This window comes from Oncorhynchus nerka, linkage group LG21 (genome assembly GCF_034236695.1).
Source record: "Oncorhynchus nerka isolate Pitt River linkage group LG21, Oner_Uvic_2.0, whole genome shotgun sequence".
Classification (NCBI taxonomy): domain Eukaryota; kingdom Metazoa; phylum Chordata; class Actinopteri; order Salmoniformes; family Salmonidae; genus Oncorhynchus; species Oncorhynchus nerka.
The window spans coordinates 1,323,820-1,437,438 of record NC_088416.1 but is presented as its reverse complement, the minus strand read 5'-3'; the positions used below and the strand labels follow the sequence as shown (position 1 = coordinate 1,437,438).

The window sequence follows — 113,619 nt, the reverse complement described above, 5'->3', positions numbered from 1 at the left end:
GGCAGCTGTCTGGTTCATATTGTAGCTGACCCCTGATTCCTGTATCGACTGTGTTTCCTGGTATCCGGTCTTAATGGTCTGGCTGGTTTGTCTCATCCTCATTTTGTATTTATTTTTTAAACTTTTATTTAACTAGGCAAGTTAAGAACAAATTCTTGTTTACAACGACGGCCTACCCCGGCCAAACCCGGACGATGCTGGGTCAATTGGGATTCCCATAGGGTGGTGCACAAAACGGCCAGATGTGATACAGCCTGGATTCGAACCAGGGACTGTAGACGCCTCTTGCACTAAGATGCAGTGCTTTACTTCAAATGGACTTGATCAAATCAGTCGCTTCACTGGGCAGTGAGCAATATGGATCTGCATTCAATATTGGAAAAATAACTAGCACAAAAACATCTACAAAAACAATTGTAATTTCAACTCTCACACCCAATGTCCCACAGCACACTAAGACAGTTGTGAAGAGGGAACGACAAAGCCTGTTCCCCCTCAGGAAACTAAAAAGATTTGGCATGGGTCCTCAGATCCTCAGAAGATTCTACAGCTGCACCATCGAGAGCATGGTGACTGGCTGGTTGCATCACTGCCTGTTATGGCAACTGCTCGGTCTCCGACCGCAAGGCACTACAGAGGGTAGTGCGTACGGCCCAGTTCATCACTGTGGGCAAGAATCCTGCCATCCAGGACCTCTGTATCAGGCGGTGTCAGAGGAAGGCCCTAAAAATTGTCAAAGACTCCAGCCACCCCAGTCATAGACTGTTCTCTCTGCTACCACACAGCAAGCGGTACCGGAGCGTCGAGTCGAGGTCCAAGAGGCTTCTTAAACAGCTTCTACTCCCAAGCCATAAGGCTCCTGAAGGGCTACCCAGACCCTTCTTTTACGCTGCTGCTACTCTCTGTTTATAATCTATCCATAGTTAACTCTATCTACATGTACATATTACCTCAACTAACCGGTGCCTCCGCACATTGACTCTGTACCGGTACCCTCTGTATATAGCCTCCACACTGACTCTGTACCGGTACCCCCTGTATATAGCCTCCACATTGACTCTGTACCGGTACCCCCTGTATATAACCTCCACATTGACTCTGTACCAGTACCCCCTGTATATAACCTCCACATTGACTGTACCCCCTGTATATAGCCTCCACATTGACTCTGTACCGGTACCCCCTGTATATAGCCTCCACATTGACTCTGTACCGGTACCCCCTGTATATAACCTCCACATTGACTCTGTACCGGTACCCCCTGTATATAACCTCCACATTGACTCTGTACGGTACCCTCTGTATATAGCCTCCACATTGACTCTGTACCGGTACCCCTGTATATAGCCTCCACATTGACTCTGTACCGGTACCCCCTGTATATAGCCTCCACATTGACTCTGTACCGGTACCCCCTGTATATAACCTCCACATTGACTCTGTACCGGTACCCTCTGTATATAGCCTCCACATTGACTCTGTACCGGTACCCCCTGTATATAGCCTCCACATTGACTCTGTACCGGTACCCCCTGTATATAGCCTCCACATTGACTCTGTACCGGTACCCTCTGTATATAACCTCCACATTGACTCTGTACCGGTACCCTCTGTATATAGCCTCCACATTGACTCTGTACCGGTACCCCCTGTATATAGCCTCCACATTGACTCTGTACCGGTACCCCTGTATATAACCTCCACATTGACTCTGTACCGGTACCCCCTGTATATAGCCTCCACATTGACTCTGTACCGGTACCCCCTGTATATAACCTCCACATTGACTCTGTACCGGTACCCTCTGTATATAGCCTCCACATTGACTCTGTACCGGTACCCTCTGTATATAGCCTCCACATTGACTCTGTACCGGTACCCCCTGTATATAACCTCCACATTGACTCTGTACCGGTACCCTCTGTATATAGCCTCCACATTGACTCTGTACCGGTACCCTCTGTATATAGCCTCCACATTGACTCTGTCGGTACCCTCTGTATATAACCTCCACATTGACTCTGTACCGGTACCCTCTGTATATAGCCTCCACATTGACTCTGTACCGGTACCCTCTGTATATAGCCTCCACATTGACTCTGTACCGGTACCCTCTGTATATAGCCTCCACATTGACTCTGTACCGGTACCCTCTGTATATAGCCTCCACATTGACTCTGTACCGGTACCCTCTGTATATAGCCTCCACATTGACTCTGTACCGGTACCCCCTGTATATAACCTCCACATTGACTCTGTACTGGTACCCCCTGTATATAGCCTCCACATTGACTCTGTACCGGTACCCTCTGTATATAGCCTCCACATTGACTCTGTCCGGTACCCCCTGTATATAACCTCCACATTGACTCTGTATATCTGCCTCCACATTGACTCTGTACCGGTACCCCTGTATATAGCCTCCACATTGACTCTGTACCGGTACCCTCTGTATATAACCTCCACATTGACTCTGTACCGGTACCCCTGTATATAGCCTCCACATTGACTCTGTACCGGTACCCCTGTATATAGCCTCCACATTGACTCTGTACCGGTACCCCCTGTATATAGCCTCCACATTGACTCTGTACCGGTACCCCCTGTATATAGCCTCCACATTGACTCTGTACCGGTACCCCCTGTATATAGCCTCCACATTGACTCTGTGTACCCCCTGTATAAAGCCTCCACATTGACTCTGTACCGGTACCCCCTGTATATAGCCTCCACATTGACTCTGTACCGGTACCCCCTGTATATAGCCTCCACATTGACTCTGTACCGGTACCCCCTGTATATAGCCTCCACATTGACTCTGTACCGGTACCCCCTGTATATAACCTCCACATTGACTCTGTATCGGTACCCCTGTATATAGCCTCCACATTGACTCTGTACCGTACCCCCTGTATATAGCCTCCCATTGACTCTGTATATAACCTCCACATTGACTCTGTACCGGTACCCCTGTATATAACCTCCACATTGACTCTGTACCGGTACCCTCTGTATATAGCCTCCACATTGACTCTGTACCGGTACCCCCTGTATATAGTCTCCACATTGACTCTGTACCGGTACCCCCTGTATATAACCTCCACATTGACTCTGTACCGGTACCCTCTGTATATAGCCTCCACATTGACTCTGTACCGGTACCCCCTGTATATAGTCTCCACATTGACTCTGTACCGGTACCCCCTGTATATAGTCTCCACATTGACTCTGTACCGGTACCCCCTGTATATAACCTCCACATTGACTCTGTACCGGTACCCCCTGTATATAACCTCCACATTGACTCTGTACCGGTACCCCCTGTATATAACCTCCACATTGACTCTGTACCGGTACCCTCTGTATATAGCCTCCACATTGACTCTGTACCGGTACCCCCTGTATATAGCCTCCACATTGACTCTGTACCGGTACCCCTGTATATAGCCTCCACATTGACTCTGTACCGGTAACCCCTGTATATAGTCTCCACATTGACTCTGTACTGGTACCCCCTGTATATAGCCTCCACATTGACTACCCCCTGTATATAGCCTCCACATTGACTCTGTACCGGTACCCCCTGTATATAACCTCCACATTGACTCTGTACCGGTACCCCCTGTATATAGCCTCCACATTGACTCTGTACCGGTACCCCCTGTATATAGCCTCCACATTGACTCTGTACCGGTACCCCCTGTATATAGTCTCCACATTGACTCTGTACCGGTACCCTCTGTATATAGCCTCCACATTGACTCTGTACCGGTACCCCCTGTATATAGCCTCCACATTGACTCTGTACCGGTACCCCCTGTATATAACCTCCACATTGACTCTGTACTGGTACCCCCTGTATATAGCCTCCACATTGACTCTGTACTGGTACCCCCTGTATATAGTCTCCACATTGACTCTGTACCGGTACCCCCTGTATATAGTCTCCACATTGACTCTGTACTGGTACCCCCTGTATATAGCCTCCACATTGACTCTGACGTACCCCCTGTATATAGCCTCCACATTGACTCTGTACCGGTACCCCCTGTATATAACCTCCACATTGACTCTGTACCGGTACCCCCTGTATATAGCCTCCACATTGACTCTGTACCGGTACCCCCTGTATATAGCCTCCACATTGACTCTGTACCGGTACCCCCTGTATATAGTCTCCACATTGACTCTGTACCGGTACCCCCTGTATATAGCCTCCACATTGACTCTGTACCAGTACCCCCTGTATATAGCCTCCACATTGACTCTGTACCGGTACCCCCTGTATATAACCTCCACATTGACTCTGTACTGGTACCCCCTGTATATAGCCTCCACATTGACTCTGTACTGGTACCCCCTGTATATAGCCTTGCTTGTTATTTTACTGCTGCTGGTTAATTTGTTACTTTTATTTTCAATTTTTCAATTCTTAAAGCATTGTTGGTTAGGGGCTTGTAACTAAGCATTTCACTGTAAGGTCTACACCTGTTTGTATTTGGCGCATGTGACACCCGCCTCCAAACACAAGTGAAGCCCCATGTTTATGGCTGTGAACCAAAGGGCAATCTATTCCCTATGTCGCGCACTGCTTTTGACCAGGGCCCATAGGGCTATGTAGGGAGTAGGGTGCCATTTGGGATACATATCATATCCGTGCTCACGATGTTGCTGCTCTTACCTCTTTGGAAACACATGTGCTTTAAAAATAAAGGCAGGGCTGGTGGATCCCCAAAAAAATGTAATGATTTCTATGCAGTAATCCGCTTGTCATCGACACTCCTGCGTAACATAACGGCGACCATTTAAGCTCTTTTGTATGTGTGTGTGTGTGTGTGTGTCCATTTGTTGGGCTATAAATTGCATGGGTATTTAACGTGAGGTCCCAGGGTTGACAGCTGTTGACATGGATAGAGCATTATTCAACCGAATCATCATATTTCACTGCCTGATCTCCCCTGCGTCAATGTATCCATTTTGCAGTATATTTAAGCTTTGCGTGTGTTGATGATTGATATTTGCGTGTCTTGGACATTTTGATTTCCTGTTTTATCAGTCAACTGTGTGTGTGTGTGTGTGTGTGTGTGTGTGTGTGTGTGTGTGTGTGTGTGTGTGTGTGTGGACCATTTCTATCTTTCTTGAAAATGTGTATCAAAGCTTAGAGCCAAACCTGTAAGAAAGCATTTTTGTCTTGTTTTATGTGCAGTACATGTGAGCGCAATGGAAATATGAACCCGTCCTATCTGACATACAATTGGCCAATACATGTTCCATTTCAACGTATGCCCTAGACATGTTAAGTAAGCATAATGTATGGAATATGGGTTATACAACAATGGCCCAGTTGAGTCCAGCTGCCTCCTATACAAGGGGAGTAGGGTCACTGATGTGGCTAGGACCTACAGTGCCTACTAAATATAGGCTATGTACCAACCTGTCACTGACTGTCTAAACATTTACTCCACCACAGGAGATTGGGGAGGACGGGCTCATGGTAATAGCTGGAGTGGAATAGTATCAAATATATTAAACACGTAGTTTCCAGGTGTGTTTGATGCCATTCCATTTGCTCATTCAGCCATTATGAGCTGTCCTCCCCTTAGCAGCCTCCTGTGTACTCCACCCTAACCCTAACCCCAATCCACATTTCCTTCTATTTGTCTGTCTGTTACAACTACTGTAAAGAGTCTATAATACCAAGCTAAGCCTTTTGAAATGTTGAAATAATGCCCCGTGAGTACTGCAATCTAGATATCTCCCTCTGTCGTCAGTGGTGATGCTTCATGATCACACATGTATCAGAAGAACTGTTGTGTCCCACCAACGTCATACACACACACACACACACACATTTTGGGTGAAGTATCCTGGCTTTCTGTTGTAGCTTATCCAATCAGAGTCTCATGTGAGCGTGCTGTCTCTCAAGCGTAGTAATGAGAAGAGCCGCTGTGCCACTGCCTCTACCAAACCCAGTATCCCAGATTATTGGGGAAACAAATTGCTTATTGGACATTTGTGACAGGCACACGAAAAAATGAAGGAGGATGCATTATGACGAAAGAAAATCATGTAATACACACAGTGGACTTTTTCGTGTCCAATAGGTCATTTGTGTCTATTTCACAATATGCTGTGATGGTGTGTTGGCTTTTACACTGTCAGAGGGGAGAGGGAGATCGAGTGAGACGTTTGAGTGATTACCCAATTGCTGTTGAGGTAGCCCTTCAATTAGAACAGAGCCCTCTTTGCAGAACATTATAGATGGACTTTATGGCAACACTTCACTCGTTGACGTCTTAATGGCAACACTGAACAATGGCTATCTAGATAGTCTTTATGATAGGCTTGTCTTGTATGTTGTTTAGACTTGATCATTTTGTCATTGCCAATGGAATAGTCCCAAAAGTGCTAATCCTACCCATCTGGCACTCCACCCCAGACAGGCTCAGTCAAACAGTCCAAGTACTGTTCTGAAATATAAGAAATACTATTGATCCTATTCCCAGTCTGATGCTATGGTTTGATTATTGTTCGCACAAAATTAAATATCAATGAACTGTAATCTCATCTCTGAGAGAGGGAAAAAAATAGAGAGAGAGAGAGAGAGAGAGAGGGAGAGAGAGAGAGAGAGAGAGAGCAGCTCATCACAGATTGAAGGCGAGCATCACCGATACAAATCCCACAGATTTGTGTGAACAAGCTCTTCAAATCTTTTGACGTGACAATCCTTCAGCGAACGGATGAGGGTGATTTCAGGGCACTTCGTGTGAAAATGATCTAATGGCTAACGACTCGAACAGATGATAATGGTGGATTGAAGCTGAATTCAAACTCAGATTTTGCCGTTCCTCAAATCGGGTAGGGAGAGTAATTTCAATTCAACCGGTTGGAGTGCCAAATTATGTATTTTATTGCCGACATGTTGCACATCAGTTGAAACTTATTTTCGGTGGAGTTTGACCAGTTTTTCATTACCTGTTTTGATTCATATTGGATGGATGGTGAGTGGGTGAGTTATCTAATAAGTGCAGATATCTATGGACAATGAAGACCACTCGCAAGTGCAGGGCACTGCTGTCCGTTAGTATGAATCTTTTAGCACTATTTTTCTCAATAACTGCTTTCATCACAACATACTGGTGCGTCGGCACGCAGCGCGTCCCCAAGCCGAAGTGCACTAAACTTCGCACGCACAACTGCATCGATTACGGAGTGAACGAGACGGACCCCAAAGTAGTGGTGTACAGTTGGGAAACGGGGGACGACCGGTTCCTATTCAGACAGTTCCACACCGGGATCTGGTTCTCCTGTGCGGAGAATATCCATGATGAAGGTGAGGTGATGAGGTTTTGTTGTTAATGACGTTGTCCCGTCTTGATGTCAATTAATTATAGTGAGGTCTCTGGAGTGTAAAAGCTAAAATTATATAGATATTTACAGGAAGGAGGTTTGCAGGTGTGTGTGTGTGTGTGTGTGTGTGTGTGTGTGTGTGTGTGTGTGTGTGTGTGTGTGTGTTCAAACTATTCAATCAATACCGGTTTCTAAGTAGGCATTCTTGTCATTCAAAAAGAACACCCTATACATTCAGAAATAGACAAGTGTCTATAAAGGATTGTTACACACACACACACACACACACACACACACACACACACACACACACACACACACACACACACACACAGAGTTATGTATAATTGCAGCTATTAAACACTGCAGTCCTTGCTATAATTCCTTGGTTGTGTCACTATGAGAGCCATTCTCATGTGTCATCATCTTGTGTCACCATAGTAACTAAGCGTCTCCAGATGGGACATATACATACATATGATCTAAAACTGCAAGCTAAGGATATTTACAAAGTTATGAGTTTTTTAGGGTAATCACCCCCAGTTTATGTAGGCAGATGCCATTTGTCAAAAATGGCATCTTGAATAACGAGTTGTCCTCTCTGGCATGAAGTATTGGATAGCCTAAAGAGCAGTTTATCCCGGCATAAGAATCATTGGAACATAGGATGGGAGTTTCGAGTTATGGTACAGTGAACCATTGGTAAGAAGTTTAGGGGACATGAGCTTAGTGCTTGTAGAAAGGGTCCCTACTGGCTCTGCTCGTACTTTACCCTAGCATTTCTCTTCTTACAGGTCTATAGGGTACTAGTAATCTACCCTAGCATTTCTCTTCTTACAGGTCTATAGGGTACTAATAATCTACCCTAGCATTTCTCTTCTTACAGGTCTATAGGGTACTAGTAATCTACCCTAGCAGTCTCTCTTCTTACAGGTCTATAGGGTACTAATAATCTACCCTAGCATTTCTCTTCTTACAGGTCTATAGGGTACTAATAATCTACCATAGCATTTCTCTTTTTACAGGTCTATAGGGTACTAATAATCTACCCTAGCATTTATCTTTTTACAGGTCTATAGGGTACTAATAATCTACCCTAGCAGTCTCTCTTCTTACAGGTCTATAGGGTACTAATAATCTACCCCTAGCAGTCTCTCTTCTTACAGGTCTATAGGGTACTAATAATCTACCCTAGCAGTCTCTCTTCTTACAGGTCTATAGGGTACAAATAATCTACCCTAGCAGCCTCTATTCTTACAGGTCTATAGGGTACTAGTAATCTACCCTAGCAGTCTCTCTCCATACAGGTCTATAGGGTACTAATAGTCTACAGTAGCAGTCTCTCTCCCTAGAGGTCTATAGGGTACTAATAGTCTACAGTAGCAGTCTCTCTTCTTACAGGTCTATAGGGTACTAGTAATCTACCCTAGCAGTCTCTCTTCTTACAGGTCTATAGGGTACTAATAATCTACCCCAGCAGTCTCTCTTCTTACAGGTCTATAGGGTACTAGTAATCGACCCCAGCAGTCTCTATTCTTACAGGTCTATAGGGTACTAATAGTCTACAGTCGTAGTCTCTCTTCTTACAGGTCTATAGGGTACTAATAATCTACCCTAGCAGTCTCTCTTCTTACAGGTCTATAGGGTACTAGTAATCTACCCCAGCAGTCTCTCTTCTTACAGGTTTATAGGGTACTAGTAATCTACCCTAGAAGTCTCTCTTCTTACAGGTCTATAGGGTACTAGTAATCTACCCAAGCAGTCTCTCTCCATACAGGTCTATAGGGTACTAATAGTCTACAGTAGCATTCTCTCTCCCTACAGGTCTATAGGGTACTAATAGTCTACAGTAGCAGTCTCTCTTCTTACATGTCTATAGGGTACTAGTAATCTACCCTAGCAGTCTCTCTTCTTACAGGTCTATAGGGTACTAATAATCTACCCCAGCAGTCTCTCTTCTTACAGGTCTATAGGGTACTAGTAATCGACCCCAGCAGTCTCTATTCTTACAGGTCTATAGGGTACTAATAGTCTACAGTCGTAGTCTCTCTTCTTACAGGTCTATAGGGTACTAGTAATCTACCCTAGCGGTCTCTCTACTTACAGGTCTATAGGGTACTAGTAATCTACCCTAGCAGTCTCTCTTCTCACAGGTCTATAGGGTACTAATAATCTACCCTAGCAGTCTCTCTTCTTACAGGTCTATAGGGTACTAGTAATCTACCCCAGCAGTCTCTCTTCTTACAGGTATATAGGGTACTAGTAATCTACCCTGGAAGTCTCTCTTCTTACAGGTCTATAGGGTACTAGTAATCTACCCTAGCAGTCTCTCTCCATACAGGTATATAGGGTACTAATAGTCTACAGTAGCAGTCTCTCTCCCTACAGGTCTATAGGGTACTAATAGTCTACAGTAGCTGTCTCTCTCCCTACAGGTCTATAGGGTACTAATAGTCTACAGTAGCAGTCTCTCTTCTTACAGGTCTATAGGGTACTAGTAATCTACCCTAGCAGTCTCTATTCTTACAGGTCTATAGGGTACTAATAGTCTACAGTAGTAGTCTCTCTTCTTACAGGTCTATAGGGTACTAGTAATCTACCCTAGCAGTCTCTCTCCATACAGGTCTATAGGGTACTAATAGTCTACAGTAGCAGTCTCTCTCCCTACAGGTCTATAGGGTACTAATAGTCTACAGTAGCTGTCTCTCTCCCTACAGGTCTATAGGGTACTAATATTCTACAGTAGCAGTATCTCTCCCTACAGGTCTATAGGGTACTAGTAATCTACCCTAGCAGTCTCTCTTCTTACAGGTCTATAGGGTACTAGTAATCTACCCCAGCAGTCTCTATTCTTACAGGTCTATAGGGTACTAATAGTCTACAGTAGTAGTCTCTATTCTTACAGGTCTATGGGGTACTAATAATCTACCCTAGCAGTCTCTCTTCTTACAGGTCTATAGGGTACTAATAATCTACCCTAGCAGTCTCTCTTCTTACAGGTCTATAGGGTACTAGTAATCTACCCCAGAAGTCTCTATTCTTACAGGTCTACAGGGTACTAATAGTCTACAGTAGCAGTCTCTCTTCTTACAGGTCTATATGGTACTAGTAATCTACCCCAGCAGTCTCTATTCTTACAGGTCTATAGGGTACTAGTAATCTACCCTAGCAGTCTCTCTTCTTACAGGTCTATAGGGTACTAGTAATCTACCCTAGCAGTCTCTCTCCATACAGGTCTATAGGGTACTAATAGTCTACAGTAGCAGTCTCTCTCCCTACAGGTCTATAGGGTACTAATATTCTACAGTAGCAGTATCTCTCCCTACAGGTCTATAGGGTACTAATAGTCTACAGTAGCAGTCTCTCTTCTTACAGGTCTATAGGGTACTAGTAATCTACCCTAGCAGTCTCTCTTCTTACAGGTCTATAGGGTACTAATAATCTACCCTAGCAGTCTCTCTTCTTACAGGTCTATAGGGTACTAGTAATCTACCCCAGCAGTCTCTATTCTTATAGGTCTATAGGGTACTAATAGTCTACAGTAGTAGTCTCTATTCTTACAGGTCTATGGGGTACTAATAATCTACCCTAGCAGTCTCTCTTCTTACAGGTCTATAGGGTACTAATAATCTACCCTAGCAGTCTCTCTTCTTACAGGTCTATAGGGTACTAGTAATCTACCCCAGAAGTCTCTATTCTTACAGGTCTATAGGGTACTAATAGTCTACAGTAGCAGTCTCTCTTCTTACAGGTCTATAGGGTACTAGTAATCTACCCCAGCAGTCTCTATTCTTACAGGTCTATAGGGTACTAGTAATCTACCCTAGCAGTCTCTCTTCTTACAGGTCTATAGGGTACTAGTAATCTACCCCAGCAGTCTCTATTCTTACAGGTCTATAGGGTACTAGTAATCTACCCCAGCAGTCTCTATTCTTACAGGTCTATAGGGTACTAATAGTCTACAGTAGTAGTCTCTCTTCTCACAGGTCTATAGGGTACTAATAATCTACCCTAGAAGTCTCTCTTCTTACAGGTCTATGGGGTACTAATAATCTACCCTAGCAGTCTCTCTTCTTACAGGTCTATAGGGTACTAGTAATCTACCCCAGCAGTCTCTCTTCTTACAGGTATATAGGGTACTAGTAATCTACCCTAGAAGTCTCTCTTCTTACAGGTCTATAGGGTACTAGTAATCTACCCTAGCAGTCTCTCTCCATACAGGTCTATAGGGTACTAATAGTCTACAGTAGCTGTCTCTCTCCCTACAGGTCTATAAGGTACTAATAGTCTACAGTAGCAGTCTCTCTCCCTACAGGTCTATAGGGTACTAATAGTCTACAGTAGCAGTCTCTCTTCTTACAGGTCTATAGGGTACTAGTAATCTACCCTAGCAGTCTCTCTTCTTACAGGTCTATAGTGTACTATTAATCTACCCTAGCAGTCTCTCTTCTTACAGGTCTATAGGGTACTAGTAATATACCCCAGCAGTCTCTATTCTTACAGGTCTATAGGGTACTAGTAATCTACCCTAGCAGTCTCTCTTCTTACAGGTCTATAGGGTACTAGTAATCTACCCCAGCAGTCTCTATTCTTACAGGTCTATAGGGTACTAGTAATCTACCCTAGCAGTCTCTCTTCTTACAGGTCTATAGGGTACTAGTAATCTACCCCAGCAGTCTCTATTCTTACAGGTCTATAGGGTACTAGTAATCTACCCCAGCAGTCTCTATTCTTACAGGTCTATAGGGTACTAATAGTCTACAGTAGTAGTCTCTCTTCTTACAGGTCTATAGGGTACTAATAGTCTACAGTAGTAGTCTCTCTTCTTACATATCTATAGGGTACTAGTAATCTACCCTAGCAGTCTCTTTTCTTACAGGTCTATAGGGTACTAGTAATCTACCCTAGCAGTCTCTCTTCTTACAGGTCTATAGGGTACTAGTAATCTACCCTAGCAGTCTCTCTTCTTACAGGTCTATAGGGTACTAGTAATCTACCCTAGCAGTCTCTCTCCATACAGGTCTATAGGGTACTAGTAATCTACCCTAACAGTCTCTCTTTTTACAGGTCTATAGGGTACTAATAGTCTACAGTAGCAGTCTCTCTTCTTACAGGTCTATAGGGTACAAGTAATCTACAGTAGCAGTCTCTCTCCCTATAGGTATATAGGGTACTAATAGTCTACCCTAGCAGTCTCTCTCCCTACAGGTATATAGGGCACTAATAGTCTATAGTAGTAGTCTCTCTCCCTACATGTCTATAGGGTACTAATAGTCTACAGTAGCAGTCTCTCTCCATACAGGTCTATAGGGTACTAATAGTCTACAGTAGCAGTCTCTCTTCTTACAGGTCTATAGGGTACTAGTAATCTACAGTAGCAGTCTCTCTCCCTACAGGTCTATAGGGTACTAATAGTCTACCCTAGCAGTCTCTCTCCCTATAGGTCTATAGGGTACTAATAGTCTACAGTAGCAGTCTCTCTCCCTACAGGTCTACTAGCTCTCTCCTACATAGGGTATCTAATAGTCTACAGGTAGCAGGTCTATAGGGTACTAGTAATCTACCCCAGCAGTCTCTATTCTTACAGGTCTATAGGGTACAAGTAATCTACAGTAGTCCCTACTAATAGTCTACCCTAGCAGTCTCTCTCCCTACAGGTATATAGGGCACTAATAGTCTATAGTAGTAGTCTCTCTCCCTACATGTCTATAGGGTACTAATAGTCTACAGTAGCAGTCTCTCTCCATACAGGTCTATAGGGTACTAATAGTCTACAGTAGCAGTCTCTCTCCCTACATGTCTATAGGGTACTAATAGTCTACAGTAGCAGTCTCTCTCCATACAGGTCTATAGGGTACTGTGAATGTCTGTAACAAGAAGTAAAATCGTCACACAGCTTTACTCTTGAGTCTAAACAAATGCACAAGGTGGAAGTGCAACAGCTGGATCTGAGGACGTGCCTGTGTAAGCATGGTTACCATGTTAATGACAACACCATTAAGTCAAAGGTGTCTCTGGAGATTATATAGCTAGATTAGTTACACTGAGTCTGACTCAATAAAGAGCATTTAGCAACATTCCCACCTTTAAAAGAGGGGAAATGGCAGCTTTCCCATCTCTAAACATCGGTCTTGACTTCCAGGTTCTCCAACAGTAGTGACATCAGGATCAGAGCCTCTGGTTGGAGACAGTAGACCTGGTCTGGTGATGGAATATCAAAGAGACATTAAGAACAGAAATAAAGCGTAACATTTTATTCGAGAATAAATACTGGGAACGTGTTGTCTCGTCAGGCCTGGGTCTGGGACTGTACAAACACACAGGCGTGCACACACACACACACACACACACACACACACACACACACACACACACACACACACACACACACACACACACACACACACACACACACACACACACACACACACACACACACACACACACACACACGCGCGCATGCACACACACATACACGCACACACACACACACGCAGTTGAGTTGAGTTGACTAATAAGGATTACATAACGGCCCTTGATGAGTTTTTCCTCTAAACAGCTGTCACCATCTTCCTGATACCTGATTAAGCGTTAGATTTACGACAAATCCAGCAGCTGCAGCGGGCGGCTACAAGAGACAGCGGACGGAAGAATAAATCACGCCTGGAAGAGGGGAGGAAAGGAGGAAAAGAGGGAGGAAAAAGTGCGTCATGTTATCACGTCTTGATCAAGGGACATAAGGTCTTATGGGGTCCCTGAAGGTCCCAGTAATGTCCAGGAAGAAGAAGTGCCAGAAGGATGTCATTTGGGAAGGATTGAACTGGAAGCTCTGTGGGGATGGTCAAGTCGTTGACCTCTGTGACCTCCGGCTGCTTGTACTTGACCACGCTGTGCCTTTTCTCATGCAAAGGACGCAATGGTTGAACTTTTAACCACCCACATGTCCCCTAGAATAGCTTCTACCGATGCATTAGACTAGGATAGGCAATCAATCAAATGTATTTATAAAGCCCTTTTTACATCAGCCGATGTCACATAGTGCTGTACAGAAACACAGCCTAAAACCCCAAAGAGCAAGCAATGCAGATGTAGAAGCACGGTGGCGAGGAAAAACTTTGCTCATGCTAAGCACACAATGCTAAGCACACAATGGCATTTCTTCTTTTGAACAGCCCACAGGGCACTGATGTCATTTCAAAGTCTAGTTTTGATTGACATTTGGTTGAGTTGTCAGCTATTGTGAATTCCCCGTGAGATTAACAAAACATTTCACTATGACATTGGATTTAGGGTCAAAGTTGAAATTCCCTTACATTGATGACTTTCTGCAAATCCAATCAGTTTTCCACATAGATGTTTTGTTGTTGAAATTACGTGGGAACAACGCTGATTCAGCTAGTTCTTGTCCAGTGAGTACAATCAAGTAGACTAAATCATCTGAATGACTTGTGTGTGCCTTGAAGCTGCTATTTCATCTCTTCTGTATGCCAAGCTCGCAGTGTGTCTCTTCTTGAACTGTTAAACCTCACCTAAAATAGATTATACGTTACTATCAAGTAGGCTAATAGATACTCTGAATGACTTGTGGCTAGAATCCAGCGAACTTTAATTCTATTTGACTTATGGGCTTTTCCCTTTTTCTATGCCAAGCACGCAATGTTTCTCTTCTTGAACTTTTGAACTTCCCCAAATTACGGAAATCAAGTCGTATAGACAGGATACTCTGAGTGAATTGTGGCCCTGAAGAACCCATGCAAGGTATTACAGCTTGATGTGAAACTCCATTTTCTCCATTCGTTCCAGGTGAGAAATGCAGGAGCTTTATCGATCTGGCTCCGGCTTCGGAGAGAGGTGAGTGATCACTGCATACGTCAGGAGGTAAACACATCTGCTATAGAGCTGTACATCACCCATACCAGGAAGATTACTTGTAGAGGGAGAGCAGGGGCAGACTGGGACCAGAACTTGGCCCTGGCATTTCTAACACACCGGCCCATTTTCAGGCCCCCATTATTAGCCAGATAATAATCATTTTGTGAAAAGAAAAAAAAACAGACCCACTTGACCCGCTAGGCAAAAAATGGACCAGCCCATCTGGCATTTGGCAAAAATGCCAGATGGCCAATCCACACCTGGGGACGAGGATATTTTTATGACTATAGCTAGCAACAATATAATAAACACATTTTCAATTACATGTCTACAGTAGAAAAGAAGAGAATATCTACTTTATTTGTCAACTCCTAGTATTTGAGCAAATTACACTCATTGGAGCTAATTACAGTCACTGGAGTATCTGACATAGGCTTTTGAAAAGGCTACCAGTGCAGCAAGTGCTGCTGGTAAGCTTTCTTGACTTGGACATTCACCTTTGCCAACACATGGCTAGCCTTTGTTTAACCAGCTAAACAGCTCTTAGTTTTTCATTATTTTGACTATCTACCAAATCTATTCATATTAATTTTTTAAAAGTAATTCTCCTTGCCATTATCATTCCCCTAATGATAAGACAGCACACGTTTTGCTAACGTATGATGGGGGTCCCTGGGTCGCCGGTTTGCCTGGGAGGGGGTCCCTGGACAAAAAAAGATTGAAGACCCCTGGTCTACAGGGTTGCATAAAGTATAAAAGGATGTTGAGCTATACTCTTGCAGTATGAAGGGGTCTGCATCCTGTCTCAACTGCCATCTTACACTCAAATGTCATCTTTAGCTGTTCAAATGTTATAACTGTCATGACACCACCATACAGGAGATGTTTGCAGGGTACAGTGGCTGTCATGACACCACCATACAGGAGATGTTTGTAGGGTGCAGTGGCTGTCATGACACCACCATAGAGGGGATGTTTGCAGGGACAGTGGCTGTCATGACACCGCCATAGAGGGGATGTTTGCAGGGTACAGTGGCTATCATGACACCAACATAGAGGTGATGTTTGCAGGGTACAGTGGCTGTCATGACACCACCATAGAGGAGATGTTTGCAGGGTGCAGTGACTGTCATGACACCACCATACAGGAGATGTTTGCAGGATGCAGTGGCTGTCATGACACCACCATACAGGAGATGTTTGCAGGATGCATTGGCTTTCATGACACCACAATACAGGAGATGTTTGCAGGATGCAGTGGCTGTCATGACACCACCATAGAGGGGATGTTTTCAGGGTACAGTGGCTGTCATGACACCACCATACAGGAGATGTTTGCAGGATGCATTGGCTTTCATGACACCACCATAGAGGGGATGTTTTCAGGGTACAGTGGCTGTCATGACACCACCATAGAGGGGATGTTTGCAGGGTACCGTGGCTGTCATGACACCACCATAGAGGAGATGTTTGCAGGGGTGTAGAGGCTGTCATGACACCACCATAGAGGAGATGTTTGCAGGGTGCAGTGACTGTCATGACACCACCATACAGGAGATGTTTGCAGGGTGCAGTGACTGTCATGACACCACCATACAGGAGATGTTTGCAGGATGCAGTGGCTGTCATGACACCACCATACAGGAGATGTTTGCAGGATGCATTGGCTTTCATGACACCACAATACAGGAGATGTTTGCAGGATGCAGTGGCTGTCATGACACCACCATAGAGGGGATGTTTTCAGGGTACAGTGGCTGTCATGACACCACCATACAGGAGATGTTTGCAGGATGCATTGGCTTTCATGACACCACAATACAGGAGATGTTTGCAGGGTACAGTGGCTGTCATGACACCACCATAGAGGAGATGTTTGCAGGGTGCAGTGACTGTCATGACACCACCATACAGGAGATGTTTTTGGCTGTCAGGATGTTTGCAGGGTGCCGTGGCTGTCATGACACCACCATAGAGGGGATGTTTTCAGGGTACAGTGGCTGTCATGACACCACCATAGAGGGGATGTTTGCAGGGTACAGTGGCTGTCATGACACCACCATAGAGGGGATGTTTGCAGGGTACAGTGGCTGTCATGACACCACCATAGAGGAGATGTTTGCAGGGTACAGTGGCTGTCATGACACCACCATAGATGTTTGGGATGGCTGTTGCAGGAGATGTTTGCAGGGTACGTGGCTGTCATGACACCACCATAGAGGGGATGTTTTCAGGGTACAGTGGCTGTCATGACACCACCATAGAGGGGATGTTTGCAGGGTACAGTGGCTGTCATGACACCACCATAGAGGGGATGTTTGCAGGATACTGTGGCTGTCATGACACCAGCATAGAGGGGATGTTTGCAGGGTATTGTGGCTGTCATGACACCACCATAGAGGGGGTGTTTGCAGGGTACAGTGGCTGTCATGACACCACCATAGAGGGGATGTTTGCAGGTTACCGTGGCTGTCATGACACCACCATAGAGGGGATGTTTGCAGGGTACAGTGGCTGTCATGACACCACCATAGAGGGGATGTTTGCAGGGTACAGTGGCTGTCATGACACCACCATAGAGGGGATGTTTGCAGGATACTGTAGCTGTCATGACACCACCATAGAGGGGATGTTTGCAGGGTACCGTGGCTGCATCAAGTTTGAACCGCCTTCTGATATGTAGTTACTTTGTTTGCCTTTGTTGCTCCAATTGAGGAAATTACATTATGACTCAATATTTTTTCCCTTCGTGTAAATTAAATATGAACGTACCACATCATCAAAGTTAAATTTGATGAACTTTAATTATGTCTGATTTTGGATATGATACAGTGCAGATTTTTTAAAACAATATGAAGTATTTAGCTGCTACCAATGTTGCAGATTGATGTAATGCATGGAGCAATAGGATTGGTGTAACTTTCTTTGTTAATATATTATAAAGGAAGGAAGGCAGAATAGGTTTAATTGAGCTTCGAAATGAAAAATCCACCCACATGCTTCTACTGATTGTTGTTCATGAAAATTCTTGAGAAAGTTCTCCTGTGAGACTTATAACTACAGTGAATGCTTTTATATCGGATCGTCTATCTATAGGCTTTGGTCTAGTTCTTACAACTTGTTCTGTATCTCTGGTATACCTTTTCCATATTCATTAAACCTGAACTTTGAGATCACAATAGTTGATTGATTTGTTGACTATATCAGCCTTGATGTACTGGAGGTATTATAAACTCCCTACTCCAGACGTACTGGGGCTTATGTTCTCAAACAACCTTGGCATCATCCCCTGTGTTGTCAGGGACACAGGATGTGGGGTTGCTATGGTCACGCCCACTCTGTCAAAGGAGAAGGTTATGATAACAGCTGTGAAATGATCCATGCGCAAATAATGCAGAATGACAACCAATCAAAACAAGATAGAAGCTCTCATACTTCCGCGAGTCATAATGTGTCACACTTAGAAAGTGTCTGCTAAACAACTCAATTGAAACAAAACAGAAAAACGACATGGATTGTACTGTAGTTCATATAGCCTACTTTATTTACTACCATATCAATAAGTACAACACTTACTACACTCTACTCACAAGAATACTTACACAGTAATAAGAACGCTGTACGGGGTTAATACTGTCTCCAAAGTTAAGTACCACCAAACCGTGTTCCAAAATTCCATTACGAAAGAAGACACTGTCTCAGTTTTGGGACATTCCTCCCTCAACCCCATCCCCGCCACCGCCCCTGACCCTCCGTCCTATCCCGTTGAGAGCGTCTCAGGGGAAATACTGGCACCAGCCAATGTTCACTTCCTGCAATGAAGTGTCAAGAAGGATTTAATAGCAGACTGGCGAGGTAGGAAGAGATGTCTGACTCCAACCTCCCGTAACGAGACAGTGTGAGAGTTTGACGACGCTCTGGAAGGTGTGAGAAGATTCCTGATACTTTTTGCGTCGGAGACAAATGACATGAATTGGTTTTGAGTGGCCTGTCGGTCCTGAGATATGTTATCAACAGGTCTGTTGTCAATATGGATGTCAGAAATTATGTAAGAGATGTTAGATAGGCAGAGACCAAAAACGCAAAAAATACAAATGTGTACCTGTTCATTAAGTTAGGACACAATCATCAAACAACATGATTGACTTTTATGGGAATAAAACGTTTAGTATCCAGGACAGGCCTTCAAATAGGCACCTGCCAAATACAGTCCTATGATTTATGAACAAACAGATGGGTGAAGCGATCAAAGAAATCAACCCTTTTCTCCACAACCATCGCACATCCTTATGAAAATATGATCAGTGATTCAAATTGGACATCATCTCACTGATTTCCAATACCCTAACAACTGTTAATGCTTTTGCTTTGTCTGTTGCAGGTGTCCTATGGCTGTCGGTGGTCTCTGAGATGCTGTACATAGTCCTGTTGATAGTGGGTTTCAGCCTGATGTGTCTAGAACTGGTTCACTCCAGCACCAGCAACATGATAGATGGACTGAAACTGAACGCCTTCGCTGCAATCTTCACCGTCCTCTCAGGTACAGAGGGACTGTTGAAAACCACCTCTACAAGACGGCACAAACAGATCTAGGATCCAGGCTATTGTTTCATGTGTAAGGGCCGGGAGTTCTCCCAGGCTTCATGACCTGACCAGGAAAAACTCCATGGCGACCATAGAGCCCAGATTTCTTTCTGTTCATGACACATTTAGATTTTTGTTGAATTGCATAGGTTACGTCATATGGCCAGGGGGAAAAACACTGTTGAGTCTGGTCTGGGGAAAACTCCCGGACCTTTTTATGCCTAATTGGTGGAGCAAAGTAAAGAAATACTTGTATACATTACTATACAACTGTTGCCACTAGTAAACATTGAACAAGTCTAACACAGTGGTGAACATGATGAAAGGCGAAGCTAGCAAGGAGAGAAGCTGGTTTTGTAGGTCTTGACTAGGAGATAACCTGCAGCCTCTCCCAATGTAGAAGCATCAGCTATCAGAGAGGGATTTTGAAAAGTCATCCTAGAGGTCACAAGGTCCTAGGGTGTGTGTGTGTGTGTGTGTGTGTACTGTGTGTGTGTGTGTGTGTGTGTGTGTGTGTGTGCCTACATGTACACTAAACATCTAACTGTATACCGGTATCTGTGTATTTGCAGGGCTCCTGGGTATGGTGGCCCACATGATGTACACACAGGTGTTCCAGGTGACAGTCACCCTGGGCCCTGCAGACTGGAGGCCCTATAACTGGGACTACGGATGGTCCTTCTGGTAGGGAACACACACACACACACACACAATCCCACGTCTCCCTTTGTAGCGTCACACTTCTCTAATGAAAACCCCAAAGCTCTCATGTTACCGGGTGGATTAGGCTTTGGTGTCCCAAAGCCCCAATATATATATGGTCGATGCGAATGGGAAATTGCATAAGGGGATCAAGGGTGAAGTGTAGCCCACAAAGACATATGTATACTGTATGTTCAGAATTTTAATCTTCCAGGCTGAACATCTTAACACTTGTGACATAGCTCTGGATTATAACATGTGCAGTGAGTGAAAATGGGAGCTACAGTGTATAGACTCATGTACAGTAGTGGCCTATTACATTGGGATCTACCCAGATTGACATTCCTACCCTGTCGGGACTGACGGATTGACAATAATCCTGCAAAGCTACGACCCTTCCATTTTTACACGGGAATAATAATATTTACAAAAAGTATGCCAGAAATCCCCAAACTCAAAGTGATTATATGTTTTCGCAGTGTTTCATAAAAACATCCTATTTCTTAGTGTAGTATTTGTCTGAATTACTTGAGCTGTTGTCAAGTGATTGATAACTTCGGTATTTAACGTTTCTTAGCTTTTAAAGCCATTTGTTTAAGCCATTTGTTTCTTTTAAACCATATGTTTGTTTTAAAGCCATTTGTCATTTGTTTCTCTTTCAAAGAGCAGCCCTATGAACTGACCATGAACAGCGACAGGCCTAAATATGCAGATTGCACCTTCAATTGACTCCTCCTTGCCTTTTCCTCTCGCTGTCCCCATCATTTTCCTCTCGCTGTCCCCATCATTTTCTTCTCGCTGTCCCCATCATTTTCCTCTCGCTGTCCCCATCATTTTCCTCTCGCTGTCCCCATCATTTTCCTCTCGCTGTCCCCATCATTTTCCTCTCGCTGTCCCCATCATTTTCCTCTCTCTGTCCCCATCATTTTCCTCTCTCTGTCCCCATCATTTTCCTCTCTCTGTCCCCATCATTTTCCTCTCGCTGTCCCCATCATTTTCCTCTCTCTGTCCCCATCATTTTCCTCTCTCTGTCCCCATCATTTTCCTCTCGCTGTCCCCATCATTTTCCTCTCTCTGTCCCCATCATTTTCCTCTCCTCTATCTGTTGTGCCTATTTCCTCACTTCTCTCTCTTCCATCTTTTCCATTTCCTGTTTTCCAGCATGGCCTGGGCATCCTTCACCTGCTGCATGGGTGCATCAGTCACTACCCTCAACTCCTACACCAAGACTGTCATCGAGTTACGACACAAACGCAAGACCTTTGTGCAGAGCATCCGAAAGGAGCAGGCAAGGGAGGCGTTGGGATACTACCGCGATCACTCCCTGCGCTCCATATCCCAAACCGTAGAGGTGTACACACAGACGCCGTATAGCAGTGGTATTAGGACGCACGTACCGGACGCGTCGTTAGACCCGAGTGACGTATCAGAGACTCTGGGGGAAGACCAGTGCTGAAGGGAGGGATCCCAGCGGGGAAAAACTGGTTACAACTGGTTCACATGATGTCGCAGTTATGTCATTTTTAACCATTTTCTGGTTGTGCTGATGTTATTTCATCGTCATTTCAACTTGTTTTGCCCACCGGGATGTGTCGAAAGTAACTGTATGAAGTCAGTGCTATCCAATTGTGGTCGGTCACCTGTGTTGGGTCTTTTGGGGATTCTGTAGCAACTGAATCCGTTCTGATTGAATTCATCGCTGCCTTAATTGAGCCAGGATATTCACTCCCTTGTTCCCAGTTTGGGCATTGATAGTCATGGAAAGAAAGACAGCCGTGTACACACTGATCATACAACTAGATGATCTGACACACAAGGAAAGCAGCAACCAATAAAAATAGCGTTTCACCCTGTTTCAGTTCAAAGCTGAGGAACGGAGCTGGAGAAATGTAACCACTCTCAAATTCAGAGACAGAACTATGGATGCAAGGACTGAATATCCATGATATCGACATTATAGTTTTAACCACGTTTTGAGGCTGTGTGGTGTTTGTTTACATTTACTTTGTTTACAAACATTGGAGTAAAACAAGCTTCTATTTTGGTCAGACAATTGAACTAAGCTGATGAGGCATTAATGTCATATTCTTCAAGAATTCATGGGTACATATCATTCATTTGTATGTTCAAAAAGGGATGCCCCTTTGAAGAAGATATGTATTAGAATGCCCTCTGATTTCCCTGGGACACCATAGGACTGTTTATGCGATGTTTTTGCATGCTATTAGCCTTACTAAATATGGAATTAGGAAGGGGGTGACAAACTGCATTCAACTCGCAAAATATAGCTATAAGTGTTTGCAGCGTATACCGTGCCTATAACACGTAACTATATGAATGTAAATACTATATATATATAACTATATGAATGTAAATACATGTCACAAAGTAGAATGGTTTTGATCTGTGAAATCACTGTAAGATGTGTATTATTTTTCCTTTTGAAGTTGTGTGTTGTTTGTTGCCTCAGTGGTCTGTTTACTGCACATTACTCAGTGTCGGATAAAACTGACCACTGGACACCAATGTTACTTGAGTATCATTATGACCAATGACTGTGTATTCTATTTAAAGTACTTTATGCTTATAGGGATGAAGGATTCTGCAATGAATTAACTCAATAAACAAATGTTGTCTTCCATTGCAAACTCAAGAGTGTTTCATTTTGTACAGAAAAGATTTGCTGTAGTTTCTTTCATTTATGTTCTATATCTGTTTTTTTTGGCTTTGCTGTGAGAACAATAAGTGACTTGGATGTATTCTCAAAGTATATATTTGATGTCTACTCAAGTACCTATTCATTGATGAACATCCAGACCAGGTTCAATCCCTACCACTAGAGGACAGTGCTGTTCATGGAAAAAACAACATACAGTACCATACAATTTTATCGTATTTACAATTTAGTACGGATCAGAATACTCCTACATTTATACAACATTCATTGACAGTATTTTACAGGCTAAGCACATATCATGTATTCATACAGTACACAAATATATCAAATATTATTAATATTAAAATATTTTTTGTACATAAACAATGTGTTCTTTTATCAAAAGGGAATAAATATATATCAGATATATCTTTTCACACCCCATTGGCTACACTCTTTTATGGTCCAATAGAAACAGTCTACATAGAGGTGGTCCTGCCCTCTCTTAATGCCAGTCAGAATCTTCTGATATTTCTCTGCTTTCTACAGCTGGTCACATTTCAATTGTGTCTGCCATCTCCCCCAAGTGGTTCAGTTCTCGGTCACGCTCAGTATCTGTCACCGTACTCCTCCTCTACCTGTTGCCGGGCTAGCATGGCCTGTATCAGAGCACTACCAGTGCCTGACGCATCTGGGTGCTGTGAAGAAGCAGGCGCCTGGTAAAACTCGCTCTCCTCCTCCTCTGCTCTCTGCCTGGCCTGCATGACCTGCATCATCGCACTGGACGTTGATGACACTGGGTGTTCTGAATGAACTGACGCCCGGTAAAACTGGTCCTCTTCCTGCTCTGACTCCGCCCTCTGCCTGGCTTGCATCACCTGTATCATCGCACTGGGTAACGCGTTTACTGGGTTCTGTGACTGAACTGGCGCCCGGTAAAACTCGTCCTCATTCTGTGACTCCGCCCTTTGCCTGGCTTGCATGGCCTGTATCAGTGCACTGGAGGGCGCAGGTGTTTGGTCTGCAGGAAATGGCACCCCGCGATAACTGACTACATCCTGGTCCTCTGCGTATTGCCTGGCTAGCATGGCCTGCATCATAGCACTCGATGTTGTAGAGACTGAGTGGCCGGAAGGCATAGGCACACCGAAAGAGCTACTGCTGTCACCATTCTCTTGCTCCAACCGCTGTCGGGCAATCAGAGCCTGGAGCATGCCAGAGGAGGATTCATTTTCCTGTCTTTTCCTGACCTGATTGAGAGAAAGGGTCATAGTTCAAGTATGACATTTGAAATAACATTGGAGTTTAGGTATTTATTGTAAATTAGATAGTCTCAAGGTTAATTTAGATAGTCTCAAGGTTAAATTAGATAGTCTCAAGGTTAAGTTCGATAGTCTCTAGGTTAAGTTAGATAGTCTCAAGGTTAAGTTAGATAGTCTCAAGGTTAAGTTAGATAGTCTCAAGGTTAAGTGAGATAGTCTCAAGGTTAAATACGATAGTCTCAAGGTTAAGTTAGATAGTCTCAAGGTTAAGTTAGATAGTCTCAAGGTTAAGTTAGATAGTCTCAAGGTTAAATACGATAGTCTCAAGGTTAAGTTAAATAGTCTCACGGTTAAATTAGATAGTCTCAAGGTTAAATACGATAGTCTCAAGGTTAAATATGATAGTCTCAAGGTTAAGTTAGATAGTCTCAAGGTTAAGTTAGATAGTCTCAAGGTTAAATATGATAGTCTCAAGGTTAAGTTAGATAGTCTCAAGGTTAAGTTAGATAGTCTCAAGGTTAAATACGATAGTCTCAAGGTTAAATATGATAGTCTCAAGGTTAAGTTAGATAGTCTCAAGGTTAAGTTAGATAGTCTCAAGGTTAAATATGATAGTCTCAAGGTTAAGTTAGATAGTCTCAAGGTTAAATACGATAGTCTCAAAGTTAAATATGATAATCTCAAGGTTAAGTTAGATAGTCTCAAGGTTAAGTTAGATAGTCTCAAGGTTAAATATGATAGTCTCAAGGTTAAGTTAGATAGTCTCACGGTTAAGTTAGATAGTCTCAAGGTTAAATATGATAGTCTCAAGGTTAAGTTAGATAGTCTCAAGGTTAAATATGATAGTCTCAAGGTTAAGTTAGATAGTCTCAAGGTTAAATATGATAGTCTCAAGGTTAAGTTAGATAGTCTCAAGGTTAAATATGATAGTCTCAAGCTTAAGTTAGATAGTCTCAAGGTTAAGTTAGATAGTCTCAAGGTTAAGTTAGATAGTCTCAAGGTTAAGTTAGATAGTCTCAAGGTTAAATATGATAGTCTCAAGCTTAAGTTAGATAGTCTCAAGGTTAAGTTAGATAGTCTCAAGGTTAAGTTAGATAGTCTCAAGGTTAAATATGATAGTCTCAAGCTTAAGTTAGATAGTCTCAAGGTTAAGTTAGATAGTCTCAAGGTTAAGTTAGATAGTCTCAAGGTTAAGTTAGATAGTCTCAAGGTCATTTCTCTTTGATCCTCTCACCTGTTTTTTATTTTTCTGTTTATTCTGCTTGGATTTCTGAAGGGTCTGTAGCTTCTCCAACAAGAACGCCTTGTCCTTCCCTTCCTAATAAAGGGAGTGAGAGAGAGAGAGAGAGAGAGAGAGAGAGAGAGAACCAGAGAGAGAGAGAGAGAGAGCAGAGAGAGAGAGAGAGAGAGCGAGAGAGAGAGAGAGAGAGAGAGAACCAGAGAGAGAGAGAGAGAGAACCAGAGAGAGAGAGAGAGGGAGCGAGACAGAGAGAGAGAGAGAGAGAGAGACAACCAGAGAGAGAGAGTGAAAGAGAGAGCGACAACGTTCTAGACATTCAATACAATTCATAAAAACAACAAATGAACAACATCAACACTGCACATTCAAATGAAATCAGGTAAATATATTACTCCGGCACTTCAACAACATCATAACGTAGACACAACCACTTCGGACACAACAGCTCTGATGGACGAGACACGTCGGACCAGACAGCTCACCAGAACTCACATTAACAATCTGCTGTCTCAGTAGAGTGATAAGCAGCTGGCGTCCCTGAGTGATCTGCCTGAAGATGTAAATGAAGACACTGTGGAAAAGGAGGTCAGTCAGTGAGTTTGTATTACAGTATGTGAAAGGGCAAAGTAGGCATTTAATGTCATAAAATGCCACTAGATTGTATTTGATGGCTTGATCCGGTAGACAACGCTATAAAATCTGAATGCATTGCTTGATAGGACTTCGGTATACTGCTTCAAGGCAGGTAGCCTAGCGGTTAAGAGCATTGGGCCAGTAACCGAAAGGTCGCTGGTTTGAATCACTAAGCTGACTAGGTGAAAAATCGGCCGATGTGCCCTTGAGCAAGGCACTTCACCCTAAGTGCTCCTGTAAGTCTATGGATAAGAGTGACTAGCAAAATGTACAAGTCAGTCTTTTGACAAACAGCTCAAACGATCAATCATTTCTAGGAATCATGATCAAGTTAAGTTTACGACTTATATGCCTTATATCACGTTTTGAAGACAACTGTCACTTTACATTTACATTTTACATTTACATTTACATTTAAACTTTACCTTAAGACTGTGCTTTAAAACTACTTGCTACCTTCATAAACACAACTTTAACCCAACATAAACACCTCAACATGAACAAAGAGGAACTCACAGGATGATGAGAGAGACCAGGAAGTAGAATATCTCACTCCTGATGACGTGCTGGTAGATCCAGACAGTCCACTGAAACGCATCCACCCTGTTCAAATCATCCATCCAGATCTGTATTGCACTGAAGGTGGTGTTGAGGCCCCTGAAGGGCCCACACTTGTCTGAGGGGGGCAGACTGTGGGAGGGATCAGGGGAGACATGGCAGATTGAAATGCTTAGGTCAGAGAAATGGAGCCAAAGTCAACCAACTTTCAATCATCCAACTTTCAGCACATTTTCAACTTTCTTACTGGAAGGTTTAAGTATAGCGTCATGCTTTTGAATAGCTGCTAATCAAACAGCATGATTCCACGGACTATCTCAGCCCCTAAAATTAAACCAAATCTGAATCAAGTTTAGCTCTTGGTTATCAATTAATGACAGACTCCAGTTCTTCTGAACAAGCCATATTTATCCAGAACTCGATGGAATCTGAATCACACCATATATCTACAATCTACGACAGCCTTAACATAACATAAGTCCCTAGATTAGCCTTGCCCTGACCGCTTATACACCTACGTCCACACGGTGTAGGCCACCATGGACAGAGCCCCCACGAAGGAAGGGAAGAAGAGGATAGCGATGAAGATGGTTTGCATCTGAGCCGCCCTGCCGGCTCGCCTGGGGGGCTGGCAGTTCTGGGTCAGGCTGACCTAGAGGACACAAAGTATAGACCGGGCATTACAGAGCTGGAGAGGGAGATAGAGAGAGGGGGAGCCTGGTGACGGTGTCTTGGCAACGGCACGATTTGATGAACAGGTGAACAAACAATGACCTTTGACAATAAGGGAGAACTGAGAGTAACATTTAACCTGCACATTATCCAGGAATAAAGTCATTATTGATTTGTCAGGGAGGTATTTATTTGTATTTTATTTCACATTTATTTAACTAGGCAAGTCAGTTAAGAACTAATTGTTATTTACAATGACGGCCTACCAAAAGGCAAAAGGCCTCCTGCGGGGGCTGGGATTAAAAATTTAAAATATATACAAATATAGGACAAAACACACATCACAACAAGAGAGACAACACAACACTACATAAAGAGAGACCTAAAGACAACAACAAAGCAAGGCAGCAACACATGTCAACACAACATGGTAGCAGCAAACATAGTAGCAGTACAAAACATGCTACACACATTATTGGGCACAGAACAACAGCACAAAGAGCAAGAAGGTAGAGACAACATTACATCACGCAAAGCAGCCACAACTGTCAGTAAGAGTGTCCATGATCGAGTCTTTGAATGAAGAGATGGATAAAACGGTCCAGTTGGAGTGTTTGTTGCAGCTTGTTCCAGTCGCTGGCTGCAGCGAACTGAAAAGAGGAGTGACCCAGGGATGTGTGTGCTTTGGGGACCTTTAACAGGTATCATGTTATTGTATTTGATCAACTAAATTCTTTATTGCAGACACCTTCCACTTGTAGTTTTGTTGATGAACATGTAATGATTTCCCTGTATGTACCACAGGGAAAACATCTCTCTTTTCATTTCCAGGACACTCATATATGTTTCATCATTGTATTGGAAAATCCCAGTGACCATCGCTACCATCTATAAATAGAGCTAATTCTATGCCATTCAAGCGTGTCATGAAACATTCAGCACCCTCTTCAGAAGAGAGTAACACGAGCCTGGCCCATTCTGCTATGGCATGGTATCTAGGGCAGAGAATCAACACCAAGGTTCAGCTTACTGTCACCTGAGTCAGCCATGGTCCTGTGTGGCTCAGTTGGATGGAGTGCTGCGCTAGCAATTCCTGCAGGGTCACATGGCCATACTAAAAATGTACTCACTCTCTGTACTATAAAATACTTTTTCACTGTACTGAATATGTACTCACTGCTTTGGATAAGAAGTGTCTGCTAAGGGGCCTATTTTATCTACCGTAATGAACAGGTTACCTTCTTTAGGTAGAAGAACCGTACTGAACAGGTTACCTTCTTTAGGTAGAAGAACCGTACTGAACAGGTTACCTTCTTTAGGTAGAAGAACCGTACTGAACAGGTTACCTTCTTTAGGTAGAAGAACCGTACTGAACAGGTTACCTTCTTTAGGTAGAAGAACCGTACTGAACAGGTTACCTTCTTTAGGTAGAAGAACCGTACTGAACAGGTTACCTTCTTTAGGTAGAAGAACCATACTGAACAGGTTACCTTCTTTAGGTAGAAGACCCGTACTGAACAGGTTACCTTCTTTAGGTAGAAGAACCGTACTGAACAGGTTACCTTCTTTAGGTAGAAGAACCATACTGAACAGGTTACCTTCTTTAGGTAGAAGACCCGTACTGAACAGGTTACCTTCTTTAGGTAGAAGAACCATACTGAACAGGTTACCTTCTTTAGGTAGAAGAGGATGAAGAACTTGATTATCTGTATCACTGGGAGGAGGGGAGAGAAGTAGATTCCGATCCTGCAGACAGAAAAACATGGTTATAAGAATTGACCATATCTCATCCACAGTGGTGTTATGTTTTACTATGAAAATAGATGGAGCTATAGATGAACAGAGATTAGAGTCGAGGACAGCACAGTTCAGTACAGTAGAGTACATTAGAACACAGTACAGTACATTAGAGTAGAGTACAGTAGAGTCCACTACAGTAGAGTACTGTACAGTAGAGGTCATTAGAGCACTGTACAGTAGAGTACATTAGATCACAGTAGAGTAGAGTAGAGTAAATTAGAGCACAGTACAGTAGAGTAGAGTACATTAGAGCACAGTACAGTAGAGTATAGTACAGTAGATTATAGTAAATTAGAGCACAGTACAGTAGAGTACAGTAGAGTATAGTAAATTAGAGCACAGTACAGTAGAGTAGAGTACATTAGAGCACTGTGCAGTAGAGTACATTAGAGTACTGTACAGTAGAGTAGAGTACATTAGAGCACTCTACAGTAGAGTAGAGTATATTAGAGCACTGTACAGTAGAGTAGGGTAGAGAACATTAGAGCATAATACAGTAGAGTACAGTAGAGTGGAGTACATTAGAACACAGTACAGTACGGTGGAGAACAGTACAGTAGAGCACAGTACAGTAGAGTACAGTAGAGTATAGTAAATTAGAGCACAGTACAGTAGAGTAGAGTAGAGAACATTAGAGCACAGTACAGTAGAGTACATTAGAACACAGTACAGTATGGTAGAGTACAGTAGAGTACAGTAGAGCACAGTACAGTAGAGTCCAGTACAGTCCAGTAGAGTACAGTCAAGTAGAGTACAGTACAGTAGGGTCCAGTCGAGTACAGTACAGTAGAGTACAGTACAGTAGAGCACAGTACAGTAGAGTACAGTACAGTCCAGTAGAGTACAGTAGAGTACATTACAGTAGAGTAGAGTACAGTACAGTAGAGTAGATTACAGTACAGTACAGTAGAGTAGATTACAGTACAGTCTAGTAGAGTACAGTACAGCACAGTACAGTACAGTAGAGTACAGTAGAGCACAGTACAGTACAGTAGAGTACAGTAGAGCACAGTACAGTAGAGTACAGTAGAGCACAGTACAGTAGAGTACAGTACAGTCCAGTAGAGTACAGTAGAGTAGAGTACAGTACAGTAGATTACAGTACAGTCCAGTACAGTACAGTACAGCACAGTACAGTAGAGTACAGTAGAGTACAGTAGAGCACAGTACAGTAGAGTACAGTACAGTAGAGCACAGTACAGTAGAGTACAGTACAGTAGAGCACAGTACAGTAGAGTACAGTACAGTAGAGTACAGTAGAGCACAGTACAGTAGAGTACAGTACAGTAGAGCACAGTACAGTAGAGTACAGTACAGTAGAGTACAGTACAGTAGAGCACAGTACAGTAGAGTACAGTAGAACACAGTACAGTAGAGTAGAGTACAGTAGAGTAGAGCACAGTACAGTAGAGTACAGTAGAGTACAGTAGAGCACAGTACAGTAGACTCCAGTACAGTCCAGTAGAGTACAGTACAGTAGGGTCCAGTCGAGTACAGTACAGTAGAGTACAGTACAGTAGAATACAGTAGAGTACAGTACAGTAGAGTAGAGTACAGTACAGTAGAGTAGATTACAGTACAGTCCAGTAGAGTACAGTACAGTACAGCACAGTACAGTAGAGTACAGTACAGTAGAGTACAGTAGAGCACAGTACAGTAGAGTACAGTAGAGCACAGTACAGTAGAGTACAGTACTGTAGAGTACAGTAGAGCACAGTACAGTAGAGTACAGTAGAGTACAGTACAGTAGAGCACAGTACAGTAGAGTACAGTACAGTAGAGCACAGTACAGTAGAGTACAGTACAGTAGAGTACAGTACAGTAGAGCACAGTACAGTAGAGTACAGTAGAGTACAGTAGAGCACAGTACAGTAGAGTAGAGTAGAGTACAGTAGAGTACAGTAGAGTAGAGTACAGTAGAGTACAGTAGAGCACAGTACAGTCGAGTACAGTACAGTACAGTACAGTACAGTAGAGTACAGTACAGTACAGTAGAGTACAGTAGAGCACAGTAGAGTACAGTAGAGTAGAGTACATTAGAACACAGTACAGTATGGTAGAGTACAGTAGAGTACAGTAGAGCACAGTACAGTAGATTCCAGTACAGTCCAGTAGAGTACAGTAAAGTAGAGTACAGTACAGTAGGGTCCAGTCAGTACAGTACAGTAGAGTACAGTAGAGCACAGTACAGTAGAGTACAGTACAGTCCAGTAGAGTACAGTAGAGTACAGTACAGTAGAGTAGAGTAGAGTACAATACAGTACAGTACAGTACAGTAGATTACAGTACAGTCCAGTAGAGTACAGTACAGTACAGTAGAGTACAGTACAGTAGAGTACAGTAGAGCACAGTACAGTAGAGTACAGTAGAGCACAGTACAGTAGAGTACAGTACAGTAGAGTACAGTAGAGCACAGTACAGTAGAGTACAGTAGAGCACAGTACAGTAGAGTACAGTACAATAGAGCACAGTACAGTAGAGTAGAGTACAGTAGAGTACAGTAGAGTAGAGCACAGTAGAGTACAGTAGAGTACAGTAGAGTACAGTAGAGCGCAGTACAGTAGAGTACAGTAGAGCACAGTAGAGCACAGTACAGTAGAGTAGAGTACAGTAGAGCACAGTACAGTAGAGTACAGTAGAGTACAGTAGAGCACAGTACAGTAGAGTAGAGTACAGTACAGTAGAGTACAGTAGAGTACAGCAGAGTACAGTAGAGTACAGTACAGTAGAGTACAGTACAGTAGAGCACAGTACAGTAGAGTACAGTACAGTAGAGCACAGTACAGTAGAGTACAGTACAGTAGAGTACAGTACAGTAGAGTACAGTAGAGCACAGTACAGTAGAGTAAAGTACAGTAGAGCACAGTACAGTAGAGTACAGTACAGCAGAGTACAGTACAGTAGAGCACAGTACAGTAGAGTACAGTAGAACACAGTACAGTAGAGTACAGTAGAGTAGAGCACAGTACAGTAGAGTACAGTAGAGTACAGTAGAGCACAGTACAGTAGAGTCCAGTACAGTCCAGTAGAGTACAGTACAGTAGGGTCCAGTCGAGTACAGTACAGTAGAGTACAGTACAGTAGAGCACAGTACAGTAGAGTACAGTACAGTAGAGTACAGTAGAGTACAGTACAGTAGAGTAGAGTACAGTAGAGTAGATTACAGTACAGCACAGTACAGTAGAGTACAGTACAGTAGAGTACAGTAGAGCACAGTACAGTAGAGTACAGTAGAGCACAGTACAGTAGAGTACAGTACAGTAGAGTACAGTAGAGCACAGTACAGTACAGTAGAGCACAGTACAGTACAGTAGAGCACAGTACAGTAGAGTACAGTACAGTCCAGTAGAGTACAGTAGAGTAGAGTACAGTAGATTACAGTACAGTCCAGTACAGTACAGTACAGCACAGTACAGTAGAGTACAGTAGAGTACAGTAGAGCACAGTACAGTAGAGTACAGTACAGTAGAGCACAGTACAGTAGAGCACAGTACAGTAGAGTACAGTACAGTAGAGCACAGTACAGTAGAGTACAGTACAGTAGAGTACAGTAGAGCACAGTACAGTAGAGTACAGTACAGTAGAGCACAGTACAGTAGAGTACAGTACAGTAGAGTACAGTACAGTAGAGCACAGTACTGTAGAGTACAGTAGAACACAGTACAGTAGAGTAGAGTACAGTAGAGTAGAGCACAGTACAGTAGAGTACAGTAGAGTACAGTAGAGCACAGTACAGTAGAGTCCAGTACAGTCCAGTAGAGTACAGTACAGTAGGGTCCAGTCGAGTACAGTACAGTAGAGTACAGTACAGTAGAATACAGTAGAGTACAGTACAGTAGAGTAGAGTACAGTACAGTAGAGTAGATTACAGTACAGTCCAGTAGAGTACAGTACAGTACAGCACAGTACAGTAGAGTACAGTACAGTAGAGTACAGTAGAGCACAGTACAGTAGAGTACAGTAGAGCACAGTACAGTAGAGTACAGTACTGTAGAGTACAGTAGAGCACAGTACAGTAGAGTACAGTAGAGTACAGTACAGTAGAGCACAGTACAGTAGAGTACAGTACAGTAGAGCACAGTACAGTAGAGTACAGTACAGTAGAGTACAGTAGAGCACAGTACAGTAGAGTACAGTAGAGTACAGTAGAGCACAGTACAGTAGAGTAGAGTAGAGTACAGTAGAGTACAGTAGAGTAGAGTACAGTAGAGTACAGTAGAGCACAGTACAGTCGAGTACAGTACAGTACAGTACAGTACAGTAGAGTACAGTACAGTACAGTAGAGTACAGTAGAGCACAGTAGAGTACAGTAGAGTAGAGTACATTAGAACACAGTACAGTATGGTAGAGTACAGTAGAGTACAGTAGAGCACAGTACAGTAGATTCCAGTACAGTCCAGTAGAGTACAGTAAAGTAGAGTACAGTACAGTAGGGTCCAGTCGAGTACAGTACAGTAGAGTACAGTAGAGCACAGTACAGTAGAGTACAGTACAGTCCAGTAGAGTACAGTAGAGTACAGTACAGTAGAGTAGAGTAGAGTACAATACAGTACAGTACAGTACAGTAGATTACAGTACAGTCCAGTAGAGTACAGTACAGTACAGTAGAGTACAGTACAGTAGAGTACAGTAGAGCACAGTACAGTAGAGTACAGTAGAGCACAGTACAGTAGAGTACAGTACAGTAGAGTACAGTAGAGCACAGTACAGTAGAGTACAGTAGAGCACAGTACAGTAGAGTACAGTACAATAGAGCACAGTACAGTAGAGTAGAGTACAGTAGAGTACAGTAGAGTAGAGCACAGTAGAGTACAGTAGAGTACAGTAGAGTACAGTAGAGCGCAGTACAGTAGAGTACAGTAGAGCACAGTACAGTAGAGTAGAGTACAGTAGAGCACAGTACAGTAGAGTACAGTAGAGCACAGTACAGTAGAGTAGAGTACAGTACAGTAGAGTACAGTAGAGTACAGCAGAGTACAGTAGAGTACAGTACAGTAGAGTACAGTACAGTAGAGCACAGTACAGTAGAGTACAGTACAGTAGAGCACAGTACAGTAGAGTACAGTACAGTAGAGTACAGTACAGTAGAGTACAGTAGAGCACAGTACAGTAGAGTAAAGTACAGTAGAGCACAGTACAGTAGAGTACAGTACAGCAGAGTACAGTACAGTAGAGCACAGTACAGTAGAGTACAGTAGAACACAGTACAGTAGAGTAGAGTACAGTAGAGTAGAGCACAGTACAGTAGAGTACAGTAGAGTACAGTAGAGCACAGTACAGTAGAGTCCAGTACAGTCCAGTAGAGTACAGTACAGTAGGGTCCAGTCGAGTACAGTACAGTAGAGTACAGTACAGTAGAGCACAGTACAGTAGAGTACAGTACAGTAGAGTACAGTAGAGTACAGTACAGTAGAGTAGAGTACAGTAGAGTAGATTACAGTACAGCACAGTACAGTAGAGTACAGTACAGTAGAGTACAGTAGAGCACAGTACAGTAGAGTACAGTAGAGCACAGTACAGTAGAGTACAGTACAGTAGAGTACAGTAGAGCACAGTACAGTAGAGTACAGTAGAGTACAGTACAGTAGAGCACAGTACAGTAGAGTACAGTACAGTAGAGCACAGTACAGTAGAGTACAGTACAGTAGAGTACAGTAGAGCACAGTACAGTAAAGTACAGTAGAGTACAGTAGAGCACAGTACAGTAGAGTAGAGTAGAGTACAGTAGAGTACAGTAGAGTACAGTAGAGCACAGTACAGTCGAGTACAGTACAGTACAGTAGAGTACAGTACAGTACAGTAGAGTACAGTAGAGTACATTAGAACACAGTACAGTATGGTAGAGTACAGTAGAGTACAGTAGATTCCAGTACAGTCCAGTAGAGTACAGTAAAGTAGAGTACAGTACAGTAGGGTCCAGTCGAGTACAGTACAGTAGAGTACAGTAGAGCACAGTACAGTAGAGTACAGTACAGTCCAGTAGAGTACAGTACAGTAGAGTAGAGTACAGTACAGTACAGTACAGTAGATTACAGTACAGTCCAGTAGAGTACAGTACAGTAGAGTACAGTAGAGCACAGTACAGTAGAGTACAGTAGAGCACAGTACAGTAGAGTACAGTACAGTAGAGTACAGTAGAGCACAGTACAGTAGAGTACAGTACAGTAGAGTACAGTAGAGCACAGTACAGTAGAGTACAGTAGAGCACAGTACAGTAGAGTACAGTACAGTAGAGTACAGTAGAGCACAGTACAGTAGAGTACAGTACAGTAGAGCACAGTACAGTAGAGTACAGTACAGTAGAGCACAGTACAGTAGAGTACAGTACAGTAGAGCACAGTACAGTACAGTAGAGTACAGTACAGTAGAGCACAGTACAGTAGTACAGTAGAGTACAGTAGAGCACAGTACAGTAGAGTAGAGTACAGTAGAGTACAGTAGAGTAGAGTACAGTAGAGTACAGTAGAGCACAGTACAGTCGAGTACAGTACAGTACAGTACAGTACAGTAGAGTACAGTAGAGCACAGTAGAGTACAGTAGAGTAGAGTACATTAGAACACAGTACAGTATGGTAGAGTACAGTAGAGTACAGTAGAGCACAGTACAGTAGATTCCAGTACAGTCCAGTAGAGTACAGTAAAGTAGAGTACAGTACAGTAGGGTCCAGTCGAGTACAGTACAGTAGAGTACAGTAGAGCACAGTACAGTAGAGTACAGTACAGTCCAGTAGAGTACAATAGAGTACAGTACAGTAGAGTAGAGTAGAGTACAATACAGTACAGTACAGTACAGTAGATTACAGTACAGTCCAGTAGAGTACAGTACAGTACAGTACAGTAGAGTACAGTACAGTAGAGTACAGTAGAGCACAGTACAGTAGAGTACAGTAGAGCACAGTACAGTAGAGTACAGTACAGTAGAGTACAGTAGAGCACAGTACAGTAGAGTACAGTAGAGCACAGTACAGTAGAGTACAGTACAATAGAGCACAGTACAGTAGAGTAGAGTACAGTAGAGTACAGTAGAGTAGAGCACAGTAGAGTACAGTAGAGTACAGTAGAGTACAGTACAGTACAGTAGAGCGCAGTACAGTAGAGTACAGTAGAGCACAGTAGAGCACAGTACAGTAGAGTACAGTAGAGCACAGTACAGTAGAGTACAGTAGAGTACAGTAGAGCACAGTACAGTAGAGTAGAGTACAGTACAGTAGAGTACAGTAGAGTACAGCAGAGTACAGTAGAGTACAGTACAGTAGAGCACAGTACAGTACAGTAGAGTACAGTACAGTAGAGCACAGTACAGTAGAGTACAGTAGAGCACAGTACAGTAGAGTACAGTAGAGTACAGTACAGTAGAGTACAGTAGAGCACAGTACAGTAGAGTACAGTACAGTAGAGCACAGTACAGTAGAGTACAGTACACAGTACAGTACAGTAGAGCACAGTACAGTACAGTAGAACACAGTACAGTAGAGTAGAGTACAGTAGAGTAGAGCACAGTACAGTAGAGTACAGTAGAGTACAGTAGAGCACAGTACAGTAGAGTCCAGTACAGTCCAGTAGAGTACAGTACAGTAGGGTCCAGTCGAGTACAGTACAGTAGAGTACAGTACAGTAGAGCACAGTACAGTAGAGTACAGTACAGTAGAGTACAGTAGAGTACAGTACAGTAGAGTAGAGTACAGTAGAGTAGATTACAGTACAGCACAGTACAGTAGAGTACAGTACAGTAGAGTACAGTAGAGCACAGTACAGTAGAGTACAGTAGAGCACAGTACAGTAGAGTACAGTACAGTAGAGTACAGTAGAGCACAGTACAGTAGAGTACAGAAGAGTACAGTACAGTAGAGCACAGTACAGTAGAGTACAGTACAGTAGAGCACAGTACAGTAGAGTACAGTACAGTAGAGTACAGTAGAGCACAGTACAGTAGAGTACAGTAGAGTACAGTAGAGCACAGTACAGTAGAGTAGAGTAGAGTACAGTAGAGTACAGTAGAGTAGAGTACAGTAGAGTACAGTAGAGCACAGTACAGTCGAGTACAGTACAGTACAGTAGAGTACAGTACAGTACAGTAGAGTACAGTAGAGTACATTAGAACACAGTACAGTATGGTAGAGTACAGTAGAGCACAGTACAGTCGAGTACAGTACAGTACAGTAGATTCCAGTACAGTCCAGTAGAGTACAGTAAAGTAGAGTACAGTACAGTAGGGTCCAGTCGAGTACAGTACAGTAGAGTACAGTAGAGCACAGTACAGTAGAGTACAGTACAGTCCAGTAGAGTACAGTAGAGTACAGTACAGTAGAGTAGAGTACAGTACAGTACATTACAGTACAGTCCAGTAGAGTACAGTACAGTAGAGTACAGTAGAGCACAGTACAGTAGAGTACAGTAGAGCACAGTACAGTAGAGTACAGTACAGTAGAGTACAGTAGAGCACAGTACAATACAGTAGAGCACAGTACAGTAGAGTACAGTACAGTAGAGCACAGTACAGTAGAGTAGAGTACAGTAGAGTACAGTAGAGTAGAGCACAGTAGAGTACAGTAGAGCACAGTACAGTACAGTAGAGTACAGTAGAGTACAGTAGAGCACAGTACAGTAGAGTAGAGTACAGTAGAGTACAGTAGAGTACAGTACAGTAGAGCACAGTACAGTAGAGTACAGTAGAGCACAATAGAGCACAGTACAGTAGAGTAGAGTACAGTAGAGTAGAGCACAGTACAGTAGAGTACAGTAGAGTACAGTAGAGCACAGTACAGTAGAGTAGAGTACAGTAGAGTAGAGTACAGTAGAGTACAGTAGAGCACAGTACAGTCGAGTACAGTACAGTACGGTAGAGTACAGTACAGTAGAGTACAGTAGAGCACAGTACAATAGAGTACAGTACAGTAGAGCACAGTACAGTAGAGTACAGTAGAGTACAGTGTAATGAAATACCATGCCAGGGTCTGTGCATAGATCAGGTCAAGGACATTCCTGGCAACGTCAAACTCTGGAACTCCCAGGCTCTGTATGCATTTAGTCCCAATGACACTGGTGGAGAAAAGAACTAAGGAGTTACAGAAGAGCATTTTTCAATGAAACCTTCCCTCCAAACAGAAAGATGAGTTATAGTATAGAATTCTACTGCATACTGTAGCATGTTTAGCTTTAAGTGAACACGTTATGGGAAAATGTGTTTGGAAAATGCCACTCACTTGCTCAGGAACTCTCCAAAGAAGGATCCTAACATTATGAAGAGGAAGTCCATAATAACCAGTCTGTACAAGGCTTGTCCTACGATGGACTCCCAGCACTAAGACCAACGATTGGAATCACAGTGGTGAATGAACACACAGTGCATATCAGTGACAATCAAAAACATTTTTGAAAGCATGCATGTGATTTGGTTTAAAAGGACTTACTGAAAATGTATTGGCCACATCCTTCATCCAGTAGTAGCAGAGAATACCCAGAATGGACATCTTGAGAATGACATTTCTAAAAAGGAAAAGGGCATTCAAAACATCAGTCTTCTAAAACCTTGTACAGTATATGACCTTTCTGTTTTTTCTGATATTTTATTAAGCATATTTAGAATTGACACATTACTGTAATATTTAATTCATCCATTGCTTTCAATTGATCATTGAGCAAATAGTTTTGATCAATCCATTTCAATATACAGTACCAGTCTAAAGTTTGGACACACCTACTCATTCCAGGGTTTTTCTTTATTTGTACTATTAAACTACATTGTAGAATAACAGTGAAGACATCAAAACTATGAAAGAACACATATGGAATCATGTAGTAACAAAAAAATGTTAAACCAATCAAAATATAGAAAATATATAATAAAGAAAAAGACTTGAATGAGTGGGTGTATCTAAACTTTTGACCGGTAGCGTATGTATTTTTAAATGTGTTTTGTATCCATCTCTAACCTGACTATGATGGCATAGACCTGCATGCGAGGGTTGGAGTAGTGCTCTATCTTTTTGAACAGAGAGTAGAAGAGAGGGACGACCAGATTGATCAGGGACACCACGAAGGGGAGGAGGAGAGTAGCGGCCTCCTCCAGGAGAGAGCCGGAAGCTGTGTCCCCTGACTGCCTCGTCCGCTGGAAAGATACCATAGTAGGTCAGTTTGTTCTGATCTAACGACAGGTTTGTGTTTCCCCCATGTTAAAAAGAGGCTTTGGAGAGGGTGAGCTGTTCATAGATCAGTGCCTAGAAGCAACCAGCCTGGAGAAAAGATAAGACACCGAAGTCAGGACATAATCAATCACAGCTTTAGCAAGATAAAGTGTCCCGTTTCCATTTGAGATTTACCCCGGTGTTTTACACAAAAGGCTCAGATTTTTCTGTTTCCATCTACGAGGGTCGGCACCCATATCTCACTGGGCCATGGCTACGGCTGACCTGCTCTGACTTGGAGCCAAAGGCCCTGGGTACTTTTCAGCTGGCATTTACACAACAATGGCTAACTGTGGACTGTGGACTTTAACACCTTGTCACAAAGCAACAGTCTTGATGATGCAGATGTTGTTGATTCTGTTCTCCCCAAGTCTTTATCGTCACACTCCTGATGGAAACACAAACACTTGAGCTTCCATTAACAATAAATCAGTGGTGACACAATGGTGTAGGGTATGTCTTAGGTGCTCCCGAGTGGCGCAGCGGTCTAAGGCACTGCATCTCAGTGTTAAAGATGTCACTACAGGCACCTTGGTTCAAATCCAGGTTGTATCACAACCGGCTGTGATTGGGAGTCCCATAGGGCAGCACACAATTGGCCCAGCTTCGTCCGGGTTTGGCAGGTGTAGGCCGTCATTGTAAATAAGATTTAGTGTTTAACTGACTTGCCTAGTTAAATGAAGGTTAAATGAAGGTTAAATTGAAAAAACGATAGAATAATAATTTGGTGGAAGTGTAGCAATGATGTCCTACTAACACCATTATAAAGACCACACCCTGTACTGCCAGGAAAGTAGTATTGTATTGATGCTATATGATTCAGAAATGCTCAGGTACACACAGACACTATGACACACTTTGAATTACTGTACACAAGGGTATGTCTGATACAATAGTCATCGACACTGGTCCCAGAGCTACACAGTGTGCAGGCATTTGTTTTAGCCCAGCACTAACACACCTGATTCAAAGTAATCACCACCTGGTCTTCATCATACTTAGATGGATCAGGGTCAGCTGATCCCCGGATCATACATTACCACAAGCTTTATCAGGAAGCCACGTGTCATCGTGTCAGAACGTTTACGTAAGGTCTCCCTTGGCAAAGAGTTCTTCTGACCTCAATGGGACTTCCTGGTTATATGAAAGTTAATAAAATGTACCATACCCATGTGTCATATTGACACAGGAAGTAGACACTGGCGCCACAGCCCAAGGCCATGCCCGTGGAGAGGAGCCAGGTACCCAGGAAGACCCCATAGTGCTTCAGCCTCTCTGTCAGAGGTAGCAGGGCCACCTGGACCTTTTCTGATAAGGACTCCTGGAGGGGAATGGAAGTTATTTCACAGTTGGTTATCTGAGAGAGATCCTATTTGAGCCCCCTAACAAGTCAGAGTGCAGAGTATTCTATGTATGGAAGAGCAGATAAGTACTGAGTCACAAGTACTGGGCATTTATCTAGTCTCGCAAATGTGGGATTTGTTCAGCGATATTACATTCTTTCTTGTAACAAAGCTACAGTTATGATATGGCCATGAGGTCAACAAAGCTACAGTAATGATATGGCCATGATGTCAACAAAGCTACAGTAATAAGATGGCCATGAGGTCAACAAAGCTACAGTAATAGTTTATCAAAAACAGTGACATTAGTCGCTTGTAAAAGCCTGATAACTGGCCAGCTCACACAAGATTTGGTTCTGGTTTCCGAGATTACAGTGAAAGTGACCTTGAGTTGGATGCGCAGATTGTTCTTGCGCTGTCGTACGGCTTTCTCGTTAGTCACACTGAAGTCCCAGCTACACAGGAGCTGCCAGGCTCCACCCAAGCCTGAGTCTGCAAGGACATACTTCTTCCTGAACGAGCTGGCCATGCTGCAGAGAGAGAGAGGGGGAGGTCAACAATCCACAAAAGTGGAGACAAATTTGACCCCAATAACTACCGTGGGATATGAGTCAACAGCAACCTTGGGGAAATCCTCTGCATTATGATTAACAGCAGACTCATACATTTCCTCAGTGAAAACAATGTACTGAGCAAATGTCAAATTGGCTTTGTACCACATTTTTTACAGACAGACCACGTATTCACTCTGCACACCCTAATTGACAAACAAACCAAAACAAAGGCAAAGTCTTCTCATGCTTTGTTGATTGAAAAAAGCCTTTGACTCAATGTGGCATGAGGGTCTGCTACACATATTTTTATTTTTAAGTTTATTTATTTTCCCTTTTGTACTTTAACATCGCTACAACACTGTATATAGACATAATATGACATTTGAAATGTCTTTATTCTTTTGGAACTTATGTGAGTGTAATGTTTACTGTTCATTTTGAATCCAAGATGACGTAGCAGTCAGACATCTTTGTCTTGTCTCGTCCCATGTATATATATTTTTATATATTTATCTTCGCATTCTTTTTAATATTTTCCTAAACCTCAACTTCAAAATAATCTGCTGCAACCCGCCTCACCCAATGTCGTGTGGATCTGTTTTTTAAAAAGTCTTTCTATTTACCTCCAAACTGGAATTCCTCAACTTAAGCTAGCTAGCTAACTAGCTACCAGCTATCAGTCAGCTAACCTTTAGTTCGGAAAGCTCTAGCCAGTTTGTACAACGTGTTTCAAACCCGAGCATACCGGACCTATTTTTCTCTCCATATCCCCGGATTCCTACCGCAAACTCTGAACCCTTTCATCTGGATCATGGCAGCTAGCTAACCGCAACCCAGGTTGACTTTATTTGACTCTTTGCAAACTGGAATCCATTTATCCTGAGGCTGCATTCATTGTAGCTGGGGATTTTAACAAGGCTAATCTGAAAACAAGACTCCCTAAATTTTATCAGCATATCGATTGCGCAACCAGGGCTGGAAAAACCTTGGATCACTGCTATTCTAACTTCCGCGACGCAAATAAGGCCCTGCCCTGCCCTCCTTTCGGAAAAGCTGACCACGACTCCATTTTGTTGATCCCTGCCTACAGACAGAAACTAAAACAAGAAGCTCCCGCGCTGAGGTCTGTTCAACGCTGGTCCGACCAATCTTATTCCACACTCCAAGACTGCTTCCATCACGTGGACTGGGATATGTTTCGTATTGCGTCAGACAACAACATTGACGAATACGCTGATTCGGTGTGCGAGTTCATTAGAACGTGCGTTGAAGATGTTGTTCCCATAGCAACGATTAAAACATTCCCAAACCAGAAACCGTGGATTGATGGCAGCATTCGCGTGAAACTGAAAGCCCGAACCACTGCTTTTAATCAGGGCAAGGTGACCGGAAACATGACCGAATACAAACAGTGTAACTATTCCCTCCGCAAGGCAATCAAACAAGCTAAGCGTCAGTATAGAGACAAAGTAGAATCTCAATTCAACGGCTCAGACACAAGAGGTATGTGGCAGGGTCTACAGTCAATCACGGATTACAAAAAGAAAACCAGCCCCATCACGGACCAGGATGTCTTGCTCCCAGGCAGACTAAATAACTTTTTTGCCCGCTTTGAGGACAATACAGTGCCACTGACACGGCCCACAACTAAAACATGCGGACTCTCCTTCACTGCAGCCGACGTGAGGAAAACATTTAAACGTGTCAACCCTCGTAAGGCTGCAGGCCCAGACGGCATCCCCAGCCGCGCACTCAGAGCATGCGCAGACCAGGTGTGTTTACGGACATATTCAATCAATCCCTATCCCAGTCTGTTGTTCCCACATGCTTCAAGAGGGCCACCATTGTTCCTGTTCCCAAGAAAGCTAAGGTAACTGAGCTAAACGACTACCGCCCCGTAGCACTCACTTCCGTCATCATGAAGTGCTTTGAGAGACTAGTCAAGGACCATATCACCTCCACCCTACCTGACACCCTAGACCCACTCCAATTTGCTTACCGCCCAAATAGGTCCACAGACGATGCAATCTCAACCCCAAATCCGTAAACACGGGCATCCTCATAGATATCAACCTAACTAACTCGCCCTCCAAATACACCTCTGCTGTTTTCAACCAAGATCTCAGCGATCACTGCCTCATTGCCTGCATCCGTAATGGGTCTGCAGTCAAACGACCACCCCTCATCACTGTCAAACGCTCCCTAAAACACTTCTGCGAACAGGCTTTTCTAATTGACCTGGCCGGGGTATCCTGGAATGATATTGACCTCATCCTGTCAGTAGAGGATGCCTGGTTATTCTTTAAAAGTGCCCTCCTCACCATATTAAATAAGCATGCTCCATTCAAAAAATGTAGAACAAGGAATAGATATAGCCCTTGGTTCACTCCAGACCTGTATGCCCTTGACCAGCACAAAAACATCCTGTGGCGTTCTGCATTAGCATCGAATAGCCCCCGTGATATGCAACTGTTTAGGGAAGTTAGGAAACAATATACACAGGCAGTTAGGGAAGCTAAGGCTAGCATTTTCAAACAGAAATTTGCATGCCGTAGTACAAACTCAAAAAGTTCTGGGACACTGTAAAGTCCATGGAGAATACGAGCACCTCCTCCCAGCTGCCCACTACACTAAGGCTAGGAAACACTGTCACCACCGATAAATCCACTATAACTGAGAATTTCAATAAGCATTTTTCTACGGCTGGCTATGCTTTCCACCTGGCTACCCCTACCCCGGTCAACAGCCCTGCGCTCCCCACAGCAACTCGCCCAAACCTCTCCTACTTCTCCTTTACCCAAATCCAGATAGCTGATGTTCTGAATGAGCTGCAAAATCTGGACCCCTACAAATCAGCCGGCTAGACAATCTGGACCCTCTCTTTCTAAAATGATCTGCCGAAATTGTTGCAACCCCTATTACTAGCCTGTTCAACCTCTCTTTCGTATCATCTGAGATTCCCATAGATTGGAAAGCTTTTCAAAAGGGGAGACACTCTAGACCCAAACTGCTACAGACCTATATCTATTCTACCCTTCCTTTCTAAGGTCTTTGAAAGCCAAGTTAACTTCTTAAGGTAAAGGGGGCAGCATTTTTACTTTTGGATAAATAGCGTGCCCAATTTCAACTTCCTGCTACTCATGCAAAGAATATAAGATATGCATATTATTAAAATATGTGGACAACTACAAATACCTAGGTGTCTGGTTAGACTGTAAACATTCCTTTCAGACTCACATTAAACATCTCCAATCCAAAATTAAATCTAGAATCAGCTTCCTATTTCACAACAAAGCATCCTTCTCTCATTCTGCCAAACATACCCTTGTAAAACTGACCATCCTGCCGATCCTCGACTTCGGCGATGTAATTTACAAAATAGCCTCCAACACTATATTCAACAAATTGGATGCAGTCTATCACAGTGCCATCCGTTTTGTCACCAAAGCCCCTTATACCACCCACCACTGCGACCTGTACGCTCTCGTTGGCTGGCACTCGCTTCATACTCGTCGCCAAACCCCACTGGCTCCAGGTCATCTACAAGTCTCTGCGGTATAGCCCCGCCTAATCTCAGCTCACTGGTCACCATAGCAGCACCCACCCATAGCATGCGCTCCAGCAGGTATATCTCACTGGTCACCCCCAAAGCCAATTCTTCCTTTGGCCACCTCTCCTTCCAGTTCTCTGCTGCCAATGACTGGAACGAACTGCAAAAATCTCTGAAGCTGGAGACTCTTACCTCCCTCACTAGCTATAAGCACCAGCTGTCAGAACAGCTCACAGATCACTGCACCTGTATATAGCTCATCTGTAAATAGCCCATCCAAACTACCTCATCCCCATACTGTATTTATTTATTTATCTAGCTACTTTGCACCCCAGTATCCCTACTTGCACATTCATCTTCTGCACATCCTACCATTTCAGTGTTTAATTGCTATATTGTAATTACTTTGCCACCATGGCCTATTTATTGCCTTAACTCTCCTATCCTACCTCATTTGCACATGCTGTATATTTTTCTACTGTATTATTGATTGTATGTTTCTTTATTCCATATGTAACTCTGTGTTGTTGTATGTGTCGAACTGCTTTGCTTTATCTTGGCCAGTTGCAAATGAGAACTTGTTCTCAACTAGCCTGCATGGTTAAATAAAGATGAAATAAAAAATTATAAAATTAAATACTATTGTTTATTTCAGTTTTGTTTGTTATTTATTTCACTTGCTTTGGCAATGTTAACATGTGCTTCCCATGCCAATATAGCCCTTGAATTGAATTTTGAGGGAGAGACAGAGACAGACAGACAGACGGACAGACGGACAGACAGACAGACGGACAGACATACAGAAAGAGAGAGATAGACAAAGACAGAGAGACAGACAGAGCCCGAGAGACCAAGAGAGAGACTGATCACCCCAATCCACAAAAGTGGAGACAAATTTGACCCCAATAACTACCGTGGCATGTGTCAACAGCAACCTTGGGAACCTCCTCTGCATTATCATTAACAGCAGAGTCGTACACTTGTAAATACAACCCATATTTGATGTATTATTTTTTATTTATTTTCCCTTTTGTACTTTAACCATTTACATATCGCTACAACACTATATATATATATATATATATATATATATATATATATATATATATATATATATATAATATATAATATGACATTTGTGATGTCTTCATTCTTTTGGAACTTCTGTGAGTGTAATGTTTACTGTTATTTTTTTTTGTTTATTTCACTTTTGTATATTATCTACTTCACTTGCTTTGGCAATGTTAACATATGTTTCCCATGCCAATAAAGCCCCTTGAATCGAAATGAGAGAGACAGAGAGAAAGAGAGAGAACAGGGGTCCCTTTACTGCACTATTACAACATGAAGGAAAGGTTCAATAAATATATAAAGGTATGATGTGAATGTCATTGTGGATTTGATTGACATCATACATGTGAGATCAACTGGCTTTGATAAATGATTTACTGGCACTTGAAACCGATGGAGAAGCACGTGGAAACCAAACCATGCATGACATAAATGACAGTCCAAAGCAGAGTTAATAGTGGTCAATACAATGTTACTGTTACATGATCACTGTGCAGTCTCATCCCATACTGACCTGTAGATGAGGGCGGCTCCACACAACACCATGTAGGCTGCTATGGTGAAGAAGTAGGCCAGCTGCATGTTGTACTCAGACCGGCCCCCTGTCCCTTGTGTTTTATTACTGTAGCCGCCATAATACATCACTGTGTGGCTGAAATAACCCTGTGGGGAAAATAGATACATCAAAATAAAACATTTTTACCACACAGTAACTGTTCACTGTATGCTGACTTTACAGTACGGGGTGTCGTATAACAAATATGTTGATCAGATTCGTAGCGTATGCTGCTATGGAATGATTCACTCAAAAGCCTCTACCAGAAGTAGCGTGAATAGTTAACAACAACAAACCGCTCCGGTCAGTATCTCTAGCCCTTTGAAGCTGACCCCAGCGGGGATGTCTGGCGTGGGGTGATAGATGAGCTGGGGGATGGTGATGAAACCAAAGTTGACCAGGAAGGAGAAGATGTTGAACATCAGCAGCCATTTTAGGAACTTGAAGTAGGAGAGGACCCCCGTGCCAAATTTACCCCCGACCTCCTTCATGGTACCCCGCCACAGTTCCAGGGTCTGCTTGGCTAAAGTCATGTTAGCACCGCACCTGCGGAACGCCTGAGGGGGAAGACTGGTCTGAGAACAGTGGTGGGGGTCTTGTATGTCACAAATGCACTGTCATAGATTTCATAGCACAGCTGTCACAGAATAGGTGTAATTGTCAATAGAGGATGTGGATGATGGAACAGTTCAATGTAAGTAGAAAGTTATTGTATGGCCTGCATGGTGGCAGTCTGTTTCTGCTTTTGCCAATGTTCAAGTGTCGCTGAATGCAGAGACTGAATGTCACCCTGGCAAATTGTATTGCTCATAAAAGTCATAATGATTTAGTGAGAGCCAACCACAGGAAGCGTTGCACTTTGCCATAGTCTAATAGGGCACTGCTTGTGCAGTACAAGGACACACCGGAAGTAAAGTTGGGCATCAGGACAGGAGGACACACAGAGAGACACAAAGATGTCAGAGAGTCACACTGCTCACCAGTGAGACAGTCGTCGAGCAGTCTGAAAAGCAGTTCAGTTGCCGGGACTTTTTGAATGATTTCAACGCCAACACTTGGCCCCTAGGAGGTAAGAGATCAAACAAACGTAAAGATTACAGTCTGATACAGTTATGTAGCGTATGATAATAACATACGCGCATCACAGCGTTATCTCTCCATAAAAATATATGACCTGTCAAAAGTTGCACAGTGCTCTTGGCTGGCTGTGTGGCTGTAAACTTTGGACTTGGCCGATGCGATGCGCTTATGGTAAACACTTCTTCCTTACCCGCATACTGCAAGAAGGTGTGTATGTGTGTGTGTGTCTGTGTGTGTGACTATTCCCCCCAATGATCTCACATCGCAAGCCTACATAACTGCACACTCGATGACCTACCTACCCTTGTACATAGTACTTATTTTACTACCCCTGGTCATAAGTTAAACTTTCCATAGTAAAACTGTACGAAAACAGGCACCTTTTGACCTATGACGGTGACATGACAACTGTACCTGATGTGTTTCTTGTCATCAAAGCTCATAGGGAGGTCTCGGATGGCCTTGATTCTGTCCCTCGTTGACATGGCAACCAGCTCTTTGACCAAGTTCTGTTCCTCTGTTGGACAAAGACAAGATAAAAACAGATCTGTGAGGTTATTAATCATAGTATGCCTTTAGATCGGAGTTGTAATATAAAAATATGAATATAATCATATATAATATATCATATATGAGTTAAATCATTGTGATTTAAGTATAAGAAGTGATGGAGGGTTATGATTGAGCTATAAAGATAGTATATAGTGACTTCTTTTACTTCAATCAGTGTATCCAGAATATGACTTCAATGGATAACATTGTCCTGAACTGATTGAAAAGAGAACATCATATTTCTACCGGGAGAATGGACAGGCATTCTCAACCGTGGTTGTGCCCATAGGAATACAATTCTAGTAACTCCATTTCTATGGATGTGCCGTAGGCTCTCCCTTCTTCATCCCTCACCATTCTCCATCTCATTCCTGATGTCGTCCTCAGAAAGGCCCAGATTGCCCAGAGCAGCCTCTCCTACAGGGAATAGACTCATCTTCCTCGACCCCTGAACCTCATCGAAACATGACCTGGGAGACAGGAGGACATCTAATTAAACACAGCTGACAGCCTAGCTATTACTGAGGAATTATGAGCTTAATAAAGAGTGTTGAATGAATAGAAAGCCATCCATCATATAGGCTTACTATCAGCACTAACAATACGGAGGATATATAATATGTTACGCTAATAGAAAGGACTCTGCACATTCATTTCAGATCATGTCCACCCATTGACTTGGCAAACACAATTAATTCCCATAATTACAGTACAAACAAGTGAACATACAAAGAACGGCATGCACATACAACTTACAATACATCATGGTTTATTGGTTCACGCACTGACATGGTCCTTGATTGCACAAGGAAGTGGTTTTGGGTGGCTTGAAAGGGGAGCCCCCTGTTCACATTGCATGGGTGTGTCGTGAGTCAATATTTACAATGTGTAAATAAGTGTTAGCTGCTGATGATCAACTTTGATTAAAACAAATCAAATAGAGGTGGTTAAAAAAGGTTTCCTGTCACAGCCGTCAAAAGAAGTGGACCAAAGTGCAGCGTGGTGAGCGTACATTTTCCTTTCTATTTAAAACGTTGCCAACAAAAGAAAGAAACAACCGTGAAGCTTACAGGGCTATAGTGCCACCAGCAAAGTTAACTGCCCACACTGAAAGGAGGGAAAAAGGGCTGCCTAAGTATGACATTTCCAATAGGTTGTCCCCATAGCAGAACCCTTTTTGGTTCCAGGTAGAACTATTTTTGATTGCAAGTAGAACCCATTTAGTTCCATGTAGAACCTGGAACCAAAAGGTTCTTCGTGGAACCAATAAGGGTTCTTCAAAGGGTTCTCCTATGCAAAGGGTTCTCCTATGGGGACAGCCAAATAACCCTTTTAGGTTCAAGATAGTACCTTTTTTTCTGAGTGTACTATACTTCACATCCTTTTGACAAACGCAGTAGCATGACTAGCTGACAATGAAAAAACACACTGTAGATAACACACTCTAATAGAAACTAACTTCTTTAGAGTGAAATTGTTTCCCCCAGCCTTATCTGTCCCATTAGAGTTATCCATTATAACCTTCATGCTAACCGAGTAATGCTGCTACACCTCTGACATATTGTGTGTCTTTGTTAAGGCTAAATCATTGAGAGAGTATAAAATGCCAAAGAGGCAAACACTCTACAGATGTTGGATCTTAATTTGATCACACTTTTTCAGGAGAACTTTCCAGTAAAACTTGTAGTGCATTTGAGGTTATAAAAAGGCTTCTGAAGTTTGTAATTTCCACTCTGAAATTTCAGACAAATGTATCAAACCCTACAAAAATGTCCATTAATTATAATCCACATTATAATTCACATTTCCTATTGCTGCAGGATCATATTCCTGCTGTAGCAAACTGGCTAAAATTAAGATGCTACATTTGTACATTTCTTGGTTAGATTTCAGCAAACACCTAATCGTCAGTCCTCGTGATGAGGTAATATTACCTGGATTGTGTTCATTAGGCAATAAATGGAAGAAAACAGACTGAAACAGGGAGGGACTACCTGGACTTGTCCAAAAAGAAACGCTCATTGTAACGTTTCGTTGTAAAACGTTTCGCTACGTTTTGCCCTAATCAATACAGCCCTGTAAACTGTTAGCACCCGGGATGGTATTTTTCTGCCAACTTCCTTGTGCTGCCTGTCTACCTTTGGGTAATGTTTTATTAGACATTGGATTGTCATAAATCCTCTTAGCAATATTGCAAAAGTTAGCTACACGAAATCTGTCATGGCATGAACAATCTTGATTTTCATTTCATTCATTTTCATCTTTGAGTTGTGTGTCTCTTTAATAACCTCTTAAGGAGCTGACCCTTTAATTTTTTTTATATATATTTTTTAATTTCGCATAAAATGACATACCCAATCTAACTGCCTGAAGCAAGGATAGTGCAACAACTAACCTCAAAGGTTCTTATGATCAAAGGGACCAACTGAAAGCTAAAGAAGTAAAGTAAGGAAGTAAATAGAGAGTAATCTACTGTATGTGCTCTTTAAAGTGGTTTGAACAGCACCTGAAGTTGCAGATGGAAGTCGTACAGGAGGCGTTGTGTCATAATGCGTTGCCTGGTCGATCTGGTACCCGCTGTGATCTGAACATCATGGAGAACAGAACACTAGATTCATTAATCGCATCCACCTAATTTTCGAACGTTGCTATGGGCACAGCCAAACAACGGAAGTGATGGATTCGATTTCTGCTTTACTTCTGCGGTATTTAAAAAAAACATTTTTATTTCACCTTTATTTAACCAGGTAGGCTAGTTGAGAACAAGTTCTCATTTGCAACTGCGACCTGGCCAAGATAAAGCAAAGCAGTTCGACACATACAACAACAAAGAGTTACACATGGAATAAACAAACATAAAATCAATAATACAGTAGAAAAAGTCTATATACAGCATGTGCAAATGAGGAAGGATAAGGGAGGTAAAGGCAACAAATAGGCCATGGTGGCGAAGTAATTACAATATAGCAATTAAACACTGGAATGGTAGGATGTGCAGAAGATGAATGTGCATGTAGAGATACTGGGGTGCAAAGGAGCAAGATAAATAAATAAATACAGTATGGGGATGAAGTAGTTGGATGGCTGTTTACAGATGGGCTATGTACAGGTGCAGTGATCTGTGAGCTGCTCTGACAGCTGGTGCTTAAAGCTAGTGAGGAAGATAAGAGTCTCCAGCTTTAGTGATTTTTGCAGTTCGTTCCAGTCATTGGCAGCAGAGAACTGGAAGGAGAGGTGGCCAAAGGAAGAATTGGCTTTGGGGGTGACCAGTGAGATATACCTGCTGGAGCGCGTGCTACAGGTGGGTGCTACTATGGTGACCAGTGAGCTGAGATAAGGCGGGGCTTTACCTCGTTGAGACTTGTAGATGACCTGGAGCCAGTGGGTTTGGCGACGAATATGAAGCGAGGGCCAGCCAACAAGAGAGTACAGGTCGCAGTGGTGGGTAGTATATGGGGCTTTGGTGACAAAACGGATGGCACTGTGATAGATTCCATCCAATTTGTTGAGTAGAGTGTTGGAGGCTATTTTGTAAATGACATCGCCAAAGTCGAGGATCGGCAGGATGGTCAGTTTTACGAGGGTATGTTTGGCAGCATGAGAGAAGGATGCTTTGTTGCAAAATAGGAAGCTGATTCTAGATTTAATTTTGGATTGGAGATGCTTGATGTGAGTCTGGAAGGAGAGTTTACAGTCTAACCAGACATCTAGGTATTTATAGTTGTCCACATATTCTAAGTCAGAACCGTCCAGAGTAGTAATGCTGGACGGGCGGGCAGGTGTGGGCAGCGATCGGTTGAAGAGCATGCATTTAATTTTACTTGCATTTAAGAGCAGTTGGAGGCCACGGAAGGAGAGTTGTATGGCATTGAAGCTCGTCTGGAGGTTAGTTAACACAGTGTCCAAAGAAGGGCCAGAGGTATACAGAATGGTGCCATCTGCGTAGAGGTGGATCAAAGAATCACCCACAGCAAGAGCAACATCATTGATGTATACAGAGAAGAGAGTCGTCCCCAGAATTTAACCCTGTGGCACCCCCATAGAGACTGCCAGAAGCTCTGGCAACAGGCCCTCCGATTTGACACACTGAACTCTATCAGAGAAGTAGTTGGTGAACCAGGCGAAACCAAGGCTGTTGAGTCTGCCAATAAGAATGTTGTGATTGACAGAGTCGAAAGCCTTAGCCAGGTCGATGAATACGGCTGCACAGTAATCTCTTATCGATGGCAGTTATGATGTTGTTTAGGACCTTGAGCACCCATGGGCTGAGGTGCACCCATGACCAGCTCTGAAACCAGAATGCATAGCGGAGAAGGTACGGTGGGATTCGAAATGGTCGGTAACCTGTTTGTTAACTTGGCTTTCGAAGACCTTAGAAAGGCAGAGTAGGATAGATATAGGTCTGTAGCAGTTTGGGTCTAGAGTGTCTCCCCCTTTGAAAAGGGGGATGACTTTGGCAGCTTTCCAATCTATGGGAATCTCAGATGATACGAAAGAGAGGTTGAACAGGCTAGTAATAGGGGTTGCAACAATTTCGGCAGATAATTTTAGAAAGAGAGGGTCCAGATTGTCTAGTCCGGCTGATTTGTAGGGGTCCAGATTTTGCAGCTCTTTCAGAACATCAGCTATCTAGATTTGGGTGAAGGAGAAATGGGGAGGCTTGGGCAAGTTGCTGTGGGGGGTGGAGGGCTGTTGATCAGGGTAGGGGTAGCCAGGTGGAAAGCATGGCCAACGGTAGAAAAGTGCTTATTGAAATTCTCAGTTATAGTGGATTTATCGGTGGTGACAGTGTTACCTAGCCTCAGTGCAGTGGGCAGCTGGGAAGAGGTGCTCTTATTGACCATGGACTTTACAGTGTCCCAGAACTTTTTGAGTTTGTGCTACAGGATGCAAATTTCTGCTTGAAAAAGCTTGAAAAGTTATTTGAAGGAGTCAATTTATAGAGTATAAAAGTCAAGTAAACAAGTGCAAGTGTAACTGTATATGAATTTCATTCAAGTTCTCAAACAGCTAGACCTACTAGTAGTTATGTTGTGATAATTACTTGAATTGTGTTGTGTATGAGATTAGGGCCTCCACAAAGCCAATAACTACAACGATAACTATAGTCTACATAACTATAAAACGTTGGTGAGCATCCACACTAGAGGAAAGTTTATTGTTTATTGTTCTGCAGGCCTGCACCTGTCAATCAACTGATCAAAACATTCTTCTGCACACTGCCTATTAATAAGGTGGTAACACTAGACCATTCACGAGGTCTCTAACGCACAGATACTGTTTCAGACCATTCACGAGGTCTCTAACGCACAGATACTGGTTCAGACCAGTGCTTTCAGGGTGTGTTCATTGTCATAGTGACAACTGCAAATAACACTTCAATGTACATCTAGGTCAAATGAAAAATAATATAGTAACTCGTATTTAAATGTAGCAATTGAACAACAAACGCCGAGCCTGCACAAATTTTACAGCTTCTCATTGCCTCGTTGCTCAAGTGGTTTGCAAGTGATTTCCATTTTTCTAATGGTTGTCAATTCCTTTGTGTCTTATTTTTCACTGTGCTCATCTAGGCTATGTCTTGTACAACTATTTGCAATGCATCAGTGCAACAATGTTATAATCATAACAGGCCAAACGTGATCAATCACACCAACACACTTTCTCTCCTCAATTTTCCCCGAAATTGATTTTCTATGAGGTAGGCCTGTTTTACATTCAGCAATTAGTAAAAGAAAGCTTGCTTCTTTCCCTGAATAGGCTATTAGGCTTTGTAATTGAAAAAAAGAATACAAATAAATGTCCTATAGCTTTTGTAGCCTATAGCTTTCCTGGGAATTCACCAGAAGAGGAATCGCCTATTGCAGAGTGGCTTGTTATAGCCTGTGACCCACGGGCACAGCTGGAAAAGAGAGGCTAGTGATGTGTAGCTGAAGTAAGAAGCTAAATATTAGCTAGGTATTAGGCCATGCATTAGCTAAATATTGCAGCTATAGTCTAAATATTTACCTGTCAAAGTCCGTTACAAGTTTATGAAATGGCAAATCTGCAGTACGTTCCTCCAGGCTGCGCACTGTGGTTCACGGGCACGCAAAGTTCCATTATTGATTAGGCATAGGACTACTTTTTTAGACAATACATTATTGTACCTGGGCTACAACAACACAGTGCAACGAGGAATGTATTCTTGTTATGAAGTGAGGTCACAATTATTGTCTATAGGCTGTAAACTGCAGTGATGTAGGCTCATTTGAATAACCGCTCAAACGTCCTGTTTTGTTTCATTCCGAAATAACTGCATAGGCCTACAGCCTATAGGTCTGATTATGCAACCATTTGGATCAGTTCAGGTCTATTCGCGACAGTTTAGAAGCACAAGAAAGGTACATTAGCAGGCCCCTCATATGGTGTATTTTGTCAGGATGTAGCCGGGTGTTAAGATTGGCCTACTATAGGAAAATATGGGCTTCTCCTTTCCAACTCCCCGCTCGTAAAGCTGTAGCCTATTTTACATTCAGCAAGGGAGTGCACGCGTGCATCTATCCTCCAATAGGCGGTTAGTAGGCTAAAGAAGAAAGGTCGAAATAAGGGTCCAAATAGCTTTTGTACTCTTGTCTTTTCCTGGGACTCCTCAAGATTTAAGAGGAATAGCTGTGTCAGTGGAGAAGCCAGGTGCGTAATTGCACAACAGAACAAAGACAGACAGGCTCGAGATGTAGCCTATAGCCTAAGTAGAAGTGTATGCATATTAGACCATTATTTATAAGCTCAATGTTAGGCTTAATACTGTAGTGAATATATCCAGTCAATGTACAAAGCAACATTTTTTAAAGTTGATCAGATAACGAAGCTCTACACTAGGTGCGCTCCCGAGGCTGCGCTGAGTGCGCTCCCTCCCAGTCCCCGGGTTTGCAGCTGGTAAAGCTACCCTATGTTTATTTTTTTAGGGACAATAAATGTATCCTACCTATGCTACCACAACACAGTGTAATGAGGAATGTTATTGTTGTTTTCAAGCGAGTACAAAACTGTAGTCTAGCCTGTAAACTGCAACCGATAGCCCATGCCATTTGAAAAACCGCTCAAAAGCCTGGCGTTTTGAATACATCCCGGTAATCATTTGGAAATAACTGCATCTAGCCTGCCTGATTGGGCAACCATTTGAATCAGTTGTGGGTTTTTTCTCTGCAGTTTAGTCTACAAGGTCCAGGCACATAAGGCAAGTAATATGTTGTATTTTGTCAGGATGTTTCGCTATCAGAAACATGCCAATTGCAAGGATTTTTAGTGGAGCACATATGAATTATGATAAAGCACAAGTTCACAAGATGTTGGTGGTACATTAATTGGGGAGGACGGGCTCATGGTACTGGCTGGAGAGGAATTAGTGGAATGGTATCAAATACATCAACACATGGTTTGATGCCATTCCAGCCATTATCATGAGCCATCCTCCCCTCAGCAGCCTCCACTGATGTTGTTGCAATAGTTTGAGCGTTTGGCTTCCGTGTTTTAAAAGCGTTCGAAAAGTAGGTGGATATGGTACCTATAACAACATTGAAAACACAAAGAATTAACCAAACAAAAGGCAGGAGGTAATAGAAGAAATTCAAAGTCACTTAGCAACACAGAACCTGAAGACCAGCCACACTGAAATACTACTCCATTCCCAACCTGGACTCAGGGGTAGACTTAACATAGTAAAGTAAATCCAGACACTCCTATTAGTACGATGTGTTACGTTTCATATGGTACTGTATGTATTCATTTGTGGATGTCCATCCATTTCATATGATATGTTACGAATGACAATTTGTATGATATGTTACAAATTGCAATTCAAACAATATGTTACAAATTGTGATTCGTACAATATGTTACGAATTGGCAAAGCATATGATATGTTACGAATTCCAATTTGTTGTGGCTAACGTTAGCTAGGTGGCTAAGTGGCTAATGCTAACATTAGCTAGGTGGCTAGGGGTTAGGGGTTAAGGTCAGGGTTGAGGTTAGAGTTAGGTTAAAGGGTTAAAGGGTTTGGCAATGAGGCCCTTCATCTAGGTCCCCAGAGTAGGATGATTTTTATGTCTTTACATGCAGTTTGAAGAAAGTTGCTAACTAGCACTAGCACAATTGCTAACTAGCGTAAGCGCTATTGCTAGTGAGCATTGGCTCACGAAACTACCTCAAACTTCCTTCATACTGGACTTATGTAAACATACCAAACGTAACATATCATACTAATTTGAGTGTCACGGATATATATTTACTATGTTACGTCTAGTCTATTCGACCAGGCTGCCTTCCAACAAAATCATGGCCATACTATCCCCTCCGAACCCAGAACCAAATCTTGGGAGGAGAGACTACCCTTACTACAGCACAAGGGATCATATTTCTCTGATCTGTTTACAATACAATCTCCCATCAGAAAACGTGTGTACTGCCATTACATCGGTGTCTGGCTGTACATTACTTATTTCTATTGCCTAATTAATCAATTAAATCAAACATCGACTTACTGAGGTCATGCTGCTGCCATCGTGGGCTCTCCGACCGGGGAGGAAGGAGACCCATGGGAATGCTGTCTCTGCCCCTCCAGCTCCCCTCCTGCCACCCGCCCCAGGGCACTCTCTCCTGGGCATCGTTGTAGCTGGACTGGACCCCTCCTGGGAGCTGCTGGAGGTCGGACCTGCCCCTCTGCCCCCCGGCTCCATCATCCCTGGGGTAGGGGTTACCATGTGGGTTACTATGATGGGATTGGGATTTCCTGGAAGGACTTTGGAGAGAAGGACAGAGCATAACATTACTGGTGTGTTGTTGTATAAACCCTGCATCAGTCAGTCCAACGCCTTAATCATTACACTCATAAGGTTGCTGATGGTGTTCTAAGAATCATGCTACAATATTATTATAGACATATGACATCTGTCATAGACAATAATGTTTTTTTTTCTGAGGCGCTATAAAGTGAGTCTCTTGTAAGAAATACAATTACTTTGGTCACACCGCTGAAGGTTCATGACCGTCTCTAGTACTTAGCACGACATTAACTTATAATGACAACAAACTCCTTGTACTGTAACACAACATTCAACACACAAAGAAGGAGAATTGGCCCACTTTGACAGTATTCATTTCAGGGATAGCTTCCTGCTACAATATGTAATGGCACTGGCACTATAAAAAATCTGACACTAATTGAGAGATTAGAGATGATGTGACCAAGCACAGTGATGGTTTACATTTAAATATACAGAACAAAAGATCCTCTCAGAATTATTTTCTAATACTGGACCATTATGTTTTACTTCACTTCTCATATTTGAGTTATTTGTGCACTCTCCCCAAAAACATTTTTAAGAGCTGTCCGTCAACATTTCATTCAAGCCCTCTACCCATTCAGGCCCTCTACCCATTCAGGTTCTCTACCCAGTTAAAGCAGAATTATAACAAACATCCAAACAACACAATCGTACAAGTTGACACACATACCTCCTATCTATCTCCAGGGTGTCACTGTCATGATAGGCAGGGTTGTTATATACTCCAGTGTTGTTGTAGTGTGACATAGGGATCCTTGGCTTGATCTTCTTCTATAGTGGTTAACCCGGTGGGGGTTTCTGTCTGTCCCTCTCTTCTTTAGTCCCCTGGAGGTCTGAAAGGTCCTCCTACTGTATTCTCAGTAAAACAATTCATGAGAATCAGCTTGCCATTACATAAAATGAGAACTGGAAACGAGACATAAACGTGCCACTAGCAACAAGACTCCCTTGGGTATAAAGAAGGGGCAAATACAAGACTTCTGAGATCATACCTCGATGCTATTCCCATCTTACTTTCACAAATAAAGCTGTGCCATCTAATACACATCACATGTTTTGGATGGAATGGCTGTCTTCAGTAAGTTATTTAACTCCCCTGTCCTATCCCTGTGTATATCATTATTTATTAACACAGGGATATGGTTTCTGTTTTGCCATGGTCTGTGCTTCAGTGCTGCCCTATGGCAGTAAACTAGGCAAAGTAGAAGTAACAAATTCCCGAGCAACAAAGTCTGGAAAGAGATCCGACTAACAAATGTGTTGACATGGTAGTTTATTGTGGGGAAAACACAGAAGTTATATGTGACAGGGAATCTTTGTCGTCAAATTAAGAGAAATATAACCATGTTCCAAATAATAATAGTATACATTGCTGTTAGATACAGTAACAATTTAAAACTATTGTATCAAACAATTGTTTAAAAGAGTAAATCCACAGAGTGTAATTACCTGGTTAATGTGCTGCTTACTCAGGGAAATCTGCTGGCTGCTTGAACAGATGTTGCAGGCCGAGGATGCCTCCCCTTTTCCTTATAATCCAGGTTTGAAGTGTCAACTGTGGTAGCTAGAGTGCAGTTCTGAGAGATCTACCTTTGTTGAACTTTATCACTGTGTGTCTGTCAGACTACCCGGAACTGTTTACTTGAAATAAAGGTAAAAGTCCGGTGGTTCTAAATGCCGTATGCAAATCTAATAGGCTGCTATGGTTGGCATAATGACAAGTATTTGCAAATGATTCCCATAGGACGTGAAAATTAATTGGCATAATAAGATATGGCACGGCCAAGGGCTCAACTGTGTTATTACGAATGACTGCATGTGCAGTGTGCAATTGGATAGGGAATTGCAATGAAGAGTCATAATGATTAACTTTCGTATTCGACTCTCTATTTAAAACACAATGTCAAACAAAATGTTGAATTCTGTGAACAGCATAATAAACAATTAAATTGTTAGTTGGACATTTTTATTATTTCATATTCAAATAATATGACCCCATTTTAAGCGTAAATAATTATTGATGCTCCATCATTTAAAAGGTTTATGGTGGTGGAATTTGAGGACAGTAGAGCGCGACAAATGTTGTTATATAAATATAAAAGCTAGCTAACTAGCTATACAAATAAACGTGAAATTGTTGGTCGGGTCGTTTGTCAGTATTTAATTTAGATTAAACTCCAGTCATATCCAAAATTAAATAAGCGCGATTGTTGTGTATAATTGTGCGAAAGCATGCTATGCCAATCTAGTATTTATACATCTAGCTCCAGAGTTGCTTCGCTTTGGGATTCAGGAAAGGGAATGCGGCTTTGTTTTCCTTCTGCTGACTGACAGCCAACGTCAGCTAGCTACGCTAGTTAGCTAACAAAGTTGTTCATTAAACTTTCGTTGATATTAAAAGTGCACGAGGACAACTGGAAATGGAGAGAGACTCAGGTAACTAAGCAAACTCAATTTCATGTAGACCTTCTCAGCAAGTAAGTTAGTAAATGTAACCAGTTATCTAGCTAGACAAGGCAGGTAAACTTTCCCAATGCTAAAAAGCTATCCAGCCAACGTTAGCTAGCCAACGGTAGCTATCTAACTTTTAGCTGAAACTGAGCCAATTGTCGTTGTTATTGAAAGAATATTTCCCTTACTCTTTGAGTTTTATGACATTAAATAGGAACAGTAACTTGGTTGCTGAAGATATGTTTTGATAGATGTAATTATTGAGGTGTGGCTGTTGTAGTTTTTTCAAATGTACCTGTCTGTTGCAATGACTGTATGGCTACACCACTTCCTGTGCATTCACAGCCAAATAGTTTAGTGAGTTCAACAGTATGATATCAATACAGTGTATTGCATTCAAGTACTGCTCTTTATACCCCACATTTTACTCTCACTTTATGAACTTTAACCCCAGCCTCTTCCTCAATACACTTTTTTTTTTTTACTGTATTTCTCTCTGACAGTGTTCCACAATGACCGTCTGGGAGCACCACGTAACCCACTACTGGACCAGCTCCCCAGCTACCAGTCTCTGCTGTACCGCAGAAAGCCCTCCGCCTCGGGCAGTAACAAGCGCCGTGGCAGCTCACGGACCAGGCTGGGCTCCTCCAGCAGTGGGAAATGGGGACAGACCACATTGGCCAGACAGCATGAGGAGAAACACAGGACTCAGACCCTACAGAGACCAGTCAGGGAACTGCCCAAACCTATGGCGGAGAAACGCAGAGACAAGTCAGATCGCTAATATGTCTTCATGCAGTGTTATACTGGTGTAAAATGTTGTATTGTAATGATAATATGAAAAGGGTTGCACTGTGTAATAACATTTGTATACTATGTAACTGTATAAGTTACAGGACAACAGAGATTTTTATGTTTTTCACTGAGTCTTACTGTGTTGGAAGTAATTGGTTATCTGCCTTCATTGCCTTCACTCACTGTAGGGGTCAGCAGTGCATAGTTATTGCTCTGCAGGCAGTGTTTAATTTTCTCGTATCAATTTGAGACATTACAGGATTAGTGAAGGAATGCTCTCTGAATCTCTCCTAGATATATGGCAATTCTCAAGCCGTAGGCCAATAACAGAGCACACCATTCACTACAAATAGGCTACAATTTCATGAGCATAACGATTGGGGCTAGAGATGGTTATGTTCATGGTGGACACTATATTGAGTCTCTTTGTTGAAGCTCTCTTGGTGGATTCTGTTGTGATGTTAGTATTCTTGAAAAATGGTTAGTATGTAAACATTGACTGACTGATTGATTGCTTAATATATTGACTGATTGATCATCTGACAGGGACCAGCGTTTGGAGCAGGCCAAGGATCTGAGCAGTTGGAGCCAGTGGAGACAGAGCACCAGACGGACCCTGAGGAGGCTGAAGGAGGATGGGTTTGAGATGCTCAGCAACCTGGAGCTCTGGAGGGGAGACATCCATGTCATTGAGGGTAAGAGAGTGGATGCTAGTGACAAAACAACCTGTTACTCCAATTGACTTCTATTGACATGATTTATGTCAAAGGCTTAGTTACACGATCAAAGCTCAAAATTGGAATTGTGAGGGACAAAGGTAGAGTGTCCACAGAGATGATGTAATATCGCTGATGAAAATTGGGCAATTAAAAGTTATTTTGCTCACTTGTGTATCTTCTGTTGGAAGCATTGAAAGATATGAGTGCATTGATGTTGATCTCTTTAAGATCCGGGATGGTATCTAAATCACTCATCCTTTCCCTTCTCTGTGTCCCATCACAGGGATGTTTGGCACGGGGATCCTGTCCTACTTCTCCTTCCTGCGTTTCCTGGTGCTGCTCAACTTCATCATGTTCCTGCTCATGTTCGGCTTCGTCATGCTGCCCATCATCACCGCCCCCCATGCTTCAGGGAACACCACCTTCAACCACGTAGATGGTAACACAGGCCTTTACGTGTTATAGAGTAAAGTAGACCATATTATACATGTAACTGTCAAGACAAAGGAAACACACAGACCCTTTAAACCGCCTATGCTCCTTTGAGACCCGTCTTTCAAAGTAGCGAAAAATAATAAGCATTTTATACAAGACTCTAAGCATGATGGGATGTTAATTACTGAATTAACTCAGGATCCACACCTGTGTGGAAGCACCTGCTTTCAATAGACTTTGCATCCCTCATTTGCTGAAGTGTTTCCTTTATTTTGGCAGTTACATGTACATCACAGGAGGTTGGTGGCACTTTAATTGGGGAGGACGGGCTCGTGGCAATGGCTTGAGCAGAATGTGTGTAATGGTATCAAATACATCAAACACATGGTTTCCATAACTGTTCTGCGACATCAAGAGCATCAGTCATCTTTACATTAGATTATGAAGGTTGTATTGTTAATCTCATCTATGATATATATATATATATATATATATATATATATATATATTTTAAATTCATTGTTAATGGACTTCTAGAAAGATGCCTTACCAATATTATATTGTTGCTTCTGTTGTGAACCACAGGCTTCGAGTGCAGTAACTACCCCAGCACCTCTCGCCGTGGCCTGGTGGTTTTCCACCAGCACATCACAGACCTCCTCTCAGGGGCGGTACGGACTACCCTCCTCATATACCACGCCCTCTTATTCATTTAATTCAGTCACTCATTGTACGCCTGCATAGCACTGTAGATGATGTTCTGGGACTGAGAATGACTCCCTTGTTTGTTTCACATCTTAAAGGGCTTTCTGGAGCAGACCTACCTCTTCTATGGTTACTACAAGGTAGAGACCATTCACTTCCCTAAGTTCACCTACAACCTGCCTCTGGCCTACCTGCTGGTCACCATAGCCTACCTCTTCCTCAGTCTCATATGGATAGTCAAAAGGTAAAAAGTGCCCTATCTTACTGTATTCAGACTTGTCAATTATACACGTCTTTTGGATAAACCGCTCCTCAAAAGGCATATCTTCTCAAACATGCACATGCTGTCCAATTGATTTTCATGGTCCTGCATGTCATATACTGTTATAGAAATACTTCAGTTTTTTAGCAATTTCCAAATCTGCATTTCTCGTCGTTCCCCAAAGGTCTGCGACTGGCTTCAAGCGTAAACTGGTGCAGGACGAGGATCGCTTCCAGAGCTTCTGCAACAAGATCTTTGCCGGCTGGGACTTCTGTATCGTCAACGACAGCGCAGCCAGGCTCAAGAGGAGCAGTCTTCTTTATGAACTGAAGGTGAGGTGTCAGTAGTCAGTCGATAGTATAGGTTGACTCAAAACAACAGGGAGAAATGTGATTCAACACTATTGACAAAGTGAATTGAAGTCCTCAGTTCACACATTCCAGTTACAGCCATATAATGTAACAGAACTGTATTGGTTCACTTCTGTTTACCACTCGCTTTTCAACAACTCCTTTCAGAAGGAGCTGTGTTTATTTGTTTATTAATATATACAGTATAAGTGCTTATAACTGCATATAATGGAGATCCTATATTAATTCCTCTGTCCTTTCTATGTCAACAGACTGATCTGGAAGAGGAGCGCATCAAGCAGAAGATAGCAGACAGGACACGGAAGGAGAAGTGTAGGATCTACGTGATCCGACTGATCCTGAATCTGTTTGTGATCGCTGTACTGGCTGCCTGTTTCTACTCCATCTACATAGCCACCAACTTCTCCCAGAAAGCACAGATGACCAAGGTAACTAGGCAAGTCAGTTAAGAACATATTCTTATTTACAATTGACGGCCTACCCCGGCCAAACCTGGACAACGCTGGGCCAATTGTGCGCCACCCTATGGGACTCCCAGTCACGGCCAGATGTGATACAGCCTGGATTCGAACCAGGGTCTGTAGTGACGCCTCTAGCACTGAGATGCAGTGCCTTAAGACTGCTATACCACCAGGGAGCCCCATTTAGTGGAGGGTTCTTTTTAAATCACATTGTGATTAACCTTTAAACAGCCACGTTAGTTCAGTTTAATTTGATGTGTACTATGGAAGCTTAAAGCTGAATTGCAGCAGCACATACAAGAAAACAAATGTAAATCAATGATCAACATGAAGGGAGTTGAAGCGTGAATGGAGGAGGAGCATCTTGGTCACAGCCAGGGAGGATAGTTGGTCAGAGACAGGTCTGGAGTCTCCTCAGCACACCCTGCTGTCCCTGATGTCCTCAGCCTCTCCTTATGGACTCTGTAGGTAGCTGGTCAATAGACATAAAAACTGAAATATATCATTTTATTATAATAGTTTTCCCCCGGGGGGGGAAAAAAATGATATTAATCGCCATTGAAATGACTAAAACCAAATCTAAACTGTAGAATTGATAATGGACCTACATTTATTGTGTCTTCACTCTTTCCAGCATCCTAAAAGTAATCGAAAGAAAAACTAGACAGTCAAGGAGCATTGACGAGACTGAATGCGGCCCACGGGGAAAAATTAGTTTGACACCCCTGGTTTAGCACAATTTTGAATTTTTTGTATTTTTTATTTAACTGCGCAAGTCAATTCTTATTTACAATGACGGCCTAACCCAGACCACGCTGGGCCAATTTTGCGCCGTCCTATGGCACTCCCAATCACGGCCGGTTGTAATACAGCCTGGATCGAGCTAGGGTCTGTAGTGACGCCTTGTAGCACTGAGATGCAGCGCCTTAGACCACTGGCCACTCGGGAGCACAATGGTTGTGTTTTTTTTATTTTTACGTTTATCGATTTTACAAACGACACAAACATCAACACAGAACGACACTTGACACATTCAACAATTTCAAAGGTTGAGGGATAAGCACAATGGCTGTTCTATTGAAATGAATTTTCTCTTCCTCAGTACTGTATACCTAATGGCATGTGCCTTTTCTGTTTTACTTCAAACACGCGTTGTCATAACAGGTGAACTTCATCCTGGACCTGATCTATGAGTATCTGCCTTCCATCGTCATCACCCTGGCCAACTTCATCACCCCCCTCATCTTCTCCCTCATCATCCAGTTTGAAGACTACTCCCCCGCCTTTGAGATCCGCTTCACTCTCATGAGGTAAACAACAGGGCTGGGGTTGTTTTATTTCTATTCAGTCATTACATTTTTCAGTTTACTTCCTGAATTAATATGAAATTTACCCCAACCCTGGCAACCAAGCATTTCTTCTGTGAAAATCAATGAATGATGCTCTTGATGTTTCACACCTATTCTAGTTTGCATACTGATGTAGCACCCTGGTATTGATGAATAGATTTTTGCATTTTAACACCAACGTCATTTCTTTGTAATGTCATAATCTTTCCACAGGTGTGTGTTCATGCGCCTGACCAGTATCTGTGTGCTTCTCGTCTCCCTCTGGGGTCAGATCACCTCTTGCCAGGAAGGGAACTGTGTCTGCGGGTACAACCACATCCTCTACCCGGTGAGTGGAGGTCAAAGGTTACCGTAGATATACAATACCAGTCAGGTTTCTTTATTTGTACTATTTTCTACATTGTAGAATAATAGTGAAGACATCAAAACTATGAAATAACACATGGAATTATGTAGTAACCAAAAAAGTGTTTAACAAATCAAAATACATTTTGGATTTTAGATTATTCAAAGTAGCCACCCTTTGCCTTGATGACAGCTTTGCACACTCTTGGCATTATCTCTATCAGCTTCACCTGGAATGCTTTTCCAACAGTCTTGAAGGAGTTCCCACATATGCTGAGCACTTGTTGGCTGCTTTCCTTCACTCTGCGGTCCAACTCATCCCAAATCATCTCAATTGGATTGAGGTCGGGTGATTGTGGAGGCCAGGTCATCTGATGCAGCACTCCATCACTCTCCTTCTTGGTCAAATAGCTGGAGGTGTCTGTTACTTGAACTCTGTGAAATATTTATTTGGGCTGCATGAACTTATCCTCTGCAGCAGAGGTAACTCTGGGTCTTCTTTCCTGTGGCAGTCCTCATGCGAGTCAGTTTCATCATAGCGCTTGATGGTTTTTGCGACTGCACTTGAAGAAACACTCAAAGTTCTTGAAATGTTCTGTATTGACTGGCCTTCATGTCTTAAAGTAATGATGTACTGTCATTTCTCTTTGCTTATTTGAGCTGTTCTTGCCATAATATGGACTTGGTCTTTTATCAAATAGGGCTATCTTCTGTATACCACCCCTACCTTGTCACAACACAACTGATTGGCTCAAACGCATTAAGAAATTCCACAAATTAACTTTTAACAAGGCACACCTGTTAATTGAAATGCATCCCAGGTGACTACCTCATGAAGCTGGAGGTAGTCACCTGGAATGCAAAAATCTATTCATCCAGCTGGTTGAGAGAATGCCAAGAGTGTGCAAAGCTGTCATCGAGGCAAAGGGTGGATACTTTGAAGAAACTCAAATCTAAAATATATTTAGTCTTGTTTAACAGTTTTTTGGTTACTACATGATTCCATATGTGTTATTTCATAGTTTTGATGTCTTCACTATTATTCTACAATTTAGTAAAAATAAAGAACATCCCTGGAATGAGTAGGTGTGTCCAAACTTTTGACTGGTACTGTACATATTGATATTGGACGTTACTATGATCTCATATAATTCTACCTCTGCCTATAGTGTTGGGAGTCTCGCGTGGGCCAGGAGATGTACAAACTCATGATCTTTGATTTCATCATCATCGGTGCCGTCACTGTCTTTGTGGAGTTCCCTAGGAAGTAAGTCATCTTTTCTCTTCTCTCCTCTTCTATCCTCTCCTCTTCTGACGGTTCTCTCCCCCTCCCCCTAGACTCATAGTGGACTACTGTGACTGCGGCCTGGCCAAGTGGTGGGGCCAGCAGGAGTTTGCCATCCCCCAGAACGTCCTGGAGATTGTGTATGGCCAGACCATCTGCTGGATCGGGACGTTCTACTGCCCCCTGCTGCCCGCCATCTGCACCATCAAGTACTTCATCATCTTCTACATCAAAAAGGTAACATACCATAGAAATATTAGACCGTATCAATGTACTGTGATAGGTGGGCCGGTGGCCATAATTGTAGTTCTATGTAATACAGTACAGTAAAAGCATCAGGAAGGTACAGAAACTAAACAGGAAGCAGCCGTGCTCAGGTCTGTTCAACCCTGATCCGACCAATCGGATTCCACGCTTCAAGATTGCTTCGATCACGTGGACTGGGATATGTTCCGCATAGCGTCAAACAACAACATTGATGAATACGCTGATTCAGTGAGCGAATTTATTAGCAAGTGCATCGGTGATGTTGTACCCACAGCGTCTATTGAAACATTCCCCAACCAGAAACCGTGTAATCAAATCAAATGTATTTATATAGCCCTTCGTACATCAGCTGATATCTCAAAGTGCTGTACAGAACCCCAGCCTAAAACCCCAAACAGCAAGCAATGCAGGTGTAGAAGCACGGTATCGATGGCAGCATTCGTGCAAAACTGAAAGCGCGAACCACTGCTTTTAATCAGGGCAAGGTGACCGGAAACATGACTGAATACAAACAGTGTAGCTATTCCCTCCACAAGGCAATCAAACAAGCTAAGCGTCAGTAGAGACAAAGTAGAATGGCAATTCAACAGCTCAGACACGAGAGGTATGTGGCAGGGTCTACAGTCAATCACGGACTACAAACGAAAACCAGCCCCGTCGCTGACCACGATGTCTTAATCCCAGACAAACTAAACAACTTCTTTGCTCGCTTTGAGGACAATACAGTGCCACTGACACGGCCCGCTACCAAAACCTGAGGGCTCTCCTTCACTGCAGCCAACGTGAGTAATACATTTAAACAGGTTAACCCTCGCAAGGCTGCAGGCCCAAACGGCATCCCCAGCCGCGTCCTCAGAGCATGCGCAGACCAGCTGGCTGGTGGGGTTACGGACATATTCAATCAATCCTTATCCCAGTCTGCTGTTCCCACATGCTTCAAGAGGGCCAACATTGTTCCTGTTCCCAAGAAAGCTAAGGTAACTGAGCTAAATGACTACCGCCCTGTAGCACTCACTTCCGTCATCCTGAAGTGCTTTGAGAGACTAGTCAAGGACCATATCACCTCCACCCTACCCGACACCCTAGACCCACTCCAATTTGCTTACCGCCCCAATACGTCCACAGACGACGCAATCGCAATCACACTGCACACTGCCCTAACCCATCTGGACAAGAGGAATACCTATGTGAGAATGCTGTTCATCGACTACAGCTCAGCATTTAACACAATAGTACCCTCCAAACTCGTCATCAAGCTCGAGACCCTATGTCTTGACCCTGCCCTGTGCAACTGGGTCCTGGACTTCCTGACGGGCCACCCCCAGGTGGTGAGGGTAGGTAACAAGAGATTCACCCCGCTGATCCTCAACACTGGGGCCCCACAAGGGTGAGTTCTCAGCCCTCTCCTGTAATCACTGTTCACCCATGACTGCGTGGCCATGCACGCCTCCAACTCAATCATCAAGTTTGCAGACAACACAACAGTGGTAGGCTTGATTACCAACAACAACGAGACATCGGAGTGTGGTGTCAGGAAAATAACCTCACACTCAATGTCAACAAAACAAAGGAGATGATCGTGGACTTCAGGAAACAGCAGAGGGAGCAGCCCCCTACCCACATCGACGGACAGTGGAGAGGGTGGAAAGTTATAAGTTCCTCGGCGTACACATCACGGACAAACTGAAATGCTCCACCCACACAGACAGTGTGGTGAAGAAGGTGCAGCAGTGCCTCTTCAACCTCAGGAGGCTGAAGAAATTTGGCTTGTCACCAAAAACCCTCTCAAACTTTTACAGATGCACAATCGAGAGCATCCTGTCGGGCTGTATCACCGCCTGGTATGGCAACTGCTCCGCCCACAATCTTAAGGCTCTCCAGAGGGTAGTGAGGTCTGCACAACGCATCACCGGGGGCAATCTACCTGCCCTCCAGGACACCTACACCACCCGATGTCACAGGAAGGCCAAAAAAATCATCAAGGACAACAACCACCCGAGCCACTGCCTGTTCACCCCGCTATCATCCAGAAGGCGAGGTCAGTACAGGTGCATCAAAGCAGGGACCGAGAGACTGAAAAACAGCTTCTATCTCAAGGCCATCAGACTGTTAAACAGCCACCACTAACATTGAGTGGCTGCTGCCAACATACTGACTCAACTCCAGCCACTTTAATAATAGAAAAATTGATGTAATAAATGTATCACTAGCCACTTTAAACAATGCCACTTAATATAATGTTCACATACCCTACATTACTCATCTCATATATATATATATATACTGTACTCTATACCATCTACTGCATCTTGCCATCTTGATGTAATAAATGTATCACTGGCCACTTTAATCAATGCCACTTTATATAATGTTTACATACCCTACATTACTCATCTCATATGTATATAGTGTACTCTATACCATCTACTGCATCTTGCCTATGCTGTTCGGCCATCACTCATTCATATATTTGTATGTACCATTTCTTATTCATTCCTTTACACTTGTGTGTGTGTATAAGGTAGTTGTTGTGAAATTGTTAGGTTAGATTACTTGTTAGATATTACTGCATGGTCGGAACTAGAAGCACAAGCATTTCGCTACACTCCCATTAACATCTGCTAACCATGTGTATGTGACAAATATAATTAGATTTGATATGAATGACTGTTTGTGTTTTTGGTTGTAGCATATGGTTTTAGCTGGGTCTAAACCTTGGGTTACATACTCTAGGTAACTGATTGAGTTGAGCGATACTGTACCTCATAAGTCATAGTGTAGGTCAGGATATTTCCTTATCCTAATTCCTTCACCCAATTGATAGAGAAAAGGAATATCCCATACCTGTGTGCATTATGTTGACTGAAATGACTGAAAGGGAATTCTCACCCACAAATATGTTGATGAATGTATGTATTGTCTACCCTGCAGGTGACCCTGGTGAATAACTGCCGCCCGGCCACCCGTCCGTTCCGAGCCTCCAGCTCCAACTTCTTCTTCCTGGCTGTGCTGCTGATTGGCCTGGCACTGGCTTGTGTACCTGTCACCATTGGCATCGCACAGTGAGTACATGGCAGCAGTTAGCCTACCATGCATGCGTTTTTATTTCCATAGATGACCATCAATATGGCTAGTTGCACTGAAACTCACCGTGCACCAATCTCATACCCTTTTCAGCTGTACTGCTGAAACTGGGCTGGATAGGAAATATTTGAGTCAGCACAGTACAGTTTGGCTTGGCACCATAGTGTGAAAATAGTATCAATCTGCTCCTAGATCAGTTGTTGGGGACATAAACTTACCCTCCCGTTTCTCCCTTATCAGGATCAGCTGTTCCCAGGCCTGTGGTCCCTTCGTTAACTACACCACATCCTGGGAGGTGCTCCCCCGGACGGTGTCCCAGCTGCCTGCAGGGGCACGCAAGTTCCTCCTGGCCATCTCCTCTGAGGCCTTCGCCGTCTCCCTCTTTGTTATCACATGGTACGGGTTCCGGCCAATGATATCACTCCTGTCTACGGTTCATTATCATTTGATATCCAGGCCGATAGACTATGGTTTCAGCCAATCAATCAAATATATATATTTATAAAACCCTCTTTTCATCAACACGTCACAAAGGGCTATTTGATAACTGTTGTGTCTCTTTCCTCCCTCAGCCTGGCCATGTTTTATGTCATTGCTCTAGCTGGAGCGCACAAGCGAGTGATCAACCAACTGAGGGAACAGCTAGTCATGGTGAGTAGCTACAGTAACCAGTCTACATGGCTGCACAACTCTATACTGTACAGTAGCTTCATAGGACTAAGCTGTAGGGACAGGATTATTTTCCTGACCAGAAAAAAATCTAGCTCCTAGTTATCTGGCATAACATTGTTATAGGGTTAATTATAGGTTATTATTAGTACCCTCCCAGGGTTAACCCTCCTCTTCTCCCTGTTCGGCCAGGATGGGCGAGACAAGCGTTTCCTGATCCAAAAGCTGTGTCAGGCCCAGAGGACCTGTGCTATTATATCCACAGGTGCTCGTTCCCAGTCCCACTCCTCAGACAGAGTCAGTCCCAGCTACCGCTCCAACTCTGGGGTCTTCCTGGTCCAGCCACCCCCGGACTCTGCTACTCATGTCTGAATTGCTAGGATTAGGCCCTTGAGTTTTACCTGACCAAAAAACTCAGGGCTCTTGATATTACTTGTAACTGGCTGTCTAAACACTATTACTTGCAGACACTATAGGGGCTGGCTTCCCAGAAATATATTAAGTCTAGACCTGGACTAAAATGCATGCTCAATGGAGAATCTCCATTAAAATAGCTTTTTAGTCCAGGACCAGGCTTGATCTGTGTCCAGGAAACCAGCCCTACCACTGGCAGACACTAGATTTGAGGAACACTATGCAACTGGGGGATTAGCTTAGCCTATCTTTGGTTTTGATCCAACGCATGTTGAGATCTGTGAATGTGCAAACGTTTAACAAGCACAGTTTTACAATATTGGACCAATAGTTTTAACTCAAGGCTGGCAAAATAGCTATTTACTGACTTTTGTGGAGAATATATTGTCCTGTTTGTTGTTTACTATATGTAGCCTACCATAAACATTACTATATGTGATGTCATGATGATAATTCTGCTGACTATTACCTGTTTTCCTTCCAAGAAGGACTCTATTTATGACAAGAACCACTATAAAACTTTGAATTGCCCTTCTGAGTAAAGTAATAAAAAAAAAAAATCAAAGCTGATCCCATATTGTTCCACTTGAACGCCTATAAACACTAAACATTCTTCTTGCACTTTAAATGTGGCCTTTCTTGTTTATCTTTTAAAGGTATACTGTATTGATTTGTGTAAACTTATATTCTTTAATCTCTTGTTTACTATTTCCATTAACTCCCTCTAAGTATTAACTTTTAATAACCATGACAAGCTACATATGATTTAATATTTCAAAATGTATTTGAGATCTACTGTCCCAACTTCCGCTACATACCAAACTGAACTAATACTTTTTTACTGTACTCTGTCTCCACTGCCTGTGTTCCATAAAGGGGAAGTGTTGTTTTATCCATTGCAAACCATTGTTTATGAGTGAACTGTTACATTTGAATCAACTAGTAAGATGTAATTTTGGCTAAAGTTTTATAATTCCAAAATCTGTGTGTTATTCATTGTTCTAAACTGGGTGGTTCAAGCCCTGAATGCTGATTGGCTGACAGCCGTGGTATATCAGACTGTATACCACGGGTTTGACAAACCATGTGTTTTTACTGCTCTAATCTAATACTTTGGTAAACAGTTTATAATAGCAATAAGGCACCTCAGGGGTTTGTGGTATATGGCCAACTCCGCTTTGCATGGTGCTTAAGAACAGCCCTTAGCCGTGGTATATTGGCCATATACCACACACCCTCGGGCCTTATTGCATATTGAATTGTGGCTGGAAAAGGAAAATAAATCATGCAAGTATTTAAAACGTGTGTTATTTATTGTCATACTTTGTGTGAATATAACTAGTTTAATTTGTTCAGTAGGGAAACCCAAAAGACAAGATTCTGTTCATATTTGAATAGGCACCCAACATTTTCAAAAGTACATACTTAATCTTTGTCAACTCCGCACCAGCAGGTGTCGACGCCTCCAGAATAGGTAGCTACTGCTCCTTCAACAGCGCAGCTTACGGAACCGGAGGCAGCGTGCACTGTCAATTCGGTTGTCCAGAAAAATCTTCTGGCGAAAACTCGGAATAACGGAACCGGCAGACATGGCAGTGTTCTGGATATTATTTGGAATCATCTGCTGCCAATTTATTACAGTGTCAGCTGATGACATTGTGGTGGCCTGCGGAGGGTTCGTGAAATCCGACGTTGAAATCAACTACTCGCTGATCGAGGTGAGTGCAGAGACGGCCTACTACGTTAGTAGGCGGATACACTTGCTGGGGGTCTTGAGTGGTGAAAAGACAGTTGAGTTTGAATGAAATAACATTACCCCCAATGTGGCTAGTAAGATGATCTAGCTAACTCTCTGAGTAGCCACACTAATCTCACGAGCCATCTCTGATCTATGTTGCTGGTTTCTCGTGCACAACCATGTCGAAATTCGGAACTTGCTAGCTAACATAGTATTGTACTAACTAGCTATCCTTACAAAACACATCAGAAAAGCAATAACTTGAAGCTATTTAAAAGTATCTAAATGTGTTTAACTGATTTTAAGTCCTTTCTACATTTTAAAACTCTGAACGAATGGTAGTTTACGCACTGGCTAGCTAACGTTAGCTAGCATGCTAAAGTTGACCTAGCTAGTTGCCAGTCCACCTAAACCCCACTGTACTGACAAGGTATTGCACCATACACACACCATTTACAATAATAGGATTACTATTTCGTCAAATAATCTCAGACTGGACCACCCTCACCCTAATGACTGCCGGTGCAAGTCATTCACGTTAACTAACAAGCTACTTGATTGCAAAAGCCTATAGTGCTATCCAGCATGCATTGCATGAAATCATGCTTTTGCCTTTTTGGTTGTGTTTGTGCATTGCTAAATACACATCGTCTGTCTTGTCTCTCACAGATTAAAGTGTACACCAAACAAGGGTCTTTGAAATATCAGACGGACTGCGCTCCCATCAATGGATACTTTATGATTCCCCTCTATGACAAGGTAATGCATGTATCGATCCGAGTAGGCAGGCGGCCTCATTGTAATGTCATAATAAATTAAACAAACGTCGTATCCATACGTTTGATACGTTTCATTTATTCCATTCGAGACATTACAATGAGCCCGTCCTATAGCTTCTCCCACCAGCCTCCTGTGGTATTGATACATATGAAAATGTAGTAGTAGTAGTATGGCATTGGTTTGTCTAAACCTCAGACTGTTTCCCTGGTTACTTCATAGATATTAGTCTGAAAGAAGTCGCTGTAAAAAAGACGCAGTAGTCTCTACAAGACAGAATGTTGAATACAATTCTATTTAATCGTACTTTACCAGTTGTCCGTGCTATTGGTCCTGTTGGCGGTATCAGGTGGAGATGGGGTAGCCACAGGAAAGGGCTGTTTACCCCACTTTTTGCGGCAGCGGTTCTGTTGCTTGTATTTCCCACCTCCTGACGCATTTCACGTGATGCACAATATCAAACAATAGCCGAATGTAGCTTAATGTTGTCGACCAAAGCACAGTTACCTCGCAATCAGCTGAAAGTGCTTGTGAAATTTGCCTGTTGATTGCGTGGGACAAAGTTCAGTCTGCTTCGGTTAAACTCGGCATTGTTGACATCTTGTGCAGCGTCGCATGTGAATTGAGTCAGCATTGAAAATACAAACCGACATACAGCCCAGCGTACTGAAACTCAGGTTGATAACACTACTCTGTGGATATTTTGTCTCAGATTACCTACTTTTATAGGGACAAAATCAGTGGACAACAGGCAAAGTACGTTCAAATTAAGTTTATTCAACAGTTTGACTTGTGACGGGACTGTTAGAGCCTACATTTTAGAGACGAGAGACGTCCACTCTCGGGTTCATAGTGGCAGTTCTGCTAATATTTGACTCTTGTTATTCACAGGGAGACTTTGTGTTGAAGATTGAGCCTCCTCTTGGGTGGAGCTTTGGTAAGGAGAATTTCATGTGTATTTGTAGCTCTTGTGTATAGCCAGCAGTGCTGTAACATAACACTCTTGTCTGTGTTTTTGCAGAGCCCACCAGTGTGGACCTCTATGTGGACGGGGTCAATGATATCTGCACCAAGGAGCAGGACATCAACTTTGTCTTCACTGGCTTCTCTGTCTCTGGAACGGTGAGAGGAGCTCTTCTTCAATAAGCCTTGGCCTAACCCTTGTGGGGATGGTGCTCTCTGGAATAGTTAGTCATTTAGCAGATGCTCTTATCCAGAGCAACTTACTGGAGCAATTAGTGAAGTGTCTTGCTCAAGGGCACATCAACATGTTTTTTTTAATCTAGTCAGCCCGGGGATTCGAACCAGCGACCTTTCTGTTACTGGCACAACGCGCTTAACCGCTAGACTACGTTCCACCCCCCCCCAAAAGACTCAATACATCACTATTTACTGACTAAAGAGAATGGCACAGAGATCTGCCTCTTTTTAAAATGGTTGTTTAGTGTTAGTACTTACCGGATATACAGTATGTGCATTTCTGAAATAATTGTTTACTTTGTTGTGGCGTTAATGTGTTGTGTATGTCCCAGGTGCTCAGTAAAGGCCAACTCCTGGGCCCAGCTGGGGTGGAGATCAGCCTGACCAGGGAGGGAACAGGAGAAAAGCTGCAGAATGTGCTCACTCAGCCTGGAGGAAAGTAAGGGGCCGCTCCTCAAACTCTTAACAGTGTTGCTTTAAACTACAAGGCAATATAACTACCCCTTACAACACAAACAAACACACTGGCTTTTCTTTCAGTAGTGGCAACTCAAGCCATTCATATCAATGCTAATGCTTTTGTACACATCCGCTGTTGTTTTGTATCAGGACAATATACGTGGGGGTGGTAGAGGCACTAGGCTTCTAACACAGACTGTTTTGGGTCATTTCACAGGTACACCTTCTCCAAAGTACTTCCTGGAAGTTATGACATCATTGCTTCTCATCCGTCCTGGACCTTAGAGCAGGTGAGTTTCTTTCTGCAGGGCTCATGATCTCAAGCCATCTCAAAGTGCAGCTGTAGGTGTTATTGGCACAGTTTTAGGTGGATGCAATTGGAACTCAACAATCCTATTGCACAAGTAATATAAGCAAGCAGAGTAAGAACATAAGTGATTACAGGTAGTGTGAACTATGCAAAAAGAATTGGAGCAGAAACGTCCAAATGCTTCACAATCATTTTGCGTTGTAATTCCACAGAGCGCTACGTCCGTGCGTGTGTCCAGTGCCAATGCAGCGGCTGCAGAACATCTGGTGGTGGGAGGGTACGATGTCTCTGGGGAGGTCCGGAGTGATGGGGAACCCATGAAAAAAGTCACCTTCCTCCTCTACTCTGCCACAGTGAAGAAGGAGGTCAAATATATTTGTATTGAATTGAATGGCAAATTGAAAGAGCGGTGGTGTCCAGTCCGCTGTGTTTCTATTACATATTGTGATGCACTACAGTGATATTTTATCCTTAATGTTGGCTGTCTATGAAGCTGGACATTTTATACATGAATATTTATATTATGATATTGTAACCTAGACGGATACATACAGTTTTTACCCAAAACGTGAATTTCAAGTTTCAGATATATGTAATGCTTATCTTACATCCAGGCTGTATCACAACCAGCCGTGATTGGGAGTCCCATAGGGAAGCGCACAATTGGCCCAGCGTCGTCCGGTTTTGGCCGGTGTAGGCCGTCATTGTAACTAAGAATTTGTTCTTAGCTGACTTGCCTAGTTAAATAAAAATAAATACAATTCCCTCTAATATGTGTATTTCTTGTGTTTCCCAGGACATCAGTGGCTGTGACACAGCCCCAGTGGATGGAGCCGAGTCTGGAGATGACTCCCTGGTCTACCTGTGTAGCGCCCTGTCCCGAGAGGACGGCATCTTCTCGTTCCCCTCACTGGCCAGCGGAGATTACACTGTGGTAAGATGGCCGCCACAACACACTTGTGTGGTTCACACTGCACTTATCCCATGGCAAATTAGCCCTGGGCTAAGAATATGCCTTTTGAAGACTACGTATTCAGCACATATCCCTCCCAGTTAATGTGTGTTGCTGAAATAGCACAGTTGGTGTTCTTATGTTGTCATTAATGTGTAAAATATACTTGGGATCTGGAGGGCTCTGTACAAAAATCTGGAGGGCTCTGTACAACAATCTGGAGGGCTCTGTACAACAATCTGGAAGGCTCTGTACAACAATCTGGAGGGCTCTGTACAACAATCTGGAGGGCTCTGTACAACAATCTGGAGGGCTCTGTACAACAATCTGGAGGGCTCTGTACAACAATCTGGAGGGCTCTGTACAACAATCTGGAGGGCTCTGTACAACAATCTGGAGGGCTCTGTACAACAATCTGGAGGGCTCTGTACAACAATCTGGAAGGCTCTGTACAACAATCTGGAGGGCTGTATATAAAAATGATGTACTTTGTCTGGTTTCTTGTCCTTCACTTTGACTATGTTGGACTAATTTGTCTGTGTTTCAGATTCCCTTCTACAGGGGAGAGAGGATCACATTTGATGTGGCGCCTTCCAGAATGGACTTCAGGGTTGAGCACAACAGCTTGAAACTGGAGGTAAGTTTACAGTGCTCCAGCTTTCTGCTTGACTGCTACTTATGGGTTAAAATCGTAGAGCATTTGCCTTTGTGTCATGTGATTAACAGTGGTTATAATACTGTACATGATCCTGGAGGTGTCGTGTGTTATGTTTTGTGTTTCTCTCTCTCTGTAGCCCATCTTCCGTGTCATGGGTTTCTCTGTGACCGGCAGGGTTCTCAACAGCCTGGAGGGGGACGGGGTACCTGACGCCACGGTAACCCTCAACAACCAGATCAAAGGTAACCATAGTGACATCCACCACCCCATTTCTCTTCTATTATCTGTCTTCAAATTCGTGGGAGAAATATCAGAGATGACATTGTTTGGTTAAAGTGGAGACATGCTATGTCCATTTGCGTTGGGATCGTCCTTCTGCCGAACCCTTTCCTTCTCTCTCCCTTTTCCTCCCTCTCTCTTTCTTCCCCTGTAACAGTTCTGACCAAAGAGGACGGCTCCTACCGCCTGGAGAATATGACCACCGGTACCTACACCCTCCGCACGCACAAGGACCTCATGTTTTTTGAGCCAATCACAGTGAAGATAGCTCCCAACACGCCTCAACTCCCTGACATCATCACTGCTGGGTGAGTTTTGACTTTCAATGTGTCCTATTGATGCCTCCATCTATAATCATAACATCTGACATAACAGCTACGTAGTTGTTCTGTTGAAGCATTATAAATTATAAATGTCATTCTCGTCCCCCTCTCCAGGTTCAGCGTGTGTGGTCAGATCGCTATCACCCGTCTGCCAGAGGGCCTGAAGCAGCAGGGGCGTTACAAGGTGACCCTCACTCCCCTGGGACAGGACAACACCGCCACCCGCACCACCGACTCAGACCAGCAGGGGGCCTTCTGCTTCTATGCCAAACCTGGAGACTACAGTGTTACCGTACGTTACAGAAATACAGCTTGTTCTGACTATGAGATGAATTGGTGGCTTTTGAATTTTGGTGGCTTTGGTTGTATTGAGCGAAGTTGCCCTTATGCCCATATCTAGGATCAGCGTAGCTGCTCTGAATCATATCCCTATAAGGGTGAAGAAAGCATACTAAAGTGATCTATGATCAGTGTCTATGGGCAACTTCATCCTTCTTCCAGTCCTATTTACGTGAGGTCAGCTCTTAGGGATGTTACCCTCAAAATACAACCAAACAGGATTTTTCCATTTACCTTGGCTGTACTTAGGCTAACGTTTCATCCTGTCTTCCATCCTTCCCTGCAGGTGTCTCTTCCTGAGGCGGAGGTAAAGGCTGGCCTGGCCCTGCAGCCTGCTGCTCTGGAGGTCTCCCTGGTGGACAGGCCCCTCTCCGACCTCCTCTTCACCCAGTTCATGGCCTCCGTCTCGGGCAGGGTCTACTGTCTGGGTAAGCCTGCCCTGGAGCTCTCTCCCATTAGTCTATGACTCACTCTGAACATTTCCTGTTTAGATGTCAAGTAGGAATAATTCAAGGTTAACAATAACCCCTTAGGGAGAAGTAACTCTTATTCAACAGGGAACAGTAGGGCGCATTTTCTGTTGAATGAAAACAGTCATGGTTAAAAGTGCTTTTCTATTAGACAGACTGAGTGTGTTTTGATGCCTAACTGGGTCATTGTCAGGACAAACGCTGAAAACAGTCCATCTGAATACTCTATTAGTCCTAGCATTCTCGTTAGAAAGCTAATCAGCGACGGTCTCATTTTCACGGCTTTACCACTTTGAATAACCTTTGACCTCTTGACCCCCAGCGAACTGTGATGACCTGTCGGTGACCCTGCAGCCGGTGAGTCGTCAGGGGGAGAGGAGGAGCATGCTCCTCTCAGGGAGTGGTGACACCTTGGAAATCTCCTTCGACAACGTTCTGCCTGGCAAATACAAAGGTACGGACCTCCTGGGTCATGTTCATTGGGGCAAAAGGTATATTAAAAAAAATGTATTTTTGGACAAGATCTTTTTAGTAGCTCCTCGTTTCGTTCAGTTTTCTTCCCTTAAGTGTCTACTGAACAAGTATGTTATAGGATGGTCAATGTTGTAAGAGAATAAATCCATACACTAAAGCCAGGCTGTACTCCAGTCTCTCAGGCTAGGTTATGTATGTCTTGTCCTTATGTCAATATTGTAGCAATGTCTCACTTTCTGACGCTCTGCTCTCCTCCCTCCCAGTGAGTATCTCCCATGAGGAGTGGTGCTGGAAGCTCAAGTCAGTGGAGGTGGAGGTGCTGGACTCTGACGTGCTGGGAGTAGAGCTCAGACAGATAGGCTACATCCTCCGCTGCTCCCTGTCCCACGCCATCACCCTGGTCAGTAGTAACACAGGGGAGGGCTGTGTGTAGGGGACAGAGAGACTGTGTCTTTAGGTTTGTTCATATTCATGTAGTTGTGTGTATTTCTGTTTGTGCTTGTTATACATACTTTAGGCCGTGTAGTGTATGTGGATACCTCTTTAAATCAGTGGATTTGGCTATTTCAGCCATACCCGTTGCTGACCGGTGTATAAAATCGAGCACACAGCCATGCAGTCTCCATAGACAAACTTTGGCCTTATTGAAGAGCTCAGTGACTTTCAACGTGGCACCGTCATACGATGCCACCTTTCCAACAAGTCAGTTTGTCCAAATCTGTCCTGCTAGAGCTGCCCCGGTCAACTGTAACATGCTGACCACACCGCCCACGTCGTGTGCGTTGCAATATATATATATATATATATATATACACACGTTATTCAATCATTGCACCCATGATGCTTGCGAGCATCAACGAGCGTCTGCATAGCCAGGTGCTAAAATAGAACTTGTTTTTTTTTGTGAAGCTTGACGTGCTGCAAGTCCCGCCTCTCCCATCTCCTCATTGGTTTTTAGGAGCATATACCCACATGGGTGATTGAAAGTTTAACTGAGGTCCACACTCCAGTCCAGTTTGTGGTGGTAATGCACCTTAAAGTTGGTTGCCAGCTGCCATATAAAGTCTGAAGAAGAAGCCTGGGGAGATCGGTTTACCCTTTTATCTGTGGATTAATTGTCGGAGTAGAGGACCTTGTGTGTTTTAAGTAAAATTACAACCCAATGTTTATATCCCAGGAGAAATTAGCTAGCAACAACAAGCTAGCTAGCTAAATTGCCATGAATGTTTCATGTGTTTCGACCTGTCCCCAAATTAATCTAGTTGGTTCAGAGATTGTTTTGATATTTCAACCTGCATATCCTTATCGTGTCTGGTGTGGATGGACAAAATCAACATGTGTGCACTCGGTCTAGTCCGCATGGAAGTCCTGTTACTGTGAAGTGGATAGGTCTAGGAGCAACAACGGCTCTGACACAAAGTGGTAGGCCACACAAGCTCACAGAACAAGACCGCAGAGTCCTGATGCATGTAGCCCTTTAAATCTGTCCTCGGTTTAAGCACTCACTACCGAGTTCCAAACTGCCTCTGGAAGCAACGTCAGCACAATAAACTGTTTGTCGGGAGCTTCATGAATTGGGTTTCCATGGCCGAGCAGCCACACACAAGCCTAAGATCTGCATGTGCAATGACGAGAGACGGCTGGAGTGGTGTAAAGCTCGCCACAATTGGCCTTTTGGAGCAGTGGAAACGCGTTCTCTGGAGCGATAAATCACGCTTCAACATCAGTGCCCGACGACCTCACTATTGCTCTTGTGGCAGAATGGAAGCAAGTCCAGCAGCAATGTTCCAACATCTAGTGGAAAGCATTCCCAGAAGAGTTGGAAGGCTTTTTGTAGTAGCAATTGGTGGACCAACTCCATATTAATGCCCATGATTTTGGAATGAGATGTTCGACGAGCAGCTGTCCACATACTGTTGGACAGCTGCTCTGATAAGAAGAGTATGAGTGAATTGCTGAGCATAATGGTCCTTTAAATAGCTCATATTACATAATCGTGGTTGCTGTGGTGAAAGTCTAAATGAGTGTCTCTGTATCTTGGCAGGAGTTCTTTCAGGACGGCAGCAAGCCTGAGAACGTTGGCGTCTATAACCTCTCCAAGGGGGTCAACCGCTTCTGTCTCTCCAAGCCTGGTGGGAGAAACTCCTCTTCTTTTCACTTGTCTTCGATTCTCTTCAATATCCTTACTGAAAGACCTCTCTTTGGAAAATAAAATGCGTCTTCATGAGACTAACCTAGGTTAATGTAGGTTACCGGTAGATACATGAGTCAAATATTTATGCTTATTAATCATCTAATCTTGCTTTTGCCAGGTGTGTACAAAGTGACTCCTCGATCTTGCCACCAATTCGAACAGGACTATTATACCTACGACACGTAAGGGTGTTCTATTGGATCCATTTCTATGTTTTCCTTTTAAATAGCCACACCAAAGTGAATGACTCTACTTGTCTAAATGTCTCCTTCAGGTCAGCCCCCACTATCCTGACCCTGACTGCAGTGAGACATCACATGACTGGCCTAATCACCACTGATAAGATCCTAGATGTCACAGTCACCATAAAGTTAGTGCCCGTCACCTCTATAGACCTGCTATCACTCTACCATGTCCAAACAACCAGGCAAAATGTGGACTGATGGCATTGTCCTTGTTTGTAAGATGAATATCTGAGATTGTGTGTAAGATTTGCTGAGCAGTACTGTATACAGAATATACATTTAACTCAAAGGGGTGAATCTGTGTGCATAATTTGATTCAACCACCTATTTACATAGAACAGTACAATGTACATGATTCATAAAAAGGTTGGAGATTTACATGCATTTCCAGAATTAGGGTTTAAACATGAATTACTTGATTGTTTTTCTAAATATGACAACAACAACAAAAAGTATTATCACTGTGTTCCTCCTGTAGGTCGTCCATAGTCTGGTCCTGCTGTATTAACCTAAACACTGTTTATGTGTCCTCCATCAGATCCTCCATAGAGTCTGAGCCAGCTCTGGTCCTAGGCCCTCTGAGAAGCCTGGAGGAGCAGAGACAGGAGCAGCAGCTGCAGGAGATCGAGCTGCGGCGCCAGGAGAGGGAGAGACGTGCCCAAGAGGCTGAGGATGGCGGTGACAGCCAGCCCCCCATCCAAGAGAGAGCTGATGAGCTCATCAGCCCCTTTCACTACGAATTTTCTTACTGGGCCAGGGCTGGGGAGAGGATCACTGTGACTCCCTCCTCCAAGGAGCTGCTCTTCTATCCGCCGGAGATTGAGGCTACTATCACTGGAGGTCAGAGTTCACTTCCTTGTTATCCTCTTCTTTTGTGTTATGTTATTGTGTGTGTGTGTGTTTGTTCTGTGGTGTCTGTCTGCATATCTCTCTGTGTAGTGGAAATTCTAACCAAAAAGGAAGAGCGACTGTAGATTCTTCAAACAACAATTCTATTTAATAAGATTAGCAAAAAAATGGATCAGTCAACAATCCACACAACAGTGCAGAGTTAAAAGCCCAACGAACAGAGTTGGCTCTCTGCTGTTATAGAAAGTACAACCTCTTGTCTACATGGCAGTTTAGCAGATGTGTGTAAACAGGGGTGGAACATAGTGTGTACAAGGCGATGGGTTTGTCTGTGCAGATTTTAAGATGGCTCGAGGTTGATAGCTCAAGGGCTCAATCATCTAACTGCATTTATCACAGCTCACAGATAGTAAAAACACGGGATGTCTCACATGCTGGGGTCGCACCCAAACGGATCTTAGCTATACGCCCAGTCTTGTGACTAAGTCACACGAAGACACATTTGTATCAGGTTAGAAAGAAAAAAAACACTTATAGCAGGATACAATTCTCTTAAGTAGTATCACACGGGATAGCATAACTCACTGAGTCATTTTCCACCACAGGTGTATAACCTGTTTTTGTCTCTCTATATTTATATATGGTAACTCCCTATTCTCTGCCCCTACCAGAACCCATCCACAGAGATCTGACCAGGGCGTGTGGTGGACATCACCGGCCATGAAGCTCTGTCTGTCTCTATATTTATATATGGTAACTCCCTATTCTCTGCCCCTACCAGAACCCATCCACAGAGATCTGACCAGGGCGTGTGGTGGACATCACTGGCCATGAAGCTCTGTCTGTCTCTATATTTATATATGGTAACTCCCTATTCTCTGCCCCTACCAGAACCCATCCACAGAGATCTGACCAGGGCGTGTGGTGGACATCACTGGCCATGAAGCTCTGTCTGTCTCTATATTTATATATGGTAACTCCCTATTCTCTGCCCCTACCAGAACCCATCCACAGAGATCTGACCAGGGCGTGTGGTGGACATCACCGGCCATGAAGCTCTGTCTGTCTCTATATTTATATATGGTAACTCCCTATTCTCTGCCCCTACCAGAACCCATCCACAGAGATCTGTCCAGGGCGTATGGTGGACATCACTGGCCATGAAGCTCTGTCTGTCTCTATATTTATATATGGTAACTCCCTATTCTCTGCCCCTACCAGAACCCATCCACAGAGATCTGACCAGGGCGTGTGGTGGACATCACCGGCCATGAAGCTCTGTCTGTCTCTATATTTATATATGGTAACTCCCTATTCTCTGCCCCTACCAGAACCCATCCACAGAGATCTGACCAGGGCGTGTGGTGGACATCACCGGCCATGAAGCTCTGTCTGTCTCTATATTTATATATGGTAACTCCCTATTCTCTGCCCCTACCAGAACCCATCCACAGAGATCTGACCAGGGCGTGTGGTGGACATCACCGGCCATGAAGCTCTGTCTGTCTCTATATTTATATATTGTAACTCCCTATTCTCTGCCCCTACCAGAACCCATCCACAGAGATCTGACCAGGGCGTATGGTGGACATCACTGGCCATGAAGCTCTGTCTGTCTCTATATTTATATATGGTAACTCCCTATTCTCTGCCCCTACCAGAACCCATCCACAGAGATCTGACCAGGGCGTGTGGTGGACATCACTGGCCATGAAGCTCTGTCTGTCTCTATATTTATATATGGTAACTCCCTATTCTCTGCCCCTACCAGAACCCATCCACAGAGATCTAACCAGGGCGTGTGGTGGACATCACCGGCCATGAAGCTCTGTCTGTGTCCAGCGGTAATCTATATGCCTTCTCTTATTCTGTCCCCTTCTCACAGAGTCTTGTCCAGGGCGTGTGGTGGACATCGCAGGGCGCGCTGGTCTGTTCCTGGAGGGCCAAGTGACTCCAGAACTGCAGGGGGTGGAGATCTCCATCACCGAGAGAGGAGCCAAGGCCCCCCTCGTCACCGTCGCCACCAACGAGAACGGGGCTTACAGGTATACATGACTATCCCCTAACCATAACCTCAGTCACTGCTGAGTTAGCCATAAGGCTGGGGTTGCTTGTTGAAATCATGCCCTTGTTGTTGTTTTTTTAACAATACATTTGACCACTTTGCATCTTAATCTATCCACTTGAAATGTCCACCATGTTACATATTTATTGCTTTATATTAGTTTCAGGCAGGTTTTCTCATGGTGTTTGATAAATGCTCCTTGATTGTGACATTTGTCAGAAACGTACATTAACACAAGTCAATCTAAAAAAAAATTATATTGGTTTGTCTCCCTCCCCAGTGTTGGTCCCCTGCACAGTGACCGTCACTATGACGTCAGTGCCAGTAAGGAGGGCTTCATCCTCAGCACTGTAGAGGGAACCCAGGGAGACTTCAAGGCCTTCGCCCTGGCTGGAGTCACCTTCAAGGTACAGAACACATACTACTAGCTAGCTCAGTGGAAAGAACAGGCCTTTTATTAGCTTTTGTCTTGTTGGCAAAACAGTTTTTTGTTTAATTAGTAACATTATCCCTCCTTCGGTAGGGTGAGGGTTGTTTAATAAATAGTTGATGAGTCTGTTCTGCGAATATATTGCCATTCAACAGTGTTCTTTTGGAATTTTGCCTTGGTGTCGAACTGCAACTTAAATATAGTTTTGGCTGCGGCAGGGTTTGTATAGTCTTATACAGTGTGTTCATTGTCATATCTCCTATTTCTCTCTGTGTGTCGTAGATCAAGTCAGAGGATGGTCACGCTCTGTCTGGAGTTCTGCTGTCTCTCAGTGGAGGATCGTTCAGATCCAACCTGCTCACCCAGGACACTGGTGTCCTCACCTTCAACAACTTGGTAAGGACCTTGATGTTGACTGAACTCAACACCTACTTCATCCCTGTATTATCCTCCTCCTGAATGATTGACTATTAAGCACACCGGGCTACTAGGTGGAAGTCTATATTCTGTGTGATGTGAACTGATGCTGATTGGATTGGTGCAGCAACACTGCAGGGGGCATTTATTGATTGCATCTCTTCTGTTCTTCCTTTCTATCCCTCCATCCCAACCCCTCAGAGCCCAGGCCAGTACTACTTCAAGCCCATGATGAAGGAGTTCAGGTTTGAGCCAGCCTCTCAGATGATCACCGTCGAGGAGGGACAGAACCTCAGCATCGACATCACCGGCTTCAAAACCGCATACAGGTACTAGAAACGGGCCAATCAAATCCATCTTTATCTATGTAGCACTTTTCATAGAAAGTGAGTGAAACCCAATGAGCTTTGAACTAATTGCAAAAATGTACTAAACAAGGCAGAATTATGTTCAATCCCCCCCTCCTCCAAACCATCATTAGCCACTTATTTTTATTGTAACAAATCTTATTCAGGCATGTTCTTGCTGACTTACTTGACAAGGAGCGTAACAGTCCCATCCCCAAAATGTCAGTGTGTGTGTGTAATTATTTGTCTGTGTCCTATCGATCCCCAAAATGGCTGCCTGTCTGACCAGTTTCCTGGTTTACTGCCTCCTTTCTAGCTGCTACGGGGCAGTTCAGTCCCTGAGTGGAGATGCTGAGAGGGACGTGTCAGTGGAGGCAGTGGGACAGGCAGAATGTAGTATCTACAGCGAGGACACAGTCACTGACGAGGAGGGACGCTTCAGGCTCAGGGGCCTGCTGGTGAGTCGGGCCTTTTTGAGGCTTCATAAGAGCCACATAAAACAGTTATAAAGCCTGTATACAAGCATGTAAAATAGTTATGAAGCCTACATAGACATAACAGATACAATACATTTGTAAGAGTTACTTTGTGGAAATGGGGCCTGTGGCAATATCTAATAGCTCTGCTATTATTTTTGTGTTGCTAACTTTGAGCTTCTCTCACAGCCTGGCTGTAGATACCTGATCCAGCTGAGAGCACAGGGCAACGACCACATCGAGAGAGCCCTCCCTCAGCACCGCTCCATAGAGGTTGGGAGCACCGACATCGTGGGAGTCAACATCATCGCCTTCAGGCAGATCAACCAGTTTGACCTGAGTGGGAACATCATCACCTCATCAGAACATCTACCCACCCTCTCTGTAAGATCCCCTCACTACAATACCTGTAAAACCTCACCAGAACACCTGCCCACCCTCTCTGTAAGATCCCCTCACTACAATACCTGTAAAACCTCACCAGAACACCTGCCCACCCTCTCTGTAAGATCCCCTCACTACAATACCCGTAAAACCTCACCAGAACACCTGCCCACCCTCTCTGTAAGATCCCCTCACTACAATACCCATAAAACCTCACCAGAACACCTGCTTACCCTCTCTGTAAGATCCCCTCACTACAATACCTGTAAAACCTCACCAGAACACCTGCCCACCCTCTCTGTAAGATCCCCTCACTACAATACCTGTAAAACCTCACCAGAACACCTGCCCACCCTCTCTGTAACATCACCTCACTACAATACCTGTAAAACCTCACCAGAACACCTGCCCACCCTCTCTGTAAGATCCCCTCACTACAATACCCATAAAACCTCACCAGAACACCTGCCCACCCTCTCTGTAAGATCCCCTCACTACAATACCCATAAAACCTCACCAGAACACCTGCCCACCCTCTCTGTAAGATCCCCTCACTACAATACCCAGAACACCTGCCCACCCTCTCTGTAAGAAAACCCATAAAACCTCACCAGAACACCTGCCCACCCTCTCTGTAAGATCCCCTCACTACAATACCCATAAAACCTCACCAGAACACCTCACCCTCTCTGTAAGATCCCCTCAACACATAAAACCTCACCAGAACACCTGCCCACCCTCTCTGTAAGATCCCCTCCCTCACCTCACAATACCCACCCTCTCTGTAAAACCTCACCCAAAACACCTGCCCACCCTCTCTGTAAGATCCCCTCACTACAATACCCATAAAACCTCACCAGAACACCTGCCCACCCTCTCTGTAAGATCACCCTCACTCACCAGAACAATACCCATAAAACCTCACCAGAACACCTGCCCACCCCCACCCTCTCTGTAAGATCCCCTCACTACAATACCCATAACCTCACCAGAACACCTACCCACCCTCTCTAAGATCCCTCACTACAATACCCATAAAAACCTCACCAGAACACTACAATACCCATAAAACCTCACCAGAACACCTGCCCACCCTCTCTGTAAGATCCCCTCACTACAATACCCATAAAACCTCACCAGAACACCTGCCCACCCTCTCTGTAAGATCCCCTCACTACAATACCCATAAAACCTCACCAGAACACCTGCCTACCCTCTCTGTAAGATCCCCTCACTACAATACCCATAAAACCTCACCAGAACACCTGCCCACCCTCTCTGTAAGATCCCCTCACTACAATACCCATAAAACCTCACCAGAACACCTGCCCACCCTCTCTGTAAGATCACTACAATACCCATAAAACCTCACCAGAGCACCCATAACACTCCCGTAAACCTCACCAGAACACCTGCCCATCTCTGTAAGATCCCCCAAAAATATTTCTCTGTAAGATCACTACAATACCCATAACATCACCTCATAACTACCTATCTCAATCCCAAAAATATTTTCAACGTGCCATAAGGAACTAATTCGTAGATGAAGCCAAAATATATCTGTTTGATGTAATGTTGTGACTGTGTGATGCCACTTTGAGCAACACCTTTATGTGCTCCATACATAGAGGACTAATGCTAAAACGAGTTATATCCATCTAGAGTCCTCTATTTAATTCTATGGCTCCATATAATTGTATTTCTCCTCCTGTCCCATGCAGGTGAAGCTGTATAAGAGTGACAACCTTGACAACCCCATCAACAGTGTGTCTTTGGGACAGTCCCTCTTCTTTCACTTCCCGCCTCTGGACAGGGATGGAGAGGTATGGACCTGCTACAGAAATGTGCTATCATTCAGTGTTTAAGGCGGGCTAGAAATGTGCTATCATTCAGTATGTAAGGTGGTATAAGGCGGGCTAGAAATGTGCTATCATTCAGTATGTAAGGTGGTATGAGGCGGGCTAGAAATGTGCTATCATTCAGTATGTAAGGTGGTATGAGGCGCTATCATAGAAATGTGCTATCATTCAGTATGTAAGGTGGTATGAGGCGGGCTAGAAATGTGCTATCATTCAGTATGTAAGGTGGTATGAGGCGGGCTAGAAATGTGCTATCATTCAGTATGTAAGGTGGTATGAGGCGGGCTAGAAATGTGCTATCATTCAGTATGTAAGGTGGTATGAGGCGGGCTAGAAATGTGCTATCATTCAGTATGTAAGGTGGTATGAGGCGGGCTAGAAATGTGTGTTGCTGATAGCCAAGGAAGCATCATTACTGCCTTCCTGAGACCTGAAGCACTGCTGTACCCAACCCAGAAATGGCTCTTCTGGGTCAGTGATATTACTTCAATCAAATCACAACTTATTTAAATTATATTTTACAAAGTCGTAATACACTTCCCAGAAAATAAATCTAAATAATAACAATATTTTATCAATTAAAGCAGAAGCCAACAGAGAATTCAAGAATAAAATGAATCTGTTTATTTAGGGATTGTCAGTTTAACAACATATAGAAATAGATTTTCTTAATTAAGTTGTTGTTTTTGAAGATATAACAGTCAATTGTAAAGGTCTTCACTCTATGAAAATTCACTATATATTTTTTTCTTAGAGTAATACCAGCTCAGATTTCATCATGTGATACATTCATCTACAGTGTAGATGAATGTATCTATAGAGAAATAACTTTTTTTGTGTATAGAAAAGACTTGGGTGGCCGCCTAAGTGTGTTTTCGGGCCGCCTATGTCCAAAAAATTATAAGTACTTTTCAGGATGGAAAAACGTTTTCGGTGTAAACTTTAACGACTTAAACCAGATATTAAGTATGTAGAAAAGATAATGGACCATTGTATTTTTATAACATAATCTTTGAGAACTAACAATCACCAAAATAAAAGCTAGGCAGTCGGGGAGAATCTAAAATTCAAAAAATTAAGACTTGAAGAGTATTTTTGATGACGCATGGGGCCCCCATTCATTTTGTTGTGACGTTTGATTCACTCCATTTTAAAACGGCTACATTTCACTGCCAACAACACGAGGGCCTCTAAAATGTTGGTTGGTGACCACACCATTGGTCACACCCCCCACCGAACCCACCACCTAAGCCCCATTTGGATCCAGAAAAAAAACTTCATTACTTACTTTGCCATCTGTAGTATAGAAGTCAAACTTCACTACTGTGTCTTTACAAACCCATCACAAGCATATTATGGCTCAACTATACTGAACAAAATATAAACGCAACATGTAAAGTGTTGGTCCCGTGTTTCATGACCTGAAATAATAGAGACCCCAAAATGTTCACATACGCACAAATAGCTTATTTTGTTCACATTTTTTGCACAAATGTATTTATATCCCTGTTGGTAAACATTTCTCCTTTGCCAAGATAATCCATCAACCTGACAGGTGTGGCAGATCAAGAAGCTGATTAAACAGCATGATCATTAGGCGTGTGTGTGTGTGTGTGTGTGTGGTGTGTGTGTGTGTGTGTGTGTGCGCGCGCCTGTTGTCAGTGCTGTGCCGTCAACCCATTTCTAGGGCCCTTCCGTCTCTCCGTCAGACCAATCCAGATGCATTTGTTAAATGTAGTGAGAACTACCTGTTCCTCTTGGCTGTTTATGATCACCAGGTCTGCTTTTCTCGCCAGACAGTCACGTCAGCTCTCATTCCAGGATGTCTGTTCGGTCGTGATGTGGTAACAGCGGCAGGCTTTTATAAATGTCTCTCTCCCAGCCAGTAGGAGAAGACCCAGCAGCCCCAGACACGCTGTAGCAACAACAAAGGGTCTCCTCCATGAGCTCTCAGAACCTGAGAGTTCAGGTTGTGGTGTGCTCCCTGGGGTAGCATCCTCAGTCTCTGTTCTCAAGTCAAGACACGTGTCTCGAGTTTCATAATTGCGCTGTCGAAATACCTCTTCACAGGCGTCGGCTCCATTACCAAACAGGTCTTCTGAGTGTTCAGGCTGTGGTGGGTTCCATTGGGTCACTGCATCCTCAGTTCGGAGGCATGTCTGGAGTTTCATAGTAGGGCTGTTCGTAGACATCGTCATAGATGTCAGCCCCATTATCTTCATTGGTAAAAGTGTCCCGGGACATCTCCATGGTCTACTGCTGTCTCTGTATGTGAGCTGTCAAGTGAGTCCAGTCTGGGACTTGCTATTTGTGACCATGGAGATGGAACTGACATACCAGGAAGATGTAGATGGAGGGAAAATGGAAAACAAAGGCTAGCTGTAACATAATTTAAATATCATCTGTGTCAGCGCCAAGCAAATTCAGGGAGTTTCCAGAACTCCTGCTCCTTCCTTTTCACCTTTCTGCAGATGTGTACCCTCTGTTTACTCCCAAATATACGCTATATCACCAAAGATATGTGGACACCTTCTTGTCAAACATCTCATTCCAAAAGCATGAGCATTAATATGGAGTTGGTCCTCCCTTTGCTGCTACAACAGCCTCCACTCTTCTGGGAAGGCCTTCCACTAGATGTTGGAACATTGCTGCAGGGACTTGCTTCCATCCAAACACAAGCATTAGTGAGGTGGGCGAATAGGCCTGGCTCCCAGTCGACGTTCCAATTCATCCCAGAGGCCAGGGCTCTATGCAGGCCAGTCAAGTTTTCTGTATGGGCCTCGCTTTGTGCACAGGGGCATTGTCATGCTGAAACAGGAAAGGACCTTCCCCAAACTGTTGCCACAAATTTGAAAGCACAGAATAGTCTAGAACGTCATTGTATGCTGTAGCGTTAAGATTTTCCTTCAATAGAACTAAGGGGCCTATCCAGAACCATGAAAAACATCCCCAGACCATTATTCCTCCTCCACCAAACTTTACAGATGGCATTCTGCATTGGGGCAGGTAGTGTTCTCTTGGCATCCGCCAAACCCAGATTCATCCTCCGTACTGCCAGATGGTGAAGCGTGATTCATCACTCCAGAGAACATGTTTCCACTGCTCCAGAGTCCAATTGTGGCGAGCTTTAAATCACTCCAGCCGACGTTCGGCATTGCGCATGGAGATTTTAGGATTGTGTGCGGCTGCTCAGTCATGGAAACCCATTTCATGACTCTCCCGACGAACAGTTATTGTGCTGACTTGGCGGTCCTGTTCTGTAAGCTTGTGTAGCCTACCACTTCATGTCTGAGCCGTTGTTGCTCCTAGACATTTCCACTTCACAATAACATCACTTAGTTGTCCAGGGCAGCTCTAGCAGGGCAGAAAGTTGACGAACTGACTTGTTTGGAAAGGTGGCATTCTGTGATGGGTTCTTCAGTAAGGCTAATCTCTGGCCTATGTTTGTCTATGGAGATTGAATGGCTCTGTGTTCTATTTTATACACCTGTCAGCAGCGGGTGTGGCTGAAATAGCCACCCAAGCAAAACCTGCTGATTTAGAATGTCTTGTGTAAATTGTTCTTTCAACCAGCAACTATCAGAACATTTCACTGCTCACATCTGTCACACTTATACAGTTTTAGTTTCATCAGCTGTTGTACAATATGATAGAAAACAGGATTTTGACAGCACTGGGCCTTTAATGGTTGCTATTCGCCTGATAATAGAAAGTAGTATAGGTTTATCCAGCGGCTCTGGGTCAGTGGAATTAATATTAATGTCATCACCATAAATCTACTTTTTGTTGTGTGTCCTCCCCCCCAATACAGACCTATGTGTTGATTCTGCACTCCACACTGTCTCGCTCCCAGTACGACTTCTCTCTGCCCCAAGTCTCCTTCACCTCTACAGGCTACCATAAGCACATCACTTTGACCTTCAACCCCAATGTAAGTACACAGTACCTACTCCGCCAGGGCTGAATCCTCCAGCTAGAAGTTCTCCACAGCCACAGATCTAAGATCAGCTTACCCTGTCCACATTCTAACCTTATCCATGATGTGGGTAAAGCACAAAACAGATCAGCGTCTACAGGCAACTTCATCCTAGTTCATCCTACAACTAATGTAATACATTTAGAATATTCTCATTACAGTGATAAATAAAAGCCTGCGTTATGTTTCTTCTGAATAATGAATGAGAACCCAATGTGATGTTCTTCATCACAGCGTAAAGTTCCTGACCAGGACGTAGCCCAGGGCTCCTACATAGCTCTACCCCTCACTCTACTGCTCCTGCTGGCAGCCTACAACCATGAGAAGGTACACTGCCTCCACTCCTATTGCATAGCCATGTATCATGTATTCAATGTGCTGTAATTGAGTGGTCTGGTAAATGTTCAAGCAGACCTCCTATTGCATAAGTATGTATGTATAAATGTATCTGTGTGTGTGTGTGTGTGTGTGTAGAATCTTCATGGCATTTCAGTACACGGAAGACAGTATAAAGTGTCACCTCACCCTTTTTTAACGCCCTGTCTCTCCCCAGGTGATCCCCCTGCTACTGCAGCTGGTGAGCCGTCTGCAGGGGGTGCGTAGCCTGAGCCAGGCCGGTGGGGACAACGCTGCCCTGGACGAGGCCAAACGCCAGGCCAAGAGACAGAAGACCCGACGCACATGATCCACAGACCTAACATCTAGCATGTAAACTACCCCAACAGGAACCACAGACATGCTGTGTCTGAAATGCCACCTTGTTCCATGTATAGTGCACTACTTTTGACCAGAACCCTATGAGAGTAGTGCACTATGTAGGGGATAGGGCCATTTCATTCGCAGCCATACTGTACAATAGCATACTTTACCGTACTATACCCATAGCCAACCAGGCTCTGCATGGGTTCTATGGAAGACTGGCTGTGTAGTTCTGTTTTGTGGGACTCCTTCGTTTTATACAACACTCACTCATCAGAAATATTAAGAAGAATTAATTTTGTCGATATGTATATGAGCCATTGTTGCTTTTTTTTACATTTGTAATGAATGAATTGTCAATTGAGAGAAAAACAACAACTGGAGGTCTTAAGGGAGGTGGTTATGTCAATGTGGGTTCCATGGGGATTTTGGGGTTCAGGGTCACGCTTTGTGGTAACGATGCATCATGAAAGCTTTATAACTCGTTATAAAAGTGACAAACCGTTCATGACAAGTAATTTACTATGACGTGCAATGGCATTCATTTTAATCACAACCAATTCAGCCAACTCTTCAAGTCACTGCATGTGTCATAAGGAGGGCCAGGAGTTTGTTTTCCTGACCACATGACCTGACCACATGTTGGACTATAAATGGTTCCTGGTCAGATCACATGGTCTGAATAAACTCCTGGCTCTAGTATGGAATGGTTTGTCATAATGGTCCTGAATTGTTATGTTTCTATAATGGGTTCGACAGGCTGTGGTGGATTTTATGTGTTGGTCTGTCAGTTTGCTCAGGGAGAGTGGGTGGGTTGAGGGTGGAGGGGGGGGTCTAAGGGTTTGGAAGGGTTAGGGTTAATCATTACAGTAACAAGATAAGAAAATAAGATTTCGGGTAGGGAGCTGTAGGGGTATAACTTTTTGTTAGTGATAATTATTAATTTATTAACATTTTATTTGTCTGATGTGAATGATGAGCAGTTTGGTAGCAAATTTATTTTATGGTGTGTTTGTGTTTTTGAGAAAATAAACAGTCAGATTTCATGGTATGCAAGCTATCTGAAGGCAACGGCAACCAGTGTAAATGTATCAGACAAGTATCTACTACGTACGAGGAGATATTTCCTCAACCAATTCCGGGACGAATCCTAACTTTCACTTTAAAAGTCAAATCTTTACAGGTTTTCCCATTGACATCATTGCATGACTAAGTGAAAATTCACTTGTAAGTTAGGATTTGCAGTACAATGTTTGTCTTGACCTCACGTTGCCTTAAGCTAAAATAAAATATGTGATCATAAATAATTACTGAAGAAAATGTCATTGGTTCATCCAAGTTTCTACTCGTGGTAATATTAATGCTGAATGTGAAATGGAACCACCTGAACCAATCTCTTTTTGTACATGGTACGCTATTCTCCTGTTCTTCTTAGTTAGTTATGGCCAATTTTAAAGAAAAAGATGAACAGGCCAATGGCTATTTACTGAGTTGAAACATATTCCAATTAGGTTATGGTTGCCGGAGAGAGTCGGGTTGAAGAGACTGATCTGTGTGAAATTAATGATAAATAAAATCTGACATTGAAAAATGTGCTCCTATTTGGCTCAGTTTGTAGAGCTGTGTGCAACTGTCCTGGGTTCGATTCCCCCTGGAGCCATGCAACAAATGTATGTTGCTTTGGATAGAAGCGACTGCTAACGGTTAGAGCGTTGGGCCACTAACCAAAAGGTTGCTGGGTCGAATACCGTAGCTGACAAGATGAAAAATCTGTCGATGTGCCCTTAAGCAAGGTACTTAATTTGCCTCAGGGGGCACCGTACTATTATGTCTGACCCCGTAAAACGACACATTTCACTGCACCTACCAAGTTGTTGTATACCCTGAGTGTACAAAACATTAGGAACATCCTAATATTTAGTTGTTACCCTTTTTCCCTCAGAATAGCCCCAATGTTGTCGTAGCATGGACTCTACAAGGCGTCGAAAGGGTTCTACAGGGATGCTGGCCCATGTTGACTCCCAATGCTTCCCACAGTTGTGTCAAGTTGGCTGGATATCCTTTGGGTGGTGGAACCATTCTTGATAGACATGAGAAACTGTTGAGTGTGAACCCAGCTGCGTTGCTGTTCTTGACTCAAACCGGTAGCTTGGTACCTACTACCATACCCTGTTCAAAGGCACTTAAATATTTTGTCTTACCCATTTACCCTCTGAATGGCACACATGCAGTCCATGTCTCAATTGTTCCAAGGCTTAAAAATCTTTAATGAACCTGTTTCCTCCACTTTTACTACACTGATTGACAAGTGACATCAATAAGAGATCATAGCTTTCACCTGTCTGTCATGGAAAGATGTTCCTAATGCTTTGTACAACTCGTGGTGTTGTGTCATCACCTTGTCTCCGGGGGGCAGTGTTGGGTTAGGAAACGATTGATCGATACAGTCAGGGCTTCTTTTCTACGCTATGAGAATCATGTCCATTGTTGAGTTGTGTTTTCAAGTGGGCAGACGCAAGGACAAAAGTTCCAGGTGACCTTGGGTACTGTGTAATTACACATACACCTTATGATTTCATGCCATATGTGTGTTGTATTTATGTAAGCCTATGTCATGTACAGTGCCTTCAGAAAATGCAAGAAAGTATCCCCCTTGAATTTCTGCATTTTGTTGTTACATCCTGCATTTAAAATTGATTAAATGTCAAATTTGGGTCACTGGTTTACACACAATCGACCCATAATGTCGAAGTGGAATTGTGTTTTTAGGCAAGCATAAATAACTTCTGGAGTAAAAATGTGCTTAAGTCACATAATAAGTTGCATGGACTCACTGTGCAATAATAACTCAAATTTAATATGATTTTTGAATGACTACCCCATCTCTGTACCCCACACATACAATTATCTGCAAAGTCCTTCAACTGAGTAGTGAATTTCAAGCACAGATTCAACGAAAAAGACCAGTGAGCCTTTCCAAAGCCTCACACGGAATGGCACCTATGGGTAGATGGGTAAATATTAAGCAGACATTGAATATCACTTTGAGCATGTCCCAGTGACACGAGCCTACCAGACGAGATAAATAACTTTTCGAGGCAAGCAACACTGAAGCATGCATGAGAGCACCAGCTGTTCTGGACGACTGTGTGATCACGCTCTCCGTAGCCAATGTAAGACCTTTAAACAGGTCAACATTCACAAAGCCACAGGGTCAGACGGATTGCCAGGACGTGTACTCGGAGCATGCGCTGACCAACTGGAAAGTATCTTCACTGACATGTTTAACCTCTCCCTGAATGAGTCGAATACCCACATGTTTTAAGCAGACCACCATAGTCCCTGTGCCCAAGTACTCCAAAGTAACCTGCCTTAATAACTACCGACCCTGTTTGTAGCCGTGAAGTGCTTTGAAAGGGTGCTCATGGCTCACATCAACACCACCATCCAAGAAACCCTAGATCCACTCCAATTCGCATACCGCCCCAACAGATCCACAGATGACAATCTCTATTGCACTCCACACGTCCTTTCCCAACTGGACAAAAGGAACACCTACGTGAGAATGCTGTTCATTGACTACAGCTCAGTGTTCAACTCCACAGTGCCCACAAAGCTCATCACTAAGCTAAGGACCCTGGGACTAAACACCTCGCTCTGCAGCTGGATCCTGGACTTCCTGACGGGCCGCCCCCAGGTGGTAATGCAACAACACATCTGCCACGCTGATCCTCAACATGGGGGCCCCTCAGTGGTGCTTGTTTAGTCCCCTCCTGTACTCCCTGTTCACCAACGACTGTGTGGACAAGCACCACTCCAACACCATCATTAAGTTTGCCGACGAGACAACGGGGGAGGCCTGATCACCAACAACAATGAGACAGTCTATAGGGAGGAGGTCAGAAACCTGGCAGTGTGGTGTCAGGACAACAACCTCTCCCTCAATGTGAGCAAGACAAAGGAGCTGATTGTGGACTACAGGAAAAGGAGGGCCGAGCACGGCCCCATTCACATCGACAGGGCTGTAGTTGTGTCCACATCACCAACAAACGTTTATGGTTCAAACACACCAAGACAGTCTGGCAAAGGGCACTACGACACCTATTCTCCAACATGAGACTGAAAAGATTTGGCATGGGTCCTCAGATCCTCAAAACTCAAGTTCTACAGCTTCACCGTCGAGAGCATCCTGACTGGTTACATCAGTGCTTGGTATGGCAACTGCTCGGCATCCGACCGACCGCAAGGCGCTTCAGAAGGTCAGTATTTCACAGGGGCCAAGCTTCCTGCCATCCAGGACCTCTGTACGAGGCGATGTCAGAGGAAGGTCATAGACTCCAGTCACCCAAGTCATAGATTGTTCTCTCTGCTACCGCACGGGAAGCGGTACTGGAGCGCCAAGTCTAGGTCCAAGAGGCTCCTTAACACCCTTTACCCCTCACTGCTGAACAGCTAATCAAATGGCTACCCTGACTATTTGCATTCACCCTCTTTTTTACACTGCTGCTACTCACTGTTTATCATCTATGTATAGTCACTTTACCCTTAACTACATGTACATATTACCTCAATTACCTCGACTAACCCGTACCAACTCACGTTGACTCGGTGCCGATACCCCTTGTATATAGCCTCGTTATTATATATATTTTTTTACTTTAGTTTATTTAGCAAATATTTTCTTAGTCTTCTCTCTTGGTTAAGGGCTTGTAAATAAGCATTGTACGCTAAGGCTGTTGCATTCAGCGCATGTGACAAATCAAATTTGATTTGATTTCATCAATACACCCAGTCACTACAAAGATACAGGCGTCCTTCCTAACTCAGTTGACAGAGAGGAAGGAAACCACTCAGTGATTTCACCATGAGGCCAATGGTGACTTTAAACCAGTTACAGTTAAACGGCTGTGATAGGAGAAAACTGAGGATGGATCAACAACATTGAAGTTACTCTACAATACTAACCTAAATGACAGAGTGAAAAGAACAGGTACAGCATGTGTTCGTTCCATCCCCACCATGACCAGCCTTATCCCTGGACCCTGCACTGCTGACCTCTCCCTCAAGCTTACAGCTTCCCCACTGAGGGTAGAGCTGATAGCTCTCAGCCATCCAAAATGTTTCAAATGCTGTCAAAGCTTGCCCGGCCCAATGGAAACAATGGAATAGCCCCAGAAGTGCAAACCCAAACCCTGCCCATCTGTCACTCCAGGCAGGCTGGAGCAAATGCTAAGTCAACATACATCAACTATTTTGAATACTATTTGGACCCAGGTCTGTCTGATGGTCCTCAGCCTGTGAAAATGATGGCTGGTGTCTGAGAGCTCTCTCATTGCTACCCTACGTCCCAGTCTACATTCCAAATAGCATCTTATTCCTGATATAGTACACTACTTTTGATCAGAACCCATAGGGCACTGGTCAAAATAGTGCAATATGTAGGGAACAGGGTTCCCTTTGGGATGTAACTCCAGTCTGTAGGGCTGTAATGGATTTGGTGGATTAAACTGCTCTCCTCTCTGGACTACTGTAATTCCCCTCTGAAATACAGCCTATTAGTCACCATGGGCAACTCCACTCCCTCTCTGTCCCTCTGTGTCTCAACTGACATCATATTCCCTTTATAGTACACTACTTTTGACCCAGGGCCATAGCGCTCTGGTCAAAAGTAGTGCACTAAATAGGTATAGGCTGCTTTTTGGGGTGCAGACTCTGTGTGTCAGAGCAGGAGAGGAGATACAAACCATCCCTGGGTTAGTGCTGAGAGGAAGCATGCTGGTGGGAGCGGTGGGATCTGGTGATGTCATCGTATCATGTAAGTCTGCAGCAGCCCAGAGTAGGACACGAGCTAAACACTGTTTCAATTCTGCTATGGTTTTTATTACTTTAATTAACTATCAAATATCCTTGATGGAAAATTGCATGTTGTATATATTACATTTACATTTAAGTCATTTAGCAGACGCTCTTATCCAGAGCGACTTACAAATTGGTGCATTCACCTTATGACCTCCAGTGTTTACCTATTTCATTTTCATGCATTTATAGTGCTGAGAGGAAGCATGTTGGTGGGAGAGATGGGATCCGATGATGTCATCGTGCCATGGAAGTCCAGTTCTGTTCTGCACAGTGTGGTTTTATTACTCTGATTAAGCTATCAAATAGTCTGGGTGGATAACGACACTGCGTATTAAAGAAGAGTAGCATTTATCACCATTTGCTCTTCATCTATTTACGTATAGAATTGCATAATGGTGACACTTTTCAAATTGCACTGGGCCATTTTGAACATCTGTCTCTCCCATTACATCGTTGTTTTTGCCAAAGTGTTACATGACGTGCATGCCTCAGACGACCCCTACTCACACACGCACGCACGCACGCACACAGAGAAACCAGCCCTGTTTGCCTCAGACGACCGCTATACCCACTGCCAGCCAGCATTCGGTGCTCCGTCACACTCTGCCTCACACCCTCCTACACACACGCACGCGCACACACACACACACACACACACACACACACACACACACCACCTACTGCCATCCAAAACCTAGTCACCAGCTGCCTCTCTCTCTCTCTCTCTCTCTCTCTCTCTCTCTCTCTCTCTCTCTCTCTCTCTCTCTCACTGACTCACTCAGTCCCAGTCAGTCACAACACGTTCACCCAGACACAAGTCATCGCAGGGAAAAAGAGGGGGACACAAAACACAGTGACACATTAATACCAAACCAGACACCTGACGAGAGAGCCATGGAGAACTGAGTGGAGTGAAGTGGAGACATTAGTAGCATCCCAAATGGCACCCTGTTCCCTACAATAGCACTACGGGCTCTGGTCAGAAGTAGTGGACTATATAGGGAATAGGGTGCCATTTGGAATGAATATTAAATATTCATAGAAGGATGATGACAGACAGACATGACTTGTAGAGGGGGTTGATCTGGGAAGGAAGGGTAATGGTTATCACCAGCTGCCTCTGATATCGAGATGGCGCCGCTAGAGATGGTCGCCTCGCTTCAAGTCCTTAGGAAACTATCCAGTAATTCGTTTTTTTATGTATTATTTCTTACATTGTTAGCCCAGAAAATCTTAAGTGTTATTACACACAGCTGGGAAGAACTATTGGATATAAGAGCGACATCAATTTACCAACATTATGACCAGGAATATTTATTTCCCGAAGCGAATCCTTTGTTCGGACCTCCACCCTGGACATTGGATATAATCCCAGAGGCCGACCCAAAACAATGTCGTCGCCGCAGGAGAGGCAGAAGGAGCGGCAAGATTGTTTTGATCACATGGACTGGAAAATGTGAAATGGAGTCGCAATTCAATGGCCCAGGCACGAAACGTATGTGGCAGGGTCTACAGGCAATTGCGGACTACAAAAAGAAAACCAGCGACGTCACGGACACCGATGTCTTGCTTCCAGAAAAGCTAAACACCTCCTTTGCCCGCTTTGAGGATAATACAGTGCCACCGATGTGGCCCGCTACCAAGGACTGCGGGCCCCCCTCTCCTTAACTGTGGCCGAAGTGAGTAAGACATTTAAACGTGTTAACCCTCGCAAGGCTGCTGGCCCAGATGACATCCCTAGCCGCATCCTTAGAGCATGCACAGACCAGCTGGCTGGTGTGTTTACAGACATATTCAATCACTCCCTAACCCAGTCTGCTGTCCACACATGCTTCAAGATGGCCACCATTGTTCCTGTACCAAAGATGGCAAAGATAACTTCCGGTGCCGACAGAGATGGCCGCCTCGCTTCGCGTTCCTAGGAAACTATGCAGTATTTTGTTTTTTTACGTGTTGTTTCTAACATTGGTACCCCATGTATTCTTAGATTTCATTACATACAGTCGGGGGGAACTACTGAATATAAGAGCAACGTCAACTCACCATCATTACGACCAGGAATATGACTCTCCCGAAGCGGATCCTGTGTTTTGCCTTCCACCCAGGACAATGGATCGGATCCCAGCCGGCGACCCTAAACATGACGCCGTAAAAGGGGCAAACGAAGCGGTCTTCTGGTCAGGCTCTGGAGACGGGCACATCGCGCACCACTGCCTAGCATACTACTCACCAATGTCCAGTCTCTTGACAACAAGGTTGATGAAATCCGAGCAAGGGTAGCATTCCAAAGAGACATCAGAGACTGTAACGTTCATTGGCTTCACGGAAACATGGCTAACGGAATCGGTGCAGCCAGCTGGATTCTTCACTCATCGCGCCGACAGAAACAAGCATCTTTCTGGTAAGAAGAGGGGCGGGGGGGTAAGCCTTATGATTAACGAGACGTGGTGTGATCATAACAACATACAGGAACTCAAGTCCTTCTGTTCACCTGACTTAGAATTCCTCACAATCAAATGTCGACCGCATTATCTAAGGAAATTCTCTTCGATTATAATCACAGCCGTATATATTAAGCAGACACATCGATGGCCCTGAACGAACTTTATTTGACTCTATGTAAACTGGAAACCACATATCCTGAGGCTGCATTCATTTTTAGCTGGGGATTTTTACAAGGCTAATCTGAAAACAAGACTCCCTAAATTCTATCAGCATATTGATTGCGCAACCAGGGCAGGTAAAACCCAGGATCATTGTTATTCTAACTTCCGTGACGCATATAAGGCCCTCCCCCGCCATCCTTTCGGAAAAGCTGACCACGACTCCATTTTGTTGCTTCCAGCCTACAGACAGAGACTAAAACAAGAAGCTCCTGCGCTCAGGTCTGTTCAACGCTGGTCCGACCAACCTGATTCCACGCTTCAAGACTGCTTCGATAACGTGGATTGGGATATGTTCCCCATTGCGTCCAACAACAAAATTGACGAATACGCTGATTCGGTGAGTGAGTTCATTAGAAAGTGCATTGACGATGTTATACCCACAGCAACGATTAAAACATTCCCAAACCAGAAACTGTGGATTGATGGCAGCATTCGTGCGAAACTGAAAGCGCGAACCACTGCTTTTAACCAGGGCAAGGTGACCGGAAACATGACCGAATACAAACAGTGTAGTTATTCCCTCCGCAAGGCAATCAAACAAGCTAAGCGTCAGTATAGAGACAAAGTAGAGTCGCAATTCAACGGCTCGGACACAAGAGGTATGTGGCAGGGTCTACAGTCAATCACGGACTACAAAAAGAAAACCAGCCCCTTCGTGGACCAGGATGTCTTGCTTCCAGACAGACTAAATAACGTTTTTGCCCACTTTGAGGACAATACAGTGCCACTGACATGCCCGCTACCAAAACCTGCGGACTCTCCTTCACTGCAGCCGACTTGAGTACAACATTTAAACGTGTTAACCCTCGCAAGGCTGTAGGCCCAGACGGCATCCCCAGCCGCGTCCTCAGAGCATGCGCAGACCAGCTGGCTGGTGTGTTTACGGACATATTCAATCAATCCTTATCCCAGTCTGTTGTTCCCACATGCTTCAAGAGGGCCAACATTGTTCCTGTTCCCAAGAAAGCTAAGCTTACTGAGCTAAACTACTACCGCCCCGCTGCACTCACTTCCGCCATCATGAAGTGCTTTGAGAGACTAGTGAAGGACCATATCACCTCCACCCTACCTGACACCCTAGACGCACTCCAATTTGCTTACCGCCCCAATAGGTCCACAGACGACGCAATCGCCACCACACTGCACACTGTTCTAACCCATCTGGACAAGAGGAATACCTATGTGAGAATGCTGTTCATTGACTACAGCTCAGCATTTAACACCATAGTACCCTCCAAACTCGTCATCAAGCTCGAGACCCTGGGTCTCGACCCCGCCCTGTGCAACTGGGTACTGAACTTCCTGACGGGCCACCTCCAGGTGGTGAGGGTAGGTAACAACATCTCCACCCCTCTGATCCTCAACACTGGGGCCCCACAAGGGTGCGTTCTGAGCCCTCTCCTGTACTCCCTGTTCCACGACTGCGTGGCCATGCACGCCTCCAACTCAATTATCAAGTTTGCAGACCTGGTACGGCAACTGCTCTGCCCACAACCATAAGGCTCTAAAGAGGGTAGTTGAGGTCTGCACAACGCATCACCTGGGGCAAACTACCTGCCCTCCAGGACACCTACACCACCCGATGTCACAGGAAGGCCATAAAGATCATCAAGGACGACAACCACCCGAGCCACTGCCTGTTCACCCCGCTATCATCTAGAAGGCGAGGTCAGTATAGGTGCATCAAAGCAGGGACCGAGAGACTGAAAAACACCTTCTATCTCAAGGCCATCAGACAGCTAAACAGCCATAACATAGAGAGGCTGTTGCCAACATACAGGCCCAAGTCACTGGACACTTTAATGAATTGATCACTAGTCACTTTAAATAATGCGACTTTAATGATGTTTACATATCCTACGTTACTCATCTCATATGTATATACTGTATTTCATACCATCTATTGCGTCTTGCCAATGCCGCTCGGCCATTGCTCATCTATATATTTATATGTACATATTCTTATTCCATCCCTTTATATTTGTGTGTATAATGTAGTTCTTGTGAATTTGTTAGATTACTTGTTAGATATTACTGCACTGTCGGAACTAAAAGCACAAGCATTTCGCTACACTTGCATTAACATCTGCTAACCATGTGTATTTGATTAGATTTGTATTTAACCACGTGTATGTGACAAATAACATTTGATTTGATTTGGTATCTACCGCAAGGCTAACTGGATGGCATGCTAGAGTCAGAGGAGGGCAGAGAGAGAGTGTGTGTGTGTGTGTGCCTGCCTGCGTACGTGCATGTGTGAGTGTGTGTATATGTGTGTGTGTGTGTCTATATATGTATGTGTGTGAGTGTGTGTATATGTGCTGATGTCAGTCCAGATCAAGGGTAGTAGGAAATGTGTCCTGTCACCCAGATGAAACCCAAAGCCTTTCTTTCCATGACTGTTGTGGTTATGTCATTACTTGTAGCAGACATTGCCTGTATATAGTGCACTACTTTTAAACAAGGGCTCTATTCAAAAGTAGTGCACTATATAGGGAATAAGGTGCCATTTGGGATGCAGACAGCTGTGGCCGACAGCTTCCTGGTGTTACTGTACACTGTGTGGTTTCTGTTGTGCATCGCTCATCCTTAGGAAAAACAAGTTCCTTTTCCATGTTTGACTTCATCAGTTTCAGAAGGTAATCGGAGATGTAGTCTTATCTAGCTGTCTTAAGATGAATGCACTGGCCTCCCGGGTGGCGCAGTGGTTAAGGGCGCTGTACTGCCATCAGAGACTCTGGGTTCGCGCCCAGGCTCTGTCGTAACCGGCCGCGACCGGGAAGTCCGTGGGGCGACGCACAATTGGCCTAGCGTCGTCCGGGTTAGGGAGGGCTTGGTCGGTAGGGATGTCCTTGTCTCATTGCGCACCAGCGACTCCTGTGGAGGGACGGGCGCAGTGTGCGCTAACCAAGGTTGCCAGGTGCACGGTGTTTCCTCCGGCACATTGGTGCGGCTGGCTTCCGGGTTGGATGTGCGCTGTGTTAAGAAGCAGTGCGGCTGGTTGGGTTGTGTATCGGAGGACGCATGACTTTCAACCTTCGTCTCTCCCGAGCCTGTACGGGAGTTGTAGCGATGAGACAAGATAGTAGCTACTACAACAATTGGACACCACGAAATTGGGGAGAAAAAAAAAAAAAAAAAGAAGATGATGAATGCACTAACTGGACAAGAGGGTCTGCTAAGTGACTCAAATGTAAATGTAACATGTACATATGAGCTAAGCGACAGGAGATGAATGGAGGAAGGACACTGTTCAGTGTTATGTCTGGATATCATTTCTTTGCTCTCTGACAGTTTACGTGGGGAAATTCAGATGGGCGGCCTAGCTGGGATTAAAATGAAGCTTATCCCTGTCAGAGTCCCCCTGCTAGAGCCTATATAGCCAGACAGCATCCATTTCATACTGATTCTCTCTCTCTCTCTCTCTCTCTCTCTCTCGCTGTCTCCCCCCGTGTCGACTCATCCATTTGAGCCACCACACTCTTCTCCTCCTGCCCACACAAAACCATGCAGGCCCATCATCCTCTCTGTTTGAGAGAGTCAGGCTGTTCCTTAGCCTACTGTGTCAGGTGAAAGAACCATCTGCACACCCCACTCTCATCCCACTCTCCCCCAATTATCTCTCCTCCGGCATGGCTGACCCCGACTGTCACACCCAGCCGCGGGGGCCACACCTCTCTGCCTCGCCGGCTCAGCATCCGAGCTTCGCCTCACCGTTCCTGCGGTCATGTCAGGTGAGCGTTCCCTCTCTCTCCAACCCTCCATCCTGCCCATCATGCTCTGCTAACTAAACCCCGTTCCCTGGCCCAGCCCGGTCGGATCAGATAAGGTTTCAGTCCCCGCTCTCTTTCTTTTCTTTCTCTCTCTGTGTGTGCGTGCGTGCGTGCGTGCGTGCGTGCGTGCGTGCGTGCGTGCGTGCCTGCACTGTGCACAGTGCACACAGCCTAAGCCTCATGCTTCTCTCTCCCCAGAACACTTGATGACTGGCTGGATGGATGTCATCTGTATGGTCAGCAGGGCCTGGCTAGCTTGCTGGCTGACTGACTGGCTGTCATTGTATAGTTGGTGGGACCTGACAAACAGCAGAGAGAGAAAGACAGAGAGACAGAGGTGTGTGGCTATGTACATCAAGTTGGATGTGTCCTTGAGCAAAGTCAGGACAGTAGTACATTGCCCTGCAGGCAGAGCCCAGAAGACTCAAACAGCGAGACCCCACGCTTGATGTGTCTATGAGCCTGGAATACCAAACTCAGAGGCTGTTTACACAGGCAGCCTAATTCTGATATTTTTTCCACTAATTTGGTATTTTGACCAATCAGATCAGCTCTTTTGGCAATAATTGGGCAAAATATCAGAATTGGGCTACCTGTGTAAACTCAGACATAGACACACCATTATATAGAGCCATATAGGGTAAGGTAATATAATACATTAATATTACATAGTAAATCTACTGAACAATACATGATATAGACTCAGAAATAGTGACACATTATTGATACACATTCATGGATGTAAAGGCCCATTGGTTATGAGTTCAGAAACTTCCGCTGCTGCTTTTTTCTTTGTGGATCCTGGCCTTGGAGAGTGGACACCTTGGACCTGTGGATCCTGGCCTTGGAGAGTGGACACCTTGGACCTGTGGATCCTGGCCTTGGAGAGTGGACACCTTGGACCTGTGGATCCTGGCCTTGGAGAGTGGACACCTTGGACCTGTGGATCCTGGCCTTGGAGAGTGGACACCTTGGACCTGTGGATCCTGGCCTTGGAGAGTGGACACCTTGGACCTGTGGATCCTGGCCTTGGAGAGTGGACACCTTGGACCTGTGGATCCTGGCCTTGGAGAGTGAACACATTGGACATGTGGATCCTGGCCTTGGAGAGTGAACACATTGGACCTGTGGATCCTGGCCTTGGAGAGTGGACACCTTGGACCTGTGGATCCTGGCCTTGGAGAGTGGACACCTTGGACCTGTGGATCCTGGCCTTGGAGAGTGAACACATTGGACCTGTGGATCCTGGCCTTGGAGAGTGAACACATTGGACCTGTGGATCCTGGCCTTGGAGAGTGAACACATTGGACCTGTGGATCCTGGCCTTGGAGAGTGGACACCTTGGACCTGTGGATCCTGGCCTTGGAGAGTGGACACCTTGGACCTGTGGATCCTGGCCTTGGAGAGTGGACACATTGGACCTGTGGATCCTGGCCTTGGAGATTGGACACCTTGGACCTGTGGATCCTGGCCTTGGAGAGTGGACACATTGGACCTGTGGATCCTGGCCTTGGAGAGTGGACACCTTGGACCTGTGGATCCTGGCCTTGGAGAGTGGGCACCTTGGACCTGTGGATCCTGGCCTTGGAGAGTGGACACCTTGGACCTGTGGATCCTGGCCTTGGAGAGTGGGCACCTTGGACCTGTGGATCCTGGCCTTGGAGAGTGGACACCTTGGACCTGTGGATCCTGGCCATGGAGAGTGGACACGTTAGACCTGTGGATCCTGGCTGTGGAGAGTGGACACCTTGGCCCTGTGGATCCTAGCTTTGCAGAGTGGACACCTTGGACCTGTGGATCCTGGCCGTGGAGAGTGGACACCTTGGCCCTGTGGATCCTAGCCTTAGAGAGTGGACACCTTGGACCTGTGGGTCCTGGCCGTGGAGAGTGGACACCTTGGACCTGTGGATCCTGGCCTTGGAGAGTGGACACCTTGGACCTGCGGATCCTGGACGTGGAGAGTGGGCACCTTGGACCTGTGGATCCTGGACGTGGAGAGTGGACACCTTGGCCCTGTGGATCCTGGACGTGGAGAGTGGACACCTTGGCCCTGTGGTTCCTGGCCGTGGAGAGCTCCATAAGTACAATTTCTTTAAATTTGAGCAGCCATTGTTGCAATGGTAACTGATGAGGTGGAGTCCACCTTTGTACAGTCATTTTCTTAGCAGCTGTGGTTCCAGCCAACCATACTCTCTGTTGGCGTTCTGACAAGTGCAAGTCAGAGTCATCACAAAGCAACATCCCTATTGGATCTAATGGCAGTATTTTTTAAGTACAGAGATGACATTGTTGACTTTACCCCAGAATTCAACCACCCCCGGGCATTTCCACAGCACATGAGGAAAAGTACCAAGGTCCACTGTGGTGCAGAACTCACATAATGCTGATGGACTAATACCCATGTGATGTCTTTTTTGAGATGTTAGATAGGTTCTATTGCAAATGTTTTAATTAATTAATTGGTGATTGGGCTTTCTAGTTGATCCAAATACATTTTTCCATACTGTATCCCAATTTATTTGTCTGTAAAATATTTTCCCCATATAAGTGGATAGAGTTAATGGTTTTTGTGCTGCTAAAAGTATGTGACTATAGATATCAGAAACTAGTCCTTTTGAGGGGAATCTGTCCATTAGAAGTTTGACCAATGGGTGTACTGCAAGTTCTGCTCCCCAGAGAACCCCATAGGCTCACTTGGATAGGTGGAGTTGAAGGTAAAGACAAAATGATGAACCTGGGACATTAAAACACAGGCAGATTTCCTGGAAACAGAGGAGTCCATTCACATTGTATATGTCTTTGAAACCATAAATACCCTTCTTAGACCAAGAATCTAATATAAATGGTTTCTTACACACTATGAATTCTTTATTACGCCATATTGGAGAGTATGAATTCCATTTAAGATGAGATCTCATAAGCTTAGCTTTCCAAACATTTACTGAGTGTGCTATAAGGGGTCCAAACAATAATACTACTTTTTTAGGAGTCAATCCAGCAAATAATTTGAATTTGAATCTAATTGGAGAAACTATTGACTCTTCTATAGCATGCGAAGAAACAGAATCCTCTGGGTCTAACCAGGTCTCCAGGAAATGAATTTGGAATGATAGGAGATACAATTTTAGATTTGGAACTGCAAGTCCACCTGATGCTTTTTAATCACTTTCTCCCCCAAATGAACTTCTTCATGACAGAGTCAAGTTTAGACCAATAGTCTATAGGAGGAAGCAGTGGTAACATGGAACTCAGAAAATTGATACGTGGGAGGACATTCATTTTAATAGTTGAGATTCTAGCATGCAAAGAAGTGGCCACAGCAGACCATCTTTTTTTAAAATGTCTTTAAGGATCTTTTGAAAGGTTTCTAAGTAGTTCTTCCTGCAGGTAGTGTGAATAGACGGGGAATATGGTGATGCCTAAGTAGCTGATTTGTTTCTACACTGGGATCATGGGTGGTGGTTGCACGCTTCACATAGCTGAGTTAAGAGGTAGTGGAGCTGATTTCGACCAGTTGATCTTGTAACCAGATGAAATAGACATTATTGGGTGCAGGGATTTCTGAGCGTCAGCGACTTAGAGCAGTATGTGATCTGCATACAGAGAAATTTGTTCAATTTGTTTGATTTTGATATGTGACGAAGCTGGATTTTGATGTATGCTTTGTGCCAGCGGTTCTAGAGGGACAACCTTGTTAAAAATCCTGGTTGTATGACATAATAGAAGAAGGATTCACATACATGGTACAGATCCTATGGATGAATCGAGCCCCGAAACCAAAATGTTCACGAACAAGCCATAAATATTCCCGCTCTAAGCGGTCAAAGGCTTTCTCTGCATCTAGTGATAACACAGCACACGGGGTATCCAGATTGGTCGCCTCGGATACCGCATGAAACAGGCGGCGCATGTTCTCGGGTGCTTGACGACCCTTAATAAACACGGTTTGGTCAGGATGTATGAGGTTGTTAATGACTTTCTCTAGGCGCATGGCTAGAACTTGTTTAATTTGGAATATGCTTTATTTTTAGTAGCAGTAGAAATATCATTTTAAGCAAATAGGAGAATAGGTAAATTAGCATTATTTTGTATTTAGGAGGACTCACTCAGGGTCCCCAGTAATTTGCACTGAATAGAATGTAGTCAAACACAATAACATTATTCCATTGAACACAAGTCACTCAAACAGTAGCCTACCGCCAGATAATCAAAACAGGCTATCATGCTTCAATATACAATTCTCTAATACTAGTCATATGTTACTGTGATTGGAGATAATCAAATTAGAAAGATGACAAGCATTTAGGCCTCATCTCCTCTCTCTCGCCTCTATCTCTCTCACACACACACACGCGCACACACACACACTCGCCCTTCACAGCCCAGTGAGTGTGGGTGTATGATGGGTAATGATGATATTGTGAGACGCAGCGACACATTGTGGCGATTATGATTAGATGTGTATACCTTTTCTGATTGATTGAATTAATTAGCGAGGACAGGGAAATGAATATTCAGTCGAGTGGTAGGGTAAGAAAGATGTGTGTTTCATATGGTCTGTTTGTGTCTTTGTGTGTGTGTAGGTGTGTGGAAAAATGCATGGCTGTGTGCATGCATCCATGTGTGTGTGTGAGAGTGTTGGTCCATGTGTGACCCTCACTAACCTCCACTGTCTGATAGCCTGGGGGAGATAATGATGACATAGTGGGGATGGGTTGGGCCAGTGTGAGAGCACTGGAGGGCAGTGGAAAGCAAATGACTGAAAGTAGAAAAGAGTTGGAGTGGAAATGCCAGGATTGACTTGAAAATTGGCTTGTGTGTGTGTTTGCGTGTGTGTGTGCATGTGGTGTTTATGTGTGTGTGTGTGTGTGTGGTGTTTATGTGTGTGTGTGTGTGATACAGTAGCTACCAAAGTTATAAAGCTATTAAATTAAAATGTACATCCTCTGTCTAGCTTTGCTCTCTCACCTGGCTCTCTGTCCCTCTCTCGCTCCCCATCCATCCGTCCCTCTCCCTCCATCCCCCCTCCCCCTCTCTCTCCTTACCTCCCTCTTCATGCCATCTCTCACAGTGTGCAGTGTATCACTTGGCCCAGACTCATGGTGGTGAATAATACATCAGGAGACCAGAGAGAAGGATGGAGAGATGGAGAAAGATATGGAGGGAGAGAGAGAGTGAGGGATGGAGAGAGCAGGATGAAGAGAGAGAACGGGATGAAGAGAGCGAGGGGGATGAAGAGAGAGAGAGAGGGAGATGAAGTGATCTCTGGCCTGCTCCTCTCCTTCCAGGCCCGTGGGCTCCCAGCAGCATCTGGTAGGGGGCTGAGTGGAATACTGACTACACATATGTGCATAACAGTGGAGGCTCCTCAGACGAGGAAGGTAGGACCATACTCAGTGAATTTCATAAAAATGTAAATGCTAAATCATTTAAAAAGTTATCCTTTTTTAGATAAAACTATACTAAATATAATCACATCACCAAATAAATGATTAAAACACACTGTTTTGCAATGAAGGTCTACAGTATCCTCAACAGCACTCTGCAGGGTAGAACCATTGTGTAGCCGGAGGACAGCTAGCTTCCGTCCTCCTCTGGGTAAATTGATTTCAATACAAAACCTATGAGGCTCACGGTTCTCACCCCCTTCCATAGACTTACACAGTAATTATGACAACTTCCGAAGGATGTCCTCCAGCCTATCAGAGCTCTTTCAGCATTAACTGACATGTTGTCCACCCAATCAAAGGATCAGAGAATGATCTAGTACTGAAAGCATAAGCTACAGCTGGCTAGCACTGCAGTGCATAACATGTGGTGAGTAGATGACTCAAAGAAAGAGAGGGAGACAAATGTTGTACATTTTTTAACAAATTAATTTCTTCCAAAATTTGGGAGAAGCAAGAGAGGGAGAGATTGTCATTTTTTTCAGTTTCACTTATTTAGCTAGCTAGTTTAGCTAGCTAGTTTAGTCTACTCAAACACCCGACTCAAACACAGGGATGCTATGTTAGCTAGCTGGCTATGACTATCCAACACAACACTGGAACTCTTCCAAGTCAAGGTAAGCTTTTGATTTTACAAATTTATTCCCACCAGGGCCCGCCGGTGTAACTGCTTACTGACTGTACACTGTAATGTTGCTACATGACTGTATCAGGTTTACTAATGAGTTAGTTCTATTAGCTATGCTGACTATGATGTTCCTTTAGCTAATATGGTAAGAATGATGCAGGCTATGTGTAGTGGTTCGGCTTGGAAAGGTTTTTCGCCTAGTCACATACAGCTGATGTGTTGTGCATTGAAGTCCACAACTTAAGGGAATAGGTGAGAGGAGAGCGCATAGGTGTGACAGGGAATACAAAGTGGCTGCTATGAAATTGAACTGTGTTTATGTGTGATCAGTGGTGTATTCATTCCACCAATTCTGTTGAAAAGATTTTCTTAAACGGAAGCAAATGGAACACAATGGGGATAAACATACCTGAATTTGTCCAATCGAATCTCTCGTTTGCAACTGTTGGAGTAATGATTACACCCTATATCAGCTAGATGCACGCAAGGCGGCATTGAATGTCACTGTTTTGTCAATTTTGTCTCTCGACCAGTGTGCACCTACGTTGTAAGCGTTCATTCATAAGCTAGGTTGCAGCAACCTCATGATGGGTGTAGGGAAAATTAGAGTATCATGTTGTAGCCTAAACCTACCAATGTTACATTGAGCTGTGTGAATGGAATATGAATAACAGTCATCCAATATGCTGTAATAGAAATAAGGCCATGTTCATGAAAACAAAACGGTCCTCCTTCATCTTAAACGGCACTGACCGAAACTGGTGCATAACATACACACTCTTCTAAATGTGTATCTGGACAGAATACAGTATGCCGTTTTGGTCTCGAATAATGTGTCTGTTGTGTGTTGGTGAGTGGGGTGTATTTGCACTTTTTTCATCCCAGAACCAAGAATCAATTACTTTAGCTGGTTCCATAATTCATTTGACTTTGGGCTTCCCTTCAAAGCAGGAACACCGGGTAGGTAGGAGGTATGGAATTCTCCTGCAAGGTTTGATAACGTCTTATCTTCTGCTGAATAAAAGGACACCTTATTCAGCTTGTATTCCTGCACGATGGATTCCAAAATGTCTCTACTTTAGAAAAGGAATACTCTCCGTGGATGTGGTGTGTCTGTATATTTAGTTGAGAGTAGTTCTAGTGACCGTTTAACTGGAACAAATAGAGAAGGCCTATAGAATGCCACAGAAACACAATTCAATAGCTCAGTGAACAGCCAGCCACGGCTCTCATCAGAAACATCCCAAATCAGTTCCCGCCACAGGAGGTTGGTGGCACCCTAATTGGGGAGGACGAGCTCATGGGTAATGGCTGGAGCAGAAGAAGTGGAATGTTATTAAATACATCAAACACATGGTTTCCAGTCACTATTGTGAGCCGTCCTCCCCTCAGCAGCCTCCACTGGTTCCAGCTTCTAAATTAATCTCCTTTTTATTCACATCCCTGTCTTTCGCTCTCTCTTTAACCCCTCCCCCTTTTCTCTCTCCCTCGCCTTCTCTATTTCTTTTTTTTTCCCAAACCCTGCTCTCTCTCCCCTCCTGCGCTCTCTCTTTCTCGCTCGCTCTCTCTCCCCCTCCTTCCCTCTCTTTCATTGCAGTTTCCAACCTTTTTTAATATCAAGCTTGTTTTAATTGATAAACTCATTGCCTGTGTCCACGAGGTCATTAACGACAGACAGCCCGTCAGCTCTCCGTTGCCGTAGTAGCACCAGAGGTTACTGTGGCTACTGAACGAGAGGATTAGCATACAAGAGCAATGAGCATTAAATTGGTACCAGCTTGCTGGCCTCCCCGCGTTACCATCATTATGCAGTTAAATTGGTCCGACAGCCAGCCACTGCTCCACAGGGGGATTGATCTTCTTTTTCTCATTCCCTCTCAGCAACTGGTGGGGGGATTGTGTGTGTATGTGTTACATGGTACAGAACATGGGAAGGGGTTGTCGAGATTCATGCTGTCTCAGGGATTTTCTCGTTTGAGAAAAAGTCATCCTCCTCTCCTCCGTGACCCGCAAACCGATAAGTGGTCGAGGAGTGTGCCAATTGGTTAATAAGTGAATGGAGGAGTGTCTTCCTCGATAGCCTCCTCCTGCCGAGGGAAGACAAGAGTGTCCTCTCGATTCCCTAATGTGGAAGTATTTTGAAATCCGCCTCACCTCTTTTGAATCAGCCGTTGTTTTCTTGGAGGAGAAAAGCACACATGTCTGGCACAGCCAGCTAAATGTCATTTAGAATTTTACACATATATTTTGGGATTCCTCCTCTGTAAATGTAATTTGCCCGATGTTCTACAAGTGGAGGAGTCTCATTTCATACAAGCGCAATTGTTTCCCCCTTTCTTCTCCTCACCACCTCTCCTCTGTTATCTTGGACCTTTTTCAAGGAGAGGAGAGAAGAGGAGAGGAGAGGAAAGGAGAGGAGAAAACCAATTGAGATTCTCCTTCAGATTTTTATAAACAAAAGGTGACATGACACATCGTATGTGGTGAGGTGATTCACCTTTGGGGAGGTCTTGTTTTGTTAAGTTAGTTTTTTCTGAGGGAATGCAAGATAAAGTATTCCCTCATTTATTGTTGTGTTTACCATATTAGGGTTTTTCTTTTGGAAAGGTGTTGTCTGATGATAATCCAATTTGTTTGGTTAAATAATAGCTTATTATTTCACAGCTTAT

The 113,619-nt window shown here is 43.8% G+C and overlaps 3 protein-coding genes across 3 annotated transcripts; 2 read left to right on the top strand and 1 right to left on the bottom strand.

Annotated features, from left to right (window-relative positions):
* Positions 1–6,789: 6,789 nt before the first annotated feature.
* On the top strand, positions 6,790–23,142 carry LOC115126986 (germ cell-specific gene 1-like protein). The gene is made up of 5 exons (XM_029656631.2): positions 6,790–7,333; positions 15,154–15,201; positions 19,604–19,762; positions 20,379–20,490; positions 21,670–23,142. The coding sequence occupies exons 1-5, from the start codon at positions 7,045–7,047 to the stop codon at positions 21,962–21,964; spliced, it is 903 nt and encodes a 300-aa protein (XP_029512491.2). The 5' UTR covers positions 6,790–7,044; the 3' UTR covers positions 21,965–23,142.
* Positions 23,143–23,749: 607 nt separating this feature from the next.
* LOC135563501 (transmembrane channel-like protein 5) lies at positions 23,750–58,676 on the bottom strand. Its single transcript, XM_065006177.1, is given in 22 exon segments — positions 23,750–24,414; positions 25,661–25,744; positions 26,159–26,237; positions 26,816–26,989; positions 27,376–27,509; positions 29,200–29,275; positions 38,274–38,369; positions 38,534–38,631; positions 38,741–38,816; positions 39,263–39,438; positions 40,683–40,835; positions 41,243–41,387; positions 46,547–46,695; positions 46,885–47,145; positions 47,569–47,650; positions 48,083–48,185; positions 48,575–48,664; positions 48,667–48,690; positions 50,727–50,804; positions 56,743–56,999; positions 57,716–57,894; positions 58,495–58,676. Coding segments are annotated over 21 exon segments (3,054 nt in total). The 5' UTR covers positions 57,793–57,894; positions 58,495–58,676; the 3' UTR covers positions 23,750–23,772.
* A 656-nt stretch (positions 58,677–59,332) lies between these two features.
* Positions 59,333–94,170, top strand: LOC115119767 (BOS complex subunit NOMO1-like). Its single transcript, XM_065006176.1, is given in 46 exon segments — positions 59,333–59,481; positions 60,000–60,267; positions 60,838–60,986; positions 61,294–61,449; positions 62,031–62,116; positions 62,249–62,394; positions 62,597–62,744; positions 63,035–63,211; positions 64,409–64,554; positions 64,807–64,921; positions 66,108–66,205; positions 66,277–66,460; positions 69,422–69,552; positions 69,815–69,970; positions 70,147–70,225; positions 70,436–70,629; positions 72,136–72,214; positions 72,217–72,375; positions 73,065–73,154; positions 74,064–74,109; positions 74,194–74,294; positions 74,705–74,811; positions 75,049–75,121; positions 75,354–75,506; positions 75,938–76,075; positions 76,641–76,730; positions 76,888–76,993; positions 77,188–77,338; positions 77,468–77,645; positions 77,979–78,120; positions 78,485–78,616; positions 78,900–79,036; positions 80,681–80,768; positions 80,949–81,012; positions 81,105–81,200; positions 81,614–81,915; positions 83,810–83,969; positions 84,270–84,396; positions 84,702–84,815; positions 85,038–85,165; positions 85,500–85,641; positions 85,849–86,043; positions 87,765–87,866; positions 91,714–91,833; positions 92,113–92,205; positions 92,432–94,170. Coding segments are annotated over 46 exon segments (5,994 nt in total). The 5' UTR covers positions 59,333–59,465; the 3' UTR covers positions 92,564–94,170.
* Positions 94,171–113,619: the final 19,449 nt, after the last annotated feature.

What these genes read in the sequence shown, in the direction of transcription:
- LOC115126986 (XM_029656631.2), top strand. Translation starts at nt 7,045, where the DNA reads ATGAAGACCACTCGCAAGTGCAGGGCACTGCTGTCCGTTAGTATGAAT. An exon ending in AATCTTCACCGTCCTCTCAG is followed by an intron (nt 19,763 to 20,378) that starts GTACAGAGGGAC and finishes GTGTATTTGCAG; the next exon opens with GGCTCCTGGGTATGGTGGCC. An exon ending in GACTACGGATGGTCCTTCTG is followed by an intron (nt 20,491 to 21,669) that starts GTAGGGAACACA and finishes CCTGTTTTCCAG; the next exon opens with CATGGCCTGGGCATCCTTCA.